Here is a 143873-nt window from a genome sequence, read left to right as displayed (position 1 = left end):
AAGATCCGCCATTGGTTGAGTTCAAAACGTGAGAAAGCTCTCTTTATTGATGTTGTTACATTTTAAGGCTCGAATTTAATACTTTTGTTAAGTTGGAGAACTCTTTCAAGTCTTCAGTTTTACCTCTTAATTTAAGAAATTAGGTTTTAAATGAATGGATGACTTTTAATATATGTGATCGAATTTCTGATTTAGAGTTGTAATCTTACTAAACTTTGACTGTATTTTTATTCTAATTTATTATTTTTGCTCCAATTTACAAGGAAAATTTTTTAATTGATTTCTTCTCATTATGCAGTTTTCGAAAATCTAATTTTTATAATTTTTTACAAAAATTATTTTATAATTAGTAGAACATAATTTTAAAAAGTCTAATCTAGTATAATAGAAAAAAAGTATGATATGATATGATATAATATAATTTGATATGATTCTAAAAATAACATATTACATTCTTTGAAATGAGGAAAAGAGAACATAGCCATTGATTACTTTCAAGAATCAAATGCATGTGAGCCTGTGAGGGCTGCTCCCACATAACTTGTCTTTGTGTTCATAGACCAACATGTGATCTTGTCAAAATTCGTATGCATCCAAATTTATCAAATCATTCATATTTAGTAAAAGGGTTAAAATTTAATCCTACACTACAAACAAAGATCATATATTTAGTAATAATAAATGAAATATCCTCTTCATCTTACCCTACAAGGGAAAAAAAGTTAAAGTGAGATTAAGGGTGTGATCACGTTAAATTAAGGTCAATCATGAGCATAAAGTGAGATTAAGGGTGTAATCATGCACAATAAAAGTTTAATAAAGTTCTAAGCATAGTTGAATAGAATGCATCTTATTATTAAATAACTAGATAAAAATTTCATAAAACTACTTATTATAATCAATTTTTCTCAAAGAACTACATTTTCAAAAAAAAAAATTACTATCTTATTTAACAAATTTCTTTCAATACACTACTATTTTACCGTAAATGGAGTTTAATCACTGATAATTGAGTCATCGTAAATTGCTTTTCTTTCTTCCCCTCTCGATTCTCTCTTCTTTTATCGTTACTTTACTAGCAACAACACCTACGACGATTGTCATTTATTGATTAGTAGTATTAAATATAAACGTAAAGTGATAGTATATTGAAAGAAATTTGTTATATAAGGTAGTTTTTTGATAAAAAAATTTTAAAATGCAGTTTTTTGAAAAATTTTCAAAAAAAAAAAAAAAGAGTATAGTAAAAAAGATGGTTGTTTTTACAAAAAATTATTAAAAGAGACAATCTAATTTTAATATAAAAGTAGACCTAGTCACTAAATGGATTAAACTAGTGATCGAAAGAAATTATCCTAATTACTATTGGGCTAATTCTCTTTTTAATATTGGGTTTACCATTCCCTAATTTTATTTTAAAAGTAGGCGATCTCGGCACAAACTTTTTTTTTATTATAAGTCCAAATAGTATATGATATGAAGTACTACTATCCAATAATGTTGGAAGTGGGCATAAACTACATTTGTCTTCCTCCTCTCTTTCTTCTCTGCACCATTTAATAGCGTCGGCAGTGAAGAACATTGTTTCATTCAGGCCTCAGGTAGCATTACAATACGCCAATATGCATAATGCATACACCCATACTTTGATCTCTCATGTCTTCTTATCTTTTTCTATGTCTTTTGTCTTCTTCTTTACTGTTTCAGCTAACTTGTTCATGTGATTTTTTGTTTGTAAAAATGAACAAAAGCTCCAGTTTTAGTTGTATCTGTAACTTCCAATTCTTATTCTTAGAGAAGAAACATGAAACACAAACTTTCAGTTGGCTTTTTAGTAAAATCCTAGTTGGAATTTGACACTATAGCTCGATTACCCTTGTTGGAGTTTGTAGTAGAAATTCTAAGTTTGGTTCAAAAGAATATAGGGAGTCTTTTGATTTTTCGTCCGATATTGAAAGAATAGAAGGAAAGAGTAAGTTTTATGACTATTACTCTTCTTCTAGTTCTACCTTTGGGTTGAGTAGCAATAAGACTTTTAATGGGTATGTCATATATGGTGATGGATAATTACCAAACACGCGGCTTGCCCACCCGGTTCGAGCCATAAGTCATGGGAATAAACTTAACTATTTTATTTGGGTCAATTATTTATCGGTATTTAATTGTAACTGATTAAGTTATCGTCTTTTCATAATTTATCTCCACGTCTTTTTTGCCATTAACCCCATTTACTGTCCGTTTTATCTCGATTAATCAGCCATGATCTGATCACGTTTGTTTTTCCGTTTCCTATAAATACCAGTATTTTGGTATTCGTTGATCACACAGAAAAACACAAAACACACATCTTCCGCTATTCTGGGCAATAAACTGGAGCGTTCTCAATCTACTTTTCCAGTTGACACTGAAAAAGTAGAAACCCTGTATCCTGGGAGGTTGATTGTTGTGAGCATGTGTGTTGCAGCGGGGAAAATTCAACTTTAGGCTGACGTTTAATTTACGCCACGATTGTCAGATAAGTTAATTCAATTAGTTACCAGTTTACGTTCCTACAACCCTTGCTTCACGTCATCCAGATAAATTATGTACTTAGATGGAATTTGCATCCGGTAAATGAATACTTAAAATTATGGAGCCCAAAGAATGGTAATACATTTCAGTGTTACCTAATTCGTGATATAAAAATAGGTATGAGCATGTAAATCACTACCACTAATCTTGTTTTATTGGGTTTAACGGTGATACCGCATGTTGGGTATGGTGTGGAGATTGTAAAAGGTGGTGTGTGTGTATCGTGTGTGTGAGAAAGATGGTTGTTGGTTTGTGATGGCAAGCGCACAACTCGCGGGGTTCGAAGAGTTAAGGGAACCTGCGCCCGCATCAGTTAGCAAGCACAAGGACCTCAAAGCTGTTGCCAGCCCGCAACCTCGAGCTGCGCATGTTGGTTTTGTCGATAGGAAACGGGTGTCTGCTCGCGCGCCCGCGTGTTTTAGCGCCCGGGTGGGTTTGTTGAGCTTTGTACACGTTTTTCTTGTTAATCTTGGGACCTTGTTTGACTTGAGTTCCTAATCGTTACTCTAGTATAAATATGTTAAAGTCGTTTGTTGTTCTATTATGCCAACCATAAAAGAGATTATTTTTAAATCTATAGAGACTAGAGAACCCTAGAGAGAGGTTAGAGAGTTTAGAGTTCTCATTAATATAAGGAGAACCATATATTATCATTAATATATATATACAAGAAAACATATACTCATTTAGGATCTGGTTAGATTCGCCTCAATATTTAGTTTCATAATATCAACTTTTTTTATTTATTTTATTAATAAGAAATTGAAGATATCAAAGGTCAAAGGTGTGTTTTGGAGACCGTGTAAAAAAAAACAAACACTATATTATAAACGAGCCAATATCACGACTTAGCCTAGATTTATTCACCAATATCACCACTTAAGCACGTCATGGTCGTTAAACAAAAGATATGACATGGGTCATTGGTTAACCCATTGGTTGAATACTTGAATTAGCGTAACTTAACTAATGATAAACTCTGTTAGAGGATATGCTAATGATGTTTACTTTATTCCTCTTATTTTAAGATGTTTTTCCTTATTCAATTGTAAGTTTGTAACCCGTGATGAAGGTATGTACAATAACCATTTGACAGCTAAATGCTAGAAGTTATTTGAACCAAGTCTACAATAAATTAGCAATTGTTTTTACTCTATTTGGACTAAATGCTGAATTTTTCAACCTGGATTCCAAAGGGAGGGTTTCAATTATTATTGCTGAGTGTTCGAACTCATATTACAATTATGAATCATCATTACTTAGTGTTTCTCTTTTTCTTTTTAGTTTACTCATTTTGTTTTGAGGAAAATCGAAGAGTAAGTATTATAAGGTGGATAAAGAAACTAAAAAACGGGTTAAAATATTAAAAAGTGAATGACATGGGTGGAAAAAAAGAGCAAATAGATGAGACGTGTTACCAAGAACTGAAAAGGCAACAATATGTAGATTAAAAAGAATCAGACGAAAAAGAAAAGTGTATAGATTAAAAAGAAACAGAGGCCATGGAATATTAGATATACTGCATACACATCATCATGTCGACATACAAAAAAATAGAACTAGGTATTAAAGGATCAACTCAACCAAAAGTTTAAATTGATGGTTGGAGTCCCAAAAATAGTTTTATATTCTATCACGCCCCCTCATGCAAGAGCCCATTGGGCTTGAAGTATGGAAGTATCACAAGTCTTCCTCATACCTGGCGCTAAACATTCCACTTAGAAAGGAGGGGTGGATGAGATTTGAATCTGTGACATTTATGTCTCGCTGGCTCTGGTGCCATATTAAAGGACCAACTCAATCAAAAGTTTAAGCAAATATGATACTAAGATACCAATCGAGTAGGAGAGGGTTTACAAAAGGACATGCCGGCACGATCAATAATCTTTGTAGCATATTTTCTCTGAGAAAGAAACAATCTTCCTGCATGACAAGTAACAATTGTGTCCAAAAAATAACTCAAAGGCCCCAAGTCTTTCATTGCAAATTCGGAGCTGAGAGGAGAATTAATATGCTGGTGTAAGGTATCGGAAGAAGTAGTCAAAATAATATCATCCACATATAATAAGAGATAGGCCGTCTCACTACCATTACGGTAGATAAAAAGAGAGTTGTCAGATTTGCTGTGAGAAAACCCCAAAGTAGATACATAATTGGCAAACCGTTTGTACCATGCACGAGGAGCCTGTTTGAGGTCATATAAAGATTTTTTCAACAAGCACACATGATTAGGATAAGTAGGATCTTTGAAATCCAGAGGTTGATGTATGTAAACAGTTTCTTTGAACTCGCCATGTAAGAAAACATTTTTGACTTCCAATTGATGTACAGACTATGTTTTTGAAAAAACTATACTGAGAACAGTACGAATAGTAGCCGGTTTAACTATCGGGTTAAATGTCTCGCCGCAATCAACTCCAACTTGTTGAGTTTTACCATCACTTACAAGACTGGCCTTATGCCTTTCAAAGGAGTTGTAAGAACGTTCTTTATGAGCTAAAATTCACATAGAACGAATAACATTAATATCAGAATGACGGGGTACCAACTCTCATGTCTTATTTTTAATAAGAGCATTATATTCATCATCCATAACCATTTTCCAATTCGGGTCTTTAAGAGCAGATACCGGATTACGAGAAAGAGGGGAACGATCTATATGAGTGTGAAGACTGTAATTTTTATTGGGTTTAATTTAAAAATACCATGCTGACTCTGAGTGGTGATCCTAGGAATAGTAGGCGAGGTAGGCTGAAGAAGTGGAGATGAATTTTGGAAGTTGGAAACTGGGCCAATGGCAATGGACCCAAGAGAAGACTGATGTAGGTGAGGGGAAGGAGGAAAAAGAGGAGAAGGACAAGCTATGGGCCAGTAGGCCCATTGGTTGGCGCTAGGTGGGCCAAAGATGGGGCAGGGTTTTGTGTTTGAGGGGAAAGGGACGTTGGGTTCGTAACAGGAGGCCCATAACGCAACAAGTTGGGAGTGGGTGCTGGAGAGGAAGGAGAGTCAAGGGGACTGTTGGGTTAAGTAATAAGAAATTTGGGCCATGAGATGGGACAAGTCCAGAAATAATTTTATATTCTATCATCTATCAAATTAAATAATCTTAATCCTATAATGTAATAAGAACCATCTAACTCTAATTGCAATTTTTAAGAATAATTCAAGATAAAATAGATAATTAAGAGAAAACAAAAAAAGTCAATGTCAAGAAAAGGATGGTTTCTTTAAGGTAGATAAATTCCAGCTATTTAAATCAGCAAACAAACAATTAACAACTGGTTCATGGCTAGCAATCTCATTGTTTACTTAAAAACAAAGCTTGTGAAGAATGAGATGAGGTGGTAATCCTTCATTGAACAAGCACAATTTTAAAACAAAAGTACAAAAAGAGAAGTGGGCTTAGTGGTTGAGTTGATAAGTTAGTGGCAATGTGGCTTGGTCACTGGTTAGTGAAGTATCAAATAATGGAATCTTGGAATATAATTTTATGAACATTTACCCAACTTACTAAAAAGACGGTGCATTAGTAGTTGTTACTTGTTAGTGATGATTGTACTATATATTATTCTTTTTATACTATTTGTGTGTGTGTTTTTCACATCTATAGGATAGATTTGTGATCATTGTCCTATTAACACATTGTTTAAATTTTTTTCATGGTTCAGAGTATTGAGTCAGAAAAGTCTTTTGTAGCAATCTGAAAATTGACAATAGCCTAACTGTTGTGGGACATTATTTGAAAGGTTTATGCTAGCTGATTGAATAGTTAACATTCTAAAGCTTTGTATTCACTATCAAGAAATTACATAGTATGATACTGTTTTTGAATGTGAGAAATAACTCTATTATGTTATATGAGAATTTAGAGGTGGGCATGGCCGGGCTAGTACACGGGATGGTCCGGCCCGTTGTCCACTACGTGGACCGTGGGCCCGTCAAGAAATTTAATTTCAGGCCCGCATTGACACGAGCTTGCCTAGATGGCCCGCAGGCCTAACACCCATTTCCTTTGTTTTTTTAGCCTAAAACTGTCAAAAATTCAAAAAACATAAAACACGGGTCAAGCCCCGGGTCACGGGCAAACTCTGAAAATTTCGGGCCTGACCCGTCATTTTCCCAAACCAGCGGGCCGAGCCCGTGAACAGGCCCAACCCATTCTGAGGTCTAGATGAGATCTATAGATTCATTAATTTATAATTTATGTGTCGATATTAACAACGAAGAAAATGCTATCAATTCACATGATTGTAGATTTGTAGACTATAATAATGAGATAAACATATTATTAAGTCTAACTTCCAACTTGTAGTTTAGAATTCATGAGATGTTGGTTAAGCATTATATAATTTATACCATAACTTATAAAAATTTAGACTTAAAATTTACTGGGTTTACGATAATGTCTGAGACATTAATGATCAAGGTTGTCAAATCTTAGCAATCCAACAATGAGAAGTACTTCATACGACAAGATAAGAAATATATGCACCATAAGAGAAGGGTCGCATGTATAGTAAACAATGCTGAAATACACCTTATTTCAATTTATAAATTACTCGAAACTTACTCTCTTCCAACTACCTCTTAATGGGGTTTGTTAAACATCGTCCCAAAATTACTTTAAAATCGCCCCGATCCTACTTTGAATTTACTATTATACCTTTATCTTTTTTCCACCACTCACCACCCTGCCACCACCCACCACCCACCACCACCTACCTCCCCCTGCCACCACCCACCACCACTTGACACCACCCACCCTGTAAAAAAATGATTTTAATCGAGGCGAAGGGTCGAATGTCTGGCTAGGATGTTCGTCCCATGGCACAAACGTCTATGTTCGACCCTTAGCCCAAATTGTTTTCGAAATATGGGTGGTTGACAAGGTGGCGGTGGGGCTTGAGGTGGGCGGTAGGGGCTAGAGGTGGCGGTGGGCCGGTTGTGGCAGGAGGTGGTGATTTAGGAAAAGAAAAGAAAAAAAAGGAAGGGTAAAGTTGAATATGTTTAATGAGACCCGGACAATTTTAAGTAATTCCGAGGTGATGAATAGAAGTTCATCTTATGTACTTGAACTCTTGAAGTATTTCCCAAGTAAGAACACCAAAAACTCGTAACGAGTCAATTCGAGTCAACATTCTACCTAATTCAAACCCGAATTGTTCACCTCCTACTCTCTTCCATGGCTTAGGTTAGGCCACCCCCAATCCCATGCTACTTAAACAGGACCTGAATTATTTTGTTTGTCCATATTTATCTATAACAAGAGAAAATAATGGAAAGTTAAAAAAAGAATGATATGATAAACTTTTCCAACGACAATAATTCTAGTGGCGTCTCAAATCTTGATCATTTTTGTTTGTCTCTCTCTCTCCTCTTCAAGCCACTAGTGTCTAGTCATTCATGAGCCAAACAAAAATTTTATAAAATTTTATAAAATAAATAATAATAATGTATTGTAACAAAGAAATAGTAGTAGAAATCCCATAATATATCATTGGCAAGATCTCTATATCTTCTCAACAACACAACTTTAGGTTTTAACCAAGTCTTTGTATTATCTTCTCTAATTAACTTATTATTTATCATTTTGCTTCAATTTTTTTGAATTTTTTCTGTCACCCATTTCATTATATCTCTCAAAGATTCAAACTTTATAAGTTTGATCGATTAATATGAGATTTTGAGCACTTGGGTTGGAGTAATTTCGCCGGAAAATCATGCCTCCGGCAGAAATTATGCCGGAAAATTTAGAATCATTGCCGTGTTCTTCTTCAATGGCGTCTGATTTTCCTGATCTTAGAGGTGTTAGATGGCGTATAAATCTTGGGGTTCTTCCTTCTTCTTCTCTCTCCTCCACCATTGATGAACTTCGTCGTGTTTCTGCTGATTCTCGACGCCGGTAATTTCCCCCCCTTTTTATTTGATTAGGAATTTTTGTTATTTGTGAAATTGTTAATTTTTTTGGGTTTGGGGAAAAAAAAAATTTAGGGTTCATGTTATTGGAATCATGTCTTGGATTTTAGCTGTTGTGTAATGAATTGGGTTTTTGTTTTTAGAGGATTTTGATTGTGGGTTTTGGGTTTTGTCAGCTTGTTTGTATGATTGTATTTAGTAGGTGCAATTTCTGGTTTTTTTTTTTTTTTTTTAGATTGTTAATCTTACGGCTGCATATAAGAAGATAAGAGTGGAAATAATAAGGAATCACTAAGGATGAATGACACCGATTAACATGTGATTTGTTAGAAATTTATAAAGTAGCATTTTAAGAAATGTATCTCATGCTTATTGTCAAGGGGTGCATATATGAAAACCCTAAATTATATCCCTTTTTGTTAGTTCCATAACTCAGTTGGAAGTTCTGGTATGTAAGAAGTCATGTATTGTTTTAGTTTCGACGACATACCTTGATGTTGCTAACAGTGTAATATAGTGGAAGATCTTATTGATGGAATTAGAATTTTGAAGGAAAAAAGATAATTGGGTGAATATGTAGTGTTTGATCTTTCACTACTTCTGTGGGACTTGTTACATAATTGCAATGACATTAAGTTAGCTTGTGTTCTTCGATGTTTTAGCACTTAGCTGACTTGAATGTGGTTATTTGAGCAAAGATTGAATTCAGAGGGATCCTCTAAGAATATTGGTTGTTCACAAGTATCTTTTGCTTTTTAGTTCTTAAATGCTGAATCTAAATCATTATTGTGGTACATGATGTTCTTTCAACCAGTGAAAATACAACATTTCATGTTTTTCGTGATCTTAACTTTAGATTCAGTTAAAGTCTTCCGAATCAAGTAACTCTAGGATATCGTTGGGAGACGCGCTTTGTGCTTCCTCGCAAGAAACTTTCAAATGCTTGAATCAAAGATGAACATTTATGGAATAGCGAGATTGCAACCACCCAAGTAAAGAATGGTACAAGTCGTTAAGAGATCACTAATTTAGATGAGATCCACCTTAAAATAAACTAAAGTTGATACCTGAATATTTGGTTTCATTAACATCTTGATTTGCATAGGTAACCCATTGTACTATTGTCAAATCTCACGATAATGTTGATTTATTTTTATTTTTTTGGAAATTGGTGAACATTTATGTATGCGAGTCAGATCAGTGCATTTCTGCAGCTATTATTCGTATCATAGTACTTGCCTGATCTTTTTCTATAGCCTGTTCATCAAGGACTTGAAGTTCCCTACATTTTAGCCTGTGAATTGATTTGATAGGCTGAACAAATGTGGATGACGAGATGGAGTTCCCACATGGTTATGTGTTTCTTATTAGGACACTGAATGTTGTGTTTAGCTGTGGCTTGTAGTTTTTGGTTGCTGAAATAAGTCCCTTAAACTGGATCTGTAATAATTTTGGAGAAGACACTTGTTAACTGTTCCACTTTAAGAATTCTGTCACGCTGATTTGTTTGAGCTTTGGGGAGGCCATCAATAGTTATAAGTTATAAGTCTAGAAGAAGCATGCTTATCATTTTTTTCTTGGATGTCTTATATCCGGCGTAAAGAGGTAAAATTTTTGAGCTTGGCTCATATTCTATATGTCTGAAACCCCCCTGTTATGTGAACCTTTAAAGTTGATTTTTTATATAATATTTCTTCTCCGACTCTAAATACCTGCACCACTTCGACTTTTATGCTTAGTAAAGTTATAAATAATTGATATGTTGAATTATACATTAAGAGTATTGAGACTACTAACCTAACTATATTTTATATTTTAACATTTGTTTTTCTTAAAATAGGGTAGTAAAAAATCTTGGTTAATTTTAGTATATGGATAGTGCAAATTCAAAGTATTGAAGTATTTAGAGATGGAGGGATTTTTTATTTTTTTAAAGGCACTGGGCAACTGAATGTGTGTAGTTTGTATGATATTGTCTTCTTGGAAAAACCTAGGTTTGTTTCTTGATTTGAAGTCAAGTAATATTGTTTCACAGATATGCTGCTTTAAGGAGGCGCCTCCTTGTTGATCCACATTTAACCAAATTTAGGGATGATTCTCGAGATCTAGTTGTGGATAACCCACTTTCCCAAAATCCAGGTGAGCTTTAATCCATGTTATATTGTTAGCAGATGACATATTGCTGCTTGGGCGTTTGTTTCAATTTTTCTTTTTATCTTGTGTATGTTGCTTCAACTTTTCATTTTATTCTATATATTGTGTTGGGATATTCTAATTATTGGATTTGTTATTATTACTCAATCAATCACAAAGATGTATAAGTGTTTGTTTTGTATATTGTAATCAAGATGGCAAAGAAGACACTTCTATCTCATTGACATGCATTTAATGGTATTAGTTTGGGATAAAGGGATTCTGGGAGGTTTGTGATTATCCCTTAATTCCTTTGTCTTGGGGCATAGGGGTACCCTGCATTTTCAGATGGCAGAATAGGCATCTAAGAGGAGTTGCTGAAATCCAAGTTGTGATCCAAACATCATTTGGAACCATTTGTAAATTGTGGCTCACCAAATAATTGTTTTCATATCTTTCTTCCATGTGCTTGTGAAGTTACCAGCTTTTTCAGGATTAGTTTTGACTATTAGAAGATGAAGCTAGGAGCCTAGGAGAGAGTTTATGTTGTCAGTGCCATGACAACCTCTATGATTTATCTTCTTTATTTTCTTGTTTTGCTGCTGCTCTGTTATTTTCCTTATTGGTTGATGGGTTCTATGAGATTGAGGTGAAAGAGGTTAAAATTATAGCCTCAGAGGTGTAAAGAATAATACTATAAAGAACAATTTGCTCTTGGTATTTAGTACTCTTTTTGGATGTTCAAAATCATAACATGTGGACTATTTGGGAAAGTTATGGTCTTTGAGGCACATTATATTCCTGTGTTGTAATTGTGCTGTTTGTTTGTGTAGATAGCACATGGGGACGCTTCTTTCGGAATGCAGAGTTGGAACAAATGGTTGACAAAGATTTATCTCGCTTGTATCCTGAGCATGGTAGTTATTTCCAGACACCAGGATGTCAAGGCTTGTTGAGGCGAATTTTGTTGCTGTGGTGCCTTCGGCATCCAGAATGTGGTTACAGACAAGGTAGGCGGCTGCTTTTACAGCAACTAAAGTTGGTTTGCTCAGTTTTTGTTGGTGTGACACTTGGGTAGTTGGGTGGTCGCTATGGTTAAATAAAATGTGTATGTTGAGTAATTCTCTTAATTTGCTGAATAGCTATAACATGTTGCCTGTAGGAGTCAGAATTTATGGACCACATAATTTTTCAATTAGGGGCATGTTATTTGTTAACTGTGAAAATAAGGAACTAAGCTTTTTTCCCCCATTGGCTACTCATATCTTTTTATGTTGTTCCATTTGTAGGGATGCATGAACTCTTAGCTCCTTTATTGTATGTACTTCATGCTGATATTCAGCGTTTCAATGAAGTTCGTAAACTTTATGAAGAGCACTTTGTGGACAAATTTGATGAGTTTTTGTTGCATGAAAGTCAAAATTTCAACTTTAAGATATCTGCAAATACTCTAGAAGATGAGATGGACCCTCAGGAAAAACCCAGAAAGCATACAAGTCTTTCTGATCTTGATGCCAACGTACAGACTATTGTTCTACTAAGTGATCCTTATGGGGCAGAGGGTGAGCTTGGCATTGTGTTATCTGAAAAGTTTTTGGAACATGATGCATACAATATGTTTGATGCTTTAATGAGTGGGGCTGGTGGTGCTGTAGCCATGGCTGATTTTTTTTCCCATCCGCCTGCCAGTGCCACCCCAACTGGCTTACCTCCGGTTATTGAAGCTTCATCGGCACTTTACCACTTGCTTTCCATTGTTGATACCTCGTTGTACAATCACCTTGTTGAATTGGGTGTTGAACCTCAGTACTTTGCTCTTCGCTGGTTACGTGTTTTATTTGGGCGCGAGTATTCTCTCGAGGACTTGTTGGTTATATGGGATGAGATATTTTCTTTTGACAACAGTGCAGCTGTTACAGCTTCTAAAAATGATCCTGGGGTCTTGAACTCCCCCAGGGGAGCATTTATTTCTGCGATGGCTGTTTCCATGATGCTCAATGTGAGATCTTCTCTACTTGCCACCGAATATGTCACTTCTTGCCTCCAGAGATTACTCAATTACCCTGGAAATGTAGACCTGGAGAAGTTGATAGGAAAGGCAAAATCTTTGGTGTCCCTTGCTTTAGCTGCTAACGTGCCTTCACATTCTACTCCAACGAATGGGAAATCACTTGGCTACCAGAGCAAGCAAATGGCTGTGAAAGGACATGCTCATAGCCTCTCATTTGATTCAAGTGCTCCGGTAACACCAGTGAGTCTTGTACCCGAAAGATATTGGGAAGAGAAATGGAGAGTTGCTCAAGAGGAAGAAGAAACCAAAAAGGAAAAGGCCAAAGAAGCATCACCTCGAAGGAAGGGTTGGACAGAGAAAATCAAATTAAGATTATCTAGGACGGAATCTGAGCCGTCCCCATCAAAAAGAGAAACCAGACAGAGGGATAAAAAACCATCTGTCAGAAGAAGCTTGCTTGTAGATTTGTCCCAGCAGCTGAAGTTTGGGGAAGATTCTGAAGAAACAGGACTTGATAAATTGTCATGCCTTGGGGTTGAGGATCCCCTTTATATAGAGTCCGATGCAGTTGTTCAAGATGAAGGGCATGATAGTTTCGAATATAATGACAAGAGATGTTCAGGCCTAAGTACTACCAGTGAAGAGCATTCTCCTACTTTTTCAGAGCCATTGAGTCCTGCTGAAAATGACTCAGAGAAGAGCAGTATAGAATCAAATAGATCCCATGATACAATTGATGATGGAACCCAACATTTTTCTTCGTTTCAGTCTACTGTGGAAGAGTCACAGACTGCTGCAGAAGATCCACCCTTACCAATTTCTGTTGCTCCTGAAGCAAATGCTTATGGAGTATCTGATTCAGATCGTAGCTCCAAAGATCTAGCACCAACTATTTCAAAGGAACGGAAAAGTTTGTCTGGTAAGTTTCAGTGGTTATGGAAGTTTGGACGCCAGTCTTCTGGTGAGGGAAGTTCTGATAGAAGACCTGAGGTTGAGGATGTCGAATCAGCTGATGGTGGAAGTCTCCAGGGGAAAAAACCTTGTTCTTCTGTTGATGAGACAAAAGACTGTCATGTGAATATAAAATCAGACGGCTGTGACCAGAATTTATTATGTACTTTAAGGAACCTTGGGCAATCTATGCTGGAAAATGTTCAGGTATAACCCTAAGTCTAATATGCTGGCTGTCTTGTTTGTCACTTGAATGATCAGTTTTAGGCCTTTGCTTTTGTTTGAATAGTAATGATTCACTATCAAAATACAAAATCATTGACTCATTGCATATTGTTACAACCAAAACGGAGCATATAGATTGTTTAGATGTAATGCCCGAAAATTAGCAGTATTCATTCAAGGTTTACCGACCTCTATAAGTCGAATATAATAGAAATGAAGAGGGGCATTGGAGGAGTTACTGGAGTTACCAACATACCCCCTCTCTCTTTTTTGCTCCTACTTTTTCCCTCTTCGTGCTTCTTCAGCACCATGCCTTCTTGGAGCAATGATATTTGTTTCTCTGTGATGGATTCCATTCTGTGGCATTTTTTGGTTTTCTCAATCTGTTTTGGGGAGTTCTAGGGATTTTCTTACTAAGTAGGGCCAGTTTTGAATTAAAAAACCCTAATATTGGACAAACACCGGAGTTCAGTCAAGAGCTACTCTTTCCACAACCCCCCCCCCCCTGGTTACCTACCTACCTGTCCTCCTCTTTAAATATTGAACTGATATGACAGCTGGCTATTGCTTTGAGACTTTGAAGTTTCCTCTTTCCATTGTGGCTTGGACCTCATCTGCCTCTTTCTCAAAATTGATGAATTAATAACTTTAGAGATTTTGATCTAATCTTAAAAAAAGAAAATGGCCCAAGCTCTGAAAGATTTATGATATGAAGAGATTCAAATAATTATCCTTGCTATCAGAACATATGGGTAGTAAAACCATTCTTTGTATAAAAATCAACTTCAGCCTTTTGTTGCACGTTGTATCATGCTTTCTAGTTCAGTTGGAAATTAGGTTCAATAGGATATCTTGTTGGGAGAGAGAATGTTGTGATTTCTGTTTTCATAGACGCTTAGAACTGTAGTTGCTAGGTCTTGGGTCTTCTTAACACAACCATGACATTGACAAACAAATGTATTAAAATTAAAACACATCAGTCTTTTTCCTAGTATGGTAGGAGAAATCAGACAAAGAGAGAGTTTTCCATCTTTCCTCCACACATGCATGTTAATACCTGACTACGATGAAGTTTTCCTTGTTATTCATGGTACTAGCTGCAAACCCGAAATGGGTGCTCGGGTAGATGGGGTAGTTGATCTGCTTCTTTATGTATCGATTCTTTTCCAAATTAGATTGACTAGTCGCTTCTTGATCCTGATTCTATCTTTGAACCTTGAGATAAGAACTTTAGGTTCGATTGCCAAGAAATGCCGAATCTCCTATCCAGCATCGGTATGTTTCACAACGCTTGTCTAGGAATGACTTATGCACCCACTATAATTTTATCTTTTCTCCTAGGATTTCTGTGTTTCCCTCAAGCCAACATCATTCAACCTTCACATACAGTAAATGCCCTTTCGGATACCGCTCCTTTCTGCAAATTACAATGCAAGAGGCCTCCATCAAGATATATGATTTTTGGCTGAAGGTGTGGTCATTTAAAAGTGACACTGAATTGGGATGATATCTTGCCTCAACCTATCTTTATCCTCTCGTAAGATTTTAAAGCGCATGGATGGCTTCTTTTTGTTGCAATAGTATGTCAACTAAATGTGCATCATTAGAAACACCCTCAGTCCTACTTTTAACCACCATGCAATCTCAATCCTTTTTGATGGAAGCTTGAGTTCACAACCACTTGCATACTTTCATCTCTACTTGATCAACCAAATCATGCTGTCTTTTTTAGTTGGTTTTGATGATGTCTCTTGATGGGAGGAGCTAGAGATTTTGGCTTAGACCTTTGCCCCCGATAACTATTCTTTAAACTTCGAAAAATTTATGTTGCTATAGTTTCTAGAAGTGTTTTTTTTTTTTAATGTAATCCCCCTTCTTGAAATCTCTGTGGGTTTTTTAAAATGATCGTCCCCCTTGTTAGGAAATTGATGTCTTCTGAAGTTTTATTCTTGAGGTGGTCCAAACTCCAAATGCAACCTCTGGTTGGGCTATGGTGTAAAAATCAGATGTTACTGAGGTAGTTCCTGCATCATTTTTGGTAGATGAAAAACTCATAGGGTTTAGTAGGAATTTTTAACTGATGTGGTGGATACAACATACAAGGGAAATTCCAATGTCCTTCAATTAAGGAGATTCCAACTGTTGATGTCTAGAAAGTATCTAACTAGTGTTATGATTGATGAACAGACGATTAGAAAACAAAATACGTTGTCTGCATCATATTCCCTTGAGTGTTACTAATGCTGAAAGCTGTTATCTTGTTGTACATTTTGTTTCGATGACTATATTCATGATCTTGCGACTTGTTTGGCGTAGGTAATCGAGTCAGCCTTCCAGCAAGAAAAAAATCAAACTGGCTCATTAGATAACCTTTCCAAACATGCCCTTGTTGAGAAAGGGCAAGTAACAGCAATAACTGCTCTTAAGGAGCTTCGGAATATCAGCAACCTTCTGCGCGAGATGTGAGACTGGTTTATCCTTACTCTGTTATCTGTATATAAGTATAACTATATCATATTGTTTTCGTATATATACACAGAATAAGAGAATTATGTATTAGCTCAACTGTGTTAGATTGAATTTATGTGAGCGCTTGTAGTGCAATTTGTAAATGAGAAATGCCATTCTTCCTATTTGATAAACTGTTGTCAGTTAGTCCATTTTGTCAATCAATTGCAGAGAAAGTTCCAGTTTAAGGCAATCTTTGCAGTCAAGTGGAAAATATTGTTTAATTACTTGCCTAATCAAAAGCCTTTGAGATACTCCACTTTAGGTGGTGAATTGGTGATTGTATGTTTCTGTAATGTAATATGGTAAAGGTTATTTCTGGTGCAATGTAATATACTTCCTCTGTTTCGTTTTAAACGCAACAAATGAATATTTTATATCTCACAAATAATACCTCTTTGTTGTATTTAAAACAAAACGAAGTAAGTATCAAAGGAGTGGTATTTCTGTGAGTTTGCTCCCATGTATAATTTCATTGTAATGCTTCTTTATATGGGTGATCTTTTCACCAAATAAAAAAAAGGTGTTAGTGTATGAAAACATATTACACTACTCATTAATCATACTCTTTTGTTAACCTAAAACATGTGTTTAAGTGTATAATACTACTTTGAAATAGAGATATTTATAATTTTATTTATAAGCAATTAGATATATTAACGTCTAAAAAAACGTCTTGGTAAACGTGAAAAAGCAAACGGTATAACTATTTTGAAATGGAGGAAGTATATGTTGGGTTTATCATTTACTGGTAGTCGAGGATAGTAATAGGCATGATTGTGCATTGGAAAGTGTCATATTGGGATGTTGTAATTAAAAGAAACCTAAGAAGTAATATTACATTCTTACAAGAAAAAAAATTGAATTTAGTAAGTAGGGTATTACAAAAGAAAATAGAAAGAGCAAAGGTGGATGAAGGTTGTGAATTGTGATAGATTATTACTCACATTTGGAGGGGTTAGTTATCCACCATCTACCTAAGATAATGTATTACCCCAAAATTAGTGTAATAGTTTCTTTTTTCATCTTTCTTTACTTATATTATTTATTAATACTTTATGGTAATATATTACTTGTAATATCTTCACAGAATAAGGGATGATTCAGTAGTTAGAGCATTTTTTCCGATTTTCAGAGTTCTTAGAATTGATTTTCACCCTCGGCAAGTTGAGATTTCCTTTAATTTCCTAAATGTAAAAGTTTCTTTTGGGCCCCAAAAAACAAATACTTGCACTATCTTCATTTTCTATAAAAAGTTGTACTAACAAATAAAGTACCAAGCAAGGCTTGGTCTAATGGTAAAAATTTGGCCTCATGACTTTAAGGTTATGGGATCAAATCCCATTAAAGACTCTTTGGTTTGAGGTTTCCCTTACCATCCCCCCTCCCTCTAAAGAGTCTGACTTGCAAACCTGAATGGTCATACCCACGTGAGGTGTCAGTTCAATAGTGTCAGTTCAATAGTGTCATTCATCTTACCAACTAAAACAAATTTAATAAAGTGACAAAATTTTCTAATTATAATCATAATCATAATTGGGGGATGATGTTATAATAATAATTAAAACTATTGTTTTTCCTAATCACAGTATATATCTATTATACACCATTTAAACCTTGTTCTTTTAGATTGAAATGAACTTAATTTGTCTAAACTGAACTTAAACTATGAAAGAAACAAGCTGAATTGAACTTAATTGAAATTATCATTAATTTAGTGGAAAAAATTAAGAGGTGCAAAATTAGACAATAGCAACATACTTCACCTTACGAAAAGTAAACATTTCTCTATGTATCTATACAAATATATCACAAGGCGCTCCTAAGGAAGCGTATTTATCATGTGACACTTTCCTCAAAATTCTAATTCTAATTCTAATGTAAATGCTTTATATCCATGTGAACTTATAAGTGCTTAACCATCAATACACTATAAATTTATTGTTCAATAATATTTTAAATAAAAATATGATAAAGTATTATAATTAATTTTTTTTTTCATTTTTTTTATAAAAAAAGAAACAAACACGATACCTTAAGTTAGATCCATACCAAGTTTCCAACCTACACACAACCTCAGAAATAAACAACCAAACCTAACCTTTTTTTTTTCATTTTTCTATAAAAAAAAGGAAACAAACACGATACATTAAGTTCAGTCCATACCAAATTCCCAACCTATACACAAACCCCACAATAAAACAACCAAACCTAACCTATTATATTTTTTTCATTTTTCTATAAAAAAAGAAAACAAACATGATAACTTAAGTTCGATCCATACCAAATTCCCAACCTACATACAATCCCACAATTAAACAACCGAACCTAACCTATAAACCTAGCAACATATTCGAACCAATATAAGTCCCTTAAAAACCCTAGAATTGATCTCAACCGTCGATCTAATTACGCAAATGCGAAACCCTAGGGTTTTTAATCTTCTCATCTTCTCATAAACTCGCAGTCTACTTCTGCTGCACTTTCGCACTCCTCCATTTCTCTCTCCTCCATTTCTCTCTCTTCCGCAGCTTCCAACAATGGTGAGTTTCTCTCTCTCTCTCTCCTCTGACTATTCTAGTCTTCATCTTATGTTTTTCAACCATCGAACTTTTGCGTATTTTTTGTTGAAATGATGGATTGATTTTGTTAGGGTTTTCTTTTTTTTAAGTTCAATCTTTTGTTGTTTTAGTGATTGATTTTTGGGTTTTGATGATGATCTATAGTAGAAGAAATTGCATATTTTGAGATCATTAGAGATCTTGTAATTTTTAGATTAGCTTAGAGGTAGAAATGGAAATTGTTGTCTGGAGATTATTAAATGGAGAAAATTACAAAGTGTTGTTGCAATTGAAGTGCTTGTTTTAATTTAAAAAATTGGTAAGCTTGGATTTTTTTTTGTGAATTGATTGCAAATGTGTCGCACTGAGTATGATTTGGGATAAAACTAAATATTTTTTGAATGAATTGAGTAAATCAATTGGAATCGATTCGAATAGAAGATGGGATCCGACACAGGATAAAGTATAAATAGAATTCAGATGGTGCTTGTGATTTAGTAGGGTATGAGATGATGAGTTTATGTAATTTATTCTGAGGGTTTTAAGCTGTAGGGGCTAGACTGTTTAGAGTTAAGTGGAATGAGTAAAATGTTGATGAAAAAATTGCTGTTTTGTACATTGATATATGAATTTATTGTAGTTCAGTTTTGATCTGCCTTCAAAGAGACTTTGAGGAATTAAGTACATTGTTAGATGTTTTTATTTTCACCATGTGTTCCTGTTTCAATTGGTTGGTAGTTGTCTATGTTACTCCGATACCTTCATTTACCTCAAAAACCGGGTGTCGTGTTGACACGGCACTTCACTTGGATACTTCATTTTAAACTAAAAACGTGTCTTTTTTCTACAAAATAGCCGAGTCGGACACTTAGACACCCGTATCCAAGTAGACACTCAATCCGTGTATGAGCAACATAGGTAGTCATATGGTTTGTGGTGGCATTATAACTGATGTTTTTCTTATATGTTGCAGGCCTTCGTGAAGGCACAGAAATCGAGGGCTTACTTCAAGCGTTACCAAGTTAAGTTCAAGAGAAGAAGAGGTGAGCCTTCTTGAAGTTTCAGTATAAGTTTTATTTGTAGAGCTCTTTAGGACTTCCAGTTTTTTTTTGGTATATATGTATATATATTTGACATGTTTTTAATATATACAGAGGGCAAGACCGATTACCGTGCAAGGAATCGTTTGATCAATCAAGATAAGAACAAGTACAACACTCCTAAGTACCGCATTGTTGTGCGATTTGTATCCTTTGCTACGGTGCCAAACAATTTTAAATTAAAGTTTTTGCATATGTTCTTAGTATGTGTGTGCTTTTGAAAAATTAATCTATGCTTCTGCTTTGAGTTTTGGGGACATCTTGCACTCTCATCTTCACAGTTCAGCCTTAATACAATATACAGACTAATAAGGATGTAACTGCACAAATTATATCAGCAAGCATCACAGGTGATATTGTGCTTGCTTCAGCATATGCTCATGAGCTGCCTCGCTATGGACTTGAAGTAGGGCTTACCAACTATGCTGCTGGTAAATATTCTACTTGTACTCGGTGTTGTGGTTTAGCATTTTTATGTAATGCCTTTAGGCATCTACTTTGTTGTTTGACTTTTGTTGATGGGTATATGAATTGGTTTTGCAGCATACTGTACTGGGCTTCTTCTTGCAAGAAGGGTCTTGAAGATGCTTGAGATGGATGAGGAATATGAGGGCAATGTTGAGGTAGCTAACAGATCTTATACCTTGTATGAATATTAACAACATTGTAGTCCCTAATGATTTGTTTGATCAGGCAACTGGTGAGGACTACTCTGTTGAACCAGCTGAGACAAGGAGACCTTTCCGTGCTCTTCTTGATGTTGGCCTCATAAGGACAACTACTGGAAACCGTGTTTTTGGTGCTCTGAAGGTAATTTTTCTTTTCTGTATATTTGTGTACTAGAAATGACTTTGATTTCTTGGGTTGTATTAGAATTTTTCCTATGCCATCTGAATTACGTCTGTAACGATGATGATTGTGCAGTCAAAGATCTTTTATTGTTTTAATTTTATATGTATGGTTATCTTACAATTTACTTCTCGATCTTTGAAACTTTGTGTTAGTTTGATTAGAATCTGCTCTTACAATGTTTATGATGGTGTAGCTACTGCTCAGCGAAATATGATTTCCTGAAAAACATGCATGCCAGCATAATAGGGATTGGTCTTTTCTTTTACATAATAATGCTAAGAGGATGCTCTTTATTTTACAGGGAGCTCTGGATGGTGGCCTGGATATTCCTCATAGTGACAAGAGATTCGCTGGCTTTTCAAAAGACGGGAAGCAGCTTGATGCCGAGACCCACCGCAAGTACATTTATGGTGGACACGTTGCTGGTTACATGAGGGTATGTGTTAAGTCTAGGTTTTTCTTGTGAAAACAGTTTCATTTATTGTGGAGCTAACTCTAATATGTATAATCTTCAAGACTCTTATGGAGGATGAGCCCGAGAAGTATCAAACTCATTTCAGTGAATATGTGAAAAGAGGTATTGAGGCTGACGGTTTGGAGGCATTGTACAAGAAGGTTCATGCTGCCATTCGCGCTGATCCTAGTGTTAAGAAGTCCGAGAAACCACAACCACAGAAGCACAAGAGGTAAGCTGTGCAGGAGTTTTGGTTTCATTTTGTGGTCTTTTGCCTGTTTTAATATCTGTTCTTATTTGTTTTCTATTGAAGTTGAATGTGTAGTATGTTATTAATTAAAAGTTTTTAGACGTAATTTGTAATTTTTTGGTTGTATATATAGTGATTAATCTCCGTTCTTTTGAAAATAGGTACAATGCAAAGAAGCTAACCTATGACGAGAGGAAGGCTAGTTTGATCGAACGATTGAATGCCCTAAATGCTGCTGCCGGAGATGACGACGAGGATGATGATGAGGAAGATGAAGATTAAAAACTCCATTGGCAAGATTAGGAATTTATGTGGTTATCTTTCTTTTTCTATCGGCTTAGGAACATCAAGTTTTGTTTAAGTATGTTTGCATTATTGGCATTTTTGCAGTTTAAGAGCATGTACTTGCTAGATGTTATGAGAGATCTAAGAAATGACAGAATGGAACTTCAGTTATTTACATGGGTTTCAAGTTAGATCTGTGCGAAAACGTTTTCTTCTACTCATATTTTGATGAAGCTACACATACATAGTTGTTGTGGACTTCACACTAAACTTGTCGACTGAACATTTTTGAACGTTGTTTTGCCGGTGAAGGTAACTAACTTGTCAATACCGTGGACTAATAACGAAGAAAGAATTTGCTATCAGAGCTTTGTGGTCTGCATGCAAAAGAAGAGGACGCAAAGAAAAGCTCTGTAATAATCGAGAAAAAATCCTTGTTGGGGCTTCATGTCAGCAATTATGGCTAGTGTTTCTTGTTGGCATAGTAGGCGTTCAAATTCAATAAACAATTTCCCATAACTTGTGGTGAATCGATAATTCCTGACCTAAAATTGCCGATAGCATTTGGGATGAAGGTGAATATTCTTTTTGATGTATCGAACGCCGTTATATAATGTAAAATAAAAAACAATTAGTTCCCATAGAGGCCATCGGAAGGTACACTCGTGCCTTAAAAGAGGCATCCAATGCCCGTCCAAATGCCTTTCAGAACCTAGCGAGGGTGATGCCAAGTGAGCTAAGGGAATGCACAAGTGAGTAACGAAGGAAAATTCGAGGTACCCAGAGAATCTTTAGGCACCCTGAGGGTCCTAGGAAAGTTCAAACAAAAAAAGTCGTTAGCCTAGAGAAGTCGAAAATAGCCTGAAAACAGGCAAAATGTAAATTATAGTCCACAACTCCAATCGCCCACAAGGATGGGGACCAGGTGCCCAAGGGGTGCACTCTTGGGCCATGCGAGTCCCTTGGAAGGCACAATACTGTCTTGGAAAGAGCATGCAATTCCACCTAGATGCCTTCATAGCCTAGCAAGGGCGGTACTAAGCGACTCGAAGGTAGAAAAAAAAGAGGTAATGAAAGAAGGTCCAACGCACCTTAAGGAATCCTTAGCCACCCCGAGGCCCCTCCAAAGTTTAAAGACGAAAAAAGTCGGTGCGCCGGAGACTTAGAAAAAAAGTCCACGACTCCGATGGGCTGCATCAGTGCCATGGGAGACCCTTGGAAGGCAGACTTGTGGCTTCGAATGGGCATGCAATGTTATCTCGAGGCCCTTCAAATCCTAGCAAGGGAGATGCCAAGCGAGCCAAGGGAATGCAAAATTGGGAATCAAAAAACTGCACAGGCACCTAGGGCATCCTTAGGCACCCGAAGGCCCGGGAAGAAAATAGTCGCCGGGCCTTGAGAATTCAAAGATTCGCTAGAAAACGGCTAAAAGTCTTTACTATATAGTTAAAGACTCCGGAAAATCACAGGGATTGGTGCTCAATAGTTACCCCCAGAGCCATGGGAGGCATTTGGAAGGTACAATCGTGCCTTGGAAGGGGAAATGATGCCGTCTAGAAGCCCCTCGAACCCCTGCGAGGGACGTGCGAAACGAGCCAAGGGAAGATAAAAGAGGGTAAAGAAGGTTAGTACGATTCAAAGCTGTGGGAGTCCTTAATATACCATCCCATGTCCCCTCGAGGCATCCGACGATAATCGATGCACGGGTCCCGTGGTCGTCTAAAAGCATGACTTATAGCCTTCAATTTTGACCGTTTTAGGGCTCCTTTAGGCTCGGTCATATTTTTTATCGTAAACCTTCCTATTTATGATTTTGTGGTGCGGAATGACTTATAATGCATCATGGGTGCTTTGCACCATCTAAATTGCCCTAGAATGCCATCAAATCACCCATTTATGATTTTGTGGTGCAACCACGGAATGACCTCGAAGCGGTCTTAAAAGTTCTTCTTATGCCAGTTCGAAGCCGTGGGAGTCCTTAATATACCATCAAATGACCTTTCGAGGCATCCCACGATATTCGGTGCACGGGTCACGGGGACGTCTAAAAACGACCTTCAATTTTGACCGTTTTAGAGCACCTCCGGCCCGATCATTATTTTCACCAAAAGCCTTCCTAAGGGTTGCGGCACAACTTATTATGCATCCCGCGTGCTTTGCACCAAACGACCCATTTAATATTTTGTCTTACAACCACGGAATGAACCCGAAACAGTCGTAAAAGATGTTCTTATGTCCCTTCAAAGCCTTGGGAGTCCTTAATAAATCATCCCATGTCCCTCGGGGCATCCCACGACATTCGATGCACGAGTCCCGTGGACGTCTAAAAGCGTGAGTTATAGCTTTCAATTTTGACTGTTTTAGGGCTCCTCCAGGCCCGGTCATATTTTTCACCCAAAAATTCTTACGTGTTGCGACATGATTTATAATGCATCCTGGCTGCTTCACACTATCTGAATTACCCCAAAATGCCATAAAAACACCCATTTATGATTTTGTGGTGCAGCCACAAAATGGCCCCGAACCGGTCGTAAAAGCTGTTGTTATGCCCGCTCAAAGCCATGAGAGACCTTAATATACGATCCTATGCCCTTCAAGGCAACCCACGACATTCGGTGCACGAGTCCCATGGACGTCTAAAAAGTGAGTTCAAGCCTTCAATTTTGATCGTTTTAGGGTTCCTCCGGGCCGGACATATTTTCACTCAAAACTTTTACTATGGGGTGCGGCATGACATATGATGCATTATGGGTGCTTCGTACCATTTGAATTGCCTAGAAAGCCACCAAACGACCCATTAATTATTTTGTCATTCACCCACAAAATGACCACCAAAACGGTGGTAAAAGCTGTTATTATTCTCGTTCAAAACTGTGGGAGTCCTTAATATACCATCCCATGTCCCCTCGAGGCATCCCACGACAACCGCTGCACGGGTCCTAATGACGTCAAAAAGCGTGATTTATAGCCTTCAATTTTGACCGTTTTAGGACTCCACCAGGCCCGATCATATTTTTAACCCAAAACTTTCCTATGGGTTGCGGCATGATTTATAATGCATCCTGGCTGGTTCATACCATCTAAGTTACCCCAGAATACCGTAAAACCACCCATTGAAGATTTTGTGGTGCAACCACAAAATAGCCCCGAACCAGTCGTAAAAGCTGCTATTGTTCCCATTCAAAGCTGTGTGAGTCCTTATAAACCATCCCATGTCCCTCGAGGCAACCCTGGACTTTCCGAGAACGAGTCCCGTGAACGTCGAAAAGCGTGACTTATAGTCTTCAATTTTGACCGTTTTAGTCTCCTCCGGGCCCGATCATAGTTTTCGCCCAAAACCTGCCTATGGTGTGCGGCACGTCTTATAATGCATCCCGGCCTGTTCACACTATCTGAAATTCCCCAGAATGCCATCAAACCACCCATTTATCATTTGGTCGTGCAACCACGGAATGACCCCGAAACGGTCGTAAAAGCTGTTCTTGTGCCATTTCAAAGCCGTGAAAATCCTTAATAAACCATCCCATGCCCCCTCGAGGCATCCCACGATATTCGGTGCACGGGTCCTGTAAACGGCTAAAAACGTGAGTTATAGCCTTCAATTTTGACCGTTTTAGAGCTTCTCCGGGCCCGGACATATTTTCACCCAAAACTTTCCTATGGGGTGCGGCATGACATATAATGCATTCCGGGTGTTTCGTACCATTTGAATTGCCTAGAATGCTACCAAACAACCCATTAATTATTTTGTCATGCAGCCACGGAATGACCCCCAAAACGGTCGTAAAAGTTGTTCTTATTCCCGTTCAAAGCTCTGGGAGTCCTTAATATACCATTCCATGTCCCCTCGAGGCATCCCACGACATTTGGTGTATGGTTCCCGTGGACGTATAGCCTTCAATTTAGACCGTTTTAGGGTCCCTCCGGGCCCGATCATATTTTTCTTCCAAAACCTTCATTTGGGTTGCGGCACGATGTATAGTGCATCCCGGGTGCTTCGTAACATCTAAATTGTCTCAGAATGCCACCAAACGACCCATTTATGATTTTGTGAACAGTAACGGAATGACCCTGAAACGGTCGTAAAAGCTGTTCTTATTCCCGTTCAAAGCTGTGGGAGTCCTTAATATACCATCCCATCTCCCCTCGAGCCATCCCACGACAACCGGTCCACGGGTCCCGAGGACGTCTAAAAGCGTGAGTTATAGCCTTCAGTTTGACCGTTTTATGACTCCTCTGGGCCCGGTCATATTTTTAACCTAAAACTTTCCTATGGGTTGCGGCATGATTTATAATGCATCCTGGCTGGTTCGTACCATCTAAATTGCCCCAGAATGCCATAAAACGACCCATTTAGTGGTGCAACCACTTAATGGCCCCGAACCGGTCGTAAAAGCTGCTATTATGCCCGTTCAAAGCCGTGTGAGTCCTTAGTAAACCATCCCATGTCCCCTCAAGGCAACCCTCGACTTTTCGTGAACGAGTCCCGTGGACGTCGAAAAGCGTGACTTATAACCTTCAATTTTGACCGTTTTAGACTCCTCCGAGCCCGGTCATAGTTTTGGCCCAAAACCTGCCTATGGTGTGCGGCACGTCTTATAATGCATCCCGGCCTGTTCACACTATCTGAATTGCCCCAGAATGCCATCAAACCACCTATTTATGATTTGGTCGTGCAACCACGGAATGACCCCGAAACGGTCGTAAAAGCTGTTCTTGTGCCATTTCAAAGCCGTGGAAATCCTTAATAAACCATTCCATGCCCTCTCGAGGCATCCCACGATATTCGGTGCCCGGCTCCCGTAAGCGTCTAAAAACGTGAGTTATAGCCTTCAATTTTGACCGTTTTAGGGCTTCTCCGGGCCCGGGCATATTTTCACCCAAAACTTACCTATGGGGTGGGCATGACATATAATGCATTCCGGGTGTTTCGTACCATTTGAATTGCCTAGAATGCCACCAAACGACCCATTAATTATTTTGTCATGCAGCCACGAAATGACCCCCAAAACGGTCGTAAAAGTTGTTCTTATTCCCGTTCAAAGCTCTGGTAGTCCTTAATATACCATTCCATGTCCCCTCGAGGCATCCCACGACATTTGGTGCACGGTTCCCATGGACGTCTAAAAGCGTGAGTTATAGCCTTCAATTTAGACCGTTTTAGAGTCCCTCCGAGATCGATCATATTTTTCTTCCAAAACCTTCATTTGGGTTGCGGCACGACGTATAGTGCATCCCGGGTGCTTCGTAACATCTAAATTGCCCCAGACTGCCACCAAACGACCCATTTATGATTTTGTGGTGCAGCCACGGAATGATCCCGAAACGGTCGTAGAAGCTGTTCTTAATCCCTTTCAAAGTTGTGGGAGTCCTTAATATACCATCCCATATCCCCTCGAGTCATCCCACGATATTTGGTGCACGGGTCCCGTAGACGTCTAAAAGTGTGAGTTATAACCTTCAATTTTGACTGTTTTAGGGTCCCTCCGGGCCCGATCATATTTTTCACCCAAAACCTTCATATGCGTTGCGGCACGACGTATAATGCATCCCGGGTGCTTCGTAACATCCAAATTGCCCCAGAATGCCACCAAACGACCCATTTATGATTTTGTGGTGCAGTAACGGAATGACCCCGAAATGGTCGTAAAAGTTGTTCTTATTTACGTTCAAAGCTGTGGGAGTCCTTAATGTACCATCCCATCTCCTCTCGAGGCATCCTACGACAACCCGTGCACTGCTCCGGAGGACGTCTAAAAGCGTGAGTTATAGCCTTCAATTTGACCGTTTTAGGACTCCTGCGGGCCTGGTCATATTTTTAACCCAAAACTTTCATATGGGTTGTGGCATGATTTAGAATGCATCCTCGCTGCTTCGTACCATCTAAATTGCCCCAGAATGCCATAAAACGACCCATTTATGATTTTGTGGTGCAACCACATAATGACCCCGAACCGGTCGTAAAAGCTGCTATTATGCCCGTTCAAAGCCGTGTGAGTCCTTAGTAAACCATCTCATGTCCCCTCGAGGAAACCCTGGACTTTCCGGGAACGAGTCCCGTGGACGTTGAAAAACGTGACTTGTAGGCTTGTAGCCTTCAATTTTGAGCGTTTTAGACTCCTCCGGGCCCGATCATAGTTTTCGCCCAAAACCTGCCTATGGTGTGCGGCACGTCTTATAATGCATCCCGGCCTGTTCACACTATCTGAAATGCCCCAGAATGCCATCAAACCCCCCATTTATGATTTGGTCGTGCAACCACTGAATGACCCTGAAACGGTGGTAAAAGCTGTTCTTGTGCCATTTCAAAGCCGTGGAAATCCTTAATAAACCATCCCATGCCCCCTCGAGGCATCCCACGATATTCGGTGCACGGGTCCTGTAAACGTCTAAAAACGTGAGTTATAACCTTCAATTTTAACCGTTTTAGAGCTTCTCCGGGCCCGGACATAGTTTCACCCAAAACTTTCCTATGGGGTGCGGCATGACATATAATGCATTCCGGGTATTTCGTACCATTTGAATTGCCTAGAATGCCCCCAAACGACCCATTAATTATTTTGTCATGCAGCCACGGAATGACCCCCAAAACGGTTGTAAAAGCTGTTCTTATTCCCGTTCAAATCTGTGGGAGTCCTTAATATACCATTGCATATCCCCTTGAGGCATCCCACGACATTCGGTGCACGAGTCACGTGGACGTCTAAAAGCGTGAGTAGCCTTCAATTTTGACCGTTTTAGGGTTGTTCCGAGCCCGATCATATTTTTCATCCAAAACCTTCATATGGGTTGCGACACGACGTATAATGCATCCCGGGTGCTTCGTAACATCTAAATTGTCTCAGAATGCCACCAAACGACCCATTTATGATTTTGTGGTGCAGCCACGGTATGATTCCGAAACGGTTGTAAAAGTTGTTCTTATTCCCGTTCAAAGTTGTGGGTGTCCTGAATATATCATCCCATATCTCCTCGAGTCATCCCACGACAACCGGTGCACGGGTCCCGGGGACGTCTAAAAGCGTGAGTTATAGCCTTCAATTTTGAAAGTTTCAGGGTCCCTCCGAGCCCGATCATATTTTTCACCCAAAACATTCATATGGGTTGCGGCACGACGTATAATGCATCTCGGGTGCTCCGTAACATCTAAATTGCCCCATAATACCACTAAACGACCCATTTATGATTTAGTCGTACAACCACGGAATGACCCCGAAACGGTCGTAAATACTGATCTTATGCTCGTTCGAAGCCGTGGGAATCGTTAGTAAACCATCCAATGTCCCCTCGATGAATCCCACGTCATTCGGGTAACGGGTCCCGTGGACGTCTGAAAGCTAAACTTTAGGCTTCAATTTTGACCGTTGTAGGGCTCCTCCGGCCTTGATCTTATTTTTCTTCGAAAATCTTTCTATGGGGTGCGGCACGAGTTATAATGCATCCTAGTTGCTTCGCACTATCTGAATTGTCGCAGAATGCCATCAAACCACCCATTTATGATTTTGTGGTGCAGCCACGGAATGGCTCCGATATGGGCGTAAAAGCTGTTATTATTCTCGATCAAAGCAGTGGGAGTCCTTAATATACCATCCCATGTCCCCTCGAGGCATCCCACAATATTCCGTGCACGGGTTCAAGGGACGTCTAAAAGCGTGACTTATAGCATTCAGTTTTGACCGTTTTAGGGCTCCTCCAGGCCCTGGAATATTTTGGACCCAAAACCTTGCTATGGGTTGCGGCACGACTTTTAATGCATTCCGGGTGCTTAGTACCATCTTAATTTCCCCAGAATGCCACTAAATGACCCATTTATTATTTTGTCGTGCAGCCACGGAATGACCCCGAAACGATCGTAAAAGCTGTTATTATACCCGTTAAAGCCGTGGGAGTCCTTAATTTACCATCCCATGTTCCCTTGATACATCCCACGACATTTGGATCACGGATCTCGTGGACGTCTAAAAGCGTGACTTAGCCTTCAATTTTGATTGTTTAAGGGCTCCTTCTGACCCGGTCTTATTTTTCGCCGAAAATCCTCCTACGGGTTGCGGCACGACTTATAATGCATCCCGGTTGCTTAGTACCATCTGAATTGCCGCACAATGCCACCAAACGACCCATTTTTTATTTTGTCGTGCAGCCACGGAATGACCCCGAATGGTCGTAAAAGGTGTTCTTATGCGTGTTCAAAGACGTGGGAGTCCTTGATATACCATCCCACGTCCACTCGAGGCATCCCACGACATTCGGTGCACGGGTCCCGTGGACGTCTAAAAGCGCGACTTAGCCTTCAATTTTGATCGTTTTTTTTGCTCCTTCGGGCCCGATCATATTTTTCGCCGAAAACCTTGCTATGGGGTGCGGCACGACTTATAATAAATCTCGGGTGTTTCGCACCATCTGAATTGCCCTTGAACGCCACCATCAAACGCCCATTTATGATTTTGTGGTGTAGCCATGGAATGGCAGCGAAACAGTCGTAGAAGTTGTTCTTATGCCCGTTAAAAGTTGTGGGAGTTTTGAATATAGTATCCCATATCCTCTCAAGCCATCCCACGACATTCAATGCACGGGTCCCATGGACGTCTAAAAGTGTGATTTATAACTTTAAATATTTCCCTTTTATGGCTCCTTTGGGCTCGTTCATATTTATCGCCGAAAACCTTCCTATAGGATGCAACATGATTCATGCTTTTTTCCTGTTTTGCGGGCCATATTTGGACTTCGTAGGGCTGACGTTCCTAAGGTTCCTGACGTTCCTAAGGATGACCCTGAGTTCCTCAGACCTTCCTTCGTTGCCCGCTTTGGCCTTCACATCGCTTTTACCTGTTTTCGGATCATTTTTCGACTTTTCCGCGCTCGACGACTTTTTTCGTCGCAGACGATCCTAGGTTCCCAAGGGTGCCTAAGGATGGCCCCAGTTGCCTCAGACCTTCCTTCATTGCCTACTTTGGCTATCCTATTGGTCACTTGGCACCTCCCTCTCTACTCCGTAGGGCCTCCAGATGGCGTTTTATTCCCCTTCCGAGACACGAGTGTGCCGTCTAAGGGACTACCACATCCGTTGGGTGCATCCCATGAGATCTTGTGCCCGGCCCCGACGGAAGCCAAAATCTGTGGACTATGTAATTTACGCTCTTTCCCTTTTTCGGACCATTTTTCAACTTTTCCAGGCCTGGCGACTTTTTTGATCCCGTACTTTCCTAGAGTTCATGGGGTACATGAGAATGGCTCTGAGTGGCTCGAACCTTCCTTCATTGCCCACTTTGGCCTTCCCATGGCTCGCTTAGCGCCACCTTCGCTCTCTTCTGTAGGGCTTCCGGATGGCGTTTTATGCCCTTTCCAATCCCGACAATGATTTACGTTATGGACCTTACAGGGGGGGGGGGTAAATTTCCTTGGGACCACCTTCATTCGCTCATTATGCCTTAGCTTGCGTTGCACCAGTTCAACTTCACGCCGAAATAGCTCATGAGGCCATCGCATGTCCGTTCAAAGGCACACCGTGCTTGACTGCTTGGTATTGGAGACCGGGGGTAGGTATTGGAGACCGGGGGTAGATATTGGAGTAATATGCAAAGATCATTTGAGCTTTGTCAGACAAGTAGCATGCCAACAACTTAAATTTAAGTGACATTTGAGCATATTGGAAGCAAAGGCCATATTGCTAGACTGCTTTGTCTGGAGATGGCCTTGTAGTGCAATGCAAAAAAGATTCCTTTAGAGAGTGACAGTCTTTATGTGATGGAAAGATAAATGAAAACCAATGTCATGGATCATACTTGGATGTGATTGTGCGTGAGATGCTAAACATTGCAAGTTGTTTGAAAGTGTTATTATCGGTCTCCGTTTATAGGGAGGCTAATGGAGCAGCTCTGCAATAGCCTTAGTCCACTAGATTACTCTACTAGAGTTTGGTTGAGAGGATGTTGAAAATTTAATTGCATATAACTTTAGTTTAGCCGTTATATTTAACCGCCTTACTAAAACCATCATTAATTACCCACCAATTAATTAGTTCACAATATTACCCTTGCTTTACCATGCTATTTTTTATTTCCTTAATAACCGTGCCCAACCCCATTATTGCAATAGATAAAGAACGGAGGAAGTACATCCTGAACTAAAGCGAGTAAAACGCTATCAAAGTGAAGAAACACAAAAAAAAAAAAAAAAAAAGAAGCATAGCTCTATACACCTTGCTTCACAGGAAGGAAGAAAGATAGAAGTCTGCAAAAACGTTACAGGTATATAAAGCTAATCTCCACTTCTTTCCTAAAGATCACAATTTATCTCACACGATTTAACCAGATATATGTAAAGTTAATTTCATATAGAGGTAGAGTAATTTGGTTAGTCCATACGCCCTTAAGCATGATCCAAGTTGTGAAATCCAGGGAGGAGGGAGGTGATGAATCCAAAAACTATCATCTGAATCTCTTTAACTATACCCCACCAGTGGTTGCCGCCTTCAACTCCTGCCTCTGGTGCAGCTTCGTTTTCAACTATACGTTCTGCGCCATCTGCTGGTGGATTGTTGTTTTCTGCTCCAGGTTGAGCGTCTGTCACATGAATTATTATCTCAAAACATTAGGAATACATCATAAACTTTGCCGTCAAATAGTATACTGGAACTATAAGTAACCAGCTGATGAAGTACATATATGATGGCCAGTAACCATTTGTATGGAGCTCTGATAAACATACAGGCAGATCATTCACTTAAAAGGCCATTCAAGGTCAGTTGGTGGGCGCAAATAGATGGTGGCAATGGCGATGAATTTATAAATAAGTTTGTGAAGAAAGTTTCATCCTCATGTTTATGACAATGTTTGTCCATCCACAAGTACCTCTTCTCCTTCATATATCTCCATTACCACTTAAGAGGTGGTATTGAGTAGTAATGGAAATTTGTGAAGAAATCCACATGTCTGGCTATGGAGAAATATTACGACAGGCATCAGTGTGAAACCTTCTTCACAAAACCACATAAAAATTCTATATACTTCCTACCACTGATTACTGGCTACCAGGCGCCAGGGATTAATTTCCCCTTGTTATGTACCTTATAGATTGGCCCGAATTCATGATGAGGACCTTAATTCTTGAGTTCGACTCGATGATGGTCTTCACAATATAAGTTGACTAAAACCTAGTCCTATACTGAAATTTTGGACCCTACAGATCTGCCACACTCAAGACAGATTTATGTGCAGGTTTGCGGAAATCATGTTACCAACACGGAATGTCAAGACTGTAAATGAAGAAAAAAAAAATCGCCGCTTATGAAGAAAGAGATTTATGCCCACTCACCAATCAGTTATATTTGCACTACTTCTAAGTTCTAACGCACACTCAAACATTTGATTTATCAGTCCGCTACTGTCCATTTCTAACAGAAGGCCTCAGCAGGCAAGCAATCAACAAAAAGTCACAAAAGCTTCTTGCAACGCTTCATTCTTGGTCGGTTAAGTCCACAAAGATGGAATGTTCATACAATATGGTACCATCTCCTCCTCCAGAGTGTCCTCCCCCTCCCCCCTTTCCCCAGGGTATAAACCTATACTTCAAGTTTGGTAAAGAGACATATCATATCTACCAAATCTCAGTCATCTTTGCTAGTTGCTACTAAAACATGGCTAATAAAGAACATTTTTTCTTCATCTGGCACTGGTAATTGCAACCAACCTACATGACTAATAAACTTTCTAGCACCTTTAATTTCATTTTGCAGAGTTGTTTATCAGTCTTTCCATCTTTGCCCTGCTAAATGGATGCCAAACCTCTACTATCAAGCATATAATGTCCTTAGATTTTGCTAAAACCTTAACCTCAATTATTCTTATGCATATTGATCCCAGGCTCCAAAAATGAATACCATCTGATCCAATATCTACCATTTTCTATATCATTTACGCATTAGTAATAGCATACACCCCACTGAGTCCCATATACATCTCCTCCCCCATGAAGAGACCATAGAGAAAAGAAAAGGCAAAAGAAAAGATTGCATATTTCGTATATGACAGATGATGCTTGAGAATGGATATCTACACTAACTCAGCATCAGTGCTCTTAGCGGTAAAGAGCGTCATATTTTAACTTGATAATTCCTGTCTAATGGTTATGTGACACATAATTATCAACATTTTTCTTCAACAATTACCACTCAAAATGTGTTGCATGTACAAGAATACGAGTAATAGATTACCACCAGCAGCAGCAACAGCAGCATTATCATCCCCTTGTCTGACAATTGGTTCAACCATAGCAGCAGGTCTCAGTGGCCGGGGAGGAGCAGCTGCTCTGTGCATTGCTTGTGAAACCCAGCGCATGAGTGGAGTTAAAGCACCAGTCTGGTATCTGCAATACCACATCAGAAAGGTTGAGTATTTGCGAACTATTTATTTTCAAATACATGAAGAATTCAAGTTACAACGTATGTGAGAAGTGCAAGGAAGACGACCAGGTATCCTCGGAGAAGGGAACCATTTTTGTGGACTAACACACACACACACACACACAAACACAAACACAAGGTTTTAGTACAGCAAGCTTTCCAGTTCCTATGTGAATAAAGCACGGAAATTGCAAAGGAAAGTTTGAGACAAGACCCCAAAAACTAGTTCAGTTACATATATGTACAAGTATTTCTGGTAGAGTGATGTATACATGAAACCTAGTGAATACATAATTTTAAGACTAAGAACTTCTACTTAAACACAAGGAAAAGTTGAAAAGACGAAGTACTTATTTGTTTTTTATTGGTTGCAGCGTTTGAGTTTTTACAGTTTATTATGCATAACTTTGAACATTAATATCTTTAATTACATATCAATAAGATGAACGAAAAGTCCATACATTGAAAATAAACGGCGTGACAAATCCAACAAAATCCACATGAGAATAATGGTCCCTCAAAAAGCAGATGTTGCAAGTAATGAGAGGAGGAGGAAGTATTAGATAAAGATCCATAATTGTACTTCCTCCGTTCCATAATAAGTGAAACACTTACTGTTTTAGAACGTTTTAAAATAAGTGAAACACACCTTAAATGGAAAAAAAAGAAAGTGACAAAATGACAAGAGTACCCATCACAAACTTGTGTGGTTTGCTTTTTCTCTCTCCTCCTATTGATAATGAAAGGGTATTTTATGACTTTTTGGCTTTTGAAAGTGATGTTTATAAAATTTTGTGTCAAATCCCTATATTTCACTTATTATGGAACGGAGGAAGTACTATTTTAACATCTCCTCATGCAGACATTTCAAGTCATGAAGTCTACTTGGTACTTACAAGTAGACAATAAAAGCGAAGAACACAAGCAGCGCAAGCCTTTGTCTCGAACCATCTTGGTTAAATATAAAAATCACAGCTGCCAACTTTAATATGAGCAGCAAGTCTAGTTGGAAGGCAATCTGAAATCTCCTCACAACAATCTGTCTTTGAGCTCCAAGCTGCTGAGGTTGCTGCTGTTGCTGTCCCACCTGGCTTTGCTCCCCACTAGCAGTTCCAGCCTCAGAGGTTATTCTCCTGTTAACAATAGGCAACCAAGTTAGGCCATCTTGTATCATCTCCCTTAATTATCTTATCAAACAAACCATTCTATCCTTTCAGTTTCTACTCAACTATAGGTCAAAGCCACACATGCACATATGATCAGTGTCTCATAGTTTAGTAGTGTGGTTATCCAGCATTAAACCTATCACACATCTTTGTATTGTGTCTTACTAGGGTTGCAGGTATGCTTAATAGTTAATACACTGAAAAAACAACAGATTTTAGAAACAAAATCTCATAACTTCAAGAATACAGAACACCAGATCTTGATTAGCTAGAATGATAGGATAATCATACTTCTGCATCTAGCCTTTTTTTTTTTTGAGACAATACTTTTGCGTCTAGCTTGGCTAACTAATGTATGCCTCTTGCAGTGATGTACGTTTAGGGGGGAGAAAAGTGAGTTGACAAGTAAACATTAGGCTAATTTACTATCAATCCCTCTCAAAATTCATGATGATCCAGGATTCAGCTTAAAAAATATAGCTTGGTATTCACTCTAAGAGGAGCAGATCTGGCATCCCTGATTATCCCAACCTCAGCTATTGGCGTCCATGTTTCTATTGCAGCTCCTCATTTCGAAAAGTAGAAGTCCTAACGTGAATTGTAATCAAAATCCAAAAGATGAAGGAGGGTCAAATTACATATTCATCCTTGACATTTACCAAAAAGCAGTTTCTACTGTAAGTTTCAAAGGTTTTAAGGCGACATCAATGCTCCAATTTGTAACCTCTACCCCAGATTATTCGGCCAATAACATTAGAATGGTTCTCTAGCCCCTTATCCCGTTCCTTCCTTGTTCAAGAGAATATTCCACTAACCCACAACCCAATAAATCACATAATGATGGAAATAAGAGTAATACAAGCAAGGCACACTTATCTAATTAAATGTAAAAGTGTTTTAGCACAAGCTGCAAATATTAAATTAGTAAATCAAACCCTACCAACCTTGAAGCATTTCCAATATACTTACGTTGGTGTGCTATATGTAAGAGGAATAAGAGCATTAGCGGGAATCCCTGTGACAGTTCCCATAAATGGAAGCACTGGTACAGCATAAATGCCAGGTCCACGGTTAATCTGCTCTGGATTCTGCGCAGAGCCAAATCCTGGAAGTAATGCGGGGTACATGATTGGTATCATATTTACACCACCACATTGTATAGGTTGCAAATGAGGAAAACTTGGTATCTGATACAACACACCAGCTACAAAGTGAGATAATGTAACAACAAAAGCACGGTATCAAGATAGTATAACACATTTCAATTAAAAATTAGGTACATGTTTAAGGGAGAACCATCAGGATTAGAGTTATTTCTCCAAGTGCTTGTTTGGTTCAAACTATGTAGTGGAGAGGGAATGGAATAAAAAAGAGGAGAGGGATGGTAACAATAATTGGGTACATGGTTCAAGTCACGAAATGAGGGAATGATAATCATTACCACCAGGTGGATTTTGTTATTTGAGGGGGTAGAGAAGGTAACAAAATAGGGAAACTATTACCACCAAGTAATGATAATGGATTGAGGAGGGGTTGAACCAAACAAGAAGAAAGGAAATTGGTAATTAATTCTAGACCCTAAATTTGTTGAACCAAACATGCTCTAAGACCGAGGCAAAAAGAGCATTTCCACGTCGAAAAGTTTGATTTCTTCTTCACAAAGCATATTGGTCTATTGCACAACTAATTTTGCAAGTCATTATTCATCTATGTGAAATCACACACATCGAAATCGAAACCCTAAAACACAGTAAATTCACCATACATAACAATTCATAGCTTACAGCAACATCTCATACTAAGAAAACTTCAGAAAAAATCAAAAACCCTCCAAAAAATAAATCCTATTTGCGTACTACCACACTCAAAATACCCACCATTTAGCGAAAAATCCCTCAAATTCGAACAATTAAAAGATAAACCATTAGTATCAAACTCAATGCACGAAACTCAAATAAAAATTCTCCCCTTTTTAATTAACTGGGAAAAAAACCACAGAACCATAAAAAAGTGGCATCAACATCAAACATAAAGCTATACAAAAATCAAATTAACAAAATTTCAACCAAATTACATACTTGATCAATCAAATTAACAAAAATCAGCCAAATTACATACTTGATCAATTAAATCAACAACAATATATAACAGAAACCCTACAGAAACGGATCTTAAGACAGAAAATTAAAGATTGATTTGCGAGAAAGATGAAGTAAGAAAACAAGACCTGGGGAAGCTTGATATCATCTTCGGATGGTTGCGGAGTTGAAGAATTGGTTATGGAGGACTGATTATCGGAATTTTCCGCCATTGTTGTTTCGATTTTTCTCTCTCCTCGGTGACAAATATTAAATTTTACCGGCGATCACTGGTTACTTATTACTCCCCCTCGATTTTATTAGTTTACCCTATTTCTTTTGGATATATTTATCGATACGATAATTTAACTTTAATATCTTTAATTTTCAATAAGCAAAAAAATATATAAATTTGATATAGATAAATCCAATATTCTTCCTTAAATACAAATGATAAGAGATTGTCAAAGTCTAATAAAGATCGGAGATAGTATTATGTACATTGTGGAAAGGTAGAACAGAAAATCAAAAGGTGGAGTTTGTCATGACTGCCTATAAAAGGATGACACGTAAGCGAAGAGAGTGTAAATTACTTACCAGTCTACTTGAGAATAAATATATCTTTCATTTATTAATAATTTCTCCGTTCTTTAGATGAGACTAGAATTTTTTGCACGCGATGCGTGCTTGAATTTTTTTCGAAACAGAAACTCGATTTTCTTCAGCATAAGAGTCAAAATTTGAACATTAGCTATACAAAGTATGATTGTTTTTAGTTGCAAAATTTGATTGGTTTAGTTTCTGTCACTTAAGTCTCTCACCATCTTTTTTGTTTGTTTTTTTTACTTTTCAAAGTTAAATTCTATGAACAAAATAGAAATTTTATTGAATTTATTTATGATTTCTAATATTATAATTTTTTAATTGATTTTTGAATTAAGTACAATACTTCATAAATTGTAAAGAAAGTGGACACTTTGATTTCAAGTCAATTTTTTTATAGGTTGTAGTTTGTAAGTGAATCTTAAAGTTTTTATAAAGTTTCCTCATTTTAGTAATTTGCATAACGTAAATTATGCAATTTTATGATTTTAGTTGACTTGTGAGTGATTGTTATAATTATATTTTTGGTATTTTTGTTTGAAGCCCCCTTTGATTTGTAAGTGAATTTGTAATTTAGTATAGGAAAGGGGGGTAAAATAGGCATTTCAAAAAAGGACACCATTGCTCCCCCCTTCCCTTATATAATAGAGATTTGTTTTGGCTTTTGATACTATTTACACATGTAACTTTGACTATTTTTTGTGATTCATACTTAAGGAACGATATAGTCGTGTGAGATCTTGTTAGATTCGTCTCAATGTATATTTTCCAAATATCAGCTTTTTGTAATTTTAGGTAAGTAAGCTAAGAGGAAACGGGGCTACTAAAAAAGCAGAGGAAGTATTTTATTTTAAAATGATAATATTAGGTATAATCTGATTTAGTGCTTAAGATTTTAGTATATATGTTTGTAATCATAAGATTGAATCTTATAACTCCTTCGTGTTTTTAAATGTGACACTTTGACATTTTACGCTATTTACAAATTTCACTTTAACTATCGTTTGTTATTTTTATTTTTATTATACGTGGATTACATGGAGTTAAAGATCGAAAACATCATTTAATATTTTCACTTACAAGTATTGAAATGTTGCTTCAATTAATTCTTACTTTCCAACCAACAAAATCAGTAAGTCTATTTTTCACTAATTTTTACTTTTTTAAGGGCACAAAGTTTCTATTTTAGTATCAAATAAAACTAGAACTCTTTTTTCTTTCACTCTTTGTCTTTAGCTAACTTTTATACCTTTCCCTTCTTTGTCTTTCCCCCCTTATTCTCTATTAATATCACCAATCTTTGGTGATTCTTCTAAACCCTATCTTTTTACTTGTTATTCGGTCTTCCTCTATGATGTATGATTGCAATTCTTAGGCTCCGTTTGGTAGGGCGTAAAATGTTTTCCCGGAAAACTGTTTTCCTCTATTTTCAGTTTTACATTGTTTGGTTGGCAAAAGAGTGTAAAACCATTTTCCCTTGGGGTAAAATTACTCTCCCAATGATGGAAAACCATTTTCCTTTCAAAATGAAGGGAAAACTATTTTCCTTATCTCTCTTGTACACTCCTCTCACTACCTCCTTACTTTCCCTTTCATTTTCCTTTCATTTTCATCATTTTTTTTACATCGAACCAAACAACGGAAAACTAATTTTGGAATTGTGTTTTCCATTGTAAATTGTTTTCCATGAAAATCATTTTACACTGAAAACGTTTTACACCCTACCAAACGGAGCCTTAGTGTCAGATAATCAACCCATCTAAAAAAATGTACAATTTATGAAATTCATGAAATTTTGAGTCATTTGTAATTGAAATATTCAAGCAAATACAAAATATAATAATATCACATCAATATCCCCAAATCTAGTTGGCAAACCACATATACGAATTCATCTAATTTTTCATAAAAATATAGCTTTTAATTGACAAACTATATTAGTCAACCAACAAAAAAAGAAATTTCGTCAATTAAATATTCGAGAGTTTCATGAATAAGAATATGCCAAGTCATAATCGACAAATTTATTCACTTAATAATTGTATTAATTTCCAACATTTCTTTCTACAGTTATATGATCTTAAAACTTGACACACGATAAGATGGAATAATTTCTACTCAATCAAGAAAATTGAATTGCCTCGAGAAATCAAATTTACTCTTCACAAAGAAAAGACTAACATGTTATAAATCCCTCACATTGCACAATGCATATGTACATGCTAACTTGTAGCCATGACTTCCCATTATAATTCTAATAAAATTCTTTTGGTTTGTTTAAGGAGGGATCAATTTATATTTTATTAATAAAAAGGTCAAATCAAAAGAAAATGAAGCTTCTTAATAATTATTAGTCACAAAACAATTATAGGAATAAAAAACCTCCAAATAGAAATTATTATTATTCTTTGAAAAGTTCAACCTCAAAGATGGCCAAATAACCAAAAAGATTCCAAATACAACATGCCATGAACTTTGCCAACTCCATAAATTCTCAATTAAAACCAAATTCCTTCCAAAAATATAATTAAACAAATCATATTTAAAAAAAAAAGGTTAATCTTGTCAAATCACCTCAAATACAAAATAAAAAGGCAAAGATCCAAAAAAAAATCAAATCCCAAATTTCTTGCAACAAATATAAAATTACCAAAATAACCCTACTTCTAGTCATACTCATCCATCCTTTTGTTGCGCACATATTATTGGAATTTGGACATATTATGTGAGAGAATTAATAGACAAAAACAAAAACAAGAGAAAAATGTTTGTTTCTTCTTTGTTTTGACATTGTTACACCACCCACCTTCATTATCTGCCACCATATGAAACAAAAACAAAATCTTCATCTTTAATCTCCATAAAAATTTATGGGTTTTGCTTTAAATCCCATATTCATAATCATATAATTATTACATTTGCATAAGAAGTTTTTTTTTTTTTTTTTTTTCTATTTTTATGGGAACATTTCAGAGCTTTAGAAAAGCCTATGGAGCTCTTAAGGATTCCACCACCGTTGGTCTTGCAAAAGTCAACAGTGAATTTAAGGTTATTAAATTTTCATTTTTGCCCAAGATTTTTTTTTTTTTCAGATTTTTATATTATGATCATGAAATATGAAATAAGGAAATTTGTGGGTTTTTGTGTTTTTGTTGTTTTTGTTTAGGATTTGGATATTGCTGTTGTGAAGGCGACTAATCATGTTGAAGCTCCTCCAAAAGAACGACATGTTAGAAGTAAAATTTCATTTTTGTTTGCAATTTCAAGATTTATGATCATAAATTTGTTTAAATGAATGTATGTTGATCACATTGTTATAAAGATGTAATATTTGAGCTTGTTTTAACCTGCATTATGTAATTGATGATGGAAGCTGGTCAAACAATGGAATTTCCCCTATAAATTTGTAATTTGAATGATGTTGATCATATTGCTTTACAAATGGAATATTTGAGCATGGGTTTATATGCATGTCACATGAGATTTCCCATACAACAGTTGCGTCACATGGCAATATAACAAATGGAATATTTGAGCATGGGTTTATATGCATGTCACATGAGATTTCCCATACAACAGTTGCGTCACGTGGCAATACAACCCTGGAAAAATAGGGGTTTTTTGGTTGAAACATATAGGATTTATGATGGTTGTAGGGGATACTTTTTGTGCATGTCATGGAGTAAAAGGTGGAAAAAGATTTGTTAAACATGAGTAAAGGATTTGAGAAATTAAATTTCTTCCCTACAAATTTTTCATGTAATTGGTGGTTGATTATATGCAAAGGTTAAAAAAAAGGAAGATTCATGTATATTGTGTTTGAGTTTGTCTATCATTATGTTTCATTTTGATTAATTTCTTTCTTTCGGTTTGTTGTGAATCAGAAGTATTTGCTGCAACATCAGTTGTTCGACCACGAGCAGACGTTGCATATTGTATTCATGCATTGGCAAGGAGGTTGGCCAAGACCAAAAATTGGATTGTAAAGTTTTCCCCTCATTTCAACTTCAAAAAATTCATGCTTCTTTTGTTATAATCCAAGGAACAAAATCTGCATTCAGATTTGGTTTACCATAATGGATTTTGCCAATATCTTGATAATCATATATAGGAGTTTCTTGGATCATTATGTGTTGTACTTCGGTATTGTCAGTAAGCTCATGATTGAAACACATTTCTGCATTATGTGTGAACAATTAGATAGGAGTTGATTTTGTTAATATTGACACAAACAATTGTAATTAACAGGTTGCAATAAAGGTATTGATAGTTATTCATAGGACATTGAGAGAGGGAGACCCTACTTTTCGGGAGGAGCTATTGGCATACTCACATAGGGGTCACATCCTTCAAATTTCTAATTTTAAGGATGATTCAAGCCCTCTAGGTACCTTTTTTGTCCTACCCTTCTCAGCTTCCTCTCTTTAGATCTATGTTACTCGAACTCTAGTACTTATATCGAACATCAGTATGTGTCCGAAAATTCTATTATTTTGGCCCAAAATTAAGGTTCAAAGTGTCCATACTATGTCCGAAGGTACTCGAGGTAAAATGAAGGGTCCGAGAAACATAGTTTAGATCGTTTTACTTGGAAGGTAAATTGTGGTCATTTTGTTCCTTGCAGCTTGGGATTGTTCAGCATGGGTTCGTACGTATGCACTCTTCCTTGAAGAACGACTCGAGTGTTTTAGGGTCCTGAAGTATGACATTGAGGCAGAGCGGTTGACAAGATCTTCACCGGGTGCAAGTAAGGTCAGAAGACTTGAAAGTATCTTATTGTCCCTCTGTATTTAACCCTTCTTAACACACTGAAGTAGAGGTATCATCACACAATCATAGTTTTGCTAAAGTTAGCTTAGTTATTTATCAGGTACATAGTAGAACACGACTCTTGACCGCTGAGGAGCTATTGGATCAACTACCTGCTCTCCAGCAGCTTCTGTTCCGGTTGATGGGTTGTCAGGTAAAAATTGGTCCTGATTAGACTCTGAGTTCTGTCACCATGGTACTATTTTAGGATTTTTTTTCAGCAAACGGCAATAAGCTCCTACATATCACAGAATATAGCATTACTAACGTAAAGTTAAGTATTGAAAAATGTGTGAGAATAGTTAAAATATTATGAAGGGTCTCTTAGTGAAATTGTGTCATACCCTTAAATTACGACGGGTTGGACAATTAGCTCTTGCCAGAGGGAGTAGTTATGGGGTTTGTGCTTTGAAGAAATGCTCTGACTTTAACTATTTGGCAGCCTGAAGGAGTAGCTTGCACGAATTATCTCATACAGTATGCTCTAGCTCTGGTATGCATATTGCTCTGCTTCTGAATAAATTCAATAAATTCAGCATACAATTACAACATCTGAATTGACAGAAATAATGCACTCTTAACTGTGGCCTGCCATAATGGTAGTGAAACTTTGCTTTTAAACACTCTAAAAGGAAAGAGTTTGCTGGAGAACACAGCGTATACTGACACTACCACCCTTACTAATTGTACCTTGTGTGTTGTTAGTAACGGCAGTAAAATCAGTAAACCTTTTGTTCTCCTTGGAACAGTTAGGGGAATAGCTCAACTCTTTTCTAGTTGTCGTAAATCTTATATGTTTGTGATGTAGGTTCTGAAAGAGAGCTTCAAAATTTATTGCGCAATTAATGACGGGATAATTAATCTAGTAGACATGGTAAGAATTTCTATCCAGCAACTTGTATGTCACTTTTTCTTAATAGTCAATTACTTCTAAAGAAATTTGGTTCATCACTTAATCTACACGCTGTTTCTACATGAATGTAGTTCTTCGATATGAGTAGGCATGACGCTGTAAAAGCACTTAACATCTATAAAAGAGCCGGTCAGCAGGTATGATAGAATATTTCAAAGAAGCTCATTTCCATTCACTTTTAGTCTCCTTGATACATTTCCCCCCCTCTATTCCTCTTTCACAGGCTGAGTATCTAGCTGACTTTTATGATTTCTCCAAAAGATTGGATTTAGCAAGGAACTTTCAGTTCCCAACGTTACGACAGGTTGTTTCTGCAATTGGAAAGAGAAACTAGTGTTCTTGTTTTAGTTCATGTTCTTTGGTTCCAAATTTTGATGGTTGGTATGAATTTTGTGTTTGATAGCCTCCCCCTTCATTTCTGGCTACTATGGAGGAATATGTCCGGGAAGCACCACAAAGTGGTTCGGTTTCAAAGAGACTGGTGAGAATTTTTACCCTATAAATTTTTCAATTTCAATGATTCTCTATATCTAGTTTCATAATCTATTGCTAACATACAAGTCCACCTTGATGTTTAGAGTTTCATTTACATTGAAGTCATGCTGTGCTATGAGCCTATGACACTACTGATAAAAGTTTCTGAGTTCAAAAAGTTAAAACCGAGCTTTATTTGAAGTGCAGGAGTACCAAGAACGGGATGAATCCCCTCAAAAAAGTGAAGAACCTGAAAACGATCAAAATCAAGATGAAGAAGAGGAAGAGAATCCAGAAGAGCCAGAGGAAGAGCCAGAGCCAGAGCCAGAACCTGAGCCTGAACTTCCTCCTTTAATATCCACAGACGATGATCTTCTTGTACGAGTGTATCATATTAATCAACTTTCAGTGATCGAGAATCGAGATACTATATATGTTATCAACTTTCTCTCCTATAATGCTGACTCTCTTTCTTTTGGTCCTGGCTCTTTTGTGCAGGGACTACGAGAAATAAATCCACAAGCTGCAGAACTTGAAGAAAGCAATGCCTTAGCTCTTGCCATTATTCAACCTGGTAATTTCAAACACATTTTTCTAAGATTATCTGTCCAAGCCTTTTTTTATCTGTTCATAATAGCATATACTTAATGCTTGTTTTCTGATTTTGGTTGCAAAATAGGGAGTGAAAATCGATATTCGGCAAGCAACGCCTTGACAGAATTCAATGGTACATCAGGATGGGAGCTAGCCTTAGTTACTACACCCAGCAACATAAACTATATCCCACCACCAGATACCAAATTGGTTTGTCTTCTAAACTTTTTGGTTGTGATCTGAAACCTATTGTGTACGTTTTGGTACATTTTAAGATCTTAGATCTCTAAGAGTGTGTTTAGATATGGGAATTTAGAGAGAAAGGGAGGGATTCATTTTCCTTGTTTGATACAATATGAGAGAAGGGAAAAGAATTAGAAGATACATTTTCCTTCTCTCTTAATAAATCGAATCCTTCAAGTTGGAAACATTTGGAAAATAATGGAATACCACCCTTCCGGTTTTCCCTCCCTCCCCCTCCTTCCCTTTCCTCCCCTTCTCTCCTTCCTTTCCTTGCATGTCCCTCCATGATTGCCATCCAAATAAAGTGTAATGGTCGTCTAAATACCTAAACTTTCTCTATTCGTACATTATTTCGCAAGTTTACAGGAGCAATCAAGTAAAATGTTGCTATAATCCCATTAACGTCACTGCCTTGGCCGGCTCTCTAAGACCAAAAACAAACAATGTTGTTGTCCACTATATCTACGGAAACTCTAAGTGTAACGAAACTAGCTGTAGCTATGTTTTCAGTGTCATGCTAATGCTTTCTTCGTCTGGTGGGTGAATGGTGGGAAAATTCAGGAATTTAACTCCCCTCCCCCCCCCCCCCCCCAAAAAAATATGATTTATGCAATGACCACCACGTAATAACTAGCGCAAACTCACAGGCAACCATTTCTGAAACATATTATCCTAATAATTTATGCTATATGTGTTGGTTATTAATTATTTTCACTCGTGGAGAGTTCAGGCGGGCGGCTTCGACAACCTATTACTCAATAGCTTATATGAAGATGAGAATGCAAGGAGACAGCTACAGATGCAGAATGCAGGGTACGGTCCATACGGGATGGGAGCAGGCGCGATGCAAGTACACAACCCGTACGAACAACAACATGACCCATTTTTAATGTCGAACAACTTCGCACCACCCACCAATGTTCAGATGGCTATGTCTCAACAACAGCAGCAGCAGATGATGATGCAACAGCAACAACATATGATGATGCAGCAACATCATCCGCACCAGCAACTACCATCATCCCAGAGTATGACGATGGGCACAATGGTTCCTTACCAAAACACTCCCCCCACTCAATACCCTCAACAGCAACAGCAACCAATGGGCATGGGTGCATCTAACCCGTTTGGGGATCCATTTTCGGCTTTCCCTCAAAACACAACACCCCCACGTGGGAATCATGGTTTACTTTAGAAATAGTGAATGATTTTCAATCTTCCTCTTTTCGCTTCTTTTTTATCTTCCTTCTAGATGCCGTTTATTCATTGATGATTCCTTCATTCTTTTGTGAGTAGCATTCTTTTGTGTGTGTAAGTTTGATAAGATCGTCCTTTTGTCTCTAATTCATTGCATTTTTTTTGTTAATATATCTTCATCCTCTGAAATCTAGACCAAAAGGGTATATTACAACATCATTCTTTTTGTTAGTAACATTCTTTTGCCGAGTAACGTTAGTTAATACAACTTGGACTTATAGAGGCAAACCGAGTTAAGAATATATCTAAACCACATTATTATGGTTTAAATTTGGACTTGGATCAATGTCAAACCAAATAACCAACTAAGCCAAAAAGGCACCAGAACTTCTGCCTTAATAAACAATTTGGTCTAGGTTTTCCGGTGTAACGCTCAGATACATTCGAGTATATGTGTCAAACTGTCAATGCAAGACGGCAATATCACTGGCAGCAGAATCCAAAAGGAAGGGTCAGTGTTCCCTAATTCCCCTGCGAATTGCGAACTGAAAAAAGCAAATTATGGTCGATTTTGGTTCATTTTTGGCTTATTTTGGGCGAATTGACAAATTCAAAAGGCGAATTAAATAGCGAATTAGGTAACATTGGGAAAGGTGGCATATAATCTATACCGTTTGCATTGACTAGATAATAAGATAAATATGGATGCAGCTGTAACAGACAAGACTCAGGGATTTAGAAATACTCCAACTGCATTATTAGATCAGAATAGAAACAAGAGTTGATCGTTGTGCAACAGATCCAAGATGAGTTTCCACAACTATCCTAACTTTTATCATTATGTATAGACAACAGAGATAGTGGACAGAAACTGTTGTGCTGCGGAAACTATAGGTTACATTATGTACAAATGCCAGTGTGCCAGTACACTCGATTGCCTTCCAAGGATAAACGCTCTCTAATTTTTCATGATTTCATGATCAGCCCTGCACAAGCAAGCCTGTAATTTCAAAAAGTTCATTAAGTAAAGGAGAATACAATCAACTAAGAAAAACAAATCTTTTGGAAACCCTAATCTAACCTTCAATTTAATACAGCAATGTACACTATACAGTGCAAGATTAAAGTTTTCTTGCTAGAGTCAAAATTGACATAGTAGTTGTTTTTGGTAACAAGTTCTTTCGATAAGTGCAGAAGATGATCTTTCAAGCTTCCACTATCATCTCCATAGACAGAGTATAACGACATTTCAATTTACAATGACATAGGGATGTTATGATTCATGCCATGAAGTTAAAAGGCATTTGGACCAAAAGTAGTAATTGGACCAAAAATATTGGTATTTCACTTTAAAGTAACAAATCTTAATTCTACCAGCTACGGCTCTTAGGGGTAGATATTTTCTTATCCTCTCCCCCATCCTCCCAACTCCCATGGACCTGGTTAGCAAAATTGGACTCTTTTACCTACTAGAGGTTCCGGTTAATTAAGGTTCTTCTCCTCACCGTATATATATATATATATGGGCAAAAGGACGTGCATGATACAACCAGTGAACCAGGTCTTCAAAGAAAGACTCGAATAGTATTATTGATGATGTTATGAACCCCAATGCATCAATTAAGCAAAACCCTGGCATAATCTTTCAACAAACACATAATTCCTAGTTGCAAAAGGTGAAAATATAACAGACTGCAGATATTTATCAACCAATAACATATCATATATGATCACAATACCGAGCTTAAAGAAGAGCAAAACGCACCAATATGCTGAAACTTAAAAAAGGCACTGCAATGAGTTGGTGTGCCAAATGAATTTAAGAGAAAACACAAAAACCAGATAGTACTTACCATTAGATGCCCACAAGAGGCGGAGTTAACTGGCAATAGATACAGATAATTATTCCTCATCCTCAGCTAATGATGGTTTCCCTGAGTTGCTTTGGACATGCACCTGCACCTCTACCTCAACAGGGATGACATGATCTGAGATTGACCCTGTCAGCAAAAGCAAGCAGACATTGTTTGTTATGAGATAACACAAGTGACTGAAAAGAAAAATTGTCCAGTGACAAACATCTTATATTTACTCAACAATTCCAGTAACTTGACATGTGCCCCGAATCAGCAAGAGGAAAACCCGACTACAAATTAGTACGAAAAAATTCCACTAACCCTGCACTACTTCCCAGTACGATATACCTCTTTTTCCGGTACATATGTTAGAGGTTGCTGTCTTTCAGTGGATATAGGTCCGTGAAAGACAAGTAAACAACTCAAGCCTCTTTAATCCAGTACTCAATATGTCGTATCATACCCATAATACTGCTATGTGCTATGTCCATGTTACCCTTCAGATGCTCTAAGGTACTAAAATTTGACTTCCTAATCTTGGAGGGAATTCTGGAGTTCGTAATTTATGACTTTTAAACAATTGTTCTCCCAATTCAACAGAGGGCCATTTACTGTAATCAGGACATAACAGAAATAGAAAAGCTAGCTACTTTTTATAAACCCAGTAAAATGCATAAAGATGGAGGATATGATTTCCATCACCAAGATTAATAATGATCCAGTGGAGTGCTGAAGGAACAACAAACCTCAAGGCTAAGGAAAGAAGTCGTCCTAGTGCTATCAGGACATGGGAAAAATAATCCTATATAATGATGTCAGGGAAAAGGCAAATCTCTAGGATTCAATCTGCACTTCCTAGTCCAATTGAGCTTGTATTTAGTAAAAGAAAAATAGCTCCTTTACGGTCAATGATCACAAAATCAGTCAGGCGAGGCAAATAAAATCTGAAAGTTAGGCTACACTTGGAACTCAACTTTAGCAGAAAGGTTACAACAATACAACTGAATCTCCTCACTTAGAGTCCAATCATCTATTTATATCAACTGGAAATGCAAAGTAAATCTCAAAACCTCCAATAGAAACTGGTAAGAAGTTGCACTTGTCTCAAATATTAATATTCTCTGTAAAAGAAAGGTCGCAACTATATTGTAGCAATGACAATAGTTTACCTACCACATTTCCACAAGTAGGGCAAATGTTACACATGCCTATGTTGGGGATATGACATTGAGTCATACGATATTGTCAACTCACAGAAGACAAAGTTGCACAAAATGCAACATGCTCAACCTTTAACATCATTAATCTCCATCAGAAAACAGCATCCACTGGGAAAGTGACAAGCAATTCTGGGGCTCATTAGCTGAATCTAAGCTTTTGAACTGTCAGTAGGAAGACAATAATATACGAGGAAAACAATGGATCATAATAGATTCCAAACTAGAACGACGTTGGATTATGAGGATAGCGTCATAATTTGGGAATAGAAGACCCATAAGAGATGGACTGCTGAAATGTACCACTAAAACACACAAACTCTCAAACAACTGATGTTAACTTTATCCATGTACAAACTCAGGGCATAAAGAAACTGTCTTTAAGTACCTGAAACCTCACTATAAGTTTTCATTTAATCCGAGTAATCTTCAACTCAATCACATATCTTCAACGAAACTTCCCACCAATGAGTACCTTTTCTCAATGTAGACAACTTCTCCAAACACATTCCTTAACCCATGACTCTTCAACTACAGAACCAAACAAAAATACAAACTCTAATCTAATCCGATAATGCTAGAAAATCTCTAATCATATAATGCCAAAACATCTCCCCAAAATTTTCTTTCACTCAGACCAATACCTATATTGTCACATTATCTCAACTGGCCAACCCCTCAACATTACGTACATACCGCGATTTTACCACAACCCTTTACACAATTCCGCATCTCCACACTCTTAACATCACTCAAACTAATCCCATCATATACATACGAGTTTCAGCCGTACAACCAACATTACACGCTGTGATTATTACTCGAAAATCGAATAATACAAAAACAATTGCATCAATGCAACAACAAAGCTACCCTAATTGAAATATAGTAACTTTATTCCTCTAGGACGACTATTTTCTACTAAAAACCATAAAATTGTTCTCAAAACCAATTCTCTCACATTTCTTATTCGATCCGAATCAGCATTCTACTTCCACATCTTCCATAATTCCTAGCAATAAACCTCAATCAAACAATCTCAACCCCACAAAACTAATCAAAGAAACCCATTTCAAATCTATTCATCACAATTAAATCACTCAAAATATCAAAAAACTAGAACTAAATATAGTAACTTTATTCCTCTAGGATGACTATTTTTCTACAAAAAACCATAAAATTGTTCACAAAACCAATTCTCTACATCCCTTATTCGATCCGAATCAGCATTCTACTTCCACACCTTACATAATCCCTAGCAATAAACCTCAATCAAAGAATCTCAACCCCATAAAACTAATCAAAGAAACCCATTTCAAATCTATTCATCACAATTAAATCACTCAAAATATCAAAAAACTAGAACAACTTATAGTAACTTTATTCCTCTAGGATGACTATTTTTCTACTAAAAACCATAAAATTGTTCTCAAAACCAATTCTCTCACATCTCTTACTCGATCCGAATCAGCATTCTACTTCCACATCTTCCATAATCCCTAGCAATAAACCTCAATCAAACATTCTCAAACCCACAAAACTAATCAAAGAAACCCATTTCATATCTACTCATCACAATTAAATCACTCACATCATCAAAAAAGTAGAACAAATAATCAATCAAATTAACAACAACAACAAAATTACCTCCAAGGAAGAAAGATGAAGAAGGCCAACCACGAGCAGAGGAGAGAGAAAGAGACTCTTCTTCCGTCAAAGGATTAGTAAGTTTCTCAACAAGTTCAACAATGTTGTCAGTAGGTCGTTTAGGTGGGACCCAGTACGAGGAACCTGGTCGGAAAGGGAGCCAATCAGGTGCAAGTCTACGCACAAAGATACTATGGATAGCATCTTCAAGTTTTTTTAACCCTAATACTTCAATTTCGCCTGATTCGGAAGAAGAAGAATCTAGGTCGACTTCAATTAGGCGTGCTTTGGAGGAGAAAACTCGAGATGAGAGAGAAATTGGGAGGAGATTTGAAGTTAGGGTTTTGGATAATTGACGCGCCATTGATGAAGATGATTTGAGGAGAGAGAAAATGAGTATGAAATTGGGGGAAATGGTGGGTTTATAGAATGAGTATGATCAGAAATCAGAATATTGAATATTGAATATTGAATAATGAATATTGAATAATGAAGCGTAGTACACAGAGTTATCTGTTTACACCTTTGGCCTTTGCACATGGGGAATTGCGGATGGAGGATGGTGGGAGGAAAGAGATAAAATTGACGAAAGAGAAAAAGTTAATGGCGTTAGGATTTCGTTAATAGCAAGGTATTTTGAGCACGAACTTCGGGGATATTTGAGAAATTCTCCAAATGTGAAGTGTAATTTGAGAATTACGTCAAATTACATGGTACTTTAGAATTTTCCGAAAAAAAAATAGAGGTTTTGATGATTTCCATGATATTGTGAAGATTTTCCTAAATGTTAGAGATGATTAAGTAAAATAAATTGTAAATGTCAACTAGTTTAGTTGGTTAAAGTCTTAAGAGATGACGCTTAAAACCTAGAATCAAATCTCATCTACATTAATTACCGTTGTGGGTCTCTTTACGCGCAAATAGATTTCAAATGTATTACTGGAAAGGAGTTGAAAGTTACATTAAAACAACATGCATTTATTATATTGATATAGTAAATTGTTTCGTAATACAACTAATTGTTCAGCCGGAGCAATTCGTCGAGCTATTTGATAAGAAAAAGATATACTTCATATTATTTGGGGTATAACTTGGTGATTTGATGATTGTTTGCACATTGAGGAGTTTAAGAGTTCAAAGCCTCTTACTAAAAAAAAGCATAATTATGAGTAATAGAGAAGTTTTCGAAGCAATGTCGTATCACAAAGGGATGATAAAACGTATTCTTAATTTATGCGAGTAATAGAAAATTTGGGTTAGTCTAACTCAACTCGACTATACTTTGTTTTTAACTTAGTGAATCACTCAAAATACTTTGTATGCGCTTCTAGTTGAGCTTGAATAGCTCAACTGAAGACTAAAAAAAGGTTATTCAACAGAAAAAAAAAAAAACTCAGCTTGATAAGCTCATGAACAAGTTCAAATATATAATTTACAAGATATATCGACGTAATTACAGAGAAAGAATGAGCTTGATAAGCTCATGAACAAGTTCAAATATATAAATTACAAAATGTTTTTATGTAATTACATAGAAAAACTCAGCTAGATAAACTAATGAATTAATATTACAAACAATATAATATAAAGGGAACTTAAATACAAATCCCTATATGTTTATTTGAATCAAAACAGTTCTGTCAATTTCTTTCATTAATTAAGAGGCATTTGGTTTAAGGTTTTCAATGTAACTCTTTCTCAAACCATTTCCCTTGCCTCTTAACAAACCAAACACCCCTTAAAAGCTTTTGCGTCCACTTTCGCACTCAACCAACAACAAGGCTCCTAAGTTAGCAAGTGATAGAATATGTGACGCATACAGAAGTTTTGATGGACCCGAATAGTATCGTAAAATTGAATTTTCATTTATAATTAATTGTACAAGTGTGTTTGTGAGAGCTCATGTCTCTCATTTACCTAATATCTTGTGTGGAGCTCACTTGTTTGGCTCCCCTCATTTGAGCTCCCTCTTAACTCATACACATACAACAAATTTATAGTTGTTGTACCTTAGTTTCTAGATTTTTCTAGACCTTGATATTTCTAACACACACTCAAATATTCTAAACTTAGATTTTTTTACATAGATATTTTACAAGATTTTTCTAGAAAATTTAAGACATGCATATAAGATTTTTCCTTACATTACATACCTATCTAGAATTTTCTAGATTAACTTTCATCACTCCCCCTTAATCTTGAAAATTCTTGTACTTCAAATTATTCTTCCGCTGATGCCCTTGTCATCAACAATCTCCGATCTTGATTTTTCTGTTTGTCTTTGGGTTGGTACTCTTGTTACCAACCATCCTACCTTTATTTCTTAGCTTCATCACATTTTCTTCATCTTTATTGTTTTGTGTTGGTACCCATGTTACCAACTCACTCCCCCTAATCTGAACTTTTTCATTTTTCTTTTTCACATATCTTTATCCAATATCATTCTTTTATTGATGCTCATGTCACCAATCATCTCTGCTAATACCCATGTCATTAGCAAATTCTAAAATCTTTCTCTTGAACTTCTTTTTCTTTTTCTTCTTTTTCTTTTCATTTTTTTTTCAACGATTGGTACTCTTGTCACCAATATCCTCCCATTTTTTTCATTCTTTCCTTTTCTTCCAATGTTAATTTCATTTGTAATGTTAGAAATTTGAGTGGAAGAATGTGGTGGATATTATATTTAGAGTCTTGGTTTGTATTTAGTTGTGGAGTGAGGTGTAGAATATTGAGAAGAGTAGTAGTATATATGGAGAAAGCTTTCTTCTTATTTCTTGCAAATGCCATGGTATATAAGCCTATTTATTGATCTTGATGTAGCTAACCTAGAGTGTTCTAATCTAGATGCTTCATCTACATTCTTTTTTAATTTGTCTCTAGATTTTTCTACATCAACTACATCAAATAAGCTTTCTAGAAAATATGTTACAACTTACTAGATTTTTATTTGTACAACTTTCTAGTAACTTCACATTTTCCCTTATATTTTTAGATTATTCTAACAGCAAGTACATATTCCAGATGACTATCATTTCCAGTAAATCAAAGTTGGTCCTCCGTAGGCAATCCCGGATTCAAGCTTCCAATGATTCTCTAGTGGGAACTTTTGCATAATGGTTGGAAATGGGTTCCATAAGTTAATCCCATTGATCTGCAAGTATGTTTCATTAGCAGTCATATATGAATAACCTGGATAAGACAACTAATTTGATGAAGAGCATGGGATCCAATTTAGACGTCAGACAAAGGACACGAGCGGTACCCAGTGGCACGAAAGAGAGGAATTCTCTGTAAAAGAAGTCAAGAAGTTGAGATAATCAACGACCCGTTTGGTTAGTGGTCATAATTAGTGGTAATGATAATGAAATTTAGTGTAGATTTGTAAAGAAGTTCTCATGTCAATGATCATGGGAATGAAACTTTATCACAAAACATGGGTTTCCTTTATAAATTTCCATTACAACCCAATACCACCTTTCCAAGTGGTAAGATAGTAATGAGATTTTAGGGAAAAAAAATGGATATCTTGGGATGGAGTAGCATTACCATAGGTAATGACATTGGATTTCTAGTACAAATTTACACTATGATGCATTATCATTCCCACCATTTATATAGTCTTACCAAACGGGCCGTAGGGGTACATATATGGCCTATGGTGACAGGGACCTGACCAAAGCAATATACACAAACTATTAGCGTAACCCTAGCAAAGTAAAACAGACTTCTCTATTCATAATGCACCTCAGAACTTGTGAGTTTCCCACTCGGAATCACAAATTGGATAGCGCAATGCATTACTAGTTGTTATGGTTTCTTCCAGGTTTTCAATGGGAACTAACTGAATCTTTCAAAATTAGACGGGCTTGAGGCATGGGAAATGGGCAATTCGCCTCTAAACCCTATAGCTCTTGTACTTGGTATACTATCCTTAAATATAAGCTTAAATTGCAGTCCTGACTTTAGCATTCATACAAGATATCCACAAATGTGCATAACATAGTAGAGTTTTTCCGCAAACTTGTTGATATATGTGGGAGAAAAGTTTTCAAACGTGATACATCTTTTAAGAGCTTAAATGAAGGTTTTCGAAGCTTTGGGTTGAAAACACCAGCAAGTTTAGTGTGTTTCGGTGACATCAGTAGGTGAAAGACTGTAACTTGAAGCATATGGGATCTCAGGAAGGACAATTGCTACTTAGGCATTCCATTGTCTAGAAAAAGCCAGCAATAACTGAATGATAGCTGATTGCAGATAGAATCACAAGTTAAAAGAGCTTTCCAATCTCACGCTGAATGAGCTCAATTGGAAAATGTGTATTATTGAAGTTCAAGCCTTTTAATATTTGAATGGTAATAGCCACTTGCAGATAGAATCACAGATAACATACCTCAATTTCCTCACTGTAGCTATAAGATAACAAGCCCCTTGGATCGCCCATTTCCTACTCCATGACTGCTCCAGATGCAATAGTAGAGCAAGTGAGTTCAAAATCATACAGTGGTAGTCAGTACAAACATCCATGACAATAAGAAAAGATAGAAAGATATACACCTGGAGCGAAAAGCGAATATTGACATCACATTCACAAGCAACATCAATCATCCTTCCATCTTTCCAAGATCCCTTCCACTCTTGCACTCATATAAGAGATACTTTAGTGGCTGACTCCGAACTCCTAGAGAATAATAAAATGAGTTACATAGCCACATAAAACTAGGTAAACATTGTCAGAAATTCTCAAAATCAAGAAACAAAAATTAAAGTGACACAATGATTTTTACCTTTTAGCAGCTTCTCATGAAGTAAATGCCAGCGGACTGCGGACCCATAGACAAGCTTGACCAATAAATACAGCCATATAAGACTATCCCCATCACTATGAAAACGGTATTATGCCAAACCTACCTGATAGGCTGATACAACCTTCAAGTCTGAATGGAAAATAAAATGTGTTGATACGAGTTCATAATCAAATTTATAAGACTTTTGGGCTAGGGTGACATCTTTTGTAAATACCAATAACAACATCGTTTAGTAAGACAAAATCACAAAATAGACTTGGTATATAGAACAAAATTAAATGCTGGACCCAAAAAAAGCCATAAGACAAGCTATAAGTGAAGACAAAAGTTAGCAGCATCAAGAATATCTTCACACTGCAACATTTATAGACTGAAGACATTTTCCAGTTTCAAGTCAAGATAACATCTACAGGCTTATGCCCCATAAACTATAGTGTTAATTGTGAGGAAAGTTCAGAACTTTTTCGATAGCAGTGAGTCAGTGATGTGTAACCTGGTGTATTTGAGTTCATTACAATGCATAACTTCTAAGATATTAATGGCAACAGAACCGTATGGATTTCCAAATTAGAGTTTATAATAAAGGCTTACCAAGAATTGGCTTCTCCTTAAAATTCATATAAAATGCTTCAAGATTAAGATCCCACTATAACATTACTTTTCAGAATACTAAGATGCCTTCTCAAGGGAATAAAACTATTCAGAAATGCGTGCAAGCCTCTCAGCCAACACAGATTCAGAATACATCAGTCAGCCACATTATTCAACAGAAGAACCATATTCGCGAAATCCAATATACTCATCACTCATCAGCACCAAGTTTCGGAGCAGAAGACCCAAAATGTTCAGACTGAGTCCAGGGGTTAAAAAAAAATACAAAACTCCTTTGACAAATTGAAGCATCACAGCTCTACATCACCAGATCTGTCATCTGCTTCTTCTTTCCTTAGCTCCTCCCTTGGCTTAGGTGAAAGCCCTTTGGCAAGCATCTCTTCATCATACTTCCTTGCCATATCCACCATACCCTTTTGCAACAAAGCATCAATCAACGCGTTGTAAGCAGCCTCATTGGGACTACAACCAAGTTCTTTCATCTTATCCCAAACAATAAATACAGGCCGAAGGAATCCCCATCTCCCGAATTTTCTCATAAGCATCACATAAGTATCCATCCTCGGAGAAACCCCGCTTTCTAACATCCTCTCAAACAACCTAAGCATCTCCTTTGGCTTAACAAGACAACGGAAAAAGCTGTGGTAAGTAATCACATCCGGTTCACAACCCATCTTACGCATCTGATGAAGCATGCCATAAGCCTCCTTCATCCTCCCATCCTCACACAGAAGCTTTATGACCGTGTTATACGTAACCACATTTGGCTCACACCCTAAATCCTTCATTTCTCTTAGCAAACGAATAGAGAAATCAACACCCTCTTTAAGACCAATGGCATGAATAACCGTATTATACGCCACAACATCCAACTTCATTCTCTTGTTCCTCATCTCCTTGTACAATTTCAAAGCTTTCCATGGCTTCCCACACTTGCATTGTACATCCATATATATCGAATACGAAACTAAATCTTTCTGAACCCCTTTCTTACTCATCTCTTCCCAAAACTCCCTACATTTACCCCACCACCCCATCTTCGCATACCCACGAAGCATCATATTATATATTTTTGTCTCACTCACAAACCTAACATAATTTAGCCTGTTAACCCACAAATCTTCTGCTTCTATCACATGTTTATACTCACAAAGTGCATCAATCAAATTACAAAATGATGTCTCATCTTTCAAATCAAACTCCTCTAGCTTATCATACATATGAATTGCTTCATGAATATAATGAGCAGATATATAACGCTTAAACATTATACGAAAAGTAGTATAATTAGGCATTGAAAATGAATTTCTCCTCATAATTTGAATAAATTCCCAGCATTTATCAAACTCAAAAAACTTACCCAGAATATCTATCATGGAATTGTAAGTTTCTGTATTATGTTTGAACCCACAATTTGTTTCTACCCAGTTGAAAAATTCAAGTGCACGATTATAATCATTGTTGTAAGATGATAGGGTTTCACAAACAGTAAGGAAATCCAGAGATTTTGGAGGAGATGGGTTGTTAAAGATAGGTTCTTTAGAGATGGGTTCATGAAGATTTGCAGTAATTTGGTGAAAAAAGTGGAATTTGACATCTGTGTTAGGAGAAGAATGAGTTGGGAGTTGTTGCAAAGTGTTGGAAGTACGAGAGAAATTTGGTAGCAGGTTTTTTAGTCTCTTCATTTCTGGTTATCAGAAAATTAAAATGTTGCTTACTTAGGACTTGGGAGTTTATGGGTTGTTACTTGTTCCAATTCATGAATCTAAGTCTCGGTCGGCTGGGCTCGGGCTCGGGCTCGGGCTCGGGCTCGGGCTCGTGGCGAGGGTGAGGGTTGTGAGTTTGTGGTTCGTTTTAGATCTCCTTTTTAAAAAAAATTGAATTTAAGTTTTGGGATAGAGCTACGCAGTTGGCTGGACAAGGCAGCCCGTCACACGGCCCGACGATAATATAAAAATGCAACACACATAACACATTGATCTTGAGTTCTTGACTTGGCAAAACTTATCCGACTTAAATGACCCAATTCAAGTCTCAAAAATGACGATTTGAAGTTGACCTATAATCTAATTAGGACCTTAACTTGAATTGAGAAGATTCGAACTTAATCCAACTCCCAATACAAGTACATAATAATTATTGTTACTCACCCATTTAATGTTCTAATTCTTTTTATTTGTTTATTACAATAACAGAAAACATAACTCCCAATGCAAGTACATAATAATAATTATTTCCTCAATTTTTCGTGCCCAAAGTGAAACGAGAACTATAAAATGGGACGGAGGGAGTATGTAAGAATGTCTTAAAAAAACTTATTGTAAGACTACCCCCACTATTTGATGTAATAATAATTTTAGAGTTAAATGAGTCACTCTTAGATATAGACCATCTCCTTTAAAGTGTCGAATTAATCATAAATAACAGTGACTCATCTAAGGTAAAATGTTATCCCTACCTTACAATACACTTTCTCCATTCCTCATAAGTGTTACATTCACTTTTTCACGTAACTCAATCCACTTCTTTAATCATTAATATTTCTAATTGCGCATATATTTTGAAAGTATATATTGAAAAAAATCTAATAAGATCCCACCTGAGGATGTTTTTCTTCATATAATAGCGAAAAAATAGAGTCAAAATTAATTAATAAATAGTGTCAATTTACTCAATGTAACACTTATTTAAACATGAAAAATACTATTAGAAGACGATTTCATAACAGATTGTGTAATGATCATAATTACACAACGCATAATTGAAAGTTGTATGCACAATTGTTCGCAATGTTGCTGATGGATAATTTTTGCAAGTACACTACATTCTTTTTGGGTGAACATCAGTAACATACAAATCAAATTGTCATGGCAAAAAGCCTATTATAATCCGAAGATAATAACTCCGGACAAGAATACGGTGGGATGGGGAAATGCCTAATTATATTAAGTACACTACATTAGAACGAAAAAGAAGTTGAGCAAAGTCCATGATCAAAGAAGTTGAACTTGGTGCTCATGTCAGGAACGACTCAACAAGTCTTTGACCAAATGTCACTCATACTCAACTACTACCTCCGTTTTTTATTATATGCAACGATTTGACATAAAGTAGAGAGGAAAAATATCTAATCGTTGCAAATAATAGAAAACGGAGGTAATATAAACTATTTCATAAATAAATTTTGAACCTACATGAGATGTATAATCAAGGTGACAGAAATGAGTAAGAAACCAGTTACTATCTGACAACTTTCATTAACAAATGGTGACGAAGATTGTACAATTATACACCATAGTACACCCAACAACATTTATTGTTACACTGTTACTTACACCACCTCTCAACCCAACCAACATGGGCTTTGAACTGTTGATATGTACAACCAAATCCCTAATAAGAGTAACTAGCACCTAACTGTTTATTATACTCGATGAATATGAATTCGCCATATAAATGGGATGACTCGGAATGCTCATGTGTTAGACATATCAAAGTTGAATGTTAAATTGCTTCTGTACAAGCAGGTAGATGCAGGAGAAACAACTTGTGGATGAATGGAAGAATTTCAGCTCCTGGAGAAAAACAAAGATATACTAGTAGTATGAAGCACGACGTGAAAAGAACTGCCAGATTTATAATCCTTAAGGAACATTTTTCTTCATAGCATCCTCTTTTCAATTGTAATTGAATCATAAATGATGTATATTGAGACAAAGATATCACAATCTTAATATAACTAGTAAACGATGGATTTTTCATTTCTTCATATACACTGGTAACATTAACGATACAATATGCAACAATTATGAACCAGGAATTTCTTGCGTGGGAAAAATATATACTATATCATCTGTACCTTTAGTGAGAAATGTCTTTCCTGGCAAAAACCTTCCACACCTTGTCCACAGTCTGCACAATATGAACGAACCATCGTCAGAAGGAAAGCCAAAAGCAGAGTTCTAAAAAGAAAGCAACTTGGTTTGCAATGTGGAAAAAAGAAATGGGCAAAGAAAGAAAGTGCAAGTACCTTCATATATCTACCATAATACTTTTCCTTAAGTTGGGTTTTCAATTGGTGTTTCAGTAAACGGAAACGATTTGTTTCTGGTATTAAGGTTACAGAGATATAATGCTGTTTGCAAGGGTAAGGTAAAATTTTCTGTAGTGCCCATTTTACTGTTAATGGTGAGAGAGTTTGTCGAGCTCTGCTTCTAGCTTTCTCTAATTCCTGCAAATTAACATACGAAAACACATCAATCATACCAATAACAAGAAACAGAAATTTGCAACCTATTCCAAGTTTCGCTCCAAATTTTGTAGCGACAACTTGATCACAGGTTTTTTTGCTAAAGACCTACGGTCTATAAATGATAAAAGCTGTGGTTTTCACTTCAACCGGAAGATAAGGCTGTAGATTGTAGAGACAAAGTACAATGCAGCAGGAAAAAAGAAACTAATGGGAGAGTGTCCAGCTCAAAAACAAGTAACAACCTGAAATGTAGATCCCAGGTTACCAGAATACAACCTTGACCGGTAACTCTGCAAAATCTGAAAAAGCCAATGCGTGTTCTCCTGAAAGAAAGCAAGTATGAACAACTATTCAGAAAGGCCACAGCCTGAGAACCACTTAATAAAGAAATCCTCTTATGTATGCATAAGGTGCGGTGAAGTATCACAACATCTTTCATTTCAGAACACAGGTCTAATGGAAGAAGTAGAGCTGTCTACATAAAGGACCTCCTACCCTGCCTTAAGAGGCAGTGGCATACACCACGTACTATTGGAGGTGATTTTGATCTAGAATGCAGAACATTCATGGACTTTATATACTACCTATACTAACAAAGTGCACCTTCCTTTTAGTTACCTTGTATGCTAAACTACTCTATAGTTAGCGTGCTCTTGAAGCACATGTGTTGGTTTATGGGCCAATTGTCGGTTTTAGATGCATATTTGATAACAACTCATAGTCTCTGAGGGGTTGAGGTGCTACAATTTGTTTGGAGCAAGGTAAGATAGATGATAAGGTTTATTACTCTTTACAGCTGCATAAGATATATAAGAAGCATAATGCAGGAAACACAGATAAGTTATCTATGGAAATCAAAATTGAAGTCCATGCCAGATCCTTGCCAAATCATCCTCGTGAAGAATATTAGAGAGCAACTCTGGGAGGGCTAAAAGAATGGATGAGGTAGGAATTGGGTTGATAAGAATTGTTATTCTCTTATATGGACTATAGTGTTCAATGTAAGTCTGTTATAGCATTCTTGCTGTTACTGTAATTTTCTCATTAGCAAAAGAACCTGTAGTTCATTCTCGTAGTCTCTCTGTTCAATCTCAAGCACAGCTGAAACATCTTCTTCTGAAGGTCCGTGCTCTTGAAGACGCAGTGTCTCATCTAAAGAGACATCAACCTGTCAAAAACAACTTGCACTGTCATGAAAACATAGTAAAGTAGGCAGTGGCCTTTTTAATAGATAAAGTAAGGTACACTCACCAGCGTAGCAGCAACATTCGGATCACACGAAAAATCAATAGTTATCTCACCTTCCAGGTCAGCAGTTTTAGATGGCTTGCTGTATCCGAAGTTTGAATCAACACTTACTGTATAAATCTGCATTTCAGAAGAGACTATTTATTTAGATTTATTTTGGACAACGAATTTAGACTTCATGAAGCCAAACACAGGAAGTTGGTTATTACCTTAATTAAACCATGTGAAAAAGGACTAGGAACAACATCATTTCATATATTTGCATCCCATTTTTTTGATTGACCATAATGTCATGTTATCACTCATGTAGTTTGAAAATATTATTTCTTTTTACTCATGAAGTCTGAGACTTTATAATACGCTTACTTTAAATCCAGAATAGAGGAACTTTTTTTGATTTATATGTAGTAGTTGCTAATAGTCATAGATTCAATGTGGAATAAAATAAGCTGTGTGTGGTTTTACTTTCTTTAATGATTCTACTGCATTGTAAAGAATGGTTACATTTTAAGAACACTGGTATTACTGATTAAATAGCAAAAAATGCCTTGGTTTACAATAATGTGCACCATGCACATAAAATAAGCAACGTAATTTACCTCTCCATGTTTGAACCGAAGAGCCTGAGTCAGTTTGGTCTGTAGAAGCTGGCTCAAAAATTTAGTAAACCACAATTCCTCCATCTTGACAACAATTTTACCACAAAAGAAAGAAAGAAAAGAAAATCATCTTCACAGTAAGGTATTTGATAACAAGACTTTGAGTTATGACCATCATATCAATACCAAATTCGTCGATGAAATAGGTCTTACATACCATGGTCTCACTGCAGAGCTTTATATTCATAGATATATGGACTGAACACTGAGCTTCCACCATGGGACTTCTAACAATTTCTCTACAACCAAAATCAGCATCCCGGCCATTGAGTTCGTGAATAGTGCAAGTTTATCAGAACAAAGATTTTAAAATAGAACAAGAGATTCTCTAATTTGTTGGTTGATTTTAAACTATTGCCGTGGATTATCACCTTACTATGTTTACTGGAGGGTTGCTTGGTAAACCACTGAGATCTTCCAAGTTGAAATGTAGATCAGGTACTGAAGACTTTGGTATTCCACCCTACATTATAACTTATGAGACAACAAGCTCTGAAGGTCATTTTTACATTCTGCAGCAAGCCAAAAAAAGCCTTACCAAATACTCCAGTATTAATGGATGTATTATAGTTGGATCAAGATTGCCAACGATCGCAACTGTAAATGTAGAAGGATCTTTAAAGCTACGGTCAAAATATTCACAAGCCTTCTCTGGATCAACTTTCGGCAGATCATTAAGTTGTGCTGGCTACAAAAGGGGCAGAGAATTAAGAACCCTTATATCAAACATTAGATTTTCCTCCCCCCTAGTCACTCCCACTCCTTAACTTCCCACCCAACAGAAGAAGAGGAGAAAAAAATGTAAGTGGACATCACTCATACTAACCTTATAGAAGTAAGAATTTCCATATTTGATTCTTGTCACTCGATTTGTGAAGACATTGTAAGGATCCCTCTCATCAGCGCGAATCATTTCTTCTACTATCTGTATCACTCTTCTGGTATCTTCTTCTTCAGGTTTCACACAGGTCACAAACAGTTGATAGACAAGCTACTAGGAGGTAAAAATTTCCAGAAAGGGACAAAGGGGGGAAACGAAAGAAAAAGAACCTGAATCAGTTACACTTCCACTGTGATGTGATTGAGTTTAGCAAGAAGCAAAGAAAGCAGAAAGAGAATATTATAAATTACATGCACATTGCAAAATTTTCTATGATACACTTGAGAGAACTGGGATTTGCTTGAAGATCTTAAAGTGAAAAACTTTCCTCATGACTTCTTTTTGATTGAAGCAAATAAGCAATTAGTTAGTTATGGATGGTTATAACTGCATTATACATTACACGGACCCTTTATTTGGCTGATAATCACTTGACGAACTCTGTAATGAAATACAGCCCAAAGAGTGTTACCCAATGCCATAAAGGGTAACAATACAAAACCAGCATACATAAGATTCCTGCTAATTATACTCCCACCACCACCCAAAAAAAAAAGTCACACATCCATGAACAGAACATAAAAACTGTCATCTTCAAAAAAAAAAAATTTAATCTCGTCGAAGAGATTTTGACAAAAGATTAATTTCTATTAAGAAAAATGTGGACACACAGTAAGATGACAAGATACCCCTCCAATGTCCGGCAGCAGCTTTTGACCAACAAGGAGCCAAGAACAAGACCTTATTAGTTTTAACAGATCTAATGCCTGTTTACCTAAGTTTGCCAATAACCCTCTCATGGCTTTCTTGTGACAACCACTTCCCCTCTTAGTTAGGCAACAGCAGTGCAGGAACCACGTCCCCTCTTAATTTCTATAGAAGTGAGATATGATCGGTGCTAACTCCATCGCATTAAAATTTTGAGGCCAAAAGAAGCACAATGGGTTCGATATCAGGAGCTCATGGGCAAAAACGTGTATGCTATGTGCATCCCATGCCAAGCAAAGGGCCACATAAACCCCATGGGGCAACTAGCCAAAATCCTACACTCTAAGGCTTCCAGATCACCTTTGTAAACACCACATAAAATCAGAGTCGACTATGAGATCCCGAGGGCCAGTTGCCATTGCTTACCACCCGCCATTCTGGTTTTAAACAATACCTGATGACTCGGGGAAAAGGTGGTTGTTCACATAATTGAGCTAGATCACTCAGCTGGCTGCAAAACAAGGGATGTCGGATGTTCTGAAAGATTAGGCGACTGCCCTTTTTTTCACTTCAATACTACCTAGTCAATCAGACGAGCTTTCCTTTCTTCAAGGGGGTTGGTACTTTAAAATGCTAAGTGAGACAAACACAAGTGAAGTTTGGGATACTCATGCGTTCACATATCAAAAACCCATAGGCCATAGCACAAGGATTCAATGGGCTAGGACTGACAACCATTCCAATTTCAACCTTGGTATGTGCCAGATAATAGTGACCATTTTATCTATGAATTCATCTTGGCTGAAATGGGAATGGAAACCTCATGGGGTTGCCAAATTGGTATGCACAAGCACTGGTAGCAATTCGTTTATCACAATTCAATCCCGAAAATTCCAGGAAAGAGTGGACAGATCTTGACAAACATTGGAGCAAATCCCCCTTGGCTTTTAATCTCTTTGGATAATCGAACCATACATAATGTTGCAACTGGAAGTGACCCTTGTAAATTCTATCTCTTCCTCCTCGATCTATCTATCTTAGTAACATCAAAATCAGGTAGTAAAGTTGAGTTATCTGATGCAAAAGACTACACAAAAGACAGGGATACACTGGAAAAGATGGTCTTTTTAGGAAATATTCTTGGAAATACTATGAGAATATATCGTAATCATCTTTGATATCAACTTTAATATTCTGTTCACACTTTTGTATCACTGCTTTACTGGTATATTTATTGAAGGGGTCACACAACTCCAACTTAAAGAGATTCTCATATTTTTACAATACTTAGAAGTGTGGCATAAATTTATTCGTGGTTCCAACTGTTAATATAATTAGAAGGATAAACTCTATAACTCACCACAGATTCAAGAAACATATAATACATCAATAGGAGTTCCCATCTTTATTTTACAACTCATATCAGGAAATGAGCAGTGATCATCACTGTTTGGGGTGCTAAGACTAGAAAGTTGTGCATCTCTGTTTGAAGCAACTTTGTGACGAAGTTTGACAATTGGCACATAGAAGTTTAACAAGTCCAGAAGATGAGCAATTGAATACATTTTTTGAGATCCGAACCCATATTTTTTTTTTATCCTTGAAAAGATTCATTCTGCATAAATATATTGTCTTTCGAAGAATTAATCATGGAAAGAACCTTGAGTATCTGATTATGTGCTATGAATTAACATAGCTTAGTGACCAAAATAGTGACATTATAGGATGAGTTGAGAGATTAAGGGAAGAAGAACCAGGTTTAAGAAGAAAACCAGTAAGATATGAGTGAATTAATGCTAATCTAGATGATTAATCACCAATTACAGCCTCGCCAATCTTTCGAGAGGAATGGCACTCTCCCAAGCTAAAACCACTAATCTCTGTCCACAATTTTCAACATGCTTTCTTCTTTCTCATTACCACTATATATAGACTACTTTCCCTAACTAACTATCTAACTTATTCCTCAAGCTAACTAATGAAGAGACTCCCTAAGATACCCTTACCCCCTAGATAACGATTCATAACATTATGATCTTTTCCCTACGTTAGATCTTGAGTTCTCGACAGAATCAAGTCAATTTCTATAGTATCATGGAGTCGAGTCAATTTCTCTAGTATTGTAGTAATATTCACAAAATCGTAAAATGACACCAGCAAAGTAAATCACACAAAAAAAAAACTGAAACAAACCTGCAATGCAGTTTCTAAATCTGAAGGTGAACAATCACCGATGAAATTTCTAGTATATGCCCCAAGTTGTGTGTAGACACCAGCTCTCTTGCCAGCCAACATGTCCTCTAGCACGGTTGGTTTATAACCAAACTGGCCGATTTCTCCCGCAATACTTGAGCTTAACATGCAAGAAAGATACTCACTTTCAGAAAGTTCTGAATAACCTCCGTAAGAGTATCCTCTAAAGATAACCTGTCAAACGAGTCCCTTTTAGAGCCAAGAGGAAACTTATGGTGGTAAAAATTATCAGTTTGCATGGATAATTTCATCAGGATGCCTCTCACTGTATAAAGTGACTAATATTTTAAATACAATAATGAATAAGAATAAGAGTTAAATCACTATAATTAACAGATAAAATGCAACACAATGATGAAACTTTAGGGGAAAAAAGATATTTGAGATACCACTCTCAACACAAGCTCCTCATTTTACAACTGTTAAGTGATTCTGATCTGCTGAACGGTAAAAGATAAATCGCTTAGAACTCATAGTCTCCAAAATTGGGTCTGCAAGAACATATACTAGATTACAAGAACGAGAGGAAGAGGACTTTTGTGGAAGACCCAGTGTTACCTAATTCCCCCGTGAATCGCGAATTGAGAAAAGCGAATTATGGTCGGTTTTGGTTCATTTTTGGCTCATTTTGGGAGAATTGGAGAATTCAAAAGGCGAATTAGATAGCGAATTAGGTAACTCTGGGAAGACCACAAGAGACAATTTCTTGATTCATGCAGACGACTACGTCTTTTGGGATTAATGCTTTGGCATTATTGTTATTGTTGATCCTTAACAAACTTCAGTCTTCTCCCTCTGTAAATTAATCACAAGCATGCACATGAACACGCACCTCTAATCAGCACTGTAAAAATGGGCTAGCAACAATTCATTGCCGCATCCATTCAACAGGTGCACCCAGATCAACTCTTGCTTTGTTATAACAAGGTCCTTTGCCTACAAAGTACTGAAGGAGATACAACGGAAACCAGTGAGGAGTCTGTGCACTGGTGAACCATTCTAAACCTCCACAATGCTTGCTACTCATACATAATCGGTTAAAGTCAGTTTTGAAGTGCTCTACGCCTCTACCCACATAAATAAACTTCTCTGAACAATTATTGACCACTTTGAGATGATAATTCCTTCAACCAAAAGGCCAACCACATCGAGAGCCAAGCAATTGAAGCAATCAAAGATTTCCCTCACTTACTAAAAGCCTAAGCACATAACGTGGTTTTTCCAAAATGCCTATAACAATTGACTGGAATTCTTCTGCCTTTTCTCCCTTTCATTCTTAGAAATAAATAATACAGGCTTTACAATCTTTTCCATTTATTTAGATATGTAATAAAGAATAAGATTATAAAGATACCAAAAGGGTGTTGCCCATTTACAAAAGGAGGGCTAATGACAAAAGGCTCAAAGCCTCCAACTATCGTGGAGCAATTTATCTACAATCAAGGAAAGTCAGGCGCTGCTCATATACTAATACTTGACTCCAACTCTACAAAAATCTTAAGCATGAAGGAACTCAAATGCTTTACGAGGGACAGCTAAACCCTCAAAAATCCGTTGATTTCTCTCCTTCCAAGCGCACCCCCAAGTTACCAACGGAACCATCTTAAAAACCTCAGCAAACCAACCTTTTTTCTCCTTTCTTTTCCAGGCAACAAGAACATCTTTCACAGATCAAGGTTGGACCCAGCTCAACCCAAACAATGAGTACCAACGAGAAAGAACCCAAGGACAATATTTTCGAACTCCAAAACAGATTCTCCGATTGCAAATCTTTTATATATGAAATTTACAAGTCCAATATCTGAAGGAATATGACATGATAACAATGATTTTTTTTCAGCGGTGTAATTGCCTCAGATTCAATGGTCCACATAGATTTGCAGGTTTGTATATTAAGAACTAGTTATAAGGCTCGGGCTATGCCCCGAGGTAAGAAAAATTTCCATTTATTAATATTGTACTTTGATATGATAACACTAAATACAACTTGGTCTAGTGGTTAAAACTTTAGTACATGAACCATGAGGTCATGGGATCAAAACCTATACCATGCAATTTCTAATTTTTTTATTGTACATGGATTACATGAACTAAAACTCACTAGGGAGAGCGCCACGTGGCACCGTTCCTCGTTTACGCACGTCTTTTAATATATTAGTATAGATATAAAAATGGTAAGGCCTGGAGAAAATAGGATAATGCTCAAACATGTAATCTATTATCTATCATGTCCAGATGGTGGTCATATTCACCTCAGCGTTCTAGTGGCTAAATTGCGTAGAACATGTCGAAATGCATGATATGCAAGAGAAAGAGTCTTGAGTTTTACACCACTACTGTAGGACAAATAATTAATACCTGGTCATTCTGGAAATCCGTACATTTGTAGCAAACTTTCATGCCATTCGATAGAGCTATCTCTGTAACTCCAATATCTTGATAATCAGATTTTCGCACAACTTCCCTGAAGAAACAGAAGATAAAGTACTGGTCAAGGACTCAAGGTGCATAAAGTTGCAAAACTTTGATTTGGTATGAAAAGAGTGTTCTGGTGCAACAGTTGCACAGAAAGACAATAAGTACTTCTTTTTTTGTACACAATCACATAATGGGATTAAGGGCACATTATAGTTCAATGACCCCAGCGGGCTAGTAGTTCAAGCGTGTAAGGACTAAACACAGCAGGTTCTAACAAATTGTGCAAAGAAAAAGAAGTATAATATGCAGAAACCAACACACAAAGCATAATAAGAACAAACAATAAAGCATAATAAGAATCATCATTAAGCAATTGTTACATGAGTACTCCCTCCGTCCCTAAAAAGCTAAAAGATTGTCTCACTTTCCTTTTTGGTTGTCCCGAAAAGATTGCCCCATTTCCTATACTGGTCACATGGTCCCTATGATCTCTCTATACTTTTTCTCCTACCCCAGACAAAAATACAAAACTATCTACCCACTCAATACAATTCTTAAAAAGGTAACCAAAAGAGAATGGATAAAACATTAAGGGACACAGGGAATAATATATTTCAGCCTCTAGTTGTATACGAGGTTATTAAGCTCCTTTTCACACAAAACTTCCAATTTGTGTCTTGTAACTCTCTAACCCAGATAAAAAAGAAGACATTACAGTTAAAAAAAAGTTTGATGTGAGCTTCTACTGGAGCATGGTTTAGAGAGAAATTTACCCAGGATTTGGCTTCACCTGGACAACTTCTTCCGGAATGAAGTCATCCTTCCAAGCAGAGATTTTTTCTTCCTCCTCAAGAGAATCTGTCACTGATACCAGGTTCTGAAGATCTTTCTCTGTTACTGTGGCTCGAGGTTCAGTTATTATTACTACAGAACTTTCCGACATTTTTAACTTCTCAGAATACCTTGACACCTCAGAAGCTGATAACTCTGCTTGGATTATAGAGATTGCAATTGAGAATTTGTCATATAGAAAATAACATGAGAAAGAAAACTTAAGCATGATCTAAACTTACGAGGCAAAATGGTTTTGTAAAGCTTAGCCTCAAACTCAAGCCCAAGAACAGCTTCATTGCGAAGAAAATGCTGAATAACACTCAGAAATTTTGTAAGGGTTTAGCCAGAAAATAAGCAGAGAAATAGAGTGGTAAAAGGTGAAATGAACACATGAAGGGGGGGAACACAAAAGAAGAACTGCACTAACCTGCAGATACTGATAACGCCAGGTGCTTGATTGCATTTTCTCACGCTCCAAATAAGCAGATTCCATTTCTGACAAGATATTGGCACAAGCGATTGATATTTCACGCTCAGAGAACTCGTGTAATCTAGCCCTTGCAAGCTGGGAGGATATGCTCCAGTTAGTCATTTCGTTATCAGTGGCCAAGACAACACAGACAAAACATTAGGTACATACCTCAGAAAGCATCGATTCCAAGGCTTCAAGTATACTTTTGTCTTTACAAGATGAAGATATTTGGACAGCTTTGACTGGACGAACTAACTCCAGTTCTGCAATAGAGCATCCAAAAAAGGGTGCATCCTTTCTCCGAGATATTTTAGTGAATCTACGATTCAAAGCCGAACGGAACACAACTCCAATAAGCCAGTCCTTATAATCTCCAATAGTCTTAGGCTCGTCATTGTGCATCTTCCAGTTTATCTCAACTGAACTCTGCAACCAACCAAGATCACATTAAGACAATAGATTTCCATGGAACTAGCAGCCTCACATGCTTGTTTATTTGGACATGAAAAACCTGGTAGCATACAACTGAACAAAATGGCTGAAGCATAATTATATGCTGTCCCAGGCAACTCATAAAATAAATGTTAATAGGCAATTCAAATAAATTATGAAACTGTGAATTCAGAGCACTAACCCCTGATGCTTCTGGTTCAACTAAACATGAAAACCGTGGTTTATGATGAAATGGAACCACATGTTCTGGGGTAACTGGAGGGGATGGTGAAATTATCTGGCCAAAGTGCTGAATTATCAACTCGACAACACTCTGAGAGATGCAAACAGATAAGAAAACCTCTTCAAGAAACCAAATAGCCAGAATACAAATTTAGTCAATAATCATAGTAAAATTAAAAAGATGGAAACCTTTGTATCAGGAAAGTCTCCAACTGCTATCACTGCCATGTTCTGTAAACAGTACCACTTCTTGTAAAATTGCTTTGCGACTTCAGCAGGAGCTGACCGAATCACAAGCTCCAAACCAATTGGCAAACGTTTTGCATACTGTGTCCAATCAAACAAATGTTTTAAATGCTTTTATTCCTTAGTTACTGAGGAAAAGAGAAGCGAAGTACAACAGACACAGAGCAGTTCGTTAATAGCATCAAGTTATAAGGTGAACTTAGCAAGAGAGATTAGGTTTCTGTAACTATATAATTGTTCAGCTGGCCATCAAAACCCCACTTACGTTCACCAACTATCTAGCAAAAGTTTTGGAAGTAAAGATAAAGTTTGTTGTCATTGTAAGAGATATGATGCATAAAAGAAGAAAACAGAAGTATGGGGAACAAGGTAACTCTAGGAGGGACATATGACTCACATTTCCACATCGCCAGCGACTTAAGACAAATATAACCAAGCAAGGCATGTAGGAGCTAGCCATAAAAAATACTGAGTGTCCTCAAACACTCCTCACCCCTTCCCCGTCAGGTACCAAATTTCTGATTTTAGAAGTTTCTAGCCTAGTCAAGTACACGCACATATTGGATGATCCTTTTCATAAGCAAAAAGGCTCAATATCCTTTAATTCATTACAGGTTCTGAATCTGTCATCGTATCATTGCTGTAGGCTGAAGTTGCAATGCTAAAAGCGCCTAACCAGATTTCCCAATATCATCCAGGTAGTCCTATGCATATCACTTCAGGTGACTTCATTATTCCTGATCTTCTTCCCCAAAAGGCCAAAACCCAGCAATCAGCTGCAGACTGCAGTAAACCACCCTTAATAGCTGCAATCATGACTCATCCATGTGTCAATCATTTTATAGAGTCTTTTAAAGCATTGATTGTACAAGATCGATGCTAATTTTGATTTATGATCCAACCTAGGGGGAGAGTTTTAAAAGGAACTACGCATGTGCATAGAAGAATCTCAGCCCACAAATGAAGTAAATCAGCTGGTTTATGATCTTACATTTGAGCCGTCCATCACTGAAGCAAAAGTTGCTTCAGACAAACGACCATTAGCATCCCTTCCTCGTCTATATTCTTCCAGGACAGCACCTCTTTCTTTGTCCAAGTCCTCTGGAGAAATCCGAATCTGCAAGTAAAAGAGGTGGACACAGCAAGCTACTTACATAAGACAGGTATCACAATCTAACAAAGTATAGAACAGACGGGAGAAATGAACAGAAACCTCATAACTGAATTCTGATAAAATGGAAATCGCCTCAGACAATAGCCCAGGTTTGTCAATAGGAACAAACAGTTCGTAAACAGTTTCATCAAAACTTGTATAAGCATTTCCACAAGCACCAAACTCTGCCCCTATACTTTCTAAGAATTTTACAATATCATGGTTTGTGTACTTCTTGGTGGCACTGAAAGCAAGATGTTCAACTATATGGGCAATTCCTCGTTCGTGGCTTGCTTCAAATATAGAACTGCCAAGGATGCACACTATGTAAATCATCGGCTAGACAAAATTTAATATAAGAAAGTTCAACTTTGAGTAAAGATTGAAAATGAGCTTGAACCATCTCTGGCGCAGGAGAGACTTAGACACCTTACAAACCCAAGTGAGATGCCATCCCAAAAGTTTTAGAAGGAATAACTCCTCAAACTTCTAAGATAGTCGATACCTCTCTGCTCCTCCAATGGGACAACTCACATGAGCACAACACAAATATGAGGCTCAATGATGACAAGGAAAAAAAGGCAAATATGAGATAAAAGAGCAACAAAATTAAGTAACTTCCTTGTCTAATAAAAGGAATTTGAACTTTTTATCATCACGTAGACCTGGTCTATCAAATTAGTGCAAAAAGATTAACGAGGGTCATTAAACCCAATTTGGACTTCTGCAATGCAAGGAATTCATCTTGTTTATATTATTAATTATCAAGAATGCGTAAATGTTTCTTTCTTAATTCCGGCCAAATGGCTGAACACACACAAAGTTTTTTTTCTGTGACATGAAGGAGTAACTTGTGTGTGTCTTCAACAAGTTACTCCTTCATGTCTAACTTTAAGGAAAACTAATGATTATGAATACTACTTCTATTTCTTTTGTACTTCTTACTTACTTTTCATAATGTAATTCTAGTTCATCCCACTCTACTTCTAAGTTTTTTCCCCTCATAGCACTTGTCTAATGTGATTCTAATGACCCACCATTAACATTAACCCGTACTTCTTAATTTCTTCGCGAAAACAATAAGAAATGATAAAATTACAGAGATAGCATGTACAATTATAATTGTAGGTTGTATTAAATAATAATTAAATTTGTCAAAAATTACCTTTTATATACCAGATTTTGTACCAAATTTCCTAAATACTTCCATGTAATGTAATATAGGCTCAACACGTAGTACTAGCATACCATAAAAGTCCAAAATACCCCTAATTTAATGGGAAAAACTAATTTATAAAAGGTGTTTTCGCACCAAGTTTTCTTTTACATTGGTTTCACAAAATCTAATCTAGCATACAAAAGGTGATTATAGAACAAAATTTCCTAATACTTCCATGTAATGTATATAGGCTCAATCCCCACATACATAGTACTAGCATACCATAAAAAGTCCAAAATACCCCTAATTTAAAGGGAAAACTAATTTATAAAAGGTGATTTCGCACCAAGTTTTCTTTGAAATTAGTTTCACACAAAATCTAATCTGGCATACAAAAGGTTATTTTAGAACAAAATTTCCTAGATACTTCCATGTAATGTAATCTAGGCTCAATCCATAGTACTAGCATACCATAAAAAAGTCCAAAATACCCCTAATTTAATGGGAAAAACTAGTTTATAAAAGGTGATTTCACGCCAAGTTTTCTTTTACATTGGTTTCACACAAAATCTAATCTGGCATACAAAAGGTTATTTTAGAACAAAATTTCCTAGATACTTCCATGTTATGTAATCTAGGCTCAATCCATAGTACTAGCATACCATAAAAAAGTCCAAAATACCCCTAATTTAATGGGAAAAACTAGTTATAAAAGGTGATTTCATGCCAAGTTTTCTTTTACATTGGTTTCACACAAAATCTAAACTACCATACAAAAGGTGATTATAGAACAAATTTTCCTAAATATCTCTATTATATAAGGGAAGGGAGGAGCTATGGTGTCCCCGAATGAAGAGACTATGTTACCCCCTCCCATTCTAAATTACAAATTCACTTACAAATCAAAGGGGACTTCAAACAAAAATACCAAAAATATAATTATAACAATCACTCACAAGTCAACTAAAATCATAAAATTGCATAATTTACGTTATGCAATTCACTGAAATAAGAAAACATTAAAAAACTTAAAAATTCACTTACAAACTACAACCTATGAAAAAATTGACTTGAAATCAAAGTATCCACTTTCTTTACAATTTATGAAGCACTGTACTTAATTCAAAAATCAACTAAGAAATTATAATATTAGAAATCATAAATAAATTCAATAAAATTTATATTTTGTTCATAGAATTTAACTTTGAAAAGTAAAAAAAAAAAATGATGAGAGACTTAAGTGATCGACGGAAACTAAACCAATCAAATTTTGCAACTAAAAGCAATTATACTTCGTATGTGTAATGTTCAAATTTTGACTCAGTTCAAGCACGCATCGCGTGCAAGATCTAATAGAGGCTCAATGAGTAGTATTAGCAATTTAGCATATCATAAAAAGTCCAAAATACCCCTAATTTAATGGGAAAAACTAATTCATAAAAGGTGATTTCACGCCAAGTTTTCTTTTATAATGGTTTCACACAAAATCTAATCTGGCATACAAAAGGGTAATTTTAGAACAAAATTTCCTAAATACTTCCATGTAACGTAATATAGGCCCAAATCTCAATGCATAATACTCCCAAAAATTCCAAAATACCCCTAAAATTTCCCCTAAAATTCCCAAAATACCCCTAAGAGTTCCAAAATTTTCTCCTCAATTCGTACCCTTACAACTAAAAAGTCCAAAATACCCCTATTGGCCTATTTTAATGGGAAATATTACATCAAATCAAACAAACAATACACTATCCTACTCAAGAAGAGTCAAGAATCGTATTAAAATAAATTCTTGCAAGCAATTAATACTTCATCATCATCATCAATTCATCACTAACAAATAATTAATCATAATTAGAAATGAATTTTTAAGTCATTTTCAATACATAAAATTACATAAAAAATTAAAAGTTACAAAACATACCCAACTTTAACAGCAAGAGCAAGAGCAGCACGCATTTGTGGTTTAGGATTGCAACGAACATAGTAAGTCAACCCATTTTCCAGACGCCCAAAATCAGCACCAAATGGTGTTTCATCAAGATTTTTACCCAAATCTAAGTTCACTCTTTTCAGGGATTTAAACCTGTGTTTTTGAGCTAATTCTAGTGTTGCTTTTGGTAATGCATCCATTGTTTTCTCTCTCCTATTTTCTTGAGATTCAGAAATTTCTGAGAATGAATATACTGCCATTTTGTGTAAATTGTAGGGTAACTTTCGTACTTTTTGACTCTTGACAACAACCCACTTGTATTATTATGCTAATAGAAGTATCATTACTCATTAGTGGTTAAATCATTGGATTGTGTTATTTATAAACTATAATTTTTTTTCACGCGATGCGTGTTTGAATTTTTTTCAAAACAGAAACTTGATTTTTTCTTCGCCATAAGAGTCAAATTTTGAACATTAGACATACGAAGTATAATTGTTTTTAGTTGCAAAAATTGATTGGTTTAGTTTTTGTCATTAAGTCTCTCACCAATCTTTTTTTTTTTTTTTTTTTCAAAGTTAAATTCTATGAACAAAATAGAATTTTTCGCAGTACTATTCATCTTATTTCTAATCCTTAGTAGAGAGTTAAGTTCAGGACTTATAAATTTCCCGCAGTATAGTTCAAATATAAGATTTGATAAATGTGGGCAAAATAAGGTCTAATAAATTTAGATTAGTTAAAAAGAATATTATCTTTAATAAAATAATTTGTTTCCTATTGTGTATTTTTGAATTTTTTTTATTTGGTCTATTTTGTATTAGGCAATGTTAATGTTTATTTTCGGTTTTTTGGACTTATATTAGGAAGAAATTTTTCTACCAAACATGTTGCTCTATTGTTTGTGTCCCAAGGATAACGATGGTGATTGTGGTGGCTTCAGGTGGTGGATGCAATGGCTTTGTGCCGTCGATAGGTGGTGGTGGTGGTGGTCGGGTCAAGTGGTGGTGTGATGGAGTTGGGTGGACAAGGTTGGTTAAAGTTGGTCAAGGTGTAGAGGAATTTAGAGGTAAAGTGAAACCTTTCAGGGCGTGAGAAATCAATGTAAAGGAATTTGGGGGCAACGAAGAGGTAAAGAGAATGAACAAAATGGCTCACTAATTAGACCCGTAAACAAACGTTGCCTCAGTGTTTATTTGATTGATTCCATTTGGAACCGATCGTGTATATTGTTACTCGAGATGCTTTTAATGGTTTCTTGGAAGTTGAAATTGGTATCAAGTGAAAGAATATGAGTATTTGATTATTATTTTCAGTTATTTTATTGGAATGTAATATTTCCAAATAGAGTATGATGCACATTATGCACTCAAATGCATATACTTTTTATTAGATGTACGTTTTTCAATATGTCCAAATTATGATTAAAAGAAACAAGGAATCTATATATATATATATAAAACAAGGTTCATTTTGCTTACGTGTCAAGCCAGCATTATTCAATGTTCACTTCGCCTACGTGTCATGCTACTACTACATCTGCCACGTGTCATCGCCAAATTCGACACTCTATTATATAACGTGTTCACATCCAAAAAATCTGATATCACATGGCGTGATAATTTCCTTCCAAAAAAAACTACCTTGAAATCAAACAATGATATTAGTGTGAGAAGTTTTAAACAACTGCCTAAATTATAGCTGGCGGTCAAATATAATTAAAAGTTTTTTATTTAAAAATTCACCCACCAAGAATTGTTATTATAGTTGCGGGAAAATAAAGGTAAAAAAGTTATTATATAAGATGTTCATGTAATCACACCCTAATATAAACTGATTGTCCAGAAAATAAAAATGTTCATTCATCCATATTTCAATCTCAATTATAAATTCCTAAATGACAGTTATACTACTAATATATTAAATTAATTTTCACTAACTGTTAAAACTTACAATCTTGATTTTTTCAATATATTTCTCACTCACTAACTGTAATAAATCTAATCCTTTCCCAAAACCAACTCAAGTTATAATTTCGGAATGTTCTTTTCTCTCTAATTTTCTTTTTTGGACGAAAAACTGATTTACAAAAAAAAATTCTGATTTTGAAAATTTTATTTTTTAAAAGATAAAAATCTGATTTAATAAATAAAAACATGTTTCACAAAAAAAAATCTGATTTATTATAATTTTACTTTATTTTTCAGAATTTTATATTTATAAAATCTTATTATAACAAAAAAAAATTTAATCTTATTAAGTAATGAGATGATTTATGTATTGTATTGTAGTGACCGTTAAAGAATTGATATCGGTATTATATAGGACCCATAATCGATTGTGTTTTTTTTAGAATAATATTAAAAAAAACCGATTTGCTTGAATAAAATAATGGGATTATTGCCTCATCATGGTCTACATAGTGTATAAATTGATTTGCTTGAAAAAACCGATTTGCTTGCATAGATTATTGCTTCATCATCATATTCTTTCCTAAAGTAAATATTCTAATTAAATAAAGTAATATTATATAAAACCGATTTGCTTGAATGATGGCCGAAGTGATATTCTTTCCTAAAGTAATATCATCATATCTTTCCTAAAGTAATATTATTGTCCTTACATTAAAATTACCAGTGGTAAAGCAAAGCAATAGGTTCAAATGAAGATGACACGTGGCAAAAGCAAAGAGGTGACCGGAAAAATTAGGATGAAGAGAGCAGAGGAAGCTTCATGTCTTGCCACGTAGGCTGAAGTTTTCCTCTAATTTTCTTTTCTCTCTAATTAAAACTTAGAATATTTTTTATAAGGCCCGTTCTAATAAAATAAGAACAATCATACTACTAATTATAGATAATTCACAAGTCATAATATTGCAGCATAAGGGTCGTAAGCCAGTTTTAAACTATTCTCATTACAAGATTCTAAATTTTTTAATCACAAGGCCATAATAAATATTTCAACCTAAAATTACGAGATACACCTCTTTCACGAGTATGTTGGAATGTAAATATAGAAGTTTGAAATTGTTCTACAATACAATTCTAAAAATCGAAAAGAATATGGAAAAGAACACAGGTCATATGGTGATTAAGAAATAAAAGGCAAATCAAGACAAAAATATGCCATATTTGTATAATTTTCTTGAGTGATTGTCTATTTAAATTAACTTTTTCACTTAGAAATTTAGAGATAACCCCTTCATTTTGATGAAAATCATGCTATATAAAACTTTGAGATTGTTTTTTAATACAATTTGGATAATCATATCATAAAAAAATAAAAATTTGTAATAAGATAGTTTAATAAGAGAGAGGAGTTGAGCGGGACTGCAGAAAGCAAGGAGTGAAAGTTGTTGCATGATCGAGTGACAGTAGTGCTGCGTATTGTATTTTTATATGAGCCTCTGTATAAAACGATAGGCAGAACAAAAGCTTCTTCATTCAACTTATTTTGTTTTAAGAAAGTTTTTTTTACTAAGCAAGTAATTATATTAATTAGAGCAAACAGTTACAACCTAAAACCAACTAAGAGAAAGCAAACCTTTGCTTAGCAAAAAAAAAAAAAAAGTTGGTTGGTCACATGTTTTATCATGACATTAGCTACATCAATCACTAAACATACGGGTCATGAGCCGGTTTTAAAATTTATTTTTAATACACAATATGATTATGAAAACTTGAAATCAATCAGCTACTATTCAAATCATGATTTTAGGAGAAACATCCTAAAATCTTAAATTTATAAACAAAGTATTCCCCACAATTTAATGTGTTTTTTTGTTTCATTTACGTAATTATAAATGTATATATCACGATCACAATATTTTTAAAGTTTAAAATGTTATAACAAAGGAGTGAAAGTTGTTGCATGATCGAGTGACAGTAGTGCTGCGTATTGTGTTTTTATATGAGCCTCTGTATAAAAGATAGGCAGAACAAAAGCTTCTTCATTCAACTTATTTTGTTTTAAGAAAGTTTTTTTTTACTAAGCAAGTAATTATATTAATTAGAGCAAACAGTTACAACCTAAAACCAACTAAGAGAAAGCAAACCTTTGCTTAGCAAAAAAAAAAAAAAAGTTGGTTGGTCACATGTTTTATCATGATATTAGCTACATCAATCACTAAACATACGGGTCATAAGCCGGTTTTAAAATTTATTTTTAATACACAATATGATTATGAAAACTTGAAATCAATCAGCTACTATTCAAATCATGATTTTAGGAGAAACATCCTAAAATCTTAAATTTATAAACAAAGTATTCCCCCACGTTTAATGTGTTTTTTTGTTTCATTTACGTAATTATAAATGTATATATCACGATCACAATATTTTTAAAGTTTAAAATGTTATAACAAAGGATTTTTATGTATATTAAATATAATTTTACATTTTATATTCTTTTAATCTTAAATACATGGATTCTAAATAATCACGGATTCAATATATTTCAAATAAAAACAACTACTTAATATACAAAATAATGTTGTCGTACGTTATATACAGCTCCAAACCATTTCTACATAAAACCTCCCGTGCATTTTTACACGGGTGGAAAGCTAGTTAACTATATATAATGATGATATAAGAAAAACATGATAGTATGATAATCTTAGCTAAATTCAATATATTACATGGTAATTTATTTAGTGAAAGTATTGGGTCAGACCGTCTGATCCAATATTCTCGTCAGACGGGCTGAGCCCAGTACTATAATATACAGCAACGACGGCGGTCGAAGGATTCTCCACCATTCCACATAAAACCCACCACACCACCACAACCACCACCACCACATTACAAAGCCTCATCCATCTCCACCGCCACCACCTCAGTTCTCAATGCGACACTACAAATCACTTAGAACATCAGCTTCTTCCATCGAATGTGTTGTTAGAACAATGGCTCGCGCTCTTTTTGAACTTTCTATAATGTCCCAGACATGTCTTCTAGTAAGTGGATCCATACCAGTAGTCTACAAACTCAAATATTAGCCTGTTGTGGTTACTTGTTCACGTGAACAAATTAAATAGGAAACATTTGCAAGCCTTGAAAGTAGTTAAATAATTTCATACCAGTTCATCTAAGTGCAAGTGCTAAACAACAACAAACGACAACGAAGGTGAAGCCATGGAGAGGGAAACACAAAAATTCTGATCCCAGGTTTCTGATAAAAGAAGATGCAATTGTAGAAGCTAATGATAATGAGCTAACGGGGCCTGTGCGGAAGAGTATTTATAAATGATGAAGAAGGAGAAAGTGAGAGAAAGCAGAGGTTAGTTTTCTTTTCAGTTGGACTTTGTTTTCTTTCAGTTGGACTTTGTTTTCTTTCAGTTGGACTTTTGTTTCTTTCAGTTGGACTTTGTTTTCTTTCAGTTGGACTTTGTGTTCTTTCAGTTGGACTTTGTGTTCTTTCAGTTGGACTTTGTTTTCTTTCAGTTGGACTTTGTTTTCTTTCAGTTGGACTAACTGAAATAAAATGAAGACTACCTGAAGAAAAATGAAGACTACCTGAAAAAGAATAAAGACCAACTGAAATCCAAGTAAGTCTAACTGAAGCACAAAAACCAACTGAAAGAAAAGAAGACTAACTGAAAAAAAAGACTAACTGAAACAAAATGAAGACTACCTGAAAAAAAATGAAGACTACCTGAAAAAGAATAAAGACCAACTGAAACCCAAGTAAGTCTAACTGAAGCACAAAAACCAACTGAAAAACAAAGAAGACTAACTGAAAACAAAATGAAGACTACCTGAAAAAAAATGAAGACTACCTGAAAAAAAATGAAGACTACCTGAAAAAAATTGGAACCACCTGAAAGTCGTCCGACCAAGATTATGGTCGGACGAGTCCGACACAATACGTTCTCATTTATTTATATTTGAAAATGAATCATTTAATACTATTGGCCTTGTAAGGGGAAAACATGGAAAATGTTTAGAGTTAGTAGGTAGTAGGAGTGATATTATTTTATTGGGAGGAGAGTGCGAGTTAATGGTTAAAAGGTTGAAAGATTAAAATAATAGTGATCTTATCCAAAAATAGAAATGTAAAGCGTATTACGAGACAAATGAAATAGGAAATTGAAAAGAGCATTCTAGGACATATATAAGGAGTATAAAATTTCATAGCCTTTCAACACTTTAAGTAAAATTTGACCAATTTTGTAATGTGTCGGATAACAAGTCGTTGAGGTGATCAATTAACGAGCCGGAGCATCCGCTCCTTTAAAAAATTGTTTGTTAATCGGATCGGGCGGGGCCAATTTTTTTGCCCCATACCCGCTTTTCGGGCCAAAAATAGCAAGTCGGTTAGCTTTTGGCAAGTGGATTCCACAATCGTCAATTTGTTATCCACAAACACATGATATAACCTAACATTGACTAGTCGTTGTTTTTTCGTACTACATGGACCAATAATGTTATTATCCGTCTACTAGTAAAACATGATTCATGTTATATCCATACATTGTTTTGATTTCAATTCTCTACAATTTGTAATTTTGTATACTATGTGTAGTACCAACATCAATATCAGTAAAACAAATTGCAATCAATCAAATGCAACAACATCATTAAATTGACGCTTGCTATCATCTCCATAAGGTTTTTTTACCCAATAAATTATGGTGTAATATGTTACACTTAAAACGCACTGACTACCAAATTCGTAGCCTACAGGCTACACCTATATATTTAAATCCCACATCCTATGGTTTTTACTTAATAATGAATCTTTTTATAGTTAAAATCTAGTGCTACAACAATTTTCATCTATGTTACTTAACTAGAAAATGAATCATCTAAGAGAGAAGCGATTTCATTGATTTTCTCCTCAAGCTGAGAACCACCTACAACATCATCAAATGAATCAGACAACAAGTCCATCCAAAACTCATCTTCTTCGCCACGAAACACAGTTGAATCAAAGCTATATCGATAACAATCCAATGAATCCGATGATGATCCTGAATAGCTTGATATTCCATGAGTCACTGTACTACTGCTACTGTAACTTTGAGTATTTTTTACTATACCTTCTTTCATGTCATTGCTACTATCACCTTGACATTGATCATGCACAAAATGATAATTATCTAATTGTGAGCTCATAATGTTTTCATTACCTAAAGTTTGCAAGATTAGTGTACTACATTTTGTGTTTGTGTAATAATCAGATGATGTACTAGATTTATAAGTTTTAGTATTATTACTAATGTCAATATCATTCTTGAATTTGCCTGATAATATTTTCCTCTTAAGCTTGGTGTTCCAATAGTTCTTCACATCATTGTCTGTTCTTCCTTGTAGATGTGAGGCAATAATTGACCACCTATACGCATGTTTATAAAATTTAATTAATAATTATTAAACCATGCAATATATCCCTTTTTAACAAAAAATTTAGCTCATTAATTAATTTTCTCTTTAACTTAAAAAAATCTTATAAAAAAATCAATTTTTATACATTAAAACCATTTTTTTAAGGTAAGATGAAATTCCTTGCAAGGAAGCAGGGGGAAATTGGGGATCTCTCCTTGCAAGGGGTGAGATTCAACCCCATAACCTCTGAGATCGGAGGTGATACCAATACCCACTAGACTATCACCTACTGCTCATGTTAAAATCAACTATAATCAGTTCATCTCGTTAAAAAAAAATTATTAACTACGATACGAAGTTCAAAATATTGATAAACAAATAGTTTTGATAAGCAAATATCATTTTTAATCAATTATAATAATTTGTAAAAGTTAGTTAAAGAGAAGTAATAGGACCCAAAATCACAAAAACTTAGCATTAAAGTAATTGTTTGGTAATTTTGTTGACATACCTGCTACCTATGGAATTATAAAGAGTATATATCACATAATCTTCCTTCTCTGTAAAATCACCATGCTTAATACCCGGTTTAAGATAATTCAACCATCTTAAACGACAACTCTTTCCACATCGATTCAAGCCTGTTTCAAAAGACATTATTAGATAAATGTATTCATGTAAACATATATATGATCATATGTGAATAAGTTGCATGATCAATTAGATGAATATCATCAATTAAGATTCATGCCATTGATATCGGGAACGTGGTACGTGATCTAGGAGTCCATCTAGTTTACTCTAGAGGTTGCATTTCGCATTCCTATTTCTGTACCACGTTCTGGAACGTTATGCGTTCCACGTAACAAGGATTCATGCAACTACGGAGTGAAATAAGTAAAAGTTGTGTTGTTAAAACTAACCAGCTCTTTTAGGTAGTGAAATCCAATTGCCTCCATTGCCATATTTCTCAAAAAAGTTGATGAGTAATGCATCTTCTTCATTAGACCATGGCCCTTTCTTAACCTTACTTTTGTCACAACATGGTGATCTTCCCATTGATCTACACTAGTATTAGTTTGTCCAATATAATTACACTCTTCTTTCAATATATATAATTTGTGGGTCTTAAAAAATGTTTGAAGTAAGATACACTATATATATACACAACATATATATATAATAAAAGACCTAGATTTAGAAATAACAATTGACTAAGTCTTGACCTTTTCTTGTTTTTATTTATTCTTCTTTGGACTGTGGTTGGTTTTTTGTATTAGATATATAATTGGAACACTTCTTTGTCAAGTGTGAAATAAGACTTGAGCCAAGTCAAGGCTGATTACGTAACATGAAACAAACCTATTCAAACTAAGTTATTGTTGATAGTAACATCTGTTTTTGCTCAAGTCAAAAAAGCATGCACGTATGGTGTAATACAACTTTGGCCTATTGGAAAGACTACAGTAAATAGTGACGATAATTTTGTTGGGTTTGTTTGTAATTCTGCAAGAATGGCAATATATATGGTAAGTATGCTTTGCTAAGGAGACTATTCTGATCATTTTACCAATTGGGGTTGGCGTAAGTGGTTAAGGCCTCTCGCCTTTAATCAAGGTCTCGGGTTCGAGCTTTTGGTATGAAAAAATCACAGCTGAAAGGAATACTGTCTTTTTGAGGAACCTATGTAAACTCCAGCAGGAGATTAATCCACTCGCCGAAAGCGGTGGGAAACTCTTCGTTGTAGGACAAAAAGGGAGGAGGGGACTATTCATTTTCAAAAGATAAGTTTTATGGAAAATAAGTTCGGATAAGTGAAAGATACGTTCAAGAAGTAATAGTTCCAACAAGTTCATATAATGATTTTGACTAAATTATTTGTCAAATTGTCTGACTAAATTATTTGTCAAATGGTTTAAAAGAAAAGTATTTATATTTATTATCACCTAGCTAGTAAACAAGTTATTATTATTGTTTATTGAGTCTTTTCGACTTGTGGAAGTTACTCAACTAAATTGCATTTTATATATGCCGGTCTATACCTTGAAAAATTATAATATTTGAAGAGTTTTCGATCATTAAACCAAAATATATATCTTTTTTTCATCTAGCACAAGAATTTTTTAGTGAAATAATAAATTAATTTTAGCTTGGCATCTGTCAAAATAGGTTAATCTCTCGTCCTCCTTTTCATTTATCAATCACATATATTTATATTTTATACATTTTGAGTCTAGAATCCTATTAAAAATAACAAACATATTCCTAATATTTATCTTAAATAGAGTCCTATCATCGTTAAATATAACTTATCGAATGGTTATTATTTATGATAGGGCCATTTTGATTTTGCATATCCATTTAATTCATCGAGCGAGGTTGAGATTATGTCCTACCAATTGTCTTATCTCTGGCCTCATTCTTCTAAGTTTGTCCACTTGTTAATCTAAAATTAACTAAATACTTATGATTCTTATTAGAGACACTTATGATACATATAGGAGAGAATATGTAATAGTTGTTAGTACATTTCCTATAGATCTCTATTATATAAGGGAAGAGGGAAGTTATGGTGTCCTCTTTTGAACTGACTATTTTACCCCCATTTCCTTTCTAAATTACAAAAGGAATCTCAAAATTAAAATCGACACTCAAAGAAAACTGCCGAAAATTAATTTACAACACTCACTCACAAATCCCTTAAAAGAAGAAACTTTACAAAACACTCACTCACAATTTTTCGCAAAAATCCATTTTCAGAAAAAAAAAAAACTAAATTAATTTGCAAAAAGTAACGGAAAAAAATTATTTACTTTTTCATAGTGTTTCCTATATATAATGAAACTTTTACATCTATTTCGACCTATATCTTTCTATTAGATTATAGCGATTAATTATTAAGGTAAAAATGTTTATGTAAAATATTATTCAAGAATTAAAGTACAACATATTTCTATTATATAGGGGAAGGGGGAGCTATGGTGTCCCCGAATGAAGAGACTATTTTATACCTTTTCCTTTCTAAATTACAAATTCACTTACAAACCAAAGGGAGATTAAAATAAAAATACTGGAAATAAAATTATAAGAATCACTCACAAGTCAACTAAAATCATAGAATTGCATAATCTACATTATACAAATCACTCAAATGATGAAACTTTACAAAAACCAAAATATTAACTTACGAACTACAACCAATACACTACAACATCAATACATACTCACAAAAATTTGACTTGAAATCCAAGTGTCCACTTTCTTCACAATATATGTAATGTACTTAATTCAAAAATCAACTAAAACATTATAATATTAGAAATCATAGATAAATTCAATAAAATTTCTTTTTTGTTCATAAAATTTTGACCTTGAAAAGTAAAAAAAAAAAAAAAAAAAAAAAGACTGTTGAGAGACTTAAGTGACAGAGACTAAACCAATTAAATTTTGTAAATAAAAATAAATATACTTTGTATGTCTAATGTTCAAATTTTGACTTTTCATACGTCGAAAAAGATCGAGTTTCTGTTTTGAAAAAAATCCAAGCACGCATCGCGTGCAAAAAATGCTAGTAAAAGCCATAACGTAAGCCTAGTGTGAATGTAGTCCTAAATTTAGTAAACAAGTTTCATAAACAAGTTTAATATTCCGTTGTCTCAAAATATAGTTCTTATTTCTATTTTTTTTACAGGAATTAAGGTAAACAGAATCTAAGAATAAGGGTATTAAAGATTGTTTGTTTGTTTAAATAGATGTTGTGTGGGAAAAGATGATGTTAGGAGAGAGAATGGAGAATAATTGGTGAAAGAGTTGTAACATTTTGGTTGAATAAACAAATGAAAAACCAAAATTCAAGAAGCAAATAAATGATGGGTACACGGTTTTTCTAGACAAATTACGGAAAATGTGAAACTAAATTTAGAAACGAGAACTATATTTTGGGTAGGGTTGGCAAAAGTTGACCAATCCGACAATCCGACCTGAAACAGACCTGAAAATTCTGGATTTGGGTTGATATTTTCGACCTGAAATAAAAAAAAAGTAAGTCGATCCAACCCATCTGAAAAAATACCGGGTTAGGTTCGGGTTGATTTTTTGAATCTAAAAATAACCCGATTTAGAAGTTAGATTATTTTCAGGCCGAGTCAACCTGTTAACCAGACTTTCATAACTTATACAACCTGTCTTTTGTTATTCTTATTTGTATTGAGCCAAACCCATTTCTTGGATCAATTAAATTTCGTTTCGGGGTCATCAACCCATATTTTCAGAACTTAGTGTGTATAGTTGAAGTTCATTTCAGGTCATTTTGGGTTGGTTTCGGGTCAACTCGAAATCGTTAAGATCGGGTTTATGTTATGATTTTCGACCTAAAATTAAAATCAGGTCGGGTTTGGGTTAGGGGTAAGTGACCTTAGATATAAATCAGGTTAGAGATGGCCAACGGTGCGGGCCAATCCAGCCCAGCCCACCTCGTGGGTCGTGTGGGCCGGGCCAGAAAAAGTCCGGTCCAGCCCAACTCGAACCGTGAAATTGGTGGGTGGGCCGTGGGCTAGATTTCTTGAGCCCAGCCCACTAAAGCCCACTACTAAAACCGCCCAGCCCGGACCATGAAACCAGTCCAACCCAACCCATGAACCAAATCAGCCCAATCCAAGTAAATATTAAACCAAATTATGTATATTTTAATCAAATTTTATATATTTTAATCAAATTGCATATATTATAATTCAATCAAATTTAAAAATAATGAAATTATTCATTAATATTAATATTTGTATATATTTTTAATTCATTTTAAAGATTTTATGTAAGAATAATGAATAATTTCAATGATTAAATAAGTTTGAAAAAAAAATTCTCATGCCGGCCCGTCAGCCCGGTCCAGCCCATCAGACCCACGAATCGTGAAAACCGGTAACAGACCGGTGTGGGCCAAGATTTTTCAGCCCGCGGACCAGCCCGCCCAACCCATGAATTTCACGGTCTGGTCCTGGGCCGTGAAATCTTAGCCCAACCCACTACGGCCCACGGTCCGGCCCGCCCAGCCCTCACTAATGGCCATCACTAAATCAGGTCAACCTGAAATTGACCTAACTCGACCTGATTGTCAGCCCTAATTTTAGGACACCTAATGAAAATGAGAATTATATTTTGGAACGGAGCGAGTAATAAATTAGTAGCTAATAAATATAGCTAGATAGCTTTAAATTTTTTTAATTACGGCACGTCTTACAATTGAATGCATCAATTATGATATGCCCCACGAAATTAAAGTGAATCATATTAAGTGCTCTAGAAACTGAGAGTGCATAGAGTCCCAAAGTCCCAACGAAGAAAAATACAAAAATGGCGGCTTTGAGCTGGTCTTTCTAACTAATTACTTCTATTCTCTTACAAGCTGAAAGAACAGGTAAAGGAGCTTTTAAAGCAAGATAAATACTAAATCCTTCGTAAGTCATCATTGCTATTTCATGTAGAAACGGAAGCTTCTAAATTACATAACTACCTCAATTAGTTAATTAGTAGATATGGATGGTATAAGTTGCATATATTTATATTACCTTCTTATCCATTCTTCTTGAACAATTGTTGAAATATGTCTTGAATTATCTGGTGTGCACTAGGATTAACCAAACACGAGGGTCTCACTATCCGGTGAGCGAATTGGAGTCTACGGGTGAAATCACTTAAATGCCCTATGGGGAAGGAGGGACATCCCTGAAGATTTCATTATGCCTTGTCAATATCGAAATTAAATTGTTGCACTTGTTTTTAAACGAATGAAGCATAAAAATTTTAATATCTTAGATTAGTTATTATAAATAAAGCACTTAACTTATGTGGTGTAAAGACAATGTGACTAAATCAAATAATAAGTTTTGGATTTCTCGACAGTCTAGTGGCTCTCTACGATATGTCTATTATTAATGTATTCTCCATCGTACACTTAGGGCCTGTTCTCCCCAGCTTATTTTCAGTTCAGTTCATTTCAGCTCTTGACAATACTTTTACTCTCACATATTACTATTCATTTCAGTTCAGTTCAGTTCAGATCAGTTTAGTTCAGTTCAGATCAGTTCAGGTTAGTTCAGATCAGTTTAGTTCAATTCAGTTCAGATCAGTTCAGTTCAGTCCAGCTGTTTTATACCGAAGAGAACAGGCCCTTACTTTATAATACTAAAAGTTTTATTAAAGAAAATTTTGAAATTATTTATAAGCTCTCGAATTGACTCATGATAGTTCGCCTGACCCGAGCTTCATTGAGCCAATTCGATACGAGCTTAAATTGAGCCTAGTTATTAATAAAGACGAGTTTTGATCAAGTCAAATTCGAGAAGTTCTCCTTTGGCTCATCAAGTGGTTGATATGAGAAATGAGCGTGGGGGAAAACGAAGTTACAAACTTACAAAGGTACTCAAAGTCTCGGACGGTGAAACCACCTTCAGAAATGAAGTATATAGGCCAAAGGCCCAAGGCCCAAGCCCATGTAACTCATATCAGTTGGGCCGACAAATAGCAAATAAATCGACTTAATTATGTTTGGGTCGATGGATATTTGGACAAGAAAACTTCCATTTGTAAACTTCTTTGTTACATTCATACACTTGACATCTTCTAATTACATTCGCATGGTCCATTTAATTTTTCACCTAAAATAACTCAGATGTTAAATACCGCTTTACAATTTTCTTACTAATGTCCTAAATACGTATTGGGAAAATATTGTTGATGATCCGATATGTACTTTATCCTATTTTAGAAAATAAGCTTTAATATGTTGGAGAGCTTTAAATATGCAATATAGGAGGTTAATATGTATATATGAACCTTAATTTTAAAAGAAAGAATAAGCAAAGAGAACCGATTAGTACTGCTGCTAACATTCTTGTAAAAAAAAATTGAAAGCAAAGAGAATTACTACTTCCTCCGTCCTAAAATATAGTTCCTATTTTCATTTTGGGTATCCCAAAATATATAGTCTTGTTTCTATATCTAATTCCACGTTTTTCTGTAATTTGCTTCTTGAAATTAGTTTTTTTAACTTTTTTATTCAACTCAAGTATTACAATTAATGTCTTTTCACCAATTATTCTTCATTCTCTCTCATAAAATAATCGATCTTTTCCCATACAACATTTATTTAATTAAACAAAAATCTTTACTATCCCTCTTAGATTTTACTTACCTTAATTTCCGTGAAAAAAAATAGAATGAAGAACTATATTTTGGGGCGGAGGGAGTATTAGCTGGTTCGTGGTTGTGATAGAAATAACAAAGAAAATGCCTATATCAGCGTGTACAAAAATTTCTTAGGAAGTATTGTTCTATAACTTTCAAAAACTTACCAAATAATGCATTTTTATGACGGATAATCCTAACGACAAAATCGTGATATACCTACTTTCTTATAAAAAATTAGGAAATGAAAGTTACATTATCACAAGGCCCCAATATGTTTAAAACAGTCCTAAATCCAGTTAGTTGGTATCATAGTATATAAGGTAACCTAATGGAGTTGAGGAAACTCGCTTTTGGCCTTTTCGGACCTAGCCACCACTAATCTCCCGCTCGAGCCAACACCATCTTCACCCCGTCACCCGGCCTAGTTTGGCTTTCACCACCTAACACTCCCCGAGCCACCACTAACACCATTATGAGACAACTAACCTCCTTGAACAACTAGCCGTACATCTGTTCAAGCATGGTACAAGTTACAACGACGTATGCTATATAGTAGACATGTTCAAATAATATTCCAATTATAGTACAAAACTTGATACATCCCAATGTCGTATAAGTCAAGTAATTGAAGGCCAAGCATGTTCGAATTAATTGATTCGTCACCCATAAATCAGACACATATACATGATTCATGATTGTATATATGCGTCCAAAACTCTAGGAATCAAAAGGACACATAAAATGATATTTTCTTTAGGGTAAAATTAAGCATCATATTCTACTTTCATCTTTTTTTTTTGGCATTTATGTCACTGTTTTTTATTGAATATGACCTTCCAAAGTTATAGTCTTTTCCTAACAAGTCAATTTCAAGATTTGTCCTTTTCCTTTGGTTTTCCATCTCCACTATAAGTAGTAAGCTAGCTTTTTACTAACATCAATCTTTTCTAACAATAGGAATAGCTCTATTTAAAAGTAGCATAGCATAGTGTGATAGTGATCATTTAAGGTTTGTTTGATAATTGTACTGTATTATATTTTTTATTTAATTATATGAGTCACGAAGGCAGTACAAAGTACAAAGAAGGGAATAGGGGATTCGAACCTGTAACCTATCGTTCACAGCACCTCAATCTTAACCTAATCTTAACCTGAATATATATTACCTAATCATAGCTTTGTTTCTTCTAAAATTAGGAGAAACAGAAATTGAATCACATTTATACAGAGTTTACAAAAGTGATACTAAATTTGCTTTACAAGAACATACTCCTTTTGTACCAATAAATTGGATCATTTGCGCTTTTTTCATGGAATCTACATATTTTAATCATGTATAAAAAAATTCTAAAAAGTTTAGATATTTTGAAATAGACATTGGAAGAATTATAACATGATTCACATGATAATTTTTTTTAAAAAAAAATTATGTTAATGAAAACATATGATATATCGAAGCTGATAAACTTTGAGTTTGACTTTTGAAACAAAAAGCATATGGATCAATAATTTGGGAGAGAAGAGCCTTACATGTAAAGCTCATACTTCCCCCGTTCTGTTTTAAATGAAATGTTTGATTTTTCATACAACCCAACGCGTTTCTTACTTTTATAATACTATAGTAAAACTAAAAATACTCCCGAGACCTAATTCAATGTAAAACATAATTAATTGAATACGCATAATAGCGGAACTATACGTACTCTACACCCCAATTCTGTCTGCGTTAGATCATAGATTGTTTCATTGTCACCAAAAGACGCATTCTTTACGTAACACACAAAGGTGGATGATATTTCAACCAAAATAAAGAAAAACAAAGGTAAATGATAGGACTTTTCTCACTAAAAAAACAGATGCTACCATATATATTTCTTATATTGTATGTTATTTAGATGCAACATTTGCTTTTTAATAATTTTTTCTCAATCAACACACTTTTCTAACCAATAACATTTCTAATGTGTATAATTAAGACCTATAAAAAAAGTATATATTTAGAATATTCACATTAAAATAAATCCAATAAGATTAAACCGTGCTTTTCATATACTTCCTTGGTTTTTTCCGTTTCTCATTTTCGACAATTCTCTATTCTAAATCGTTTCGATCCATGTGACAATATATTCTTTTTTCACTCTTCTAACACACGAGGTCCCTTTTTTTTTTTTTATCTGTTTCGATCTCTACTCATTTCAGCCCTTGCTTGTTGCATCTAAATTAAAATTAAATGTTGCATCTAAATAAAAACAAGCATATCGCTCAAGTAATTTAAATGGGTTTGTTAGTCTATTGTGTCATTTTCGAAATGATGCACACACCTATATTGATTTGTTGCATATCGTATTCTTATGATAGTATATCTTTGATGAAAAGAACCTGAATTATATGTGGATTGAATAAAACCAAAATTAGTTGAACTCCCACCAAGATGCTTCAACATTTGGATTTGCTTTATTTTATCACTTGATGTGTATTTTCACGGTTTAGACTTTAGATTATGTAGTTTGACAATAACCTTCTTTTTTTTTATTGAAAGGTGTTTGACAATAACCTCCATTTGCCGGGAAATACCGCAGCATAGTGCTGGATTTGTGGTATTTTATCTTTCCCTAGGTCAAGATCCTAGATATATTAGTACTTATAAACCTTATCAATTTTAGTAATAAGAGTAATATGTTTTGATTGTTAGGCAAGTGACTAATTTGATCATTTTTTCTCTCATATTTAGGTCGTCCCAAACATGTTGGAGTATGCTTTTTTTTTCATTAAAGAAGGTCATTATAAGGGGAATTGTTAAAAAATTACGTCGTCGGAAGATATTGTTGTTGTCGGTGGGTTGGAGGTAGCGATTGGTGATTAGTGATTTTAGGTGGTGGTGAAAAGAAAGAGTTTTAAAAACAATTAAGAGTATAATGGTATATTTACATGATAATTGTGGTGGTTTTTAAGTAATTTTAGGACGACGAATAGTTCCAAAGTTAGCATAATGGTAAGATGTAAAATTAAATGTTCAAACTTTAGGCCCCAATTTCCTTTTTACCAATTATGTTCATGCTGTTCAGCCATTGTATAGGAATAGTCCATAAAAGGCACTACCGACATAAACAAAATTACTCTAGTCTCCACAAAATATCTCCTTCTTTTGTTGAGTCACCACTCACCGACGTCAAAATTCAAATTCTGCACAAGATTGTTACCTTCGTTTTTTTGGTTGGTTTATTTTAAGTCTTTCTTTTTTGTTGAAAAAGGATATCATATATATAGAGAGGTGGGGATGGCATGGGCAAGGGCAGGGTCAGCACGCGGGTCGATGCAGCCTGGTATGAGCCCGCTCAAGGCCCGCGGACCATTGTCCGCTACATGAGATGTGGGCTTATCAGGTTAAGAAATTTTATTTCCGATCCATCCTCGCACGAGCCCACCTATATGGCTTGTGGGCCGACCCACGGACCGAATGTCACTTTTCTTTGTTTTTTAATCTAAAATTTGCAAAAAATAAAAAAAACAATAAAACACAGGTCAGGTCCGGGGGAGGCACAAGCCCGGCCCGCAGGCCTGTGGACAAAATTTGAAAATTTCAAGTCCGGCACAACATGGCCCGCCTTTCATGGGCTCGGACCGACCAGACGGTGCCTAAAACCCACGGGCCCAGCCCGTGAACATGCCTGGTCCATGTCCAAGTACATATATATATATATATATAGGTAGTACATAATATTAGATAGAACCTTCATCCGGGCATAAGATATATTCCGCAAAGATATAAATCCTTACAATAACTAAGGGAGAGGGAGGGTGTTTTTAGTCATCTTAGTTCTTTAATTTTAATGATCAATTGTTTGATCTCAAAATGAAAGCATATAAGAAAGAAACAAAGTTATCTTAAATCCACAAAGTAAATTAGACATGAATTTTTAACTTATATAAACTAGCAGACGCTACCGTTTACCTACCATTATTAGCTTAATGCATGTGTAATGTCTCTACTCTCTATGAATGAGACTGAGTGACACAAGGCCACAAATTTATATATCATGTAAGTAATTGACAGTGTACCACAAATTTATGGTCCATGCAAATTCTGATCCGCACAAATAAGTGGCTGCTATGGATTCTACTATAATCATCAGAAGTATGGGTAAATTGGAAGTTGGAACTCAAGGACTAGATTGGACTTAATCTAACGGTTAATTAACGTTGTGGGGTTCAACTATTGACGGTTGTCTTGGGGCACGTCAAGACCTCCACGTCTTTTGAGTTTCAATTTAGTGTGATTGAACTTCGGATACCCTCGCAGCAGAGTCAGAAGTCACTAAAGAACGTGATTTCCTTGTTAGTCGAATCAGGAAAATCCCAAGAGGATCATCAAGGACCTTGAGATTTCGCATCTAGTAGACATTGGGATCACTAGCTGATGTACGACAATCTCTCTATGAAAATCATCGGGTTTTGTAGCTCAATAGATATCTTCATATCTAACCTCACCGGCTATCGCTCAAGACAAACTTCATTCGAACTGGACACATAGTAGTTAGTGTTTTCTTTAAAAAGTATGTTTGAGTTCATCATGTAGTTCTTGTTAGTGATAGTTGTTTCTGTTTGGTTGTATTATTAGCATTAGGTTGTACTTCAGTTTTCAATTAATGCAAATTTTCTCGCAATCAAAAAAAAAATATCAGTAATTTAGTAGCAGTCTCAAGACTCTCAAACTATTGTATGACCTGCCTTTGCGTGGGCCTAGGTGCCTAGCAAGTCACTTAACCTGTTACTATAAACTCAAACCCAGATCCGAATTATAACATACATACTCAAATCTCAAAGTTCTAGACCCGAGCCTTTAATAATGGATCGGATCCAATCGAGGCAAGTATATGCTGGACCTGACCCTATGCCCATCCCATAGTCAAATCATTAGTCTACCAAAACTTTTTCTATGTCAGTCACCATAGCTTGTTAAAGGGGTCAATTGGAAAAAACCATTCCTCTACGGCGAATTTATTCTAAGCAATATTGGACCATAAAGAATGAACAAGTCAATTTCAAAAGTGAACCAAATATTTGCTCACAAAAGTATTTGATCAAATTTATCACTCTTAATATTTAAATACATTTTCTTCATATGGATATTTATTATTAGAACATATTTTCTACGTACTCACGAGAATGGACCACACAAAAATAAATATTTTAAGGTGAGATTGGTGAGTCATGGTCATGGATCTTAAATAGCATTGTTGGGGTGGTAGCTGGTGAAACTTGAGACAGTTGCCACTTGAGGAAACAAACCAAATTGTAACACTTAGATGTGCACATGGTGTGATTACTAATCGGGCCACAATAAAATCTAGCAATCGCAAGAAAAGGGTGAAAACATGTGATTGAGTGAATTTTGCGCAATTCAGTAAATTGGATAAACAATCACATAATGCATGTCATTAGAGATTCACTTCATCCGTTTAGAATTAGTCGCATCATTTCATGTTTTCACGCTTGACGATGCATGGTTTCAGACGTTAATATTTTCAATTTTTATCAATGAGTAAAAAGTATAAAAGTTAATATTAAAAATATATACATTGAGATGAATCTAACAAGATCATGTTTTTTCTAAAATATAAATCATCAAAGATAATCAAAGTGTAAAATGTGAGTAGTAAACATTATGCAAATGGTGTAAATTTTTCTAAACGGAGGAAGTATATTTAGGTAGAAGACAAGATATGTTTCATGCCTCACTAAGGTCATTTAAGGTGGTAGTAGAGGTAGAGGAGCAATGCTATGATATGATTCTCATGTATTTTGCAACCTCAAGGTCGAAAATTCAAAGATTTGCAATGAAAAATTAAGTTTGTACAAGTGAAATCCAAGGTTTATGAAACTCATATAAGTTTAAATTAAAAATGTTCATTAATTATATTTTATGTGAAAAAGAGCATAAATTTAATGCCATTAGATCAAATGTTTAGCCAATATATAGTTGGAAAATCAATTTTAAAATGTTGTAAAAAAACGGTTATTAACATTATAAAGTACTTAATTAGTCGAATAGTAATTGATAATCTAAGAATTTCCAAGAGAGACGACTGTTATATTTTTCGACTAAAGCTTTTGAATACTTATTAGTATAATTAGTTTAATTTGAGTTTATATTAATCTTAAAAAATATAATGAAAATCACTTTACATAACATACTAAAATATATATCATCTCATGTTAACTAAGGCTATATTATATGCTATCTAACTAATTTTTACATATTAGCTAGAATTTATCAGATTTAAGCTAGAGAACTAACTTTATTATTTATTTAATTAGATCATGAAGTCCAACAGAGAGAACATATTATTTGACTAAAGGATGAATTCATATGTAATGAGAGCGGATCTTAGTGAAACTAAAATATGAGTTTATTTAACTTCTAACTTATAATTTTTGTAGATTACTTATCCACATATTGCTAATTGATTTTAGGATGGACTAATTAAGGTCAAATTCTTCAAAGAAAGGCTTGTGTGCAAGTTTAACCTTCCTCAAATATCAATTTATTATACTCTTAAATAACACTTTGGTCTTTGACCATTAATGCATTTTATATATGTTAATAAATTACAAAATTTATTGTACCAAAGCCAAAAATTAGATTATAGTACTACTAATACCTGGTTTTATATATATTGCGCGAAGTTTTTTCGACCAACCTTTAAATATATAATTAAAACTTCAAATTTTAGAAAATTCATTTTTAATAGAGAATATTATTTAAAAAAACCGATACCACAGTTCCAACTATCCTCGGCCTCTTGTTAGATCCTTGGCTAAGCCGAAATTTTGTAACATATTAGAACACCCCGTTAGTAAATCGGTATGGGCCGATTTATTCGATTCGGATGTTATTGATCGATTTGGACGTATGTTATAACTAAAACATAAACATATAAAATTTCACTAGATTTATTTTAATATATACTTATAAAAATATAAATTGTCTATGATATCATGCAAATTTTAGAGAAAATGTAGTCGTAAGTAGAGGGAGAGCCATATAATTATCGCATCGAGTCAATCATAGTTCATTAACTTGCATTGGCAACGATTATGACACTAATAAAGATCACTTTTATCATTAGGCAAGAAAAATGAGTATTTCACGAGCACACCATGAAAGTAAGAAGGCTTAGTACATCTGAAAGACGTGATTAAACATGACAATATAAATCCAAAGAGAACCTCCTAAAAGTTGCAAAGTTTACGCAAATAGTGTAGAACTATTGCCTTTCCGAATCTCATTTAGTATATGGCGTTAATTCAATAGTAATTTCATGCCAGGACGATGATTCTCGGCCCATACAATCACGATGATGGAATAACACCCTCAAATTAAAATATATCTATTTTTAGTTTAAAAATTAGACAAAAGAAAACATTTGAATTAGTAGTAAAAGTATAAGGAAAGGAACAATGAGAACATGAAATGAATCAAAATTTTGTTGTTTAAATTAAACTTTTGAAGATAATCGCCATTAACTAGCTGTAAATACGAGTCTTATACTTCAGTTTTTTTTAAACTACAAATGAAAAGCTTTATTAAGGAAATTGTATAAGACTTCCATTATTTTTGCCAATATTTTCCCTGCCTCTAATTTCATGTCAAAAAGTTTGACATTGCCATATTTAATAAAGTTCATCCACCCTCACATATTACTTTTATTCTCTTTATAAGATTGCGATATTAGACAAAAATTATCTGAAGTAAATCACACGTCTAAATATGATAGTGCGTTACTACAACAATGATTTGTATATTTTAGGGCCTGTTCTCTTCGGCATAAAACAGCTGAACTGAACTGAACTGAATTGAACTGAACTGATCTGAACTAAATTGAACTGAACTGAATTGAATTGAACTGAACTGAAATGAATAGTGATATGTGAGAGTAAAAGTACTGGCAAGAGCTGAACTGAACTGAACTGGTCTGAACTGAACTGAACTGAAATTTTATCACTTGCCATCATCTAACGTCCATATCGAAATTCTGCTTATACTCTAAAATATGTAATTACATATTAACTTCTTTTTTTTACACTAGTTACATCTACACAACTAAAACAAGAACAAAATTAAATAGAACATCAATAGTAATTTGCCAAGTTATGAACTCATTGTGATTGTTGTCGAGGAACTTTGCGAAATTTACCCAAACGTATTAGTTAGCATGGTAATACAATTTGAAAAAATTTCATTTTTTTACTCAATTTCACCTAATAAAGTTATGAAGAAAAACATATATATATATATAATTATATATAATTAATCTTATGATCATGAACATAAATACGAGTTTTTATTTTCACATACTCCCTCCGTTTCCTAAAGATCTTCCCACTTAGGCCTCGTTTGGTTCACATGGAAACTAATTTCCCATGGGAATTTACATTTCATGGGAAATTCTTTCCCTTGTTAATTTCCTAGGAATTAGACAAAATTGTTTGGTTGACACCATAGGAAATTGCATTTCCTAGGAAATTACTCACCAAGAAGGGGATTGGTGAGTGATTTCCCATGTTTCATGTGAAATTCTATTTTCCTTGGAATTTGTATTTCCTATGCTTCTACCATTTCCCTCCAACCAAACACAACACCCATAATATATTTCCTAGGAATTTGTATTTCCAAGGGAAATAGCTTCCAACCAAACAACACCTTACTGTTCCTACAGATACCAAGGAAAATCAAGTTGTGTGGGGCATGGTGTGAGTAAAGTAGAAGAGAGAAAGAGATTAAGATAAATAAACAAATAAAAAGAGATTAAAATAGAAGAGAGAAAGGGAGTAAAATTAAATTAATAATGTAATGGTGGACCATATGATAGTGACATGAGAGGGTAAATAGAAAAATTTGTTTTGCCAAATAAGGAATAAAGCAAAAGAGGAAAGATCTTTTGGAAACATTCTTAAACGGAAAGAGAGAAGATCTTTAGAAAACGGATGGAGTAATACATTAAATTTTAGTACTATTATCGTTTATCTAACGAATCGTCAAAACTCAAGAAATTCGTACATAAACTTGACTATTGTAATACCACCTTCTTTCATAAACTAATGGACAAAACACTACCAATAATACTACCAAGCACTATAGCTAGTACTACTCCAAAAACATCCATTCTATGCAAACCAAACTTAACAAAACAAATCACATCATGTCAAATAATCCAAAACCATTCAATAAAAGTAACAAACCATTTTAATTATACATCAACATATTATAAATAACATATTTACATCCCTAAAGTAGAAAGCAAACTAAAAAAAGCTTACTTAATTAATTTGTCATAATCATACTTAACTTCATAATATTCAACAATAAAAATTCAGCTTCTTCACAATCATACATGCTTAATAAAAAAAATTGAGAATGTTGTTTGAAGTCATATGATGATAAACCCACTTTTTCTTTTCCATTCTTCAGCATCTTGCTACAAAAAGTAGTGAATTTTTATAGCTTCAGCTATACAAAATCAACTATGATCTTCCTTTTTTTTGCCTTCCCAATCTAGGACCTTCCAACTTGTCCCCCAAGTAGAAAAATAATATTTGAATAGAGATAAAGTTGGATACTTTTGATACCTTAACACACCCACATATTTGGGAAAGTTTATTTACAATATTCTCCTCCCTTTTAATAGTAATAATATCTTCAAAGTTCTAAAAAACAATTGTCTTCCAATATTTTCTTTCTGGTTTTTTCTCAGTCAGCAGAATTTTTTACCATAGAATAATAATAAACACTATTATTAGTTGCTTCTAGTAGTAATATTCAAATTTTGTAGGGTTTTTTTGAAGTAAATAAGTTTATAAGAAATAACTAACCAATTAAAAATCAGCGAGATAATGTGTCATTTTATAATTGATTGGAATGCGACCTGAAGGGTGGAATATGTATTGTTACTCAATCAGATCGGATACCCACCCAAAATCAGGACCCGGCCCACGAGTAGAAATCGAAAGCGGGCTACCCGACCCGTCAAGAGGGTTTTCTTTACTCAATTTCTCAAACATTCTTGCCCTTAGTTCCCTACCTGATTCAACCCTTTCCATCATAGGCTCCTCTTCTTCGTCAATGAACTCCTTGCTATCCCAGTACCCGACCCTAGGCCGGGTCGGGGTTGTCGGCAAGCTAAAGAACCCAGCCCGGCTCATCGCCGTGGTCCCCACAACCCCTCTGGGGGACCCAAAAACTGGCGAGCCACCACCAACATGCCCCCAGGAACCAGAGCCAGCAGTCGGCATAGACTTAACTTTGTTAAGCTGCAGGTTCCTGAGGGACGCCACAAGCTCTCCTACAGTATTCGTACTAGTAGGAGAGCTCATGACAGAAATACCAGCTACACCTACTGCAACCGCTGATCCATCCTCAGTACCCGAGAGGTAGTGTCCAGTCTGTCCACTACCTCTCGGACTACCGACCCCCGGCCCGTTCCGTAACTGATCAGGACTATGTGCAAAGAAACAGACCCGGCGTTTACACCCGGGTCCGTCCTTACAAGCCTGTGTACGGAACCGGGCCGGGTGCAACCAACACTCAAACACACCATGAGCAAACTCACAAGAATCACCCTTCTTACACCCACCTTTCCTAAACTCAGAACATGCTGTACCCGAATAATCATACTTATGTGGGTCCCTCCTTTTCGCTTTCTCACCCGGGTGCGCGAATGGACACTCTGTCCAATCGTGCGCCCGGGCTCTTGTACACTTACGTACCTTAAAATCATACATGAAGAAATCATCATCATAATCTTCCACATGAAAATCCAACAACTCACCGGAATTATTAGTAGACGATTCTTTCTCACCAGAATCATGAATCAAATATCTCCGGAGCGACGCCAATACGGCGTCGTAATAGGTTGGTGAGTTTGGTAGGTGATTATTATTACTATTAACAGTACAACTACTTGATGATAACATAGATGACGAAACAGATGACGATGTTGAAGAAGTACTAAACTGAATACTCGGATTAGGATTAAGAGATTCTTGTTGCCATGGTGGAACATGAATCTGATGATGACGGTGAGTTTCTCCGATCATCATAATTTTTTGTTGTTGTTGTTGTTGATGTAAGAGGAAGAAGGTAAAGAATGTAGAGAGTGTATAATTTTGGAGTTTGTCCGAGGAAATGATAACAAAAGACGGCTAGATGAAGAGAGGTATATAAAGGGTTAGTTTAACTATGGTTAAGTTAAAAGTTTTAAGTATGGTTAGGTTTTTATTTTTACCATGAGCGGTTAAAAAGTGGAGAAATGGGGAAAGTTCTAGAGTTAGCAGCTGTTACTTATGAGAGAAGGAAGGTTTATTGGGATTGGTGGGTTTATTTTTGAGGTGGAATATTATTGGGACATGTGGATTATTTTGATTTGTTTGTGTGAGAATAATTGGTGACTTTGAGAGTAGTTAGTGAAAAATACTCCCTCCGATTTTTATTAGGCCGGTTCTTTTGATATAAAACAACTGAATTGAAGTGATCTGAACTGAATTGAAGTGAACTGAATAGTGATATGTGACTCTGTGAGAGTAAAAGTATTGTCCAAAGTTGAATTGAACAGAGTTGAATTGAATTGAATTGAACTGAACTAAAAATAAACTGGAGAGAACAGACCCGTAGTTTACTCATTTCTTTTACACGTAGTGTTCACAGAAATAATTTTGTGGGTCATAGAAAAAGAAAAACTATTATTTTATATTAAAGTTGAATGTTTGAGTGAAAAAAAGTTACTAATCCCATTTTAAAAATATAAAAAAAAAAATAAGAAAATTAATAGACATCCTAAAAAAATATATGGCAAATTAATAAAGAAAGGTCAAGTAAATAGTAATCCCTTGTATTGAATTCCAAAGGCGGTGGAACGTCATATACGTAAGGGTTTCCTTTTATCTTTATGATGATGATTTGTTTTTCTTTTTTTGCTATGCTTTTTATAGTTTTTCTTGCCTTGGGTGTTTCTTCATGTTTTTCCTTTAATTTTTTTGGGAGGTTTTTTAGAAAAAAATCTATATTGATATATTAAAAGGCATTCCTAAAAATATTTATACATCATGTTTTATTATTTCTTATTTAATAACATTCGATCTACGTCTTTCTCATATAGTAGTGAAAAAAGAAGAATTGTTGACGTGAAGATTCAAACCCACAACCTCCAATATATCATTATTGCTTTTTTAAATCAAGATTTAAGGGCAACATGTGAATGGAAAACTTTTGAATACATATAATAAATGAGATTATTTTTTAATTAAATGAGTATGAAATGATCTTTTTAACTAGTATTAAATTGTAGTACAGAGAAAACTCGAGTAATCGCCCAAACCTGAATACTAATATTATAATAAATCAAGTTACACTAGAGTTTATTAAAGTTTTGGGGAAAGGAGTCCGGTATTAAAACAATTTCAGAATATATTTCAATCGCACAATGTGTAACAATATGAGTTACATACTTACATAGTGTACGATCTTCTAACATACCTACAAATGCACATAGTAAACAAATTACTAATCAAACGTTTTGTTTTATAGTTGCTCCTATGTTTCTAGTGTATGATGAGATTCCTTTTGTTTTCTAGTTTACTAGTATCTCATTTTAATAGCGGTATAAGATATTAATGTTCGATAAAAGAAGCTTCCAAAGTAATTGTTTACAAATAACTAGTTAAAAACTCAAACAAAACTTTGATATATAATTTATACACCACTAAACGCTACCAAAAAAGCTACAAATTGTAGTTTTTGACAAACACTACTAAAACACTACTTATACCACTAAAAGCTACTCGTACCACGCACTACCTTACCAAACACTACTATTTTTCCTAATTAGTGTTTTGACCAAATCAAAACACTGAAAGCTACTTAAAAAAACTTGTGTTGAAGAAATATAATCAAAGTAGTAAAGATGTATGTTAATAATGATAAAGTATAAAGTGTGTAGATAATATAAATAATCGAGGAAATTTCTATGAACATAAACTAATACTACATATAATATCATCTATGAATTATATAGTATCATATTGTGGAAATGTTACCAAGGATGTCTTGGCCTAGTGGTAAAGATTGAGGTACTGTGAACGATAGGTCACAGGTTCGAATCCCCCCTCGCCTTCTTTGTACTTTGTACCACCTTCGTGGCTCATATGGATCAAAAAAATATTGTGGAAATGTTTCTATTACTCATCCGCAACCCTAATTAAAAGGTTTTCATGTTTCATAACTCCCATCTTTTTAACCCCATAAAAAGGTCAATTAAAATATAACGAGTCTATTATACTCCAACCGTCCAGTGTACGTACTTGGAATATTTTTTTTTAAGGGAAAACAATATTACAATTTATTAATCAATGGAAAGAGAATCCAAAGTACATAAGAAGAACACCCGCAAGGTAATAACCTTCCTAATGTTATATTGTACGAAATGACATTATTAACAAGATGATGGACGATAAAATAATCCCTTCGCACATGAGATCAAACTACAAACTTAAAATCTTAAGACTTCTTTCTTTTTTTTGAATTTTTTTATAAAGAAAAATTCGTTCTTGTAGATAGATTTGGATTTGACTTTACAGATATTACAACTCTAAATTTTACATGTCAACTACCACCTAAATAAGGAAACCTATCCAAAATTCTTCGAGAAAAACATTATCCTTTACAGTTTTAGTAAAATCTCAATAATTAGAGATGCACACAATAATTGACTAACTTACTATTATTTTTATAGTTGTAAAGTCACTAAGTTTAGATGAATCACTAGACGCGTGGGAGATGGTGAGAGAAGGTTTTTGCATGAAGCCATGTGCAAGGCTTTGCGACCTTACTAAGGCATATCATAATTCCATTATGGGTAAGGTGTAATTTAAAATGTGAATTGTATTAAGGTTTTGATGAAAAAGAAAAATTTCATGGTAGGCCCATGATTTATATCAATGATTTAAGAAGATTAGATTATGAAGTTGTTGCAAAAAGGTAATTGATCACCTAATGTGACGAATATTGGATAAAGATCGATCTAGTTTGATAACTGAGGATGTGAGTGGTGGTTAAGGATCTCTCGCTTCTTAACGAAGGTCTCGAATTTGAGCCTTGGGTATGGAAAAAAAATCCCACGTTGTCTTTTGAGTTATCCATGCAAACTCCCGCAGGAGATTAATCCACTCGCCATAAACGGTGGAAAACTCCTCGTTGTAGGATCAAAAAAATATTCTATTTATTTTCCCTATATTAGACAAAAGTCATTTTTCCATAATTTGAGCTCAAATTCAAAACACATACATAATTTGATGTACTAGTATAAATTTCGACGACGGCTTTATTCCATCTCTAGATATACTTTCTTTGTATGCTTAGACGTGTTGACTTTTACACTATTCAAGAGTTTGATAATTGGGTTGGCGTGAGTAATTAAGGGTTCTCGCTTCTTAACGAAGGTCTCGGGTTCAAATCTTGGGTATGAAAATTTTCAATTGGGAGGGATACTGCCTTTTGAGGTACCCATGCAAACTCGCGCAGGAGATTAGTCTACTTGTCGTAGACGGTGGGAAACTCCTTGTAATAGAACCAAAAAAATATTCTATTTATTTTCCCTATTTTAGACAAAAGTCACTTTTTCTATAATTTGAGCTCAAATTCAAAACACATACATTAAATAGTTCAGGGTAAATTGCTACTCAAAAATTGATTCCAATCTACTGGTATAAATTTCGATGAAAACTTTATTTCATCCTAGATATACTTTCTTTTGTATGCTTAGACGTGTTGACTTTTACACCATTCACATATACTTTATATATTACTAATATAACTGACTTGAAACTTTACCAGTCCTAATTATATAGAAAGGGTTACATGCAAGTCCATTATGAACTTAATTGGAGTATATAATTAAGCATCCTCACTTGGAACATTCAAGATAACATCTTCAACTCACATCGTGATGGACCCTCAAACAAGAATAGAACAAAGTAAGAAAATATAGTAAGGTAATAAAATTATCTTTAGTAATATATATAAAGTTTGAAATTCGAAAATATAAATAACTTTTTTTTAATATGAGCATTTAAATTTACTTATATGAAAGAAAAAGAACTTTTTAGTAAAGACGGAGAGTGAATGAAAAAAACTTTATAATAATGATAAAAGTCATACTCACAAGTTACATAGAAATGCTATTTTTCAAATTTTCTTTTCAATGCTTTTAATAATGCTCATAATTTCAACTTCGACATCACTATGTCTAAATTTGTTAATATTCATGATACATATTTCAATCTTTATTTGTAGAGTACTCTTTAGTCCACTCTATATTGCTAAAAAAGATTCTTTGTTCAATCTATTTCAATTGAAATTTCTTATATTAAATTCTTATGAGTTTAGAAATTAACTTTTAATTATTTAACATTATTTACTATTTTTTTTTTACTTGTATCCCATTTCTCCCACTAGTACATTTTTCATGTTTCTACAAACTATAAGATGTACTCGAAAGTTCAAACACAAAATCAAGTAGAAGTACCAAGGGCCCTCTTGAATCTTGTGGCTTATGACTTACTATGAGTTATGAGTAAACCTCAAAAAGATCATAGAACCCCAAAAATATGGACAATCTTCAAGACAAAGCTTTAAATTATAGCCACACAAAAGTAAGGTAGTAGTTCATATATTGGGGACACTACAAATTCTATGCAATGGGTGGACCCTTGTACGGGTCACGTAATTACTTCACCCTGCTCCTAAAGTATTTTAGGCTTAGGGTATGCACCTGGTCCAGGATCAGACCGAAACAAAACCTGCTTAAATATGCCTTTTTCTTGGAATGGGATCGGATCGAAAAAATTACGGTCCGGTCTGGATAGGAATTGGACCGGTTGAACCGAAATCTATATATATTTCTCTAAAAAAAATCTTTTAAATTTTATTTAAATATATTTATAAATTAGATATATTAAAAATTAATATAATAACAATAATCCTAAAGTAATAAATAATATGTTTTTTCCCAATCCCGCTAGTTATATTTTGAACTTATGGGACGCGTTTGTATTAAGGCTTTTAGCCTTTAACAATTAATCTATGATTCCGTATTTCACAAAAAGAAAAAAATAGTATGTTTTTCAATTTCTAACTTTCTACCTTTTTTAACATATAAACTTTTTTTTACTAAAATAATTAAAATTCCGGTCCAAACGGTCCGGACTGGAATTTTCGGATTTGGACTGGACCAGACCGAAAACCCGTAATCGAAATTTTTTGTGGACTGAAGACCGGACCGATTCCGATGTGATCCAACTTTCAATCTGGACCGATTTGTGCACACCCCTAATTTTAGCTAATTAAAAGGAATGGTTAAGTTTAAGCTAATAAAGTTTTGTCGTCTCATGCATTTGATTTTTGTACCTTCATTTGATTATGGCACACAATTTTTCTAACATTAAGCCAACAAAAATCTAGTCACTAACAAGAATTTTTCTTTTGTTGACTAATGACTACGCATAGTAGTATCAATAAGTTACAAGTAGCTTGCATTTTTCTATGCCCTTTAGCACGATATATGTCCTGGATAATAATCACAATATTTGATGGTGGACAATTGCTATTGGAAGAGTATTAAAGATTATTTCCTGCGTTTTAATTGGGTCGTACCATGTTATCTTTCGCTTGCCAACTTACTATTTTCTCATTAATACTTTTTGATGTTCTATCAATAAAAAAATAAAAAAAATTATATTTTGTAAATATACATTAAGATAAAACATTAATCTAACATCGTCTTTCGTATATAAAAGCTTCGAGAAGCCTTTCAGGATTTTCGATTCCACTATATCTAGCTCGAACCAACATAAACACCTATTACCCCGCCTCAGCTCCCCCCCCACCCCCCGAGTAATGATATGCCCATATCCGATATAGGGCCAATATCATGGCATTTATGTAAATCATATCATATCAGCTAGCTATTAAATCATATCTGAACTACATCTAATCATATCATAGTTGAAATCTCCCAATTCTCCCAATTCTCTCAACAACTTCATAGTTGAAATCTTATATCATATCAGCTAGCTATTAAATCATATCTGAACTACATCTAATCATATCAAGATCCGATATTCTCCCCCCCCCAAAAAAAAGATAAATATTTACTCATAATACTATTTGAGTAGTGTAAATTTTTCTTCCTTTAGTTCTAAGTAAGTGCAACAGTTTGAATCTCACATTTGCAAATATAAGACCATTAATATCTCTAAGGCTCTAATTATGTAAATTTAAAAGTTAAAAAAAGGCTGATACCAATGAACATGTTAATCGAAATAAAATACAACATTTTGTAAATATATGAGTATTTGAATAGTGCAAAAGTCAAAATGTTACACTGAAAAAGAAACCAAAGCAGGTGATATCCTAGTGGTATTGGCATCACTGTACCTCCAATCCCAAAGATCCTGGCTAGGATCGAGTCTCACTCCATGCAAAGAGGGATTCCCTAATTTCCTCATCCCTACTTGCATGGGCTTACATCAAGATTATCATAGATCAAGGACAAATCTTACACTTGGTGGAAATATTATACTTTAATTATTTCAAGGGGCATGGTCTTCCCATAATGGGGGCAACATATTAAACGGCCTTAATCCCTAGTTAACTCGTCAAAATGTCTGCTCTGCAGTTCCTCTCCTTTATTCTTCCCTAGAGGTTAAGCAAATTAACTAAACAAAAGCTGATTAGTTAAATGATGTTCCAAAACAACTTATATTGGTTAGTGACAACATCATGATTATATGCTTAATTAAAGAATAAATAGTATAGTAAACTTGGCTTTTGAGGTAAATAATATTCTTACACGGCTTCAAAAATTAGTGTTTTTTTAGGAGCATCCGTTAACTTTTGCCTAAAACTAATTGTTGTTAATATGGTTCCGTCAATCTTGTCCTTGTGACGATAACATGCATAACCAAAAAGAATCATGAATTCATCACAATAATGCTATGTAAATTATGATCAATCACAACTTTTTTGAGCAAACCAAATTCATATTCATCCCTGCTAACTGTCAAGGGCCATAACTTGTTCTAGTATTTAGTACTAGTACTAGTACTACCTATTATGATGAATTCTCGTTTGAACAAACTCTTTTGGCTTCATCTAGTCATCTTAAATTTTTGAAATTGATGTCGGTAGGAATTTCAATGTTGAAGCCTATCATACTTTGAGCAGATCATTTTGGCCCGGTTCGTGGGTCCGGTCTGCTTTTTGGGTAGATTTTGGACAAAAGTTTTTGGCCCGCGTCTAGGTTCGATTTTTTTTGCTTTGGGCAAGTCAAAAATGATTTTTTTTTTATTTTGGCCCGAAAAACCCGCTCATTTTGGCCTGAATTAGCGCGCTTTGGATACAAAATTTTGGCCCGACCGATTAATGGGCAATTTTTAGGCACGGCCCAACCCTACTCATGATCATCTCTAACTTTAATTTAATGTGTCAATTTAGGAAAAGATAGCGATTCTGCGTAGTGGATAGTTTACCTACAAATAAACACATCAATAGGAAAATGCGCCGTGGCTAAAACATTGTACATTCCAATATATACAAGAGAATTGATCTAGTACAAGGCAATAAGTAAATTAAACTATCTAGCATTAATGCAATATGTTTAGATGATGTTAGCAAAAATGATACGAAGATTATTTACATATCATAGTAGGCTAGTAGGAGAAAGGCTAACGCATAGATTATAGATAGGATTATAGGACTTAGGAGTAAAGATCAAATAATAGCACACATGAAAGTCCTTGATGAGTAAAGAGATCAGTACAATTGTACAAATTAGGAACGCATATATACCATCTTTTTTAGGTTTTCATGAAGGAACACATTTTTAACATCAACGTAGCAACTAGCAAACTTATTTTTGATGTTGAATTATTTTTATTGAATAAAATTTGTTCGACTTTTTTTTTTGTAATTAATTGGTTTTAGAATTTGGACATTTCACAGGCAATCACAATAATGGTGTTAATTACAAAATTTTAAGATCGTTTGTTTCAGTTACTTATTATAGAATTTTTTTTCCAACTGCACAACGACAAACTCAAAAACAATCACTAACACTTCCTCCATATCTTTTTAAATGCAACAAATGGGTATTTTTTGTGAGTGTGAGATATAAAATATTTCATTGCTGCATTTAAAATGAAGTGGAGGAAGTACAATTTTGGTGTCTACTAGTCTTCATTGATCGCAAACAAGATCGTTAAATAAAATTTTGTGAAATGACTAATATTATTCGTTGTAAACTATGTTTATATGCCTTTGTCAATAAAAAAACTATTTTTCTTACACTAGAAGTCTATAATTTAGACTTTTAATATCTCTTGAAACCGCCACTTATAAATTCAAAGAGACCTACTAATTAAACACCGGAGTACTAGAGGGAGAGGTGGTAGCTCACTGGAGTACAACCTCGAATTTCAAGGCAATGTCCTAAGTTTGAATCCTCATCCCAAAATTAAGTTAGGGATCATACTTGTGACAGCAGTGGACCTTCAAGCTTGTTGTCTTCTAGACTGTTTAATCTTATAGCCAGCCTCTGAACTAGTGTACTCTGCAAGCTAGTAGCATGGTAGAAGTTGGTGTTCGTACAACTTATCCTTGAAAATTGGCGCTCATAGTAACACCCATAATATGTTTGTTCATTGTTCTATACTTGTATTGCACATGCATTCACAAATACTTTCTACAAACTTCTTTCATTATACTATTAACAAGAATCATTACTCATCCTTCCCCCATATATCCTGTGGTTTGTGACGGTCAACATGGATAAAATCCAGTAAACTAACAATAAGCATCAATAATTAAACAAAGAGAGAACATGGTATACAACATTAAGAACTCAAAATCTTACCTAATTAGTAACCACATCTACAATTAGAGGTGCTAAACCATGCACGTAGCCTAAGAATATATATCTTAATACTAGTTTATGGACCATAGATTCTCTTATAATCTATGTTATTATTGCTTATAATAGTCGAAACTTGCATGTAACTAAATGAGTATATGTTGAACTTCCATGTGCAAGATTGTGAGCTGTTGTAAACCTTTTTATTTGTTTATACTATATAAGTGTTGAGTATTTTTTGAGGAACAGAACAAGTTGAGACACATCATGGTGCATTTATAGATTAAGAGTACTATGACATCAAATAACATATTGTGATCTTGAGAATCGTGGATGTATGGATAAAAGCTGTGGGACTAATTTAATTAATATAATTCAATGATGAAACTTCATGGGTGTGTCTCTTAGTTTTGTTAAGTTTATACTCCATGCATAAAAGGATAATGCAAGAGGATGACACGAATATTATGAAGAATAAAATAGTTGCTTGATGAATATATATAGAGTTTAACTTTAAACTAAAAGGAGTATGTGTTAACTTTGTATATATGAAGTAGTTGATGTCATCAGTCATCACAATTCACATGGATATCCAACTATTATACTTACTTCGATTTTTATTAGTTTACCTATTTCTTTTGCATAAAGTTTTAGGAAAAACAATATTATGAGACATAAAAGGAAAGAAAAATTATTGTTTTATGTTAAAGTTGAATATATGTGTGATGGTGTAGTCCCATTTCAAAAATAAAAACAAAAAAAAATAGGCAAATTAATAAGGAACATTTCAAAAAAAAATATGAGTGACGTAATAAAAACCGAATGTAGTATAAGGTTAGAAGTCGCGTCAGATGACCATATTCCCCCCCCCCAAAAAAAATATATGGTCATTTGACGCGATTTCGAATCTTATATCGATCCTTAAGATTTTAGGTACAAATTTTGTCAAATGTGATGTGTAGGAGTAGGGATCTTCTTTATCCATCCTTGATCTTACACAAATAGAATGTAGCGGTTAAAAATAAAAATTAGGTTATGTTATTCTGAATTGAGAGAAACTGAACTGAAATGAAATAAATTGAAAACTAAATTGATCGAGCAGAGAGAAACTAGATCAGTAACTAAAAGAAACTGAAAATAATATCCAAAAGAACTGAGCATCAAAGAGAAATGTGTTATGTAGTACTCCCTTTATCCCATAATATAGTGCTTGTTTCTCTCTTGAGATCAAATTTTAAAGTTTTAAACTAAATATTTTCATTTGTATATATATAAAAAAGTACTATATTCATACGAGATGTTATTAAAATAGCATCTATTCAAAAAAAAAAAAAAATAGCATCAATGTATAGTTTCATAAGAACTTTTTATATTTTTTAATAAAAAAAATTAAAAATATTAAAAATCAATATTTATTATAAATTATGAAAAAAAAGAAACGACCTATATTACCAGATAAATGAGCATAAAATTACAAAGGGTATGGTGAGGGAGTGAGGGTATAAGAGGAAAGTCAAGAGAGATACAAGAATCGAGGTCGAAATGGAGATTTTGCCGCGTGGAAGAAATAGTGACCCCACGTGTGAACAAGTGAAGCTATTGATCAACTTAGGGATCTTTTTTTGATAGCTTTGTCTTACACGTGGAGGCCTAATATAAAATCTCCCATATCTAATACTTCCTCCGTTTCATATTAATCTACACACTTTGACATTTTACACTATTCAGAAATTGCACTTTGACCCTCGTTTGTGATTTATACGTGAATAAAAACATAGTCATGTGGGATCTTGTTAGATTCGTTTTAGTATGTATTTTATTAATATGTACTTTTTATAATTTTTACAAATACAAAACAAAAAATATATGTCCTCAAAGTTCTACATTGGCATGCGTGAAAAGTGTAAGTGTGTAGATTAAAATGAAACAGAGGGAGTATTTAGAGGACTGTCTTGTTTTAATTCTTTTCTATTTTCGCAAATGAAATCTTTTCCTGTCCCTCGTGATAACTAGTCTTAAAATGCTTGCTCCATCTGGCTCTATCAGATCTAATGGTATACTTTCTTGGTTTTAAAATAATTATATCATTTGATATTAGGTCACTATTCAGGAACTAACTTCGATAAATATTTACTCACCATAACAATTGAATATTAGTAATAAAGTATTCATCTCTCAATTTTTCGGAATGCACAAATTTTACTTGAACATCCATATCGAAGTCAATACTAGCAAAAATATCTTTGAACAAGGTTAAGACCCATGCCAAACGTGCTATTTTAATAAAATTGTCATGCTTAGTTAGTGGCTTGTTGGTTTTTGTTAAAATTAAAACTAAGCAAAAACAAAAAATGAATTTAAGACAAATTGAATTGTCATTGGATAATTTGTTTTCTCGATCCTTCTAGGAGGAGCAGCATGTCGAAAAAAAGAACAAAAAGGCCATTATTTGAATTTGAGCTGAAGACTAGCCTCTAATCCTTGATCCGGAATTATGATTTTACTGATTCGGAATGAGAAACTGTCATCCCACTTAATCTAAAGGGGATTTCCTTTCCGCTCGATCAACCGTCTTTGGAATTACTGCCTATTCTGGTTCTGCTTCCACTCTGCCTACCATCCATTGGATCTTCGCCTGGCTAGGATTCTTACAAACAAATAACTAACAAAATAGGCATCGAGCAATTTATATGAGACCCGAAAAACAAGGTCTAAATGATAATTGGGCCAAAGAAAGAATTTAAATTTCCTAAATGTATTTTTTATTTCGATCAAAATCATAGACCATAAGGAGTCGAAGACCTAAAATTAAATGTACAAAAAGAATTGAATTGTGTGAACCAAAACTTCAACATTGCTATTCTAAGGTCTGGATGAGAATTGGCCATTCAATCTTGTGAACTAATCGAGACCGAAATTGGAAAAAGAGAGACGAACGAAGAAAAATAACCAATCGATGAAAGAACATGAAACCATTCTGTTTTAATACAAATGAAACAAGCATTCACATTATATTATTTTTCTTATATGTTAAGAAGAATTTAGAAGATTCTATATAATTGTAAATAGTGTCAAGATTCAAGTGAGAAAGATTAAAGAATACAAAGAGAGTATTTGGTAGGTGACTTTCCCAATAGCTAAAAACCTAGCTTTTGAACCAAAAGCCAAATGTTAGTTTTAGTACATTTTTTTTTTGGCATTCTTTTTTGTACTAAACAACAACACTGATCGATAAAACTCTCCAAATACTTCTATAAGTAATCATTAATCAAGTAGCCGATTGAAACAGCTGGCCAAACTAGCCAAGTAACAGTCAATTGTCAAACAACCGCTTCGTAAATATCCATCAAACACATTGGTATCCATACTTTTTTAAAAAATTGTATCACGAAAGCTGAAAAAAGGTATTGCATAAATATCAATACAAAAAATTGGGTCTTAATTATCTTTTCCAAATACTTTTTAATATCAATAGAAAGATTTTGATTTTTGATAACACTAAAATTACGTTGGATGCCAAATTAAGCTCCCATAGAAACCAAGACTTTTCATCTTCTCTCTTTTAGGTTTTTACATCCGATTCACTGCACTTTATGATTGATATCTATAGATAATCATCTTCTTTCCCTTCTTCTACTCCGTTCATTTAGGTGAATTCTGGATTTTTGTATGACACATTGACATCTGACCCCCTTTAATTTATGATAGAAATTGACACCTACTTTTATAAACTCTATATACATTGTATCCTCTATCCTAGAGGATTTCATGTAATATATTATTGTCTCGACAAAATAATAGCAATCTTCCTGAATTCAGTAGGTTAACATGATCGCAAATAAGTACATGTATCCAAGAGCATGTAATCTGTAGAGCATGGTGCATCCTTCGCGTAAGTCTTTGAAGATGTTAATATAGTATTGAATTAGATAAAAAATATTACTACCTCCCTTTTATATTATATGCAACGATTTGACATAATATGAGTAGAAAGTGTCTAATTGTTGCAAATAATATGAAATAGAAGTAGTACATGTTTTGTTGATAGGATGTATCTAGAGAAAGATTATTTCAGTTTTATTGTATGAAATTGTAGAACTTTTTTTTGGTGATGAAAATAATGAAAATGTAGAACTTTACATAACCTATATATGCTAGAAGAAAATATATTAGAACACGGTATAGGATGATTAAATATAACATATTACTTGAATGTAACGATCTGTTAAGATTGAACTTTAATTTCTTAGGCTCAATACACCATATATAATCTCAATGAATGCACTTGTACATAAGCATAACAACTTTAAGTATTATTATGTAAACCAAGTTGATATATATATATGTATATGTAAACTAGCTAGTTTAGTTATGTATATGTTGTTATGGGGTTAAAATTCAGTTCATGTGGCAGTAATATAGTGGCAGCATATCTGTACAAGTATTGCAAGTTAATTGTCAATCCCCTCTCCAAGCAAATTAATCCTTATGTGAAATTTGCGCTAAACATATATCAACTAGCTCGTTTAGTTATGTATATGTCAACTAGCTAGTTTAGTTACTTTACTTATGTACGGTGGTCGGTGGTGTATGTGCTAGAATCAATCTTGCTACATCATTACCTAGCGAAATTTGGACCACAACTCAACTCTTCATGTTGGTATGAAGATGCAAGTTTATTATGAGGATTTCAATGTTGTGATCTGAGGGGATTCAATAATAACAAATTCTTTCAGTTTAGAATTCTATATTACAAAAATTATATCATACATTTGGGGGAACTTAAGTTATATACGTTACGTTATACCCAACATTTTGTCTCTGTGGACTGAGGAGAAAGGAGGCTCGTCGGGAAGAGGATTGTACGATGAGAGAAGCAGGTGATTTAAGTTACAAGGTGACTCATAAATGTTAAGTGCTAGTGGATGGTGATGCGTGCATGTGTGCTCCCTCATACGTACTCATTCATTGTTCGACCTTATGTATACAGTATACGTATCCAAACGTACGTACAATAGGATTATCAAAAAAAAAAAAACGTACGTACAATAGACTTTCTGCTTAATATCATTACGGTGTGTTAAGTTTTTTTTTGTAAAACAATTGGCTTAGAGCATTAGTATACATAAACCAATAAGCTGATATATGGTTTGATCTACAACATAAGTATATAACAAGCAATCTTAAAGCAATTTTTTTTTACAACGAGAAAATCGTGCATTAATTAAAAGAGTAAGTATAGCCTAATGCTAATACAACCAAAACTAAACCAAACAAACAAACCTAAAGGAGTTTTATGAGGTCGTATACATTATTCCATCTAAAACAAAAATAATATAAAATAACGGACAACCGAACAAACAACGCAGGGGGAAGGGGAAGAATACGGGGATGGGGAGACGACCAAGCAGGATCAACGACGACAGGGGGAGAGGACGAGGGAGGACACAAAGGGGGAAAGAGAGGACGACACAACGATGGGGAAAAACAACGCGAATCAACGACGCAATGGGGAGGGGGACTGGAAACAACCTAAACGATGCAACAAGCTAAGGAGGCTAGGCTCGCCGACGACATGTTGATGTTCCAGCCACCGACGAGCCTAGGGCGGAGGGTAAAAGCCGAATGAGTGTTTTTTAGGGTTTAGGCCTTTGCTTTATTAGAGAGAGATTTCAGACAGTCGAAAAGACAACAAATAAAAGGCAAGATCAAAATGTTTAAAAAATTAAAAACTTCTATTGAGCACATAGACACTTCATCTTGATCTATTACGTACTTTGGTTAAAGTTATTATCAATAGGATTTAAAAAAATGTTACCTACTACAAATGTGGATGTCACATTCAAGCAAGATTTAGGGTATCTAGTAGGCTGTTGATGGAAAGCGAAAAGCATAGTTCAAAATCAATTAATTAATATGATGTTCCAATGACAGTTTGAAGTAGTTCTAAGATAACTACAAGTTAATTAGCACTTGATTTAGTCAAGCATGTCTACAATTATATGAAAGTATCTCTGATTAATATAGTCAACAACTTTTTCTTTTGGTAGGGGCCATGTTTGAGCATGGTTTAGACATATTCCTCGCAAAGACCGGAAATATGTTACACCACAAATAATAAGTCCTCTAGATATTTGTATCTTTTAGTAATTGACTAATTGGCCTTAGTAACCCAAATTATAATCTAGTGTAAGGAATAACAACGATTAAGCATGGTGTATAAGATCCAAAAAAAAAAGCATGGCATACTGGACAACACTAATTATAATACTTTTTCCGTGTCGAATTAAATCCAACAAATCTACTTTTACACATGTCGAGGCATTATTTTGACTACTTATATCTATAATTCACTGGTACTCCCTCCGTTTCAAATTATAAGGCATGTAAACCACTTTTACGCATATTAAAAATTTAGTTAGTTTTAGTTAGATTTGCATAGGTAATAAGAATTGACATTAAATATTGTGTTGATAATAGAAAATAACCTATAATCTTATCTTGATAGTATAAAATTGCATTTAATTTTACATTGGTAATGTAAAAAGCCTTATATTGTGAAACAAAATTTTTTAGCTTAAATGCCTTATAATTTGAAACAGAGGGAGTAATGTTTAATTGAGCGCACTCAATAATTCATCCGTTTCGAATTAAATGCAACAAATTCAATTTTTTCACTGTTTGCATTTTTCACTTTGACTAAGATGTGTGATTTATACATAATGAAAAACATAATCAAGTGGGATCTTGTTAGATTCATTTCGTGACGTATTTTCATAAATTACAGTAAATTTCTTTTGACCTTGAAAAAGAAGAATTATATCTTCTAATCCAACATAAGTTACATTCTTCCCTACCACCACATAACATCTATTACGTGAAGACAACTAATCACGTGACAGAAGGCACATGCATAGTCAATATCGAAAACCTTAGTCAATACATCAAATAATGCATCGATATATTTTACCGATCTTTTTGAGAGATAAAAAAATTAATCTTTGAAAAATCCTTAAAATACCCTTTGAATTTTTAAAGGTAGTATTTTCACCAAAATTATTTCGAATGCAATAATCTCCTATTGCAACCCTATCATATATATATGTCAGGACTTAGTGTATATGAGCATGACTCACTCAAATTAAGCAAAACAAAAATAATTATTCTAAGTAAGCAAATAACAAAAAACAAGATATATACATGCAAGTATATGTATATAATAAATATGCTCATATCTATTAATGAGAGCAAAAGAACATACCGACATATTAATTTAACTACATGATTATATTATATCAACGGTGCAAGTTTTCTTCAGTGCAAATAATTTTCTGTTTTGCTCACCAAAAAATTAAATTCCATTTAGGGTCTGTTCTCTTCGGCATAAAACAGCTGAACTGAACAGAACTGATCTGAACTGAACTGATCTGAACTGAACTCAATTGAACTGAACTGAACTGAAATGAATAGTGATATGTGAGAGTAAAAGTATTGTCAAGAGCTGAACTGTACTTAACTGATCTGAATTGAACTGAACTGAACTGATCTGAATTGAATTGAATTGAACTGAACTGAACTGAACTGAACTGAATTGAACTGAACTGAACTGAAAATAAGTTGGGGAGAACAGGCCCTTACACGTTATACTTGTCTTTACCATTCCTTTTCAAAGTGATCCCTACAATTACTTTATGATTAATAATTTAATATGATATACTTCCTCTGTTTCTTTTTACTTGTAACAGTTTGACTTTCACGCTTGCCAATGCATATTTTCAACCATCAATAAGTCTAATTACCAATAAATAAAAATTATAAAAAGTATATATTCGGAAAATATACATTCAGATGAATCTAATAAGATCCCACATGAATATGTTTTTCCTTAACTATAAATCACCAAATGTAAACTAAGTAGAATTGGTGAATAATGTAAAAGTCAAACCGTTGCAAGTAAAAAGAAACGGAGGAAGTATATAGTAGTAAAAAAAGGGAGGATTGCATGCATAAATGCAAAATAATATGAGTATATACTCTTCTTAGTAATATTCTTTTTTACTATCGAGAAGATCCATTTCCTTATATATCACTCTTGAAGCACAAAAGTAATCCTTTTTATATAGAATAATAATCACATATTTTAAACCTTAATTAACCTTAAAAGCTATCATGATTAGTACAAATCTTACTAATGGACACATTACGGATTTTTCTCGATAGAATCGGATAATATCATAACATAATAGGTAATATATTGTATTGTATTGTATTATCTCTATTATATAAGGGATGGGGGGAGCAATGATGTCCTCTTTTGAAATGCCAATTTTGTCCCCCTTCTCTTTCTAAATTACAAATAGTGTTTGTATCTTTGACTTTGCTAAATTTAAGAGTTGCCTATATTTGGCAAACTATATTCCTCTTTTTTTTCCCCTCAAAAAGATGTTACTATATCCAGTTCCCACAGCCAAGAAAAAAAAATATTTCGTGCCATATATCATACAGGTTGCACGAATTCGATTATGGGCTTATAACTGCACAATACTACGATCTAATAAATTTTTTATAACTCACAAGAGAAGCTCCAAACAAAATAGGGAAAAAACTAAAATAAATTTAAAACGATATAACTTTTTAGGTCATGATTAGATTAACAATATTCGCGCATTTTCAGAATATTATTATGTTTGCAATGATATTTTCTGAAATTTTCAATGATATATAATTTTTTTTTTCTAAAATGTTCAAATTTTGACTCTTATGCCGAAGAAAATCGAATTTCTGTTTCGAAAAAAAATTCAGGGACGCATCGCGTGCAAAAAATTCTAGTATAATTAAGTGAAAGATAGTAAAGTATACAAATTAAAATATGCAAGTACAACTTTAGACATAGGATGTTAGGTGATCACATATGTAGTATGATTACTGAATAATAAAGTGAATAAACCTAATAAGGACTAAAAATTGATATGATCAAGGAATTTTTAAATAGCTAGCATGCGGTATCCTGTTGATGACAGTAGATGTCTTGTCCATAATAATGTTTTGAGGGTTTTTATTTATGGATGAGCCATCATTTCAATTACGAGGACTTGGCATCCTTTATAGTATTTTTTTTGTAATAGATTACTGTAAGTTATTAAAAATAATTAAAGATATTTTGACCTAACGATTAACAGTAAGGTGATATGAACGAGGTCATAGGTTCGAATTTTCCCCTTTTCTTTTTTGTACTTTGTCTTGTCTTTACGGTTCATATGAATAATAAAAATATATATATTTGTTGAATTGATTAATGTGAACATTTAAAAAAGAATTCAGATTTTATAAACAGAAATAGAGGCATTTTTTTTATAGTCTTCTATTTTAAACTCACTCTTATTCTAAAGACACCCTCATTTTGACGTTTTCACTAGGTTTGTCTTAATACGTGTTTCATAAATATATACCTTTTATAATTTTTACAAATACATAAATATAGATATTAATGCTCAAAATTTTGTATTAGCATACGTGCGTGAAAAGTGAAAATTGAGATGCTGTGAACGATAGGTCACAAGTTTGTATCCCTTTTCCTTCTTTGTACTTTGTACTGCCTTCGTGACTTATATAAATAAAAGAAAATATACACAACAAATCATTAAACAACTGAAAAAAATTTTTTTGCTTCAATTTTATCTCTTGTCGGACAATTTTAACAAATAGTAATTGTTTTGACTGGTGTATAGGTAAGTAAGGTAACTACTGATCTTATGAAGCTTGTTTCTCTTTCTTGCCTAAAGCAGGAAGTTTTAAGAATTAAATCATACAAATACTCAGCTCTTTTTTGTACATGGGCCATGTTTATTCATCCCAACTATCAAGGCACAGTAATTTTCGACAGGGTACCCATGATGCTGGTGGACCATGGCCCAAAAAATGTTGGTATATGTGATAGTATATGTGAATGTGATGGTATATCCATTTTTCTTAGATTGGTAAAATGAAGGATCCTATTGAATTAGAATTTTTTGCAGATCAACTCAATTCACATTAGCGGGTTAAACATCTTTGAAGTGATGGAAAAGGTAAGGACATAATCCCTCCTTCAAAGTGTTTCTAGTAGGGAGTGAACCCCGAACATTAAAATTGGAAGGTATGCGCAATTTCTAATAGGCCAAACTTAGCAAGTAATTTGGATTATCATAAAAAAAAATGTAGCAAGTAAAATAAGATGGAGGAGGTACGTACAACGAATCAAAACCTTTTATCGCACATGATTCATTTGTCATATTATTCTAATAACATTCGTGTGTCATATTATTCTATTGGTTATTAAAATTACTACGATTTGTCTATGCATGAACCCTTTTTAATATACACATAAATGGGCGATTTTATTATTGTCTTGTACTTAATATAAGTAAAACGCGGTAACTTAGGATATGTTCGGTATTAGTGTGATTTTTTGTTTTTTGGCTTTTAAATTTTCAAAGTCATATGATATATGTTATATAAAATAAAAAATTAGTCCAATTTATTGGGAACATGATCATTTTGAAAACTGACAACTGAAAAGTGAAAACTACACTTTCTGGTTTCCAATTTTTGGTTTTTAGTTTTAAAAAAAATTGAAAACTGAAAACAAAAAATGATAACGGACGGGGCCTTAACTTTGTGATCGTGGATACTTTTATTAAAGAATGAACAACGATAAATACAAATTGGTCAACACATAGAGTACAAATTTATAGAAAAACCTATGGCATATTTGATCCATGGTAAATCATAATTTATCATTAACTCAAGTAATTTGGTCTTCATCAAAACCAATTAAGTTGCCTCAAGTATTGTAATTACATCGAGTGGAACTGGTTAGCTAGCCCCTTGAAAGGTTCACCATCTTAGCTTGGATGGAAAATACTGCATGAAAAATATAATAATAGTAAGAAAAAATAATAGATAAAACAAAAATTATTAAAAAAAGACAGTCTAATTTTAATATAAAAATAAACCTAATCACCAAATGATTAAATTAGTCATCGAAAGAAATTAACCTAGTTACTATTGAGCTGATTCTATTTTAAATATTAGACTTATCATTGTCTAATTTTAATTTAAAAATAAACGATCTTTTACAAGACGAAGTCTAAATAGAATAATTGTGTAATTAGCTCTTTTGACTACTAGAAAGTTTTGCCTAAATTTTCTCAGCACTTTTTCGTTGAGAAAAATATGTAATCCTAGTTTGGACCAGTTGGACTGCTACATCAGGCCCAAAGAAGTTGGGTTCGGCGACATGAGCCCAAGATTAAAAAAAGTTCATAAAATAGTATTTGGGCTAGGCCATATTCCACATAATATAGATTGGGTAATACTTTGGGCTGGAAAATAGCCCATGATTAGAGAAGTTAATTGATTTAACTTATCAAAAATTATTAAAAGAAATGATCTAATTTTAATTTAAAAGTAAACCAAGTCACTATAAATTAAACTAGTAATTAACTTAGTCATTATTGGGCTAATTCTCTTTTTAATATTGGACTTACTATTGCCTAATTTTAGTTTGAAAGTAGGCGGAAAACTCTTACCTTATTGATGAGAGAAATGTAATACGGCTTTACTTTCTCCACATCAACTCGAACTTTGCTCTTGCTGTAAAGATCATATTTGCTGCACAAGGTTGATAAACATAGATTAAATCATTTAATCAACAACTAATTGCATAGTAATTATGAAATTAAATTAATAAAGAAAACATTGCTTAATTACTTAAAAACATGGAGCCATTTTAAGTTCTCCTTATCCTCTTCGTTCAACAAGTGCATGTATGCTCCAGATCTATGTAACGCTGCAGATACACAAATATTAATTAATTCGCGAAATTCATTAAATTGGATTTAATATAAGTATTTATAGTTATGAACATATATTTAATTTGTGTTCAAATCTTACCATAAAAAGAGTGAAATCGGACTATGAAAAGAGCAGCTGGAGGAAGAGTGGTACCATTTTCTTTAGCCACCTAATAAAATTTTAACGGAAAATATAAATTAGTTAGAATCTAGATTCAAAGGCGAAACCTTTTATAATTTTTACTAATATATATAATAGTCAAATGTGTGGATTGCGACGGCTTAAAACGCATGAAATAGAAAATAAACGAATCTAATAAAATTTCAACGAAAAATATAAATTAGCTAGAATCTAGATTCAAAGGTGAAACCTTTTATAATTTTTACCAATATGTTCAATATATTAATAGTCAATTTGTGAATTGTGACAGCTTAAAACGCATGAAATAGGAAGTAAACGAATATAATAAAATTTCAACGGAAAATATAAATTAGCTAGAATCTAGATTCAAAGGCAAAACCTTTTATAATTTTTACCATTACGTATAATATATTAATAGTCAAATGTGTGAATTGTGACGGCTTAAAACGCATGAAATAGAATATAAACGAATGGATAGAGGAATTGTTACCAGGTACATGTAGTCATCATGTCCCCAAGAAATCAAAACATTCTCTAGACCACATCCTTCAGAATAAATACCAGATTTGGTATTATAAGCAGAGTTGTAATGATCTGGGTTTTGCTTGAAATACTGATCAATTGCAAGTAAAGAAAAAAAGTTAGTTTCTTTCCATCATTTGTTTGGAACTCGCAATTCTGCATTGCTATAATGATTGTGATAAAAGGATTGATTATCTGAATACTTCCTCCGTTTCGTTTTAAATGCAACAAATGAGTATTATTTGTGAGATATATACAAAATAAATATTCATTTGTTGCATTTAAAATGAAACGGAGGAAGTATAATTAACGAACCTTATGATGAACAATAGATTCATCAAATGCACATCCAACGGGGAACGTGTCGCCGACAACTGCCCATTGAGGCAGTTCTCCAAAGCTGGGATGAACAAGAACCTTTCCAAGATCTGGTTAACCATACACAATAAGGGAGTAAAGTTTAGCAAATTGATCAAATTGTTATTTACTTGAGTTACTTGACATTCTTAATTGGACTAGGAAACTGTCATACAAGGCCTCAACTTTAATGTTGCTCAAAATGTTAATACACGCGATTAATCTTGTATTATGCGCACTTAAAGATGGTATTGGATTGTGCTCGTGACATAATCCTAATTAGGTACAACCCAAAATAGCTCGTACTGGGGCCGGGTACCACATGACCTACATATGATACAGGCTTGTCATGTTAGGTTGTGTTGTACCTTCATGCCAAGGGATTCAATAATCTTGATTTTTTCATATTACCTCTGTTTTTCAATATAAATGCATCATAGAGAAAGTGGAGGAATACGAAGCAATGTACAAAGATAAAATTGAGACCACAAAGTGAGGTGATTCAAGTAATGAAACAAAAAAGTCAATGTTCTCTCTTGTGACGCAGTCGGAAAATATGGAGAAAAGCCAGCGCTAATCTCAATCAAGAACGAACAGATTTACAAACCATAAATCTGTAGAAAATCCGGAATCCACTAGAAAAGAGTAGGAACTTTGTGATATTATTAAAGTCAAAAACTCCCTCCCAATAATGACCTAATAATGTTTAAATACTTAACACAAAACCCTAATACGAAATTAAGGAAATAATAAAATCTGGAAATAATTAAAATGCTAATTTCGGACCCTAAACGAACTCCGATGGCTTAAAAAACCTATAGGTCACAGCATAGCAGTGAGTTTGCCTCGTTGGCCCGTTCCGCTTCCAGAAAAGTATTACAATAAGCAATCGGACTCCGGAAGCCCGATGAGTAGAAATTATTTCAGGCTCTTTTGACGAAGTTTATTATCGAACTTATCCGCTAACTTTCCTACGTCATCTTGTTATTTAGTGACATATTTGTAATATTATTGAACTTTTTTTTTACCATTTTGAGCTTGGTTGCACTTATTATGACTATTCTAAAGAACGAAAATGAAGCACTTATTGAATAACAAAGGAAGTATTTACTTATGTCGTGTTGTGTTGTCGGTTCCCATAAAAAACATGCGACCGGTACAGTCTACAGCACAACATCATGCATTGTACCATTTGGCCAAGTGCTATCTTTATGTGCACTATTTGCACATCTTTACATCTAGTGTATGATAAACGTGCTAATAAACCATAGGATAATTAGTACATCATAATTAACATACCATGAATAAGTGCAGTTAAATGTAGCCAATCTTCATTAGGGTAATCCTTCCTAATTGCCTCAGCAGTTTGGAGCAAATGCTCAATTTGAGGCTCATCTAAGTCAGGATCACTCTCATCCACAACTGTGTTTAAAAGTTCACAGCATTCCCATATGCTCATTTCCACCTTGTCCAATTTTTTGTATTCCTCCCTCATTTTTTTCACCTGCAAGTCATTTCTTTGCGAGTTAGTTTCTTGTGCTTCATCCGTTTCATAATACTTGCTATACTTTTCATTGTGGGAAGTTTCACATTATTCTCAGTACCTCTTTCTTCTCCAAAAACTATCTAGAAGTCCGTGAATTGAGAAGTGTAGCGAGTAATATGAAACGAAGAAAGTATTAGACATTTCATATTTTGACATAGTAAATATTATTCAACATTATTATTATAGTCCGTTTGATAGGCGGTAATAATTATGAAGCAATATGTAATATTGTAATAAAAAACTTTTGTCGATGTTAACTTTAGGTAATCGCTTACAAAGTCAACTGTTTGGTGGATGTGATTCTGCTTGTAGAATTCCTCAACAGATTTTTGTCTTTCACTTTCTGCATCATAATCTCTGTTGAACATGAATAAGACTAATTTATCATTAACACTCAAATATAAACTTTAAGTATTATATTTGTTGCAAAAATTTCACTGTTATACTTCCTCCGTTTCTAATTAATAGCTATACTTTGACCTAAAATGTGTAAGCTTTTTGGTCAAAGTGTAGCTATTAAAAAGAAACGGAGAAAGTATATATAAGAGATAGATGAAAAAGAAGACCTGAATGTATTGCCAAATGCATTGTTTTCGGGTGTCGAAAATCCATTGTTTGACACCAAATCTTTTGGTTCAGGCATTTTAAATCCAGCATCTAGTACCAATTCATTGGTATCCAAGCAAATTTTCTTGGTTTCCTCTTGTGTTTCTATTGCAAGTCAAAACAAATCAGAGAATAAGCCACCTTAATTAACCATATATATAGTAGTAATTGTTACTAGCTAAACTAAAAGAAAAAAAAATACTTGGATCATGATTGGTTAAATCACATTGTTTAGTTAGGTCATATTCAAGTGAGATATAGACTTGTAATGCTTAAATATATTACGAAAAACATGTGAACTTGTCTCATATCGAAAGAAAGTGAGTAAGGTCTGTTCTTCCCAGCTTATTTTTAGTTCAGTTCAATTCAGTTCAGCTATGGACAATACTTTTACTCTCACATATCAGTATTCATTTCAATCCAGATCAACTGTTTTATGCTGAAGAGAAAGGATCCTAGGTCGAATATTTATCTTATGGACTACTCCATCTATTGTCGATTAGTTTTAGATACACAAAAACGTGACTTTTATATGGTCAGACTATCATCTACTGAAGATCTGTATGACTGTATATGTAAGTCTATGTATCATGATACCATAGCTAAAGCCTAAAAATCCTTGCATATTATCATATTTTACTATTTGTGCATATTTAATAGTGTAATTCTAAACAATCCCAAAAATATTATTATATTCACAAGATCATAGTGGGGGAGAAAAAAAAATTCTAATATAATATTAATAAATATTCGATTATTGGCTAAGATTAAAGATTATATTTTTGGTGCAAATTGTCTAACCTTAAAGATGATTGAGAAACAAATTGACATTGACATTTAAAATAAAACCTATTTAGATGTTGGGTACCACCTTTCGAAACTTTAATCGTTTAATTACGAAATAAAACGTTAAAAAAATGCTTTAATATAATACTATCTCATATTTAACCAAAAAAAACAATTTTAAAAAAATAAAAGAGATTCAAATTTACAACGTACCAAAAACAGGTTCTTCAACGATAACAGTCATATTCTTATAGATGATGATGAAGAAGCAGCAACAACGAAGAATAATTAATGAAAGATATAATTAATCTTGAGAAAAGAAAGAAAAACAAATTTAATAGATGTAAATAAGAAGGATTAATAATACACTAAAAAGTTTATGGTTTTTGATATGTTGAGAATGAAAAGATTTTAGGGTATTTATAGTCAAAAAAATGTCCTTGTTACAAAAATAGAGACAAAAAGAAGTCCTTGCATGAAAATTGGAGATTTTAGATAAGAGTTATATCCTCATTATATATGTGGGATACAACTTAGAAGTATGTCCTTTATAATAATTAGATGTAGTTGAATGTCCTTAACTACAAATAGTGTGATTTTTGAGTTAGAATCTTCTTGGATAGAATCATAGCCTTGGATTTCTAACAAGTTGTCATCACCAACGCAGCATGTACTGGCTTCGTCCACATGCTTACTCAAACGCGTAGATGCTCAACACTTTTTTTATCGGAAAAATTGTTTTAAATAAGTCAATCTTTGCGTTGCGCGGTTTTCTTATTTTAAGTTTATCTTTTGATTATTCATGATTGAGTTAGGTTTGTATGTCTGTTTTTTTCCGATTGAGGTTTAACTTGTTTGTGAGTTGTTTAGTATGTTACTTATTATGATATGTGTTACAATGTCGCTTCTTGTAAAACATGCGAGGGTGAGGGGTGGGACATTGTAAAACGTATTATAAGTAACCTACTAAACAAGTCACAAATAGGTTAAGACTCAATAGAAGAAAACAGATATACAAAACTAACTCATTCAGAGATAATCAAAAGGTATACTTAAAATGAGAAGACCGTATAAAAGTTGACTTATTTAAAACAATTTTTTCTTTTTTATATCAATTTTATACAAGTTAAAAAGTTTCCTTTTGGGGTGCTCTTAGAGAAAATTTGCTTACAAAAATGAGATTGATATATCAATTTTATTTTTCAACAAGAGTCGTCACGTATCATTAGATGTGCTGATAAGATTTGATATGCAATATCCTCCCTTTTAATACGCTGATCTGCAATATCCTACCATTTTAATTCGTTGATTAGCATTTAGTAAATTGAATATTAGTTGCAACACTTTAATTTTTGGATTATTGATATACTAACTTTACCTAGATGTTATTTAATTTATATTTATATTATCAATACATATGTACAAAATATCAATTTTTTAATTGAAGTATTATGCAATCCTGTTGATTTCGATTAACATTATGCATGTTAATCGAAATTGGAAATTAGCACTTCCAACTTAGAAAGTTGGCATTTAGCACTAGTTGATAATGATTAATGAGTGAGTGAGATTCTAATTTGTTGGCCTTGTCTCATTAGTGGAGTTTGGTAGTAAAAAAAAAAGTGGATAACCAATAGAAACTTTACACATAAATTTGTTTCATATAACTCATAAAACTATATTGTAACAATCGATTGTACGAATTGGATCATGGACCGATTATTCAACTACTCCAAAAATCAAATAAGTTGAAAGTGATATTTTCTCCAAAATAAATGATTTTGGCTTCCTAAATACAATTTTGCACTTTTTAGGATATGCAACTATATAAGTTAGGAAAAATTAAGAAGGTTAAAACAAACCTCCACGAGCTCAAGTAGGTTGAAAAAAGTTGTTTCGACCCCTACACGATTCCCTACAATTCGATGTTTTACTCAACTGAGCTATCACCTTTCCCTCTTTTTAAACATATTTCCTCCGTTTTGTGTTAAATGAAATATTGACTTCTTCACGCAACCCAACGCGCTTCTATAATCATTGATATTTTTAGTTGCTTTTCACAGGGGATGGTTGACGAGACTTTCTTCGAAACCGATTGCGTACTAGAAGATTTTCTTGTTGATTCACTAACCCCCGAGCTTCCTTAGTTGTCGACACACGTGAAAAATATAAAAAAGTTATAATTTGATAGTATTGACACGAATCTAACAAGATTTCATTTGACTATATTTTTCTTTATATGATAGCGATAAATTGGAGTCAAAATCGATAAATGAAAAACATCATTTTGTTTTACTCGATATTTCATTTAAAACAGAACGGACGAAGTAATACCGATAACGAAACAATAGACCTCCACGCGCTGAAGTAGGCTAAAAGGAGTGGATTATACGAAGTTTTAGAAGCATGCGAAAACAAAGTCTCGTGTTTCAACAGTCTGACTCAGCGTTGCGTAGATATGACAACCAAACAAATAATATGAGAAATTCAACCAAGTTGACGAAGATAGGCATAAAGACGTTTTGCAACCGCCCGAATTTTTGGAGTACTTTTACTAAAATAATTTATGTCCCATCAAAAAAAATATCTTCATTAACAATATGTCACTATTTGTAAATTGGAAAACAGCTAATAATAAACGCCTATTTTAAATTTTATGGTAGGTAAAGGAACACAACACATATAAACCTTTCATGAAATATGACATGAGATTCACACATAAATAGCATTATCTTTTTGTTGTTGTTATTGTTGTTGTTTTTAACTGATAACTTGTGGAAGATCATTGATATAACATTTTACATGATCACTTCTACTAATGACTAATGAAGCAATGTCGAATTAAAGAACATAAATCTAGGTTTCATTATCGATGATGTATGGGTTATCATCATTCCAGAAGTTTAATATACATCCAGATATACCGTAAGCATGGTACATCCAAAATGTACTAGTACTACACATGACAAATTCAAATAAGCGAAAATTGGTCTTGGTGTATCATGCATGCACATGGTACGTCCGAGTGTCTGATGAATGCAATCTCATCATCCTTTTACGTGATAGTAAGCCTTAACTTTTGTTTAAAGACTAATTTTTAAGTTGATGTCTATAATACAATGTCTAATATGGGAGAGTTTTCAAGCTATATATTGAATTTTATTTTTCTTCTTAGAAGTATTTGTCTGTTTGAGAACCTAATTCTTTAGTTTGCGTATACAATTACAAATTGATTAACTGGTTGGAGTAGATATCATTGTACTAATTTAAAATATCAACTTCATAGCAATAGTAGATCAAAATTATATCAAACAGTAATATGAAAAGGTTTCTAGAAGTGTCAAGTCTAGATAGTGATATAACAGCAATTAAATTATATTTGATTTGGTTTGAAATGTACTTTTTTAAAAACCCCTTTCAATAACCTCATGATAAGATAAATTCCCTCTAAGCTACCCTTGCACAGGGTCACTCACTCAGATAATGTATTATTGCACCTCGGCATTCTAGAATTACTTATAAAGTAAGGAGTATTGTTAAGAGTTAATTGCATTGACGCTCTCCCTTTAGTTGTTTCATTTCATTTGATGTCATTATTATGCACATTAAAAAATTTGCAACATGCTCCATATAAGATTCAACCATGCGACCTCAAGTTAATATACAAAAATTCTAACCAATAAGCTATGCAACATTAAATGATATTTTTTAACATGAAAATGTTAATAACCCGAGACTAAAAACTAGTTAGTGTCCCTAAATAGAGCTTTCTTTCAGATATTAAAGATTTTCTATTCTAAAAAAATTGTTAAACATTGGACAATCTGGTGGACTCCACAAGACCACTACTCATCAGTCATCACATGACACTTGCTTGTCATATATCTTTCAAACTTTGGACATATATTATGTTATTTACAGCATATTGACAAGAAAAAATCAACTCTGCTCCAAATGAGCCCTTTCCCCACCCAAAGATGAGACTTTATAAAAGAGAAAGGGTATACAATCTCACTAACCTACACTACAGCTTTTTTCAAGATTTACAAACTCTAGACAGTAAAATTGCCAGAAAGTTAGAGATATCAGTTCCAGTTTACCTCTGACAGTACCAAAAAAATTATGACTGCCAAAACTGGTCGGGGTCCTTGCTGTATAATGTTAGATCCTGAATCTCCTGGTTAGCGACATGGTAATCGATAAGTCGGGCTTGAACAAGCTTGCACAAAATTAAACCCGAAGGCAGCACCCACCATTCACTTTCTTCCCTGCAGCCACAACATAGACAAAAAATAAATGACAAGCTGAGCACAATTACTAAAGGATGATACTAATAGTATAGAATAACCCTTGCCTGCTCATATTCCATGAATGGATGTCCCCGGGTTTCTTGCTTGGTTGGTTCTTATAATGAACAAGCCCACAAATTAAAGCAGTTATCTGCGACAGCACGATAGATTGACTGTTCAGATTTTGCTCAGTATATAAATAGAAATGATCTCATACAAGAGGCATGCCAATAGAAGCAAATAATAAGATTATTCAAAAATCAGTTTGTCACATATTGTTCCTAAAAACACCTTATAATAAAACCTTGTGCTGAATGTCAAAAGAAGTTGACATCTTATAGAGTAGCAATCAATTCTTGATATTGCTTCGAAGTCAAACTAATGTGCAAAGTAATTATTTGACTTTCTTCAGCTGATATACATGAACATAACATAGAAATTACCTTCTTTATAATGACCATAATTGTATTGAAGAAGAAGTAAGAGACTTACCACATTGATAAAGGAAGTGACGTTCCAAAGAGCGTGTATTCGTGCAAGGCCAGCAGATTTTCTAGGTCCTCTGCTGAACAAAGCATTAATGCCAGCAGGAAATGGAAGTAATATTCCAAGAGGAAGGACAAAAAGAACCAGAAAGAAGTCCAGAAGTGAAGTAGAATATAGCTGAATCAGCGTAAGCACTACTAAGCTAAAATCTCCTAGTAATAATGTTGAGAGTGCGAGACCAATTAAATCCTGCAATAAAACCAGAGAAGAAGGTTGTGTAAGTTAGGTGGTCAAACTCAACCAAATTCACATTACTGCATGCAAATACATATATTTCTTGGTATTGTTGCTCAAAGGATATATTACCTGATGTCCAGCCGGATTGGTATTACATGCTATAAAGCTAAGAGGATAAGATATATTCCAGCTATCTTTAAGCATGTGCAAGTTCTTGTCTTGGATAATCCATCCAGATATTTTCTTATTCACCATCTGCAGTTCAGTGTCTTTCACTTGGTTAACTTGATCATCTCTATGAACCCTGGTTATGTAGAACAGTAGAAGCGATGAAGTATCATCAAACAATTAGTATCAACAGTAAACACATAGATAGGGGGAAAAGAAAGAGACAGAACCAAAAACCAACTTTCATGCGAAAACTTAATTTGGCAGATCCACAATAGAACTGCAGAAATCTTTTTTGTTCATCACATTACCCAAAATTTCAAAGGGAAAATTGTTTGAAATAAATGAAAGTATTACTAAAAACAACGAATAACCTAAACTGTGTTATAGATGGATTTATAACAATATCCTAGGAGGACTTCTATTATTCTGATAAAACCCTATGAGGACTTTGCAGGTTTGATTTTCTTCCTTTAATTTATTCTTAGACTTCCAAACATAGCCATCAGTTAGGTTTGGACCTTTTTCTATCACAACCATACCAAGGAAAGAGCCAAAAAAGAAAAGGAGCATCAAACCCCTAACATCTAACTCAATTTCGACCACATCACAACCAAACTCATTCCCGTTATTCCAGAAAAGATTCTAAAATAGTCTCTCTAACAGCTAGAATAGAAATAGAAGAAAAGAGCTTGGCAAAGGGAGCTGTGTGTCAAATTTTATGCTTCTTCTCTTCCCACTTTAACCTGGGAAACGGGGGGGGAGCCCAGCATGCACTTCAATGATAGCACGTAAAAAGCAGGCATAGGCATCTCTGGGATGTTACCTTGATGGTGGCTTTGGAGGAAGGTATCTATTGACACTGCCTCTAGCTGGATGCACATTCCTTGCTTGGCATACCACAAGCCCAAACTGAGAATAACCAAGAGTAGTTGGCTGAAACCATGCCAGGTCAATTCGTAAGCCATGGATGCTAAGGACCGGGTTCCCGAGGGTTTCAAGCCAATTGACAACAGGTTCAAAGGTCAACTTAAGTTGTCCACGACGAACCAGGCGCAATTGAGCATTGACACCAGCTACAAATCGATACCAAACTGTGGGTGGCATAGACTGCAACAGAAAGACATTAATGCAAATCCTCAATATTTACATTCTTATAATAAGTCTAGAGACCAAATCCAAGAAAGAAAAAAATGTTTACCTGACTTAGAAGGCTAGTTAATACATTATCATTGTGCAGAGAAAACGGAGCCATATAACTTCCATCACCTCCAAAAATCAATGTCAAAGGTAAGCGCTGATGAAGACGAGGAGGAAGGTCAGACCGTTTTTCATCTCCACCCAGGTAGAAGTCTAGACATGCTAGCATCAAATCTGAAGTAGCAGATAACTGGAGCAGTCAACCAAGTCAAGTCAGGTCAATTAATACATGGTTTTGAATGGAACTAATGATAACTGATCAGCTGTATCATTATAAGAAATCGGCTCAAAGTGACATAATTTGAATATTTTAATGATATGAACCACCAAAGCGAATTCCATGATCATGTATGTTTGTCAATCTCCAAATAATCTCATTTCGTCTATCTTAAATCTCAAGTGATCCATACCTATATAGAGGATAAATTTGCACAACGGAAACAGCTAAGGGGAAGAGAAACAAAAACCTTGAGCCCCTCATAAAGAGCGCGGGAGCGACAAGAACGCAAGCAGGAGTGATCATATTCTGAACGAACAAAATCACGCAGTCGCTGTAGCTTCTTTTTTCGACACCATTGCAGCCATGACCATGCTAGTGGATATGCTAAAACAGAGAGAATGCTGTAGACCGATCCTTCCCACCACTGATAAGAAGCTATTCCATTTATCTCATCGACAAAGCGGATAAATGCGTCCTCATATCTGCATTTGAATTTTCTTTATAAGTTAATAAAGACAGTTAGTTAAAGCAATCATGCAAAAACACTGGACTGCAAGCAGAACAGTTTTTGAAGAGGTGCAATTTGTTTCTTGCCAACAAGCATTAGCAATTTTACAGCATGCCACTGACTCATCCAGAATTCAGAACACAAGAATTAGGAACCAGTTGAACAAATGGAAACGAACACCACCCACAAAAGAAGGGCAAGAAATATGCAACAGTTATGAAATATGCATTAATCTACTTATCAAAACTAACTTAATAGTCAACAAATATCTCAATCCCATACAAATCAATCTCAATCTGAAGAACTTGAAAGCCATTACCCCGTGAGGGGACTGTGGTGCACATGAAACAGAGTCATATTCAACAATAAGGTGCTGTAAAGTTCTTTAGAAGTAACAGAGACAGTTATAAATGACTGCCAAAAAATGAATGTCAATCTGATATAAGCAATGATGTCAACTATAGTTCTATAGACTTTATTATATGCAATGACAGAAGATAATTTAGATGGATAGCCGATATCATGGCAACTTTCGCCTATGATTGTATGTCGCATATTCATCACTACTTAGTCTTCACCAACTTCCTGGTACTCTCCAAAATAATGCCTTGCGTCTACACAAAGAAAAGAACCACCTTTTAACCCATTCGCCTCACTCCATCTCTCTTCACCTCTCCGCTCCTCCAAAAACATTGGTTAGACTTTGCAGCTAAAAGACTCCGGGTTTGGGCAATGGGGAAATGGGGGTGGGAGGAAGCTTAAAAGATTAAAAGAAGCCCAAAAGGAAACTTAAAACTGTGTCACTAAAAGGTATCCTTTAGAAATTGTCATGATGACAAGATTCATAATTGTGAAGAGAAGCTAAAGTTTTTCATATCTTTAGTTTGAATTTCCCACCCTCCCCAAGAAAAAAAAAATAACTAATATAAGAACAGACAAAGCCGGGTTTTTTTGTTTTGTTTTGGGTACATTGTAAAAGACATCTTTCTTCTGTATGAAGCTTTTCTTACACTTGATCCTAAAGGAAGTTCCATGATAAATGCCTTTCCAAGGATGGTAAATCCTTCTCAATATCAAAATCATATGCTTTGCTGTTAAATGTCCCCTTTCTCAAACTCTTATCTTGCTTTATTTTCTGAAACTTTGACATTATACTTTGATAAGAACATATAGGGACACGGGGGTTTCAATAACCATGCAATGTCCCTATCAGAAGGAAAACAGGAACAATCATATATCTAACACCAAGTAGTACAAGTAGCTGTATCCCAGTGTAAATAATTGTACGCCACGACGATATCCAGTGAACACTTACACAATCTCTTTCACTTGATCCGGAGGAGAGTGAGGTAGATGCCATGGCTCACTAAATGTATTTGGGCCCAGGAAATACATCCTATGTACATGACTCTGTGCTTCCTCATTTCTATTAGTCTCCATCACCTGAAACACAAAAGATCATTACACATGTCACAAAGAAGAGGAGCAAGGTTCAAAGTAGAAGCATTGCTTAGACAAAGAAGCTAACCTCATTCAAGGATTCAAGGAAGGGAAAGGAATGGTCTAGTTGTGTACGTCGTCGATGGGGTAATAGACCTGGAAGATCATCCCCAGAAGCAAATTTCATCCGTGCAACACTAAGAACTAAAGCTAACAGGATGAGGATACTAAGAAGGAAAAGGCCAAACCACCACGGTCCACCAAATGTGTAAACTAACTCTTCCACTGTTGTGCGGCAGTGTGGCATGTGATATCTGTCAGATATGCACTTGTAAGGGCAAGGGGTTTCAGTAACACCACCTGTCAATACATAATCAGAGCAACAGAAAAGAACAGTTACAAGTTTAAACCAAAAACAGGTAATATCTCTGAGGTACTAGAAACACATTGTAGTACACCAAGAACCATAACTTTCTAACATCTTAAGAGGGAAAAAAGAAGGGAAAAAAATACTAAACCACATGGTATACACTATACAGCACAATTTTCAAAATATAAAGTAACAACAAGAACATCCAACTTACCTCGAACAGCAGTATGCATGCCACGATCGGGAAGCTCATTATCTGGGCACCTAAGACAGAGGGTGGCCTCAGATCCAGTAACATTTTTGAATGTGCCAACAGGACATTCCTGTAATACAGCAGATATATTATGATCTCAGATGCAATGGAAGTGCCTGAAAGTATTTTCAACCAACTTAATCACTATAGATGAACAGAATACAGCTACACAAATGTCGCAGCCTAAACCTTCTCATGGCGTACAACCATTGCAGCTACATGGCACTTAAATCAGCTAGATCTTTCAAAGGATGCATATATATACGTTAGAAATTTAACTTTCGTACAGAAGATTGAGGCAAGTCTTGTTTGAGATGTACTAATTTACATCAACTGTCACAGCTTCTACAAGATCTAAACCAGAAATAGACAAAACTTTTTTGCAGTTAAGAAGAAGACAACAGATATACCTCACAAAAGATGCCATGGAGCCCTATCGGGCACTCCTTTCCAGTAACAGTTCCTTCTTCCCCAGGATTCCCCTGACTTTTACCCAGGCCACCCCTGTAATAAAGAAGGCAATCTTTTTAATAGAAGCACCATCATAACCACCAGAACAGCATTATATTTGAAAGGAATATAATGGACTATCAACCTAGGACACAATCCCCCACAACATTGAGCTTGGAGAGAGTCAGGATAAAGTACTTTTACTGGCAATTATTACCATTATGCCAAGGCTAACCCTTGAGATCCAAGAACAAACAATAGCTAAAGAAACCTACATAAATCACTACCAAAATACCTAATATAAGGATTGTTTTTGTCCCCTCCATATGCAGTAATTTTTTAACCATGTCTCCTCGCTACCATGAATTTGCAACACTTCAGGATTTTAATATCAGAAATGACGTCTCTTCTAGTTTCTAAAATACATATGTCTATAGGTTGTACATCTCCCATTCCCTAGTGGTTTTACTGTCCGATCTGATGAGCCAGCTTCTAAAAACTGTTTAGTTCCTCTTCACTTGCAGTGGCAGTACCTTTGTTTACAATTCCCTTTCAAAGATGTTTCAACAGTCAGTCTCTTATTTATCATTGACGGATATCCAAGATAACACATCTTGAACCCCGTATACTCGGCCAAGTATGACATACATGTGGTAGCACATGCAGTTGTATGTATGTTTCTCATCCCAAGTAGCATTTGTTTCGGGAATACAGATACCTCTCTCTGTTCAAGCATAATATCAGAGTTGCAGAAGTACAGAACTACATAACTATTTTGAACCCCGATCAAAAATGATATACGTCTATGAACTTGTACAGTTGTACCTACACAAAGCCCAAAGCTAGCAATAAGCTTTGTGGGTCTACCCAACAAAGATCTCACTATTTAATAAACCAACCCCCCCCACCCGCCCTTTTCCTCTGTATTTGATAAATCATTACACTATACCCCCCCTCCCCTGGCCAATCAAAGAATGATCTTGTTCCATATCATCTATTGCAGGCTTGCAGCCACTACCACCTTTCCTGATGCCTATGAGGCCCTTCAGGCTTCATTGGCTTTGTGACCATGGTAGCACCTCCCTTTTTTCATCACTGGGTGAGGAAATGTGATTCACCGGCATGGAATTAAAATTAGTAACTTATGTTGTGCTATCACAAGTTTCGGAACTGTTCTCCCATGAAACCCTGTTACAAAAGCTGCAATAAAACTCACAGCCTTGTTGTGTCGTCCATTATGTATTGGTGTCTCACTACTTTAGAAGTTTAGAACCTTCTCTCCAGTTACATCCATTCTTTTTTCAAAACTGACCAGCAATATTTTACAATTAATTATTTAATTAATGAAAATATTATTCCTTTCCCGAATATCTTAACCACTCATATATGATAAGTTTGGTCATATTATGTTAGAATACTTCTTAAGCTAAAATTGCAACTGAGGTTAAAAACACACAATCGTGATCCATTCCATTCATTCACTGCAAGGCGTGCAAGCCACTTCTGTGATAACGTGATTGTTACTGCGATTGCGGCTGCATCCACGTCTGCAATTTCTTTACTTTTGGTCAACTGCACACAGAATGACCAGATTCAACCACAGCAAGGCTGACAGTGTAGTAGGGGGCAGGGGACATAGCATGGGGAGGAAGAGGAAAAGCCAGAGGAGACTTTCGGGAGCAGGTGGTTTAGAGTAGACGTTTATGATTTTCTGTTAGTGATCACTGGTCAGTGGCTTGGATAAAATGGGAAGTTGCCACAGTAACCATCATTTTTAACACGCCAAGTTACCAAACATATGAAGGGAAACAAATTGTCTAATGGATATTTGTGGCTCCAGAGAATCGAAGTTCTTCAGAATAGTGCTATGAGTCCAAAGGCTTTGTGGATAAACTAGCACACCTGGTGTCCCTGCAAGACGTCCAGGTTCTTTTTAGTTTTTTGAAACTTATTCTCGATTAATTTCTATACAGGACTCCTTGTCTTCAGCTACTGTACTCTTTTTTCACTCATTATTGATGAAATCTTCTTTATCTAAAAAGAAATTTTCCCCTTTTATTCTTCCTGTGAATTGTACACTCGTTGCAGTGGCTCCTTTAATATGAAAAATAGTTTTAAAAAATAAGGTAAATATTCCAGACCTCCAAGTAGAAGTGTTAAGATAGCCTAGAAAGGGTTACGAGTATGAGAGCATAACATTAGTAGGCATTGACATCTTTTAACTGAAATAAAAATAACAAAGTCAGACGGCTGGATACTAACCGAACAAGAATTCTTCCACTCACTCTAGCTATGGGTTGGTACTTATCTGCAACAGGAATATCTGCCCAGTGAAAGTGCACCCTTCCACCACCACCGCCACCACCGCCATTCGGACTGCCATTTCCTCCAACAGCTGAAACCGCAGAATAATTTCCAAGATCCAATGTGTGGACAAATAAAAGAATGGTTCCACCAGAACCACCACCTAGACCGATGTTTGCAGACATTGCACGTCTTTGCTTGGTCACACCTTCTTCATAACTCTGCCCATCAGCAATTATTGACCCCTCAATTGTCATGCTTGGCAGGGAGTGCTCCAGAGACCCCATTACTGTTCATCGTAATATCGAAAAAAAAAAGAAAGATATAATGTTATGTCTGAATCCTTGACATGAGACATATCACATAATGCAACTTTTTTTGCTTGACATATGCTTAATCAAGGTTGGTAGAACATATAAGCCAGACTATCATTTCTTCTTGAAGGGGGCCGGGGGGGGGGAAGGGGGCCGGGGGGGGGGGGGGTTCAACTGTACGTAAACTGGAGCAGAATATAGTCACAGGAGAACATCTAGAAATGGTTCTAATCTCATGATATTAGTTTCAGTTTTGGACCTGGCAACCTAAGAAAAAAAACGTAGATATAAACAAAGATAATTGCAGTTTTCCTGACGGCCAAACATTCATATCTCAGCAACCCAGCTCCATCTTCATTCTTTTCTTCTCCATTTCTCATCCTGCCTTCCGCTTCTTCCATTCTTAGATATGCATCAAGATGATCATTGAATGTCTCATTAGCCGGGTAACAAACTAGGACCAAACTTTTATAGTCAAACTGCCAAGAAACTTTCAGATTTAGGAATTATTGAATGAATTACTATTTAGGAAATTATGATGAATACTATCCAGGAAATTCAGATCAAACAGTATAGTTGTAAGACCTGGAAACCAATACAAACATCTAAAGGCAAAAGATCCAGGGACAACAAGAGTTTTTTTCATGTGTATTGTGTAACCAAGGGACATAATGCAAGATGCTATGGGTGCATGCGCCAAGAGCCTAAATCAACAGGGAAGCATGCAGTTCTGGACACTTCTATAATCTATACCTTTTCCAAAATCATCAATATGAAAGTATGGGGAACAAAATAAGCTCTTAATGAGAGTACTTGAGTATAATATACAAAATACAAGGAAAGGCTATTTCTTTGGTCTAAAAATACTTCAATAATGATAGGTGCAAAATCAATTAATTCCAGCAACTCTATCGAACCAAAGAGATAAAGAAAGGAGAGGGGAGGGGAAGAAAACGGCAAACAGAAAAAACAAGGCTATTGCTCCTATGCATGAAACCTAATACATACCAATGATACCACCACCAGCAGTTGATCCTAGTAAACTGCTGTTTCCACTACCACTACCAAGTTCACATGGCAAATCAGCATTACCATATGCACCACCACCGTCCGCGAATTTCCCATCACAGTATCCATCTCCACCTCGACCACCATGTCCGCCACCCCCTCCAAGCCCATTGCTGGAAAGGTTTCCTCGTCCAAAACCTCCAATGCAGCCTACAAACAAACAGGAAATATCATAACTATGAAATACGTCCTAATCTCAACCAATCATGACAACCATACAAAATATTATTTTAGATCTGAAAGAAAAACAAAACACAGTAACAAAATCCCTTTTTGGTTTTCATTACCTTTATTTATTTGCAATTCTGTTTTTACAAAAAAGGACGAGTCCTGGTAGAAATAATCAAATAATTGAATATTTTATCTGATTCATTGTTCTTTTTTTTGAGGCACTAGTCCTTTCTGATAGAATTTTCACCGTAAAACATTGTTAAATTACAAACACTAGATGCAATTAGGCAAAAAATAAAATTTATAACAAACATAAAGTTACAGTTCTTATGTTGCAAAAGGCATTTTGAGAGCAGAGCATGCACTGTGGGACTCAAGCACTTTCTAGTGTATTCAGTTCGGGGATTTGATCCCCTTTGCTCGCTTGTTCAATTTCCGAAAGGAAATACAAAAGTTTAGCTAGGTGAAGTATGGACAATGATTTTGTTGACAATTTCGTGGTGCCTTTGGAATATAAGAAACCAATGAGTTTAATTTCCCCTGGACGAGGTTTCAAGTATCAAAGGCTCAGGAGTCCAGCATTAGCTGGTGAGGGTCACTTGCCTTACTTGATTATGTAAATAAACTACTTCAGGGTAGCTCGATGGCATAAGCCCTCAAATTGAATAACAGTGACAAATCCTTGGTGTGTTTCTCATGAAATTCTTATATATCCAAGCAAAAGGCAAAATGTTACAAAAGAGCATAGAGTAATTTGTATATTCTCATGAATGTAGCATCAGCTACTATTCTCCAAGTATTAGATCTCACAAGCTCATAAGGATCCTGACATGCAACTTTCCTCCTGTTGATGTTATAATTCTAGCATGAAAAAGCTGAGAGTAATACCCAATCCAGATGCACTAATCACACCCGTAGGTGGAATAGCCACAACTCTGACCCAGTGGAAATGAACAACAGATCCTTCCACGACCCCTTCAATGCTCACATCTTCAACACGGCATATCTGCATTGTAGAAAATATGTAAGGGACATGGAGGTTCCACTCCAAAACAAAATTCTGGACAGATAATATCAGACCCCCTTCCCCAAGAGGAGATTCCTACAAGTCAATAACCCTAAAGTATCAAATTTTTGGCACAAAATTACCATTAGAAGTATTCAACCATAATTAACTGTCAAAAGAAAAAGTACTTTATCACTGCTAGGTCAATTTAAGAATATGAGCACAATACAACCGTACATTATGATGGTGCTAGTGATAATATCAAGATGACACTTCACGATTTGTCCTTTTCCTGAGCACTTTTTCCATCTTCCCTATTTCCTTGAAAGCCTATTGGACGGCTATTACACCAGTATTATTGTAAGATTCGAAATGGGGGATTTAGAAAGGGACCATATTACAAAGATGGTTGTAGAAAAGATGCATGTGTGGGAACACCCTAAGGGATAGACTTTGATATATAAGAATAAAGGCTTAGATATTGTTATGGAGGAAGAGGATAAATGTGAAGAAAACAGAAAATATACTATCCGTTCATCAATTCGACTCCATCAACTGGAATAAAGGCTTTGATGTTGTTGTAGTAGGGGCTGTAGTAGACAGTCGTATAGCATAGGATTATGTACAGAAAGCTCAATGCCTGGAGAATCCTCTTCACCCTTCTCACAAAAGAAATAAATCAAAGGGAAAAAGGAACAGAAAAGCAGCACCACATCTAGATCAGACTCCGCAAAGACAACGCTCCAATTAATTTATACCTGTAAGGTGAAGGGTAGTGAGGAGTTCACATTACAATCTTCAGGTGGATGAAGTATTTCTACAGGGCACTCTTGCCGATCACAATAAAGATGCACCGACCTGAAAAATCCCAATGTGCATAGTAAGGAAAAAAAGAAGTTAAGGAACCTAGGCAATGGTTTTAAAGACCAAGAAACTAGCTTACGCATTATCATTGCTTGCCCTTATCAATGGACCCCGCAAGATCGATTCTGGCCCAACCTTCATATTTAACAGGAAGCATGATTAAAACATTAATGGATGATTTGGGGAAAAAAAATCAAGAACTATGACTGAATCAGTTAATATCAATCTTGTGTATGATGAACATTGAAACCCCATCCTAGCTCACACATCTATGATCACTTACCAATCATCTATTGGACACTTTTATCTCTAGAAAGTACATTTCAGTCGCTTCAAAAGATCAAAAAAAAAACTTAAATAAAGAGAGATTATTTTAAAAAAAAATTAAAGAAAAAAGAACAAACAAAAGGAATAGTAGAGGACATGCTATTCTCTAAGAAACATGAGAGCAAAAGAAAAAGGAGAAAAGTCAAGTGACTTAGGTCCTACCATGCTACCAAGCCACCCTTTTCCAAACTAGCGACTACTGCAATCATGATTAATGCCCAACTTTTACAGACCCCTCTACCAGTTTTTCTTCGAAGAATTCGTCAAAGTAACATAACTCATCATATTTCTACTTGCATCAACCAACTTCCTATTTGAGCCATTTCATGTTCATGGTCCTGCCAACCTCCAAAAAACACCGTACCAACTTGCTCGATCAGCTCAAACAGAAATAAGCAATCAAGGACTCTATTTACCACCACATTATCTGGTTGCTTTAATCATTTCCATGGAGTACAGTTGCCATAGATTTACTATCATACTATCAAATAATTATTAGCATTATATTTCAAACTCTGAAGAAGGTGTGAAAAGTAGATATCTATGCTCCAACAAAATAAGATATTAGATCTAAGTGGCTTGTACTGGTTGGAAGTGGGAACAACAACAATTTTTCATAACTTCAAGTCTTGGACAATGATTTCTGCTGTATTTCTTGCAATCCAAAAGCAACACAGCATTTTCTCACTTGTCATGTACACAATCACTTTGTCAATTTGACTACAAGAGAGTTGATATCTAATGTATGAATGTATCACATTAAATTCAAACAAATTGTTGCCTGGTAGATAAAGAGTGATAGAAACTGCAAGACATGATTGAGGTGTATGACAGTGGAAAAAAGGAACTCACATAGATACTGTAAAATAATGAAAGAACTAGACGTTGAGCCTCGATAACATTTCCAGGGCCAGTCAAATTCAAATACCCCTGCCCGTGAATTCCAAGATCTGCAGAAGACCGAATAACAGATGATTCCTAGAATCACAATCAATGAGCATAAGTGTTAGGTCTCAATCAGTGCTACAATTGCTGTGACTAGTAAATAGGGCTATAGGATAGGGGAACAGCAATAATGATGAAAAAGTGAACATTTGAGTACCTTGAGAACCAATAGGTTGCTGACCTCAAGAAGAGAAGTAGCAACAATTGTATCACCACATCCATTTATCAACAATCGTGAGTTCCACATTAGGTGCATCTTTACAGTCATACGTAAGGCACCATATATCTGAGTACATTGCAACACAACATGCTATCAGGAAAAAAAAAACAATTTCAAGATAGAGAACAATGACTGAAAATCACCATCGTGATTATAAACCCAAATTATCTACACACTACAGGTAATAGCTTTATTGCCACCTAATGTAGCATACATCAAGCAACAATGGATCCACTGTTATCAAATACATGGAAGTGATGGAACATGGCACTCCCTCTATCTCCAATTCAATTATCAAATTAATAGCAACATAAGTAGCTTAACTTTAAAAATAGAGTGCTTTCTACCTATAATAACAAGATACTATGGGATAGAAGTAAAGTTAACAGCATAAAGAACAGAAAAAAAAAAAAAAAAAAAGAAAAAAAAAAAAAAAAAAGCTTCAAGAGTCATATTTGACCGAGGGAGTACTTTAATCATTGTTAAGGATGTATAAATAAACAAAAAGAGATTTTCCTGATGAGAAAAAAAGGATCAAGGGATGGGAAAGTTTCGACATGAACCATCATAAAAGGCTAATATAAAAGCAGATTCTAAGTTCTGCTAAATCAGACAGAAAAATGAGCTCCCTTAAAACACCCATGAACCAAAGACCAATGAGAAGCCAGAAAGCTGCCTACTCCTAAGCACCCAGAAAGGCGAAGCTTGATCTGGGAAGACCCTAGGGCCTAGAGGGGTGCTCTGACTAACACACCAAATAGCTGAAAGAAAGAATAATGCCTAGAGAAGAACTACATCATTTTCCTGTCAAGTGGCCTGCGATTTTTATAAATCTTATGAAGGGTGGGGGGGGGGGATCCTTCAAGTTGAAGAGCGAATGCACTTCTTTCAAGATATTCAGAGAAACTTCAGAGCTAAGATCACAAGCATGCAGCAAATCACATGTATGCAGTTTCGATATATATTTGATTGGTACTTCATTAGCACCCTCCATTGTATTGATTGAGCTTCCTTCTTTGTTAAGCAGATAAGTGACACCATTAACTACACAATATACAGAGAAATCCCAAAAGTAATGGAGATAGCTTGGTGATGCCACTGCCTCATTGGTTCGAGATTTCCTCTATTTAACTTTCAGCCTTTGAAAAACCTTCAACTATACTACACATCTAGATTTGAAAATCACTGCAACACAGTAAGAGATACAAAGAACCTACCTTAATCAACGAGTCACTCATCAAGAGTTCTTCTGCAATTAATTCAAATGCTGATGATGCATAATGTGCCAGGCCAAAAGTCAAAGCCGCGCCAGAGGACAGACTAAGCTGTCCTTGGACCTGTTTGTAAAATATAAGATATCATATCAAGATGTCAGGCGAAGCAACACTGAGTAACATACAATACTTGCAGCAGGATATCCACTTCCTCAACTAAGGCCCGGGTTT

The 143873-nt window shown here is 35.0% G+C and overlaps 11 protein-coding genes across 25 annotated transcripts in view; 3 read left to right on the top strand and 8 right to left on the bottom strand.

The window, feature by feature from the left end:
- The first annotated feature begins 7868 nt into the window (after nt 1-7868).
- On the top strand, nt 7869-16503 carry LOC104902358 (hypothetical protein). Its single transcript, XM_010690112.4, has 5 exons — nt 7869-8473; nt 10523-10626; nt 11454-11630; nt 11910-13789; nt 16124-16503. Exons 1-5 carry the CDS (start codon nt 8292-8294, stop codon nt 16271-16273), a joined length of 2493 nt encoding a protein of 830 aa, XP_010688414.2. The 5' UTR covers nt 7869-8291; the 3' UTR covers nt 16274-16503.
- A 2197-nt stretch (nt 16504-18700) lies between these two features.
- On the top strand, nt 18701-22008 carry LOC104902357 (60S ribosomal protein L5). The gene is made up of 9 exons (XM_010690110.4): nt 18701-18858; nt 19850-19919; nt 20031-20122; nt 20281-20407; nt 20520-20599; nt 20670-20786; nt 21130-21264; nt 21345-21514; nt 21694-22008. Exons 1-9 carry the CDS (start codon nt 18856-18858, stop codon nt 21812-21814), a joined length of 915 nt encoding a protein of 304 aa, XP_010688412.2. The 5' UTR covers nt 18701-18855; the 3' UTR covers nt 21815-22008.
- A 9976-nt stretch (nt 22009-31984) lies between these two features.
- LOC104902356 (hypothetical protein) lies at nt 31985-37833 on the bottom strand. Of its 3 annotated transcripts, none has more exons than XM_048634903.2 (5): nt 37611-37833; nt 36353-36570; nt 35114-35350; nt 33984-34180; nt 31985-32379 (listed from the first exon to the last, which is right to left on the bottom strand). In XM_048634903.2, the coding sequence occupies exons 1-5, from the start codon at nt 37692-37694 to the stop codon at nt 32186-32188; spliced, it is 930 nt and encodes a 309-aa protein (XP_048490860.1). In that variant the 5' UTR covers nt 37695-37833; the 3' UTR covers nt 31985-32185. The 3 variants fall into 3 exon arrangements, with proteins under 3 accessions (XP_048490860.1, XP_048490861.1, XP_010688410.2); XM_048634904.2 differs by having other exon boundaries at nt 34032-34180; nt 37611-37828; XM_010690108.4 differs by having other exon boundaries at nt 34029-34180; nt 37611-37819.
- Nucleotides 37834-40155: 2322 nt separating this feature from the next.
- On the top strand, nt 40156-46463 carry LOC104902354 (putative clathrin assembly protein At5g57200). Of its 2 annotated transcripts, none has more exons than XM_048634603.2 (15): nt 40156-41112; nt 41231-41300; nt 41952-42046; nt 42313-42451; nt 42689-42816; nt 42935-43027; nt 43316-43366; nt 43682-43747; nt 43858-43923; nt 44010-44090; nt 44190-44267; nt 44468-44638; nt 44759-44834; nt 44940-45064; nt 45828-46463. In XM_048634603.2, exons 1-15 carry the CDS (start codon nt 41023-41025, stop codon nt 46290-46292), a joined length of 1794 nt encoding a protein of 597 aa, XP_048490560.1. In that variant the 5' UTR covers nt 40156-41022; the 3' UTR covers nt 46293-46463. The 2 variants fall into 2 exon arrangements, with proteins under 2 accessions (XP_048490560.1, XP_010688409.1); XM_010690107.4 differs by having other exon boundaries at nt 40157-41112; nt 41949-42046.
- Nucleotides 46464-47028: 565 nt separating this feature from the next.
- Nucleotides 47029-51606, bottom strand: LOC104902353 (hypothetical protein). Of its 2 annotated transcripts, none has more exons than XM_019251488.3 (3): nt 51015-51606; nt 48148-48294; nt 47029-47280 (listed from the first exon to the last, which is right to left on the bottom strand). In XM_019251488.3, the coding sequence occupies exons 1-2, from the start codon at nt 51376-51378 to the stop codon at nt 48197-48199; spliced, it is 462 nt and encodes a 153-aa protein (XP_019107033.1). In that variant the 5' UTR covers nt 51379-51606; the 3' UTR covers nt 47029-47280; nt 48148-48196. The 2 variants fall into 2 exon arrangements, with proteins under 2 accessions (XP_019107033.1, XP_010688408.1); XM_010690106.4 differs by having other exon boundaries at nt 47029-47294; nt 51015-51602.
- A 787-nt stretch (nt 51607-52393) lies between these two features.
- LOC104902352 (pentatricopeptide repeat-containing protein At1g80550, mitochondrial) lies at nt 52394-58149 on the bottom strand. Of its 6 annotated transcripts, none has more exons than XM_048634621.2 (5): nt 56411-58149; nt 55799-55948; nt 55569-55692; nt 55405-55469; nt 52394-54683 (listed from the first exon to the last, which is right to left on the bottom strand). In XM_048634621.2, exon 1 carries the CDS (start codon nt 58114-58116, stop codon nt 56722-56724), a length of 1395 nt encoding a protein of 464 aa, XP_048490578.1. In that variant the 5' UTR covers nt 58117-58149; the 3' UTR covers nt 52394-54683; nt 55405-55469; nt 55569-55692; nt 55799-55948; nt 56411-56721. The 6 variants fall into 6 exon arrangements, with proteins under 6 accessions (XP_048490578.1, XP_010688404.1, XP_048490579.1 ...); XM_010690102.4 differs by having other exon boundaries at nt 52394-54165; XM_048634622.2 differs by having other exon boundaries at nt 55405-55458.
- A 1504-nt stretch (nt 58150-59653) lies between these two features.
- On the bottom strand, nt 59654-75655 carry LOC104902351 (zinc protease PQQL-like). 6 transcript variants are annotated; one of them, XM_010690099.4, is made up of 22 exons: nt 75313-75650; nt 72290-72536; nt 72068-72193; nt 71020-71157; nt 70790-70921; nt 70324-70581; nt 70111-70248; nt 69923-69992; nt 69623-69836; nt 68790-68895; nt 66372-66605; nt 63417-63581; nt 63129-63278; nt 62962-63053; nt 62748-62829; nt 62531-62614; nt 61935-62051; nt 61741-61851; nt 60926-61006; nt 60462-60662; nt 60290-60343; nt 59654-59968 (listed from the first exon to the last, which is right to left on the bottom strand). In XM_010690099.4, exons 1-21 carry the CDS (start codon nt 75579-75581, stop codon nt 60293-60295), a joined length of 3066 nt encoding a protein of 1021 aa, XP_010688401.1. In that variant the 5' UTR covers nt 75582-75650; the 3' UTR covers nt 59654-59968; nt 60290-60292. The 6 variants fall into 6 exon arrangements, 5 of the variants coding, with proteins under 5 accessions (XP_010688401.1, XP_010688399.1, XP_048491677.1 ...); XM_010690097.4 differs by having other exon boundaries at nt 59654-60006; nt 60291-60343; XM_048635720.1 differs by lacking the exons at nt 72290-72536; nt 75313-75650 and adding an exon at nt 71753-71859 and having other exon boundaries at nt 59654-60006; nt 60291-60343.
- A 5957-nt stretch (nt 75656-81612) lies between these two features.
- Nucleotides 81613-83708, bottom strand: LOC104902488 (transcription factor MYB87-like). The gene is made up of 3 exons (XM_010690274.2): nt 83573-83708; nt 83161-83290; nt 81613-82659 (listed from the first exon to the last, which is right to left on the bottom strand). Exons 1-3 carry the CDS (start codon nt 83706-83708, stop codon nt 82110-82112), a joined length of 816 nt encoding a protein of 271 aa, XP_010688576.1. The 3' UTR covers nt 81613-82109.
- Nucleotides 83709-99063: 15355 nt separating this feature from the next.
- Nucleotides 99064-101033, bottom strand: LOC104902350 (zinc finger CCCH domain-containing protein 20). The gene has a single exon (XM_010690096.4). It carries the CDS (start codon nt 100932-100934, stop codon nt 99783-99785), a length of 1152 nt encoding a protein of 383 aa, XP_010688398.2. The 5' UTR covers nt 100935-101033; the 3' UTR covers nt 99064-99782.
- Nucleotides 101034-120443: 19410 nt separating this feature from the next.
- Nucleotides 120444-125992, bottom strand: LOC104902349 (inositol oxygenase 4). Its single transcript, XM_010690095.4, has 10 exons — nt 125802-125992; nt 124763-124907; nt 124472-124553; nt 123950-124154; nt 122609-122721; nt 122262-122384; nt 121730-121799; nt 121547-121625; nt 121366-121447; nt 120444-120697 (listed from the first exon to the last, which is right to left on the bottom strand). The coding sequence occupies exons 1-10, from the start codon at nt 125830-125832 to the stop codon at nt 120671-120673; spliced, it is 957 nt and encodes a 318-aa protein (XP_010688397.2). The 5' UTR covers nt 125833-125992; the 3' UTR covers nt 120444-120670.
- A 3452-nt stretch (nt 125993-129444) lies between these two features.
- LOC104902347 (uncharacterized) overlaps nt 129445-143873 on the bottom strand; it is a 20897-nt gene continuing 6468 nt past the window's right edge. Inside the window, exons 4-22 of the mRNA XM_010690094.3 lie at nt 143646-143765; nt 142366-142494; nt 142116-142241; nt 141016-141071; nt 140831-140930; nt 139955-140072; nt 138836-139045; nt 137472-137802; nt 135170-135263; nt 134721-134829; nt 134225-134496; nt 134012-134139; nt 132436-132670; nt 131970-132158; nt 131595-131878; nt 130730-130904; nt 130370-130612; nt 129943-130028; nt 129445-129856 (exon numbers count right to left, since the gene is read on the bottom strand). Of these exons, the coding sequence (XP_010688396.2) occupies nt 129709-129856; nt 129943-130028; nt 130370-130612; nt 130730-130904; nt 131595-131878; nt 131970-132158; nt 132436-132670; nt 134012-134139; nt 134225-134496; nt 134721-134829; nt 135170-135263; nt 137472-137802; nt 138836-139045; nt 139955-140072; nt 140831-140930; nt 141016-141071; nt 142116-142241; nt 142366-142494; nt 143646-143765 (3153 nt within the window). The 3' untranslated portion in view covers nt 129445-129708. The remainder of the gene's footprint in view (nt 129857-129942; nt 130029-130369; nt 130613-130729; nt 130905-131594; nt 131879-131969; nt 132159-132435; nt 132671-134011; nt 134140-134224; nt 134497-134720; nt 134830-135169; nt 135264-137471; nt 137803-138835; nt 139046-139954; nt 140073-140830; nt 140931-141015; nt 141072-142115; nt 142242-142365; nt 142495-143645; nt 143766-143873) is intronic.

Source organism: Beta vulgaris, chromosome 8 (genome assembly GCF_026745355.1).
Source record: "Beta vulgaris subsp. vulgaris cultivar EL10 chromosome 8, EL10.2, whole genome shotgun sequence".
NCBI classification, from domain to species: domain Eukaryota; kingdom Viridiplantae; phylum Streptophyta; class Magnoliopsida; order Caryophyllales; family Amaranthaceae; genus Beta; species Beta vulgaris.
This window is presented reverse-complemented; position numbering and strand designations above follow the sequence as displayed.

Excerpts from the sequence above, each read along its gene's own strand:
- LOC104902349 (XM_010690095.4), bottom strand. The coding sequence starts at position 125,832 with ATGACTGTTATCGTTGAAGAACCTGTTTTTG. Across the intron at positions 124,155-124,471 it reads TCCACCAAACAGTTGACTTT|GTGAAAAAAATGAGGGAGGA; the intron begins GTAAGCGATTAC and ends AATGACTTGCAG. Across the intron at positions 121,626-121,729 it reads CCGATTTCACTCTTTTTATG|CGTTACATAGATCTGGAGCA; the intron begins GTAAGATTTGAA and ends GTGTATCTGCAG.
- LOC104902356 (XM_048634903.2), bottom strand. The coding sequence starts at position 37,694 with ATGGCGGAAAATTCCGATAATCAGTCCTCCATAACCAATTCTTCAACT. Across the intron at positions 36,571-37,610 it reads ATGATATCAAGCTTCCCCAG|ATACCAAGTTTTCCTCATTT; the intron begins GTCTTGTTTTCT and ends GTGTTGTATCAG. Across the intron at positions 32,380-33,983 it reads CATGCAACACATTTTGAGTG|ACGCTCAACCTGGAGCAGAA; the intron begins GTAATTGTTGAA and ends TTCATGTGACAG.
- LOC104902488 (XM_010690274.2), bottom strand. The coding sequence starts at position 83,708 with ATGGGAAGATCACCATGTTGTGACAAAAGTAAGGTTAAGAAAGGGCCA. Across the intron at positions 83,291-83,572 it reads TTCACTACCTAAAAGAGCTG|GCTTGAATCGATGTGGAAAG; the intron begins GTTAGTTTTAAC and ends CTTTTGAAACAG. Across the intron at positions 82,660-83,160 it reads TATAATTCCATAGGTAGCAG|GTGGTCAATTATTGCCTCAC; the intron begins GTATGTCAACAA and ends ACATGCGTATAG.
- LOC104902352 (XM_048634621.2), bottom strand. The coding sequence starts at position 58,116 with ATGAAGAGACTAAAAAACCTGCTACCAAATTTCTCTCGTACTTCCAAC.
- LOC104902354 (XM_010690107.4), top strand. The coding sequence starts at position 41,023 with ATGGGAACATTTCAGAGCTTTAGAAAAGCCTATGGAGCTCTTAAGGAT. Across the intron at positions 43,924-44,009 it reads ATAAAAGAGCCGGTCAGCAG|GCTGAGTATCTAGCTGACTT; the intron begins GTATGATAGAAT and ends CCTCTTTCACAG. Across the intron at positions 44,268-44,467 it reads GTTCGGTTTCAAAGAGACTG|GAGTACCAAGAACGGGATGA; the intron begins GTGAGAATTTTT and ends TTTGAAGTGCAG.
- LOC104902351 (XM_010690099.4), bottom strand. The coding sequence starts at position 75,581 with ATGGCAGTATATTCATTCTCAGAAATTTCTGAATCTCAAGAAAATAGG. Across the intron at positions 66,606-68,789 it reads CGGATTTCCAGAATGACCAG|GTTATCTTTAGAGGATACTC; the intron begins GTATTAATTATT and ends CTCGTTTGACAG. Across the intron at positions 63,582-66,371 it reads ATTTAGAAACTGCATTGCAG|CTTGTCTATCAACTGTTTGT; the intron begins GTTTGTTTCAGT and ends ACCTCCTAGTAG.
- LOC104902358 (XM_010690112.4), top strand. The coding sequence starts at position 8,292 with ATGCCTCCGGCAGAAATTATGCCGGAAAATTTAGAATCATTGCCGTGT. Across the intron at positions 8,474-10,522 it reads TCTGCTGATTCTCGACGCCG|ATATGCTGCTTTAAGGAGGC; the intron begins GTAATTTCCCCC and ends ATTGTTTCACAG. Across the intron at positions 11,631-11,909 it reads AGAATGTGGTTACAGACAAG|GGATGCATGAACTCTTAGCT; the intron begins GTAGGCGGCTGC and ends TTCCATTTGTAG.
- LOC104902357 (XM_010690110.4), top strand. Across the intron at positions 20,408-20,519 it reads GCTTACCAACTATGCTGCTG|CATACTGTACTGGGCTTCTT; the intron begins GTAAATATTCTA and ends TTGGTTTTGCAG. Across the intron at positions 20,600-20,669 it reads AATATGAGGGCAATGTTGAG|GCAACTGGTGAGGACTACTC; the intron begins GTAGCTAACAGA and ends TTGTTTGATCAG.
- LOC104902353 (XM_019251488.3), bottom strand. The coding sequence starts at position 51,378 with ATGGCGCGTCAATTATCCAAAACCCTAACTTCAAATCTCCTCCCAATT. Across the intron at positions 48,295-51,014 it reads TTCATCTTTCTTCCTTGGAG|GGTCAATCTCAGATCATGTC; the intron begins GTAATTTTGTTG and ends TTTTGCTGACAG.
- LOC104902350 (XM_010690096.4), bottom strand. The coding sequence starts at position 100,934 with ATGATGATCGGAGAAACTCACCGTCATCATCAGATTCATGTTCCACCA.